The sequence below is a fragment of the Strix aluco genome, chromosome 23 (assembly GCF_031877795.1).
Source record: "Strix aluco isolate bStrAlu1 chromosome 23, bStrAlu1.hap1, whole genome shotgun sequence".
NCBI classification, from domain to species: Eukaryota; Metazoa; Chordata; class Aves; order Strigiformes; family Strigidae; genus Strix; species Strix aluco.
This window is the reverse complement of record NC_133953.1, coordinates 8,538,232-8,674,709: the sequence shown is the minus strand read 5'-3', so window position 1 is coordinate 8,674,709 and position 136,478 is coordinate 8,538,232. Positions and strand designations below refer to the sequence as shown.

Here is a 136,478-nt window from a genome sequence, read left to right as displayed (position 1 = left end):
ATCAGCCTGCTGTGGGTGCTGGCAGCTCCTGCTGGCTGAGCAGTGGGTGCGTGCCTGGGTGCTGCTGCATGCTTGGGGAGACATATGCAGCTCGGCCTACTAGGTCTCTCCTCCTGCATCTGTCGGATGTTGAGAACTGTCCCACATGGCAGATTGTCCATTTGCATGACAAGCCAAGGAGAGAAGCTGACTGACTGCGGCTCTTGTCGCTGCACCCTTGTGTCCCGTCCTGAAGAGCTCCAATGTCTGGGCTGCCCTGCTAGCGCCTGGCCAGTGCTCAGCCTTACAGGCGACTGCTGACACTCTCCCAGAGCCGGTTGGGGAGAGCACTGGACACCCTGTGGCCTTCGGGGAGACTGCCAGGAGCCCCGCATAGAGGCCGCCACCATGCCAACCATGCTGGCCCTGTAATCGAGGCAGCGTGCTGCTGCATCCTTGGGGAGAGTTATCCGGCTTGGCCCTCGAGGTCTCTCCTCCCGCATCAGCCTGCTGTGGGTGCTGGCAGCTCCTGCTGGCTGAGCAGTGGGTGCGTGCCTGGGTGCTGCTGCATGCTTGGGGAGACGTATCCTGTTTGGCCTACGAGGTCTCTCCTCTTGCATCTGTCGGATGTTGAGTGCTGTCCCACATGGCAGACTGTCCATTTGCATGACAAGCCAAGGAGAGAAGCTGACTGACTGCGGCTCTTGTTGCTCCACCCCCGTGTGCCGGCCAGAAGAGCTCCAATGTCTGGGCTGCCCTGCTAGACCCTGGCCAGTGCTCAGCCTTACAGGCGACTGCTGACACTCTCCCAGAGACGGTTGGGGAGAGCACTGGACCCCCTGTGGCCTTCGGGGAGACTCCCAGGAGCCCCGCATAGCGGCTGCCGCTGTGCCAACCATGCTGGCCCTGTAATCGAGGCAGTGTGCTGCTTCATCCTTGGGGAGAGTTCTCCGGCTTGGCCTACGAGGTCTCTCCTCTTGCATCTGTCGGATGTTGAGCACTGTCCCACGTGTCAGATTGTCCATTTGCATGACAAGCCAAGGAGAGAAGCTGACTGACTGCGGCTCTTGTCGCTGCACCCCTGTGTCCCGGCCAGAAGAGCTCCAATGTCTGGGCTGCCCTGCTAGACCCTGGCCAGTGCTCAGCCCAGCAGGCGACTGCTGACACTCTCCCAGAGCTGGTTGGGGAGAGCACTGGACCCCGTGTGGCCCTCGGGGAGACTCCCAGGAGCACCGCATAGCGGCCGCCACCGTGCCAACCATGCTGGCCCTGTAATCGAGGCAGTTCCATGCTCTCCTGTTCCACCACCAGCCTCTCCTTTCCGCCCGGTCTCTCAGCTGCTGCTGCCTCTTCTCCTCTCTCGGCTGCTGGGAGAGGGGCTGGGATTGGCCGTTCGTCAGCTCACCCATGGGCATCTTTGGCATCCTCTGCCACAGACCTGCCAGGGGTTGTGCCCAGGGGAGATGTTGCCTCCTGAGGTAGCGTCTGCTCTCCTGGGAGTGGGCACCCCAGGGCTCTCGCTCCTTAAATACCCCCACGGTCACCGCACGGGGCCCGTGTCACAATGGTCTCCAGGGACGATGAGGTCCCCGCATCACAAAGCCCTGGCGGTGGCCATGGAGACGCCCACGCCCGTGGGCCTGCGCCTTGTCCCCAGGCATTGCTCCCACACAGGGCCCCTGGGCCCGGGCATGATTTAAGTTTGTTAAATGACTATTTTATATCTATAAACGTATTGCTACTTCTCTCTTACAAGTGAATCGCATCACTCAATCCATGACACGAGCTTGCTAAGAACACACAAGTAAGTTGATGGAGGTGATGGGAGCGACACAAGAACGTGCTTCATTTGAGACACTATTTCATGCATATGAGCCTGTCCACTCCGAAATACACTATTCAACCACTTTGAGTACACTAGCACTTTTAGCATGTAGTTTGGGCAATAATCCTTACTTCTTGTTCCTCACAGATATCTCTCCCAAGATGCTTATGCAGGAGACGTGGGCTAGAAAAGCCACTGATTCTCAGAATCCTCTCTTTTGCTTTCCACCCAAACTGAAATAATTTTCTAATTTTCAGGAAGGAACGGAGGTTTGCAGAACTGCATGAAACTTTGAAACTTTGCTCTGTGGGTGAAGTTGTCAGCTGTTGTTTTGTTGCTGCAATATTCATTACATGGCATATGTTAAAAATTATGTGAATAAAATATTAGCTGCTAATTGTTAAATAGTTATATTTGTATAATGCATCATAAAGTCACGGTATCTCAACTTGGAAGTATGTTCTGTATAACAGCTAGTTTATTATACAAATTTTATTCCCCATTAACCCTTACAAAAAGCTTCAGCAGCCCTGTCTCCTGACATCCAACAATCCTCTATATAATCAGGGTGGCAGAACGAGTCCAACACTCAACTATCACTCATGTTACATACCCGAGAACAAACTTTTAATTAGTTGAGAAAGGTAAACATTGCTTTTGTCTTGGCATAAATCAAAGTTTCCATAAATTAAGGTCTATCCCTTCTCTTCCATGGAGAAAAGAGAGATCAGGTTTTTGAACAAAGTAATTTAATATTTGAGTTAACCCTTGTGACAAGCTGGACTGAAATCATAACCTGTTCTGCATTTCTTTTGAGCTGTAGCTGAATGCTAGCAGAAGGACAAAACTATGGCACAAGAAGACAACAGTAAGGAAAAGGCTAAGAAATCTTATTTGATCTAATCTCACAAATTCGCCTATTGCAGTAAAGGCTGGTGTCCGGTTTCAGGAAAGACAATATCATTAAAAAGAAGACTTGGGAAAGGGTCCGTCTTGAAGTCTGCATTTACCAGCAGCATTTCATTTTCTCTCCCTGCATGCTCCGAAACATGTATGTTTATAGCAGCTACCCACTATGTTTTTGAAGGAAAACATTCCTAAACGTGATGGACAGCATCGGTGTATGTACAAACACCTGGTATATGCCATTGGTCTCACTGTACTAATAGTTATTTCAACTTCAGCTTATCTGTAGCAGATGAAGGTGAAAGCAGAACTGGCATGGAGACCATGCCAACAAGATTTTCGTCTATTTGGATTTTCTGAGTAGGCAATGTTAGACAAATGTCTCAAAGTCGCACACGAACCAATAACACCACAAATTGTCTTTTTCAAGGTTCAGCGATTCAAAGAAAGGTGTAACGTAAACAGAGGAGATCCAATCAAAACATCCCAATTTTAGGTAATTCTATTTCCATCCTCACTCTTAGGCTTGTATTCTTTACATCCTGATTACCAAATCCCCTTGCATTTTGTAGCTCCTGAAGACTCCTGTTACCACTTCATTCCCCTGTTACTCATTACCCGTGACAGATCCAAATGGATTTGATACACAATTTATATTTTGCACATAGGAGACAAGGTAAACCTGTAATTTTCACTACTAGTACAACAGAAAATGAACAGCATGGCAACAGTGAGGAAAACTGAATTCTCTAATGGACTACAGAGGGATAACTGGCTATTCAAACACAACTTTCTGCTCATTTTTCAGAGAGTAAGTGGGTGAATGCAATGGGATCTACCTCCAATAACAAGAAGCTCAACAAGTTGCAATTAAATAATGACATATTGAGAGCTAAGCGTACAATTTTCAGAGGCATGTTGGACCAGAGACTTACTACAGAATCACATGTTCTGAGTTGCAGAATTAAGTGAAGATGTCATACACGCTGTGAGTTTTCTGGATTCACTCATCTGAATTTGTGGTAACCCTACTGCCTTCCCAATCAATGTCGGACATGTTCAGGACAGTATTTTTCTTATTGACTGTAATACAATGTGGTGTGTTTTCTGGGTGAATATACAGCAAGGTGAAAGACCCACTACATTTACACCTGCCATGCTGTAGGTAGGATCTGCACTCCCACTATGCAGAATGGAAGGGAACTGATCTTTAGAAGTATGCAGATAGCAAAAAGTATGCCAGAGTTTGTTTCCATGGGCAGCCTCTTTCCCATCTAGAGCAGGGAAGGAAATGACTGCGTATGAAATAAAAAATGCCCTTAGTGACATGACACTTAAGGCAACTGCATAAGCACATAAGCACTGCTTATCTTTTAAGTAGAATATGAAATAATATTTTTCATTAATCTATTATCAGTATTTCAGTGAAAAATCTTTTAGCCTTTGACCCTATTATTTCATCAGGAATTCAGATATTCATACTCTCGCTCTCTTTGCAAACACATCCCTAAACATTTGTGATTCTCAATATTTTAGAGGTCTCTAACTCACAGCTTAAGCATACAAAACTAACTGCAAGACTTTTCAGTAAAACAGAGTGCAGTAACAGCCCAACAAAGACTGCAGTATCTCATCAGTTGTTCAGTGCTTCTGTAGCTAGGATCCCCCACAGAATGCAGGACTGCTGGCAAATAAAGAGGAAATACTGACAGAAACATTTCTGTCACAGTGAAATTTCACTGGAGCTAAAACATTTCTATTTCAAGAGCACATATGGAATGCTGTGCAAAAATGGAAGAAAGACACTGTAAAAGATAAAACAAAGCCTAGGCTGGGTGAAAGCCACGTTCAAGTTCCTTATTTAGAATGATTTAGAACGATACGGATGAAATACCCTGCTGTATCTCAGCCAAAGTATCCTATTCCAGATCTTTCTGAGTCAAGCATTAAATCTGCATCTCTCACATCCCCAGCCAGCCAGTACCCACAGCTCTCTTCAGCCAGCCACCACTTTCACAGCAAAACGTTCAGTGCCGACGCGGAAGTTCCGGACACAACTTAGACGACCAATATGATCGAGTTGATGCCACTTTATTAAAGGCTACACAGCAATTTATGCTCTATCAGAAGCTTCACGCGCCGCTATCTTATTGCTAAGAGGCTAAAGCTACTTGTTCACGTGCCCTTTTGCCCCCTATGATTGGTCCCGGTGTGGTGTCCACGCGCTGCTCTCCCACCAGGTAGGCTCCCTGTTTTCGACATTCCAACATCTTTATCTCTTGGGCAGGAATGTAGTTTCTCAGGCCGTCTCGGCCTTGTTTACGTCCTTGAACACAGCTGCAGCTTGCTGTTACAGTGAGGCCCCTCGGTCTGGATGGCTCATGATATGCCCGTTATTTTCCATCCATTCCACAGTTGAGAAGCGTTTTTTCTAGTTTAGTGCTGTGGCAGGTGCATCCGCCCAGTGAAAACAGAGCTTCCTGGCTGCTGAAACGTGGCAGCTTCTGTCTGTCTTTGTTTTCAAGGTCTCACGGTAGCTGAGACCTTTGACCAATGGGAGCCGCTATTGACTACAGGTCAGATTCGGTCTGGGTATAAACGGAGTCCCCTGGGGGAGCCATTTTGAGCTCGTCCCCTGGAGCTGCACGCTGCGGTCAGGACTCTCCCCTTGGGTTCGGGACGCCGCCCAGGGAAACTCCTCGAGGTGCCTTGGGTCGGGACGCTGCCCTGAGCAGGTCCTCGAGGTTGAGAGCCCTCACTTTCTAGGTGAGTGATAGAGCGTTTTGGGTTGTCGTTAAACCCTAGCTAGTGAAGCTTTGTTTACGTTTGGGGTTGCCGTTAAACCCCTGGGGTGTGAGGCTTTGTTTTACGTTTCGGGTTCCCGTTAAACCCCAGGAAGTGAAGTTTGCGTTTGGGGTTGTCGTTAAAGCCCTGGGGAGTGGGGCTTTGTAAAGTATTTCGGGTTATTGTTAAACCCCAGCAAGTTATTCTGTTCTCCTCTTGCGGACGTTCGGATCTGTAATCTACGGAGAGCTGACTGGTGGTTTTATGAAAAAAATAAATCGATTTATTTTTTTAAATTGGTGGTGGGTTGCTTATTTGGAAGCCTCCGTAACAGATATATATTCTCAAATCAGTGGGATTTTTTTTAAATCAAGAAAAAAATGCAGGAATTCAAACACTAGTATCTAGATCATAAGTAGACACTGAGTTACATAAGTATCAACAGCACCCATGCCCGTGTTCGGAGCCAACCTCTGTCCTCGGGGTGTCCCGGCATTGGTTGGTGTGTTGGGTTTGTGTGCGTGTGTTTTGGTAGCAGGGGAGGGGCTACAGCGGTGGGTGGCCCCTGTGAGAGAACTCCTTTATCTTTTCCATCCTTTGTGTGGGCCCTAGTTACTTTTAGGTGCTCTTGAGTGGCTTCTCAATTATGCCAGTTGTCAGGAGCCCATTCTTCGGAGAAGCTGAGCCTCTCATTCACTCCATGGCTCCGTAAATAATCAGTGATACTACTTGTCATCCTGCCAACTATGCCCTTTTGTCAGGGATGGAGTGATGGAATTCACTTGTAAGAGAGAAGTGGCAATACGCTGACTGACATAAAATAGCGCTTTAACAAAGTTTGAGGGTAAATGCGACAGTGGTTTAACAAGCCAGATCTGGTGGCAAGGTTCACTTGATATTTAGTGCATTGAGGACAGAGTCGGACAAAACTGTCAGGGAGACCCTCCCGTTGAGTCATGAGGTTCAGAAAGGACACCCTTAGAAGACTCCTCCTCAGAGAGGAGTCTAGGTGCGGCTGGATCCACTCCTGTTGCAGTTAGCTCTGCCTCATTAAACCTGCCTCTCCACATGTCAGTGGCGCTCAGGTCGCAGGGGCTAATAGTGCAGGAGGTTAAAACCTTCTCGGGGGCATCAGCACAAACACCAATGTGGTGGATACAAAATGTCCGTTTATATACAGGCCAAAGAGATTGGTCGTAATCATCTAGTAGAAACGTTTGGAACCTAGGTAACCAAAGACAAACTGATTTGTAAGTTGATTTATAATATATATATACAGGACCAGGAGAATGCAAGTCTGGGATTAATGGGAACTGGGGGAAACAACCGTAACAGCTTACAAGTACCTGCCAAGGAAACTGAGTCCTTGGGAATTATGTTTGTGTATGAAACTGTGTCCTTGGAAATTGAATATGAGTAAGTTCTATATAAGATGTGTGATTTTAGTGCTTGGTGCGCGCTGTTGGTGAGAACACTCCCCTGCGCGTCCGGCCGTCAATAAAGAAGTGTCTGCTTATCTGCATCAAATTGGTGTTGATAAGTTCTTTATTCCAGATTTTCGGTAAGACAGCTTGGCCAAAGAGCTCTCTCCTCCCACGTCAGACAGATTTGGGCCAGTACCCTCTGCACACCAGACTGTCCATTAGCAAGAGAAGCCAAAGTAAGAGGGTGAGTGATTGCAAAAATTGCACATGCACCCCCATGTCGAGGTTGGAAGAGCTCCGACGTCTGGGCTGCCCTGCTGGGTCTTGGCCAGTGCTCAGCCCAGCAGGCGGCTGCTGATCCACTCCCAGAGCCGGTTGGGGAGAGCACTGGACACCCTGTGGCCTTCGGGGAGACTGCCAGGAGCCCCGCATAGAGGCCGCCACCATGCCAACCATGCTGGCCCTGTAATCGAGGCAGCGTGCTGCTGCATCCTTGGGGAGAGTTATCCGGCTTGGCCCTCGAGGTCTCTCCTCCCGCATCAGCCTGCTGTGGGTGCTGGCAGCTCCTGCTGGCTGAGCAGTGGGTGCGTGCCTGGGTGCTGCTGCATGCTTGGGGAGACGTATCCTGTTTGGCCTACGAGGTCTCTCCTCTTGCATCTGTCGGATGTTGAGTGCTGTCCCACATGGCAGACTGTCCATTTGCATGACAAGCCAAGGAGAGAAGCTGACTGACTGCGGCTCTTGTTGCTCCACCCCCGTGTGCCGGCCAGAAGAGCTCCAATGTCTGGGCTGCCCTGCTAGACCCTGGCCAGTGCTCAGCCTTACAGGCGACTGCTGACACTCTCCCAGAGACGGTTGGGGAGAGCACTGGACCCCCTGTGGCCTTCGGGGAGACTCCCAGGAGCCCCGCATAGCGGCTGCCGCTGTGCCAACCATGCTGGCCCTGTAATCGAGGCAGTGTGCTGCTTCATCCTTGGGGAGAGTTCTCCGGCTTGGCCTACGAGGTCTCTCCTCTTGCATCTGTCGGATGTTGAGCACTGTCCCACGTGTCAGATTGTCCATTTGCATGACAAGCCAAGGAGAGAAGCTGACTGACTGCGGCTCTTGTCGCTGCACCCCTGTGTCCCGGCCAGAAGAGCTCCAATGTCTGGGCTGCCCTGCTAGACCCTGGCCAGTGCTCAGCCCAGCAGGCGACTGCTGACACTCTCCCAGAGCTGGTTGGGGAGAGCACTGGACCCCGTGTGGCCCTCGGGGAGACTCCCAGGAGCACCGCATAGCGGCCGCCACCGTGCCAACCATGCTGGCCCTGTAATCGAGGCAGTTCCATGCTCTCCTGTTCCACCACCAGCCTCTCCTTTCCGCCCGGTCTCTCAGCTGCTGCTGCCTCTTCTCCTCTCTCGGCTGCTGGGAGAGGGGCTGGGATTGGCCGTTCGTCAGCTCACCCATGGGCATCTTTGGCATCCTCTGCCACAGACCTGCCAGGGGTTGTGCCCAGGGGAGATGTTGCCTCCTGAGGTAGCGTCTGCTCTCCTGGGAGTGGGCACCCCAGGGCTCTCGCTCCTTAAATACCCCCACGGTCACCGCACGGGGCCCGTGTCACAATGGTCTCCAGGGACGATGAGGTCCCCGCATCACAAAGCCCTGGCGGTGGCCATGGAGACGCCCACGCCCGTGGGCCTGCGCCTTGTCCCCAGGCATTGCTCCCACACAGGGCCCCTGGGCCCGGGCATGATTTAAGTTTGTTAAATGACTATTTTATATCTATAAACGTATTGCTACTTCTCTCTTACAAGTGAATCGCATCACTCAATCCATGACACGAGCTTGCTAAGAACACACAAGTAAGTTGATGGAGGTGATGGGAGCGACACAAGAACGTGCTTCATTTGAGACACTATTTCATGCATATGAGCCTGTCCACTCCGAAATACACTATTCAACCACTTTGAGTACACTAGCACTTTTAGCATGTAGTTTGGGCAATAATCCTTACTTCTTGTTCCTCACAGATATCTCTCCCAAGATGCTTATGCAGGAGACGTGGGCTAGAAAAGCCACTGATTCTCAGAATCCTCTCTTTTGCTTTCCACCCAAACTGAAATAATTTTCTAATTTTCAGGAAGGAACGGAGGTTTGCAGAACTGCATGAAACTTTGAAACTTTGCTCTGTGGGTGAAGTTGTCAGCTGTTGTTTTGTTGCTGCAATATTCATTACATGGCATATGTTAAAAATTATGTGAATAAAATATTAGCTGCTAATTGTTAAATAGTTATATTTGTATAATGCATCATAAAGTCACGGTATCTCAACTTGGAAGTATGTTCTGTATAACAGCTAGTTTATTATACAAATTTTATTCCCCATTAACCCTTACAAAAAGCTTCAGCAGCCCTGTCTCCTGACATCCAACAATCCTCTATATAATCAGGGTGGCAGAACGAGTCCAACACTCAACTATCACTCATGTTACATACCCGAGAACAAACTTTTAATTAGTTGAGAAAGGTAAACATTGCTTTTGTCTTGGCATAAATCAAAGTTTCCATAAATTAAGGTCTATCCCTTCTCTTCCATGGAGAAAAGAGAGATCAGGTTTTTGAACAAAGTAATTTAATATTTGAGTTAACCCTTGTGACAAGCTGGACTGAAATCATAACCTGTTCTGCATTTCTTTTGAGCTGTAGCTGAATGCTAGCAGAAGGACAAAACTATGGCACAAGAAGACAACAGTAAGGAAAAGGCTAAGAAATCTTATTTGATCTAATCTCACAAATTCGCCTATTGCAGTAAAGGCTGGTGTCCGGTTTCAGGAAAGACAATATCATTAAAAAGAAGACTTGGGAAAGGGTCCGTCTTGAAGTCTGCATTTACCAGCAGCATTTCATTTTCTCTCCCTGCATGCTCCGAAACATGTATGTTTATAGCAGCTACCCACTATGTTTTTGAAGGAAAACATTCCTAAACGTGATGGACAGCATCGGTGTATGTACAAACACCTGGTATATGCCATTGGTCTCACTGTACTAATAGTTATTTCAACTTCAGCTTATCTGTAGCAGATGAAGGTGAAAGCAGAACTGGCATGGAGACCATGCCAACAAGATTTTCGTCTATTTGGATTTTCTGAGTAGGCAATGTTAGACAAATGTCTCAAAGTCGCACACGAACCAATAACACCACAAATTGTCTTTTTCAAGGTTCAGCGATTCAAAGAAAGGTGTGACGTAAACAGAGGAGATCCAATCAAAACATCCCAATTTTAGGTAATTCTATTTCCATCCTCACTCTTAGGCTTGTATTCTTTACATCCTGATTACCAAATCCCCTTGCATTTTGTAGCTCCTGAAGACTCCTGTTACCACTTCATTCCCCTGTTACTCATTACCCGTGACAGATCCAAATGGATTTGATACACAATTTATATTTTGCACATAGGAGACAAGGTAAACCTGTAATTTTCACTACTAGTACAACAGAAAATGAACAGCATGGCAACAGTGAGGAAAACTGAATTCTCTAATGGACTACAGAGGGATAACTGGCTATTCAAACACAACTTTCTGCTCATTTTTCAGAGAGTAAGTGGGTGAATGCAATGGGATCTACCTCCAATAACAAGAAGCTCAACAAGTTGCAATTAAATAATGACATATTGAGAGCTAAGCGTACAATTTTCAGAGGCATGTTGGACCAGAGACTTACTACAGAATCACATGTTCTGAGTTGCAGAATTAAGTGAAGATGTCATACACGCTGTGAGTTTTCTGGATTCACTCATCTGAATTTGTGGTAACCCTACTGCCTTCCCAATCAATGTCGGACATGTTCAGGACAGTATTTTTCTTATTGACTGTAATACAATGTGGTGTGTTTTCTGGGTGAATATACAGCAAGGTGAAAGACCCACTACATTTACACCTGCCATGCTGTAGGTAGGATCTGCACTCCCACTATGCAGAATGGAAGGGAACTGATCTTTAGAAGTATGCAGATAGCAAAAAGTATGCCAGAGTTTGTTTCCATGGGCAGCCTCTTTCCCATCTAGAGCAGGGAAGGAAATGACTGCGTATGAAATAAAAAATGCCCTTAGTGACATGACACTTAAGGCAACTGCATAAGCACATAAGCACTGCTTATCTTTTAAGTAGAATATGAAATAATATTTTTCATTAATCTATTATCAGTATTTCAGTGAAAAATCTTTTAGCCTTTGACCCTATTATTTCATCAGGAATTCAGATATTCATACTCTCGCTCTCTTTGCAAACACATCCCTAAACATTTGTGATTCTCAATATTTTAGAGGTCTCTAACTCACAGCTTAAGCATACAAAACTAACTGCAAGACTTTTCAGTAAAACAGAGTGCAGTAACAGCCCAACAAAGACTGCAGTATCTCATCAGTTGTTCAGTGCTTCTGTAGCTAGGATCCCCCACAGAATGCAGGACTGCTGGCAAATAAAGAGGAAATACTGACAGAAACATTTCTGTCACAGTGAAATTTCACTGGAGCTAAAACATTTCTATTTCAAGAGCACATATGGAATGCTGTGCAAAAATGGAAGAAAGACACTGTAAAAGATAAAACAAAGCCTAGGCTGGGTGAAAGCCACGTTCAAGTTCCTTATTTAGAATGATTTAGAACGATACGGATGAAATACCCTGCTGTATCTCAGCCAAAGTATCCTATTCCAGATCTTTCTGAGTCAAGCATTAAATCTGCATCTCTCACATCCCCAGCCAGCCAGTACCCACAGCTCTCTTCAGCCAGCCACCACTTTCACAGCAAAACGTTCAGTGCCGACGCGGAAGTTCCGGACACAACTTAGACGACCAATATGATCGAGTTGATGCCACTTTATTAAAGGCTACACAGCAATTTATGCTCTATCAGAAGCTTCACGCGCCGCTATCTTATTGCTAAGAGGCTAAAGCTACTTGTTCATGTGCCCTTTTGCCCCCTATGATTGGTCCCGGTGTGGTGTCCACGCGCTGCTCTCCCACCAGGTAGGCTCCCTGTTTTCGACATTCCAACATCTTTATCTCTTGGGCAGGAATGTAGTTTCTCAGGCCGTCTCGGCCTTGTTTACGTCCTTGAACACAGCTGCAGCTTGCTGTTACAGTGAGGCCCCTCGGTCTGGATGGCTCATGATATGCCCGTTATTTTCCATCCATTCCACAGTTGAGAAGCGTTTTTTCTAGTTTAGTGCTGTGGCAGGTGCATCCGCCCAGTGAAAACAGAGCTTCCTGGCTGCTGAAACGTGGCAGCTTCTGTCTGTCTTTGTTTTCAAGGTCTCACGGTAGCTGAGACCTTTGACCAATGGGAGCCGCTATTGACTACAGGTCAGATTCGGTCTGGGTATAAACGGAGTCCCCTGGGGGAGCCATTTTGAGCTCGTCCCCTGGAGCTGCACGCTGCGGTCAGGACTCTCCCCTTGGGTTCGGGACGCCGCCCAGGGAAACTCCTCGAGGTGCCTTGGGTCGGGACGCTGCCCTGAGCAGGTCCTCGAGGTTGAGAGCCCTCACTTTCTAGGTGAGTGATAGAGCGTTTTGGGTTGTCGTTAAACCCTAGCTAGTGAAGCTTTGTTTACGTTTGGGGTTGCCGTTAAACCCCTGGGGTGTGAGGCTTTGTTTTACGTTTCGGGTTCCCGTTAAACCCCAGGAAGTGAAGTTTGCGTTTGGGGTTGTCGTTAAAGCCCTGGGGAGTGGGGCTTTGTAAAGTATTTCGGGTTATTGTTAAACCCCAGCAAGTTATTCTGTTCTCCTCTTGCGGACGTTCGGATCTGTAATCTACGGAGAGCTGACTGGTGGTTTTATGAAAAAAATAAATCGATTTATTTTTTTAAATTGGTGGTGGGTTGCTTATTTGGAAGCCTCCGTAACAGATATATATTCTCAAATCAGTGGGATTTTTTTTAAATCAAGAAAAAAATGCAGGAATTCAAACACTAGTATCTAGATCATAAGTAGACACTGAGTTACATAAGTATCAACAGCACCCATGCCCGTGTTCGGAGCCAACCTCTGTCCTCGGGGTGTCCCGGCATTGGTTGGTGTGTTGGGTTTGTGTGCGTGTGTTTTGGTAGCAGGGGAGGGGCTACAGCGGTGGGTGGCCCCTGTGAGAGAACTCCTTTATCTTTTCCATCCTTTGTGTGGGCCCTAGTTACTTTTAGGTGCTCTTGAGTGGCTTCTCAATTATGCCAGTTGTCAGGAGCCCATTCTTCGGAGAAGCTGAGCCTCTCATTCACTCCATGGCTCCGTAAATAATCAGTGATACTACTTGTCATCCTGCCAACTATGCCCTTTTGTCAGGGATGGAGTGATGGAATTCACTTGTAAGAGAGAAGTGGCAATACGCTGACTGACATAAAATAGCGCTTTAACAAAGTTTGAGGGTAAATGCGACAGTGGTTTAACAAGCCAGATCTGGTGGCAAGGTTCACTTGATATTTAGTGCATTGAGGACAGAGTCGGACAAAACTGTCAGGGAGACCCTCCCGTTGAGTCATGAGGTTCAGAAAGGACACCCTTAGAAGACTCCTCCTCAGAGAGGAGTCTAGGTGCGGCTGGATCCACTCCTGTTGCAGTTAGCTCTGCCTCATTAAACCTGCCTCTCCACATGTCAGTGGCGCTCAGGTCGCAGGGGCTAATAGTGCAGGAGGTTAAAACCTTCTCGGGGGCATCAGCACAAACACCAATGTGGTGGATACAAAATGTCCGTTTATATACAGGCCAAAGAGATTGGTCGTAATCATCTAGTAGAAACGTTTGGAACCTAGGTAACCAAAGACAAACTGATTTGTAAGTTGATTTATAATATATATATACAGGACCAGGAGAATGCAAGTCTGGGATTAATGGGAACTGGGGGAAACAACCGTAACAGCTTACAAGTACCTGCCAAGGAAACTGAGTCCTTGGGAATTATGTTTGTGTATGAAACTGTGTCCTTGGAAATTGAATATGAGTAAGTTCTATATAAGATGTGTGATTTTAGTGCTTGGTGCGCGCTGTTGGTGAGAACACTCCCCTGCGCGTCCGGCCGTCAATAAAGAAGTGTCTGCTTATCTGCATCAAATTGGTGTTGATAAGTTCTTTATTCCAGATTTTCGGTAAGACAGCTTGGCCAAAGAGCTCTCTCCTCCCACGTCAGACAGATTTGGGCCAGTACCCTCTGCACACCAGACTGTCCATTAGCAAGAGAAGCCAAAGTAAGAGGGTGAGTGATTGCAAAAATTGCACATGCACCCCCATGTCGAGGTTGGAAGAGCTCCGACGTCTGGGCTGCCCTGCTGGGTCTTGGCCAGTGCTCAGCCCAGCAGGCGGCTGCTGATCCACTCCCAGAGCCGGTTGGGGAGAGCACTGGACCCCGTGTGGCCCTCGGGGAGACTCCCAGGAGCCCCGCATAGCGGCCGCCACCATGCCAACCATGCTGGCCCTGTAATCGAGGCAGCGTGCTGCTGCATCCTTGGGGAGAGTTATCCTGCTTGGCCCTCGAGGTCTCTCCTCCCGCATCAGCCTGCTGTGGGTGCTGGCAGCTCCTGCTGGCTGAGCAGTGGGTGCGTGCCTGGGTGCTGCTGCATGCTTGGGGAGACGTATCCTGTTTGGCCTACGAGGTCTCTCCTCTTGCATCTGTCGGATGTTGAGTGCTGTCCCACATGGCAGACTGTCCATTTGCATGACAAGCCAAGGAGAGAAGCTGACTGACTGCGGCTCTTGTTGCTCCACCCCCGTGTGCCGGCCAGATGAGCTCCAATGTCTGGGCTGCCCTGCTAGACCCTGGCCAGTGCTCAGCCTTACAGGCGACTGCTGACACTCTCCCAGAGCCGGCTGGGGAGAGCACTGGACCCCCTGTGGCCTTCGGGGAGACTCCCAGGAGCCCCGGATAGCGGCTGCCGCCGTGCCAACCATGCTGGCCCTGTAATCGAGGCAGCGTGCTGCTTCATCCTTGGGGAGAGTTCTCCGGCTTGGCCTACGAGGTCTCTCCTCCTGCATCTGTCGGATGTTGAGTGCTGTCCCACATGGCAGACTGTCCATTTGCATGACAAGCCAAGGAGAGAAGCTGACTGACTGCGGCTCTTGTTGCTCCACCCCCGTGTGCCGGCCAGATGAGCTCCAATGTCTGGGCTGCCCTGCTAGCGCCTGGCCAGTGCTCAGCCTTACAGGCGACTGCTGACACTCTCCCAGAGCCGGCTGGGGAGAGCACTGGACCCCCTGTGGCCTTCGGGGAGACTCCCAGGAGCCCCGCATAGCGGCTGCCGCCGTGCCAACCATGCTGGCCCTGTAATCGAGGCAGCGTGCTGCTTCATCCTTGGGGAGAGTTCTCCGGCTTGGCCTACGAGGTCTCTCCTCCTGCATCTGTCGGATGTTGAGCACTGTCCCACGTGTCAGACTGTCCGTTTGCATGACAGGCCCAGAAGAGAAGCTGACTGACTGCGGCTCTTGTCCCTGCTCCTCCGTGCCCCGGCCAGAAGAGCTCCAATGCCTGGGCTGCCCTGCTAGACCCTGGCCAGTGCTCAGCCCAGCAGGCGACTGCTGACACTTTCCCAGAGCTGGTTGGGGAGAGCACTGGACCCCCTGTGGCCCTCGGGGAGACTCCCAGAAGCACCGCATAGCGGCCGCCACCGTGCCAACCATGCTGGCCCTGTAATCGAGGCAGCGTGCTGCTGGATCCTTGGGGAGCGTTATCCTGCTTGGCCCTCGAGGTCTCTCCTCCCGCATCAGCCTGCTGTGGGTGCTGGCAGCTCCTGCTGGCTGAGCAGTGGGTGCGTGCCTGGGTGCTGCTGCATGCTTGGGGAGACATATGCAGCTCGGCCTACTAGGTCTCTCCTCCTGCATCTGTCGGATGTTGAGAACTGTCCCACATGGCAGATTGTCCATTTGCATGACAAGCCAAGGAGAGAAGCTGACTGACTGCGGCTCTTGTCGCTGCACCCTTGTGTCCCGTCCTGAAGAGCTCCAATGTCTGGGCTGCCCTGCTAGCGCCTGGCCAGTGCTCAGCCTTACAGGCGACTGCTGACACTCTCCCAGAGCCGGTTGGGGAGAGCACTGGACACCCTGTGGCCTTCGGGGAGACTGCCAGGAGCCCCGCATAGAGGCCGCCACCATGCCAACCATGCTGGCCCTGTAATCGAGGCAGCGTGCTGCTGCATCCTTGGGGAGAGTTATCCGGCTTGGCCCTCGAGGTCTCTCCTCCCGCATCAGCCTGCTGTGGGTGCTGGCAGCTCCTGCTGGCTGAGCAGTGGGTGCGTGCCTGGGTGCTGCTGCATGCTTGGGGAGACGTATCCTGTTTGGCCTACGAGGTCTCTCCTCTTGCATCTGTCGGATGTTGAGTGCTGTCCCACATGGCAGACTGTCCATTTGCATGACAAGCCAAGGAGAGAAGCTGACTGACTGCGGCTCTTGTTGCTCCACCCCCGTGTGCCGGCCAGAAGAGCTCCAATGTCTGGGCTGCCCTGCTAGACCCTGGCCAGTGCTCAGCCTTACAGGCGACTGCTGACACTCTCCCAGAGACGGTTGGGGAGAGCACTGGACCCCCTGTGGCCTTCGGGGAGACTCCCAGGAGCCCCGCATAGCGGCTGCCGCTGTGCCAACCATGCTGGCCCTGTAATCGAGGCAGTGTGCTGCTTCATCCTTGGGGAGAGTTCTCCGGCTTGGCCTACGAGGTCTCTCCTCTTGCATCTGTCGGATGTTGAGCACTGTCCCACGTGTCAGATTGTCCATTTGCATGACAAGCCAAGGAGAGAAGCTGACTGACTGCGGCTCTTGTCGCTGCACCCCTGTGTCCCGGCCAGAAGAGCTCCAATGTCTGGGCTGCCCTGCTAGACCCTGGCCAGTGCTCAGCCCAGCAGGCGACTGCTGACACTCTCCCAGAGCTGGTTGGGGAGAGCACTGGACCCCGTGTGGCCCTCGGGGAGACTCCCAGGAGCACCGCATAGCGGCCGCCACCGTGCCAACCATGCTGGCCCTGTAATCGAGGCAGTTCCATGCTCTCCTGTTCCACCACCAGCCTCTCCTTTCCGCCCGGTCTCTCAGCTGCTGCTGCCTCTTCTCCTCTCTCGGCTGCTGGGAGAGGGGCTGGGATTGGCCGTTCGTCAGCTCACCCATGGGCATCTTTGGCATCCTCTGCCACAGACCTGCCAGGGGTTGTGCCCAGGGGAGATGTTGCCTCCTGAGGTAGCGTCTGCTCTCCTGGGAGTGGGCACCCCAGGGCTCTCGCTCCTTAAATACCCCCACGGTCACCGCACGGGGCCCGTGTCACAATGGTCTCCAGGGACGATGAGGTCCCCGCATCACAAAGCCCTGGCGGTGGCCATGGAGACGCCCACGCCCGTGGGCCTGCGCCTTGTCCCCAGGCATTGCTCCCACACAGGGCCCCTGGGCCCGGGCATGATTTAAGTTTGTTAAATGACTATTTTATATCTATAAACGTATTGCTACTTCTCTCTTACAAGTGAATCGCATCACTCAATCCATGACACGAGCTTGCTAAGAACACACAAGTAAGTTGATGGAGGTGATGGGAGCGACACAAGAACGTGCTTCATTTGAGACACTATTTCATGCATATGAGCCTGTCCACTCCGAAATACACTATTCAACCACTTTGAGTACACTAGCACTTTTAGCATGTAGTTTGGGCAATAATCCTTACTTCTTGTTCCTCACAGATATCTCTCCCAAGATGCTTATGCAGGAGACGTGGGCTAGAAAAGCCACTGATTCTCAGAATCCTCTCTTTTGCTTTCCACCCAAACTGAAATAATTTTCTAATTTTCAGGAAGGAACGGAGGTTTGCAGAACTGCATGAAACTTTGAAACTTTGCTCTGTGGGTGAAGTTGTCAGCTGTTGTTTTGTTGCTGCAATATTCATTACATGGCATATGTTAAAAATTATGTGAATAAAATATTAGCTGCTAATTGTTAAATAGTTATATTTGTATAATGCATCATAAAGTCACGGTATCTCAACTTGGAAGTATGTTCTGTATAACAGCTAGTTTATTATACAAATTTTATTCCCCATTAACCCTTACAAAAAGCTTCAGCAGCCCTGTCTCCTGACATCCAACAATCCTCTATATAATCAGGGTGGCAGAACGAGTCCAACACTCAACTATCACTCATGTTACATACCCGAGAACAAACTTTTAATTAGTTGAGAAAGGTAAACATTGCTTTTGTCTTGGCATAAATCAAAGTTTCCATAAATTAAGGTCTATCCCTTCTCTTCCATGGAGAAAAGAGAGATCAGGTTTTTGAACAAAGTAATTTAATATTTGAGTTAACCCTTGTGACAAGCTGGACTGAAATCATAACCTGTTCTGCATTTCTTTTGAGCTGTAGCTGAATGCTAGCAGAAGGACAAAACTATGGCACAAGAAGACAACAGTAAGGAAAAGGCTAAGAAATCTTATTTGATCTAATCTCACAAATTCGCCTATTGCAGTAAAGGCTGGTGTCCGGTTTCAGGAAAGACAATATCATTAAAAAGAAGACTTGGGAAAGGGTCCGTCTTGAAGTCTGCATTTACCAGCAGCATTTCATTTTCTCTCCCTGCATGCTCCGAAACATGTATGTTTATAGCAGCTACCCACTATGTTTTTGAAGGAAAACATTCCTAAACGTGATGGACAGCATCGGTGTATGTACAAACACCTGGTATATGCCATTGGTCTCACTGTACTAATAGTTATTTCAACTTCAGCTTATCTGTAGCAGATGAAGGTGAAAGCAGAACTGGCATGGAGACCATGCCAACAAGATTTTCGTCTATTTGGATTTTCTGAGTAGGCAATGTTAGACAAATGTCTCAAAGTCGCACACGAACCAATAACACCACAAATTGTCTTTTTCAAGGTTCAGCGATTCAAAGAAAGGTGTAACGTAAACAGAGGAGATCCAATCAAAACATCCCAATTTTAGGTAATTCTATTTCCATCCTCACTCTTAGGCTTGTATTCTTTACATCCTGATTACCAAATCCCCTTGCATTTTGTAGCTCCTGAAGACTCCTGTTACCACTTCATTCCCCTGTTACTCATTACCCGTGACAGATCCAAATGGATTTGATACACAATTTATATTTTGCACATAGGAGACAAGGTAAACCTGTAATTTTCACTACTAGTACAACAGAAAATGAACAGCATGGCAACAGTGAGGAAAACTGAATTCTCTAATGGACTACAGAGGGATAACTGGCTATTCAAACACAACTTTCTGCTCATTTTTCAGAGAGTAAGTGGGTGAATGCAATGGGATCTACCTCCAATAACAAGAAGCTCAACAAGTTGCAATTAAATAATGACATATTGAGAGCTAAGCGTACAATTTTCAGAGGCATGTTGGACCAGAGACTTACTACAGAATCACATGTCACCTATGTTCTGAGTTGCAGAATTAAGTGAAGATGTCATACACGCTGTGAGTTTTCTGGATTCACTCATCTGAATTTGTGGTAACCCTACTGCCTTCCCAATCAATGTCGGACATGTTCAGGACAGTATTTTTCTTATTGACTGTAATACAATGTGGTGTGTTTTCTGGGTGAATATACAGCAAGGTGAAAGACCCACTACATTTACACCTGCCATGCTGTAGGTAGGATCTGCACTCCCACTATGCAGAATGGAAGGGAACTGATCTTTAGAAGTATGCAGATAGCAAAAAGTATGCCAGAGTTTGTTTCCATGGGCAGCCTCTTTCCCATCTAGAGCAGGGAAGGAAATGACTGCGTATGAAATAAAAAATGCCCTTAGTGACATGACACTTAAGGCAACTGCATAAGCACATAAGCACTGCTTATCTTTTAAGTAGAATATGAAATAATATTTTTCATTAATCTATTATCAGTATTTCAGTGAAAAATCTTTTAGCCTTTGACCCTATTATTTCATCAGGAATTCAGATATTCATACTCTCGCTCTCTTTGCAAACACATCCCTAAACATTTGTGATTCTCAATATTTTAGAGGTCTCTAACTCACAGCTTAAGCATACAAAACTAACTGCAAGACTTTTCAGTAAAACAGAGTGCAGTAACAGCCCAACAAAGACTGCAGTATCTCATCAGTTGTTCAGTGCTTCTGTAGCTAGGATCCCCCACAGAATGCAGGACTGCTGGCAAATAAAGAGGAAATACTGACAGAAACATTTCTGTCACAGTGAAATTTCACTGGAGCTAAAACATTTCTATTTCAAGAGCACATATGGAATGCTGTGCAAAAATGGAAGAAAGACACTGTAAAAGATAAAACAAAGCCTAGGCTGGGTGAAAGCCACGTTCAAGTTCCTTATTTAGAATGATTTAGAACGATACGGATGAAATACCCTGCTGTATCTCAGCCAAAGTATCCTATTCCAGATCTTTCTGAGTCAAGCATTAAATCTGCATCTCTCACATCCCCAGCCAGCCAGTACCCACAGCTCTCTTCAGCCAGCCACCACTTTCACAGCAAAACGTTCAGTGCCGACGCGGAAGTTCCGGACACAACTTAGACGACCAATATGATCGAGTTGATGCCACTTTATTAAAGGCTACACAGCAATTTATGCTCTATCAGAAGCTTCACGCGCCGCTATCTTATTGCTAAGAGGCTAAAGCTACTTGTTCACGTGCCCTTTTGCCCCCTATGATTGGTCCCGGTGTGGTGTCCACGCGCTGCTCTCCCACCAGGTAGGCTCCCTGTTTTCGACATTCCAACATCTTTATCTCTTGGGCAGGAATGTAGTTTCTCAGGCCGTCTCGGCCTTGTTTACGTCCTTGAACACAGCTGCAGCTTGCTGTTACAGTGAGGCCCCTCGGTCTGGATGGCTCATGATATGCCCGTTATTTTCCATCCATTCCACAGTTGAGAAGCGTTTTTTCTAGTTTAGTGCTGTGGCAGGTGCATCCGCCCAGTGAAAACAGAGCTTCCTGGCTGCTGAAACGTGGCAGCTTCTGTCTGTCTTTGTTTTCAAGGTCTCACGGTAGCTGAGACCTTTGACCAATGGGAGCCGCTATTGACTACAGGTCAGATTCGGTCTGGGTATAAACGGAGTCCCCTGGGGGAGCCATTTTGAGCTCGTCCCCTGGAGCTGCACGCTGCGGTCAGGACTCTCCCCTTGGGTTCGGGACGCCGCCCAGGGAAACTCCTCGAGGTGCCTTGGGTCGGGACGCTGCCCTGAGCAGGTCCTCGAGGTTGAGAGCCCTCACTTTCTAGGTGAGTGATAGAGCGTTTTGGGTTGTCGTTAAACCCTAGCTAGTGAAGCTTTGTTTACGTTTGGGGTTGCCGTTAAACCCCTGGGGTGTGAGGCTTTGTTTTACGTTTCGGGTTCCCGTTAAACCCCAGGAAGTGAAGTTTGCGTTTGGGGTTGTCGTTAAAGCCCTGGGGAGTGGGGCTTTGTAAAGTATTTCGGGTTATTGTTAAACCCCAGCAAGTTATTCTGTTCTCCTCTTGCGGACGTTCGGATCTGTAATCTACGGAGAGCTGACTGGTGGTTTTATGAAAAAAATAAATCGATTTATTTTTTTAAATTGGTGGTGGGTTGCTTATTTGGAAGCCTCCGTAACAGATATATATTCTCAAATCAGTGGGATTTTTTTTAAATCAAGAAAAAAATGCAGGAATTCAAACACTAGTATCTAGATCATAAGTAGACACTGAGTTACATAAGTATCAACAGCACCCATGCCCGTGTTCGGAGCCAACCTCTGTCCTCGGGGTGTCCCGGCATTGGTTGGTGTGTTGGGTTTGTGTGCGTGTGTTTTGGTAGCAGGGGAGGGGCTACAGCGGTGGGTGGCCCCTGTGAGAGAACTCCTTTATCTTTTCCATCCTTTGTGTGGGCCCTAGTTACTTTTAGGTGCTCTTGAGTGGCTTCTCAATTATGCCAGTTGTCAGGAGCCCATTCTTCGGAGAAGCTGAGCCTCTCATTCACTCCATGGCTCCGTAAATAATCAGTGATACTACTTGTCATCCTGCCAACTATGCCCTTTTGTCAGGGATGGAGTGATGGAATTCACTTGTAAGAGAGAAGTGGCAATACGCTGACTGACATAAAATAGCGCTTTAACAAAGTTTGAGGGTAAATGCGACAGTGGTTTAACAAGCCAGATCTGGTGGCAAGGTTCACTTGATATTTAGTGCATTGAGGACAGAGTCGGACAAAACTGTCAGGGAGACCCTCCCGTTGAGTCATGAGGTTCAGAAAGGACACCCTTAGAAGACTCCTCCTCAGAGAGGAGTCTAGGTGCGGCTGGATCCACTCCTGTTGCAGTTAGCTCTGCCTCATTAAACCTGCCTCTCCACATGTCAGTGGCGCTCAGGTCGCAGGGGCTAATAGTGCAGGAGGTTAAAACCTTCTCGGGGGCATCAGCACAAACACCAATGTGGTGGATACAAAATGTCCGTTTATATACAGGCCAAAGAGATTGGTCGTAATCATCTAGTAGAAACGTTTGGAACCTAGGTAACCAAAGACAAACTGATTTGTAAGTTGATTTATAATATATATATACAGGACCAGGAGAATGCAAGTCTGGGATTAATGGGAACTGGGGGAAACAACCGTAACAGCTTACAAGTACCTGCCAAGGAAACTGAGTCCTTGGGAATTATGTTTGTGTATGAAACTGTGTCCTTGGAAATTGAATATGAGTAAGTTCTATATAAGATGTGTGATTTTAGTGCTTGGTGCGCGCTGTTGGTGAGAACACTCCCCTGCGCGTCCGGCCGTCAATAAAGAAGTGTCTGCTTATCTGCATCAAATTGGTGTTGATAAGTTCTTTATTCCAGATTTTCGGTAAGACAGCTTGGCCAAAGAGCTCTCTCCTCCCACGTCAGACAGATTTGGGCCAGTACCCTCTGCACACCAGACTGTCCATTAGCAAGAGAAGCCAAAGTAAGAGGGTGAGTGATTGCAAAAATTGCACATGCACCCCCATGTCGAGGTTGGAAGAGCTCCGACGTCTGGGCTGCCCTGCTGGGTCTTGGCCAGTGCTCAGCCCAGCAGGCGGCTGCTGATCCACTCCCAGAGCCGGTTGGGGAGAGCACTGGACCCCGTGTGGCCCTCGGGGAGACTCCCAGGAGCCCCGCATAGCGGCCGCCACCATGCCAACCATGCTGGCCCTGTAATCGAGGCAGCGTGCTGCTGCATCCTTGGGGAGAGTTATCCGGCTTGGCCCTCGAGGTCTCTCCTCCCGCATCAGCCTGCTGTGGGTGCTGGCAGCTCCTGCTGGCTGAGCAGTGGGTGCGTGCCTGGGTGCTGCTGCATGCTTGGGGAGACGTATCCTGTTTGGCCTACGAGGTCTCTCCTCTTGCATCTGTCGGATGTTGAGTGCTGTCCCACATGGCAGACTGTCCATTTGCATGACAAGCCAAGGAGAGAAGCTGACTGACTGCGGCTCTTGTCGCTGCACCCTTGTGTCCCGTCCTGAAGAGCTCCAATGTCTGGGCTGCCCTGCTAGCGCCTGGCCAGTGCTCAGCCTTACAGGCGACTGCTGACACTCTCCCAGAGCCAGCTGGGGAGAGCACTGGACCCCCTGTGGCCTTCGGGGAGACTCCCAGGAGCCCCGCATAGCAGCCGCCACCATGCCAACCATGCTGGCCCTGTAATCGAGGCAGCGTGCTGCTGCATCCTTGGGGAGACTTATCCGGCTTGGCCCTCGAGGTCTCTCCTCCCGCATCAGCCTGCTGTGGGTGCTGGCAGCTCCTGCTGGCTGAGCAGTGGGTGCGTGCCTGGGTGCTGCTGCATGCTTGGGGAGACGTATCCTGTTTGGCCTACGAGGTCTCTCCTCTTGCATCTGTCGGATGTTGAGCACTGTCCCACGTGTCAGACTGTCCGTTTGCATGACAGGCCCAGAAGAGAAGCTGACTGACTGCGGCTCTTGTCCCTGCTCCTCCGTGCCCCGGCCAGAAGAGCTCCAATGCCTGGGCTGCCCTGCTAGACCCTGGCCAGTGCTCAGCCCAGCAGGCGACTGCTGACACTTTCCCAGGGCTGGTTGGGGAGAGCACTGGACCCCCTGTGGCCCTCGGGGAGACTCCCAGAAGCACCGCATAGCGGCCGCCACCGTGCCAACCATGCTGGCCCTGTAATCGAGGCAGCGTGCTGCTGGATCCTTGGGGAGCGTTATCCTGCTTGGCCCTCGAGGTCTCTTCTCCCGCATCAGCCTGCTGTGGGTGCTGGCAGCTCCTGCTGGCTGAGCAGTGGGTGCGTGCCTGGGTGCTGCTGCATGCTTGGGGAGACATATGCAGCTCGGCCTACTAGGTCTCTCCTCCTGCATCTGTCGGATGTTGAGCACTGTCCCACATGGCAGATTGTCCATTTGCATGACAAGCCAAGGAGAGAAGCTGACTGACTGCGGCTCTTGTCGCTGCACCCTTGTGTCCCGTCCTGAAGAGCTCCAATGTCTGGGCTGCCCTGCTAGACCCTGGCCAGTGCTCAGCCTTACAGGCGACTGCTGACACTCTCCCAGAGACGGTTGGGGAGAGCACTGGACCCCCTGTGGCCTTCGGGCAGACTCCCAGAAGCCCCGCATAGTGGCTGCCGCCGTGCCAACCATGCTGGCCCTGTAATCGAGGCAGTGTGCTGCTTCATCCTTGGGGAGAGTTCTCCGGCTTGGCCTACGAGGTCTCTCCTCCTGCATCTGTTGGATGTTGAGCACTGTCCCACGTGTCAGATTGTCCATTTGCATGACAAGCCAAGGAGAGAAGCTGACTGACTGCGGCTCTTGTCGCTGCACCCCTGTGTCCCGGCCAGAAGAGCTCCAATGTCTGGGCTGCCCTGCTAGACCCTGGCCAGTGCTCAGCCCAGCAGGCGACTGCTGACACTCTCCCAGAGCTGGTTGGGGAGAGCACTGGACCCCGTGTGGCCCTCGGGGAGACTCCCAGGAGCCCCGCATAGCGGCCGCCACCGTGCCAACCATGCTGGCCCTGTAATCGAGGCAGTTCCATGCTCTCCTGTTCCACCACCAGCCTCTCCTTTCCGCCCGGTCTCTCAGCTGCTGCTGCCTCTTCTCCTCTCTCGGCTGCTGGGAGAGGGGCTGGGATTGGCCGTTCGTCAGCTCACCCATGGGCATCTTTGGCATCCTCTGCCACAGACCTGCCAGGGGTTGCGCCCAGGGGAGATGTTGCCTCCTGAGGAAGCGTCTGCTCTCCTGGGAGTGGGCACCCCAGGGCTCTCGCTCCTTAAATACCCCCACGGTCACCGCACGGGGCCCGTGTCACAATGGTCTCCAGGGACGATGAGGTCCCCGCATCACAAAGCCCTGGCGGTGGCCATGGAGACGCCCACGCCCGTGGGCCTGCGCCTTGTCCCCAGGCATTGCTCCCACACAGGGCCCCTGGGCCCGGGCATGATTTAAGTTTGTTAAATGACTATTTTATATCTATAAACGTATTGCTACTTCTCTCTTACAAGTGAATCGCATCACTCAATCCATGACACGAGCTTGCTAAGAACACACAAGTAAGTTGATGGAGGTGATGGGAGCGACACAAGAACGTGCTTCATTTGAGACACTATTTCATGCATATGAGCCTGTCCACTCCGAAATACACTATTCAACCACTTTGAGTACACTAGCACTTTTAGCATGTAGTTTGGGCAATAATCCTTACTTCTTGTTCCTCACAGATATCTCTCCCAAGATGCTTATGCAGGAGACGTGGGCTAGAAAAGCCACTGATTCTCAGAATCCTCTCTCTTTTGCTTTCCGCCCAAACTGAAATAATTTTCTAATTTTCAGGAAGGAACGGAGGTTTGCAGAACTGCATGAAACTTTGAAACTTTGCTCTGCGGGTGAAGTTGTCAGCTGTTGTTTTGTTGCTGCAATATTCATTACATGGCATATGTTAAAAATTATGTGAATAAAATATTAGCTGTTAATTGTTAGTTATATTTGTATAATGCATCATAAAGTCACGGTATCTCAACTTGGAAGTATGTTCTGTATAACAGCTAGTTTATTATACAAATTTTATTCCCCATTAACCCTTACAAAAAGCTTCAGCAGCCCTGTCTCCTGACATCCAACAATCCTCTATATAATCAGGGTGGCAGAACGAGTCCAACACTCAACTATCACTCATGTTACATACCCGAGAACAAACTTTTAATTAGTTGAGAAAGGTAAACATTGCTTTTGTCTTGGCATAAATCAAAGTTTTCATAAATTAAGGTCTATCCCTTCTCTTCCATGGAGAAAAGAGAGATCAGGTTTTTGAACAAAGTAATTTAATATTTGAGTTAACCCTTGCGACAAGCTGGACTGAAATCATAACCTGTTCTGCATTTCTTTTGAGCTGTAGCTGAATGCTAGCAGAAGGACAAAACTGTGGCACAAGAAGACAACAGTAAGGAAAAGGCTAAGAAATCTTATTTGATCTAATCTCACAAATTCGCCTATTGCAGTAAAGGCTGGTGTCCGGTTTCAGGAAAGACAATATCATTAAAAAGAAGACTTGGGAAAGGGTCCGTCTTGAAGTCTGCATTTACCAGCAGCATTTCATTTTCTCTCCCTGCATGCTCCGAAACATGTATGTTTATAGCAGCTACCCACTATGTTTTTGAAGGAAAACATTCCTAAACGTGATGGACAGCATCGGTGTATGTACAAACACCTGGTATATGCCATTGGTCTCACTGTACTAATAGTTATTTCAACTTCAGCTTATCTGTAGCAGATGAAGGTGAAAGCAGAACTGGCATGGAGACCATGCCAACAAGATTTTCGTCTATTTGGATTTTCTGAGTAGGCAATGTTAGACAAATGTCTCAAAGTCGCACACGAACCAATAACACCACAAATTGTCTTTTTCAAGGTTCAGCGATTCAAAGAAAGGTGTGACGTAAACAGAGGAGATCCAATCAAAACATCCCAATTTTAGGTAATTCTATTTCCATCCTCACTCTTAGGCTTGTATTCTTTACATCCTGATTACCAAATCCCCTTGCATTTTGTAGCTCCTGAAGACTCCTGTTACCACTTCATTCCCCTGTTACTCATTACCCGTGACAGATCCAAATGGATTTGATACACAATTTATATTTTGCACATAGGAGACAAGGTAAACCTGTAATTTTCACTACTAGTACAACAGAAAATGAACAGCATGGCAACAGTGAGGAAAACTGAATTCTCTAATGGACTACAGAGGGATAACTGGCTATTCAAACACAACTTTCTGCTCATTTTTCAGAGAGTAAGTGGGTGAATGCAATGGGATCTACCTCCAATAACAAGAAGCTCAACAAGTTGCAATTAAATAATGACATATTGAGAGCTAAGCGTACAATTTTCAGAGGCATGTTGGACCAGAGACTTACTACAGAATCACATGTTCTGAGTTGCAGAATTAAGTGAAGATGTCATACACGCTGTGAGTTTTCTGGATTCACTCATCTGAATTTGTGGTAACCCTACTGCCTTCCCAATCAATGTCGGACATGTTCAGGACAGTATTTTTCTTATTGACTGTAATACAATGTGGTGTGTTTTCTGGGTGAATATACAGCAAGGTGAAAGACCCACTACATTTACACCTGCCATGCTGTAGGTAGGATCTGCACTCCCACTATGCAGAATGGAAGGGAACTGATCTTTAGAAGTATGCAGATAGCAAAAAGTATGCCAGAGTTTGTTTCCATGGGCAGCCTCTTTCCCATCTAGAGCAGGGAAGGAAATGACTGCGTATGAAATAAAAAATGCCCTTAGTGACATGACACTTAAGGCAACTGCATAAGCACATAAGCACTGCTTATCTTTTAAGTAGAATATGAAATAATATTTTTCATTAATCTATTATCAGTATTTCAGTGAAAAATCTTTTAGCCTTTGACCCTATTATTTCATCAGGAATTCAGATATTCATACTCTCGCTCTCTTTGCAAACACATCCCTAAACATTTGTGATTCTCAATATTTTAGAGGTCTCTAACTCACAGCTTAAGCATACAAAACTAACTGCAAGACTTTTCAGTAAAACAGAGTGCAGTAACAGCCCAACAAAGACTGCAGTATCTCATCAGTTGTTCAGAGCTTCTGTAGCTAGGATCCCCCACAGAATGCAGGACTGCTGGCAAATAAAGACGAAATACTGACAGAAACATTTCTGTCACAGTGAAATTTCACTGGAGCTAAAACATTTCTATTTCAAGAGCACATATGGAATGCTGTGCAAAAATGGAAGAAAGACACTGTAAAAGATAAAACAAAGCCTAGGCTGGGTGAAAGCCACGTTCAAGTTCCTTATTTAGAATGATTTAGAACGATACGGATGAAATACCCTGCTGTATCTCAGCCAAAGTATCCTATTCCAGATCTTTCTGAGTCAAGCATTAAATCTGCATCTCTCACATCCCCAGCCAGCCAGTACCCACAGCTCTCTTCAGCCAGCCACCACTTTCACAGCAAAACGTTCAGTGCCGACGCGGAAGTTCCGGACACAACTTAGACGACCAATATGATCGAGTTGATGCCACTTTATTAAAGGCTACACAGCAATTTATGCTCTATCAGAAGCTTCACGCGCCGCTATCTTATTGCTAAGAGGCTAAAGCTACTTGTTCACGTGCCCTTTTGCCCCCTATGATTGGTCCCGGTGTGGTGTCCACGCGCTGCTCTCCCACCAGGTAGGCTCCCTGTTTTCGACATTCCAACATCTTTATCTCTTGGGCAGGAATGTAGTTTCTCAGGCCGTCTCGGCCTTGTTTACGTCCTTGAACACAGCTGCAGCTTGCTGTTACAGTGAGGCCCCTCGGTCTGGATGGCTCATGATATGCCCGTTATTTTCCATCCATTCCACAGTTGAGAAGCGTTTTTTCTAGTTTAGTGCTGTGGCAGGTGCATCCGCCCAGTGAAAACAGAGCTTCCTGGCTGCTGAAACGTGGCAGCTTCTGTCTGTCTTTGTTTTCAAGGTCTCACGGTAGCTGAGACCTTTGACCAATGGGAGCCGCTATTGACTACAGGTCAGATTCGGTCTGGGTATAAACGGAGTCCCCTGGGGGAGCCATTTTGAGCTCGTCCCCTGGAGCTGCACGCTGCGGTCAGGACTCTCCCCTTGGGTTCGGGACGCCGCCCAGGGAAACTCCTCGAGGTGCCTTGGGTCGGGACGCTGCCCTGAGCAGGTCCTCGAGGTTGAGAGCCCTCACTTTCTAGGTGAGTGATAGAGCGTTTTGGGTTGTCGTTAAACCCTAGCTAGTGAAGCTTTGTTTACGTTTGGGGTTGCCGTTAAACCCCTGGGGTGTGAGGCTTTGTTTTACGTTTCGGGTTCCCGTTAAACCCCAGGAAGTGAAGTTTGCGTTTGGGGTTGTCGTTAAAGCCCTGGGGAGTGGGGCTTGGTAAAGTATTTCGGGTTATTGTTAAACCCCAGCAAGTTATTCTGTTCTCCTCTTGCGGACGTTCGGATCTGTAATCTACGGAGAGCTGACTGGTGGTTTTATGAAAAAAATAAATCGATTTATTTTTTTAAATTGGTGGTGGGTTGCTTATTTGGAAGCCTCCGTAACAGATATATATTCTCAAATCAGTGGGATTTTTTTTAAATCAAGAAAAAAATGCAGGAATTCAAACACTAGTATCTAGATCATAAGTAGACACTGAGTTACATAAGTATCAACAGCACAGTATTTTCTACTTCTTTTCTTTTTTTATAAACTTTGGCCTTAGTAATAGTCAGCATGCTATGGAAAGGCAAGCAAAAAGACATAATAATTCTTGGTTTCTATTTCCTAGTATGCAAGGACATAATGCGAAGCAGGTAAGCCTTACTTTAATACTTTAGAAGTTTTATATGTGCATGAGGGCATAGTTGTCTCATGACCAGATACTCTCCTATCAGTGAATTTTAACAGTGTAGTGTGTTTTCCAAATTTTAGCATAAAATTTCTGAAAAGTTTCACTTCAAAAGTTCCAGTAGGACTAAAATGAAATATTCTGAACATAGGACTGACCAAACCAGAGCAGTTGAAATATTGGTCTAGTTCAGTCCAGTCCACTGGCTGTGACAGTACCAAAGCAGGTAGGAAACAGGAACGTAAGACTAACACAGGCATACGCGATACTTTCTCCAAGTATTCTCAAATCTCTGCTTGCAGCTCAGGGACTGCCTTACCTATAGTTGTTTCCATGGATGTAGTAACTATTAAGGAATTTCTTTTCCATACACTTCTCCATTCTTTCACTGAGCCTCTGAAATTTTTTCTCATCCAAAGCATTCTGCAGAAATTAATTCCACAGAGTTCATCATATAATAAAAAACTAACAACTTCTTTTTCTTGTTTAGAAACTGTCACCTCCTAGCCTCACTTAGTAAAACCAGAGCAATACACACGGCGTATGTAACAAATCTATTACATCCAATGACAAATAAATGTAAATAAAGAAAAACTATTTGACTTTTTCTACTGTATGTTTCAAAAAAAAAAAAAAAAAAGATACATGTTACATAACTTAATTTTGGAGTAATTTATCCCATGCAGACTATTTCATTATTTTTAAAAAGAAGATTATAAAAGGGGGACAGGGGGAGAAGCTGGTTCTACCAGCTCTACTGTGTGTCTAGTTAGTGAAGTATAAAGCCATAATGCAAGTAAAAAGACAACAACAAAAAAAAAATCCCCCCAAAACCCCCAACAAACCCACAACTATTTTGGAGTGTGAAAAATACAAGTTTTATGTCTTTAGATAATAGCTCCTCTACTTACACCAACAATATATCAAGTTCCAATTATCTTAGTGTTTGTTTTCCAAGAAAATTAAACATTTGGTGTCTTGTTGTTGTTGTTGTTGTTATATAACGAATGACACAACATATCTAAGTGCTATTTAACTATGTAGCAGAGCTCTGCTCCCCTAAGAGTTAATTTTCTGTCTGTGAAAACCTGCTGGTATTTAACAAAATAACAGCTCTTAATCAACCTTTAGGTGTAATGGCTAGCTTGGGTTTTGGTACCAATTCACTGGTAAGATCATAAACACATCAATGTTTCTACAAGTAAATATTCTGATACTGAAACAGCACAATATTGTTCTCTATAAAGCTAAAAAATTAAATATCGTTAACTGTAAAATTAATGCATCTGGCCCTGTTTGACATGAACAGCAGGTAAGTGATAAAAAGTGGCCTAGATGGTCTCAATTAACACCAATGGAGTTGAATGGAGAGACCCTTCCCTATGTCAGGATTTACTTGGTATTTTAACTTGGTAAGTTGCTTCAGAAACAGCAATTTCAAACATGTCATCAGGGTGGAGGAAAGAATAACTGGGATTTCACAGTGAAAAGGGTACAAAGATTATTCTTATTACTTCCTTCGGTCCTCTGGGAAACTTTGTGTAACCCAAAGAAAAGGGCTGTCATACACAAAGTACTTGTTATTGCACTCCTCAAAACCAAAAATGAAGTGCTTTCAGGAAAATGGAGTAATGACAGATAAGGAGTAAGACAGATTCTTCATCCATCTGATATACATACACAGAGGAAAAAAAGGAGGAGGGAAAAAGAGATCGGTAGTGTGAGATCAGAAGACAACTAACTGCAAAGAATGGTAAAAGAGGCTTGTTTGAAGTTCTCAGGTCTCCTGTCAGTTAAGTTTTTAAAACTGAAAGGAAACCTCTCCTCATTCTCCTCCCTCCCTTCTAGGTCAAAATGAAGGTTCTTTGAGCAAGAAGCAAAACAGAGCCCAAACACACAGAAGTGTGACAAATCAATACAAAGGCTGAGGCCAGAGTGAAAGCATGAAAAGCATCAGAGGACAAAGGAAGTCAGGGAAAAGAATCAGGGGACAAATGAAAAAGCAAGTCAGATCAAATAAGATGGATAAAGTTTAATGTTAAAACTGGACATTTTGAGTCTATTCCTAGAATTGTTCTTGCTTAAAATATAAAGGAACATACTCCTGATTCTACTATCATTGAAGTTCTCTGCAATAGCATAAGAAAAACCTTCCAGTGTTCCTGTACTCAGGGACATTTAATCTGTGTCTGTGAGTTTGTTGCTTGGCAAACAGATCATTTCCTGCCTAAGGAGCTGAGGTGGCGTACTCCCCTCAAACCTCTCTTCTTAAAGCAATAGCCACCAAAGGCTGTACCTGGTTTCAGAGAGACTCTGGAATAACAACACAATACACAAAGGCCATAAAACTCAACAGCTTCAGGGCTAGTTGAGCATGTGCCAATCAAAATATGGCTGGTATGCAAATATGACTGTAAGTCGATCATCTCACTCCATAAATAGTGGACAGCCCAGGGCCCGTTGAGCTCTCAGCACGGCAGCGGGCTGCACACCAGGATCTCCCCTTGAGTAGGGACGCCTCTCAAGGTTACTCCTCGAGGTTGAGAGAATTCTTATTGCACCAGGTGTACTCGGTAAGTGAATGGGGAATAAGCATGCTGAAACTTTGAAATCTTAGCAAAGTAATGTAAAAGATGGGAGTGCACACATACATAATTCTTTAGACATCAACTGCTGACCAAGTCTGGGACTAGGAGTGTGTAGGGAGCGGCGTTCGGAAGATCTCGCGATGTACGGAAGGAATAGCTGTAGCCCTCCCTTGTTACGAGGTAAGGTGATGGATAGGCTTGTAATGTTAGGGGCACACCCACGAAGGAGGTGCTTAGTGAAGGTATATAGGTAAGATAGACAGTTTAATAAACGGACATTTTGTATCCACCACATTGGTGTTTGTGCTGATGTCCCCGAGAAGGTTTTAACCTCCTGCACTATTAGCCCCTGCGACCTGAGTGCCACTGACATGTGGAGAGGCAGGTTTAATGAGGCAGAGCTAACTGCAACAGGAGTGGATCCAGCCGCACCTAGACTCCTCTCTGAGGAGGAGTCTTCTAAGGGTGTCCTTTCTGAACCTCATGACTCAACGGGAGGGTCTCCCTGACAGTTTTGTCCGACTCTGTCCTCAATGCACTAAATATCAAGTGAACCTTGCCACCAGATCTGGCTTGTTAAACCACTGTCGCATTTACCCTCAAACTTTGTTAAAGCGCTATTTTATGTCAGTCAGCGTATTGCCACTTCTCTCTTACAAGTGAATTCCATCACTCCATCCCTGACAAAAGGGCATAGTTGGCAGGATGACAAGTAGTATCACTGATTATTTACGGAGCCATGGAGTGAATGAGAGGCTCAGCTTCTCCGAAGAATGGGCTCCTGACAACTGGCATAATTGAGAAGCCACTCAAGAGCACCTAAAAGTAACTAGGGCCCACACAAAGGATGGAAAAGATAAAGGAGTTCTCTCACAGGGGCCACCCACCGCTGTAGCCCCTCCCCTGCTACCAAAACACACACACACAAACCCAACACACCAACCAATGCCGGGACACCCCGAGGACAGAGGTTGGCTCCGAACACGGGCACCGTGGAGCAAGGCCAGCGGATGCCTCGGCTGGGCGGGAGCTGGAGCGCCGGAGGCACAGGCAGAGACCGAGGGCATGGGCTCTGCGCGGCCTGCAGGGAGCACGGGGGCTCTCCAGCTCTGCCTGCCCGCACGGGCCTTGCCTGCACACGTCTTTCTCCCGAGATGGACCAGGCACAGACGAACGTTGGGGGGGAAACTGTCATCTTTTATTGCTCAGAAAAAGTCCATGGCCGTCGAGCGGCGGCTGGCAGCACCGTGTCCTCAGGGCAGCTGAGTGCCCGAGGTGCACGCACGCCCATGCGGCCATCCCTCGCGGGTTGCTCCCTCTGGACGCCACGCTGGCTCAGGGCCCCCTGCCATCTCCGGGGGACCACCTGGCGCTGGCAGCGGGGAGCTAATCCTCTTCCTGTGCTGTCGTGCAGGTACGGCAGCAGAAAGCCCTGCGCAGAGCCTTGAGCGCCCTCCTGAAGAGGGAGGGCCGTCGCCTTCGAGCCAGGGCATGCGGGAGGGCAGCGATGCCTGCGGGTGAAGAGAAGCTGCAGCTGCAGGGCAGGGCAGGCAACGGGCAAGCTCCCGCCTGCCCCCCGACACCCAGGGCTTCCCCCAGGGAGGGCTGGCCGGGACACGGCCAGTCCCTGTACTCACAGTGCCGCCGGCCTGAGTTGTGAACCAAGGGAGAAGCCGCTGCATCTCCTTTGTTGTGCGCTGTCGGGGCAAGGTGGGGTGTGCCAGCCTCTGCCGGAGGGTTTTGAGGCGATGCAGAAGGCACTACCATTGCCGCATTCACACTGTGTGCCAGGGTCCGCTCTTCCACCAGCTGCTGGCCAGGTCCCTGCACCACAGCCACAGCCTTGGCCTGGATTGTGTCCTGCACAGCTGTGTCATAGGCTGCAGGGCTGTGTGGGGCAGGCACCTGGCTCTCTGCCTCTGCTGCTGTGGCCCGCTTGCTGAGGACCAGAGAAGATGGTGCCCCCTCTTGTGCAGATGATGGAGAGGGTGCTGCTGGCAGCAGACACAGCCTGCGGCAGGTGCTGGCAGCTCCTGCTGGCCGAGCAGTGGGTGCGTGCCTGAGTGGCGCTGCATCCTTGGGGAGAGGTATCCAGCTTTTGTCAATTTACCAATAAGTAGAAGTAATTGTGTTTGATTTAACAGAAATATAGAATCATAAATAATATTTAGTAAAAATTTTATTTAGTAAAAATTTTTTATTTGTTGTAGTTTATATTAGCAACCGGCTGCTACTTTAAAAATCCCCTATACAGCCCCATACCAAGGCCAAAGAGATTGGTCGTAATCATCTAGTAGAAACGTTTGGAACCTAGGTAACCAAAGACAAACTGATTTGTAAGTTGATTTATAATATATATACAGGACCAGGAGAATGCAAGTAGTTGTCAAAGTCTGGGATTAATGGGAACTGGGGGAAACAACCGTAACAGCTTACAAGTACCTGCCAAGGAAACTGAGTCCTTGGGAATTATGTTTGTGTATGAAACTGTGTCCTTGGAAATTGAATATGAGTAAGTTCTATATAAGATGTGTGATTTTAGTGCTTGGTGCGCGCTGTTGGTGAGAACACTCCCCTGCGCGTCCGGCCGTCAATAAAGAAGTGTCTGCTTATCTGCATCAAATTGGTGTTGATAAGTTCTTTATTCCAGATTTTCGGTAAGACAGCTTGGCCAAAGAGCTCTCTCCTCCCACGTCAGACAGATTTGGGCCAGTACCCTCTGCACACCAGACTGTCCATTCCCTGAAACAGCTAAAAAGTGATCGGACTGCTGCAGTAGCTGCAGCCGATGCCACGTCACCGAGTGGATCCAAGTCTCAGGCGGATCCTACAGTTGTGGCTGAGACACCCCCAGAAAAGCTGCGAGCCCCTTCCACATGTCCACTACCTGCCGATGAGGACTCTGATGGGGACTCTCCCAAGTCGCCGGCACGCCCCAAAGCATTGAGACATTTACTGATAGATTTATCTGAGGACACAGAGGGCGAGGACACATGTTCTGAACCCCTGCGGCAAGCTTTATATGCTGGGTCTTTTGGCTGTGACAGTCTTTTAGACCCTGACCCTGTAAATCCTAAAAGAGACCCTGGCCTGTGTCCTCCCTTACTTGGGGATGATTCGTGGGTAAAAGAGAGGCAAGAAGCCTTGGCGCAAGGGGATATGGACGTGGCGAGAAAGATTGTTGCTTCTGTAATTTATGAGCCGGGACGTCAGCCACGTTGGGAAGGACTGCATTTTTCTGTTATTAAAGAACTACAGAAAAGCATTAACGAGGACGGACTCAAAAACTCACAACACGTATACTGGAGGCAATCGCTCATGGCTGTACTCAGCATTCGCGCCCCCCCACCTGCAAGCGCGGAGTTGGTGGCGGCGGCCCTGGGCCTCCCCGAGCTCCCCCCGCCGCGGAGTGACCGCCTGCGGCCGAGGCGCACGCTCGTCCGTCCCGGCTTCCCCTGAACACCAAAAGCAGCATTTTTACAGAAGGTGCTGACGCTGTGATCCTAAAAGGACTAACTTGTATACTAAGGGCCTTGATTTAAAAACAAAGAAGGGGGAATTCTCTGGATACACCACATAATCAACAAGCAATGGCTTTATATGCTCTTAATGGTGTTCTGATGTTTGTAGTATTTGTCATTTTATGTTGTGTGGGTAGTAAGTGTAAGGGGTCCCTTTGGGGGGTTGTGTAATGTGTGAAGAAAATAGCAGCCATGAGAGAGAGAGAGACTGCTCGTGTGGTGAGGAAAAAACCAAATCGCTGCTTCCCCCGGGCCGCTATTTCAGCTTCCCCCGGGAATTCAGCACCAAGAGCCACCGGACAGCCCGAGGGGGGGGGGAAGACGCTTTTCGGTTTTTTTTTCCCTTTCCCCTCCCAAACTGCCGCCGTTCCAGGGTCCCGCTGTACTCACTCAGAGCGGCTGCTCCCTCGCAGGGGCCGGGCGAGGCTCCCCCCTCCCGGGGGTCCCCACGGGGGGGCCGGAGGCGGCGGCGGCTGGCGGAGGGCGGGGACAGGACGGAGCGGCGCTTCGCTCCCTCGGAGGGCGCCGGGCGCGGGGGGGGGGGGGGGGCAGTTCCCCCGCTCCCGGCGCCGGGGCTGTGGGGGCGGCAGGGCGGGGGGCGGCTCTCGGCCCGGGGCCGGGACGCAGCTTCTGCCCGGCAAAGGCGGCTGGTTTGCCAGTGCCGGCACCGAGAGAGCCGCTCCGCTCCGCTCCCCCCGCCGGGGCCCGGGGCTCAGCGTCTTGGCCCCCACCCGCCGGGCCCAGGCCTCGGCCCGGGCCCCGGGGGGGGGGCACCTCCGCGGCTGCTGCCTCCACCTCTGCCACTGCAGATCGGCAGCCTGAGGGGAGGGGGCGGGGCCAGCAGCTCCATTGGCAGCCTGAAGGGAGGGGGCGGGGCCAGCAGCCCCATTGGCAGCTGGAGGGGAGGGGGCGGGGCCAGCAGCCCCTCTGGGCGCCATTCCCGCCCCCAACCGACCCCCTCCCTCAGGCCCCAGAGGAAGGTTCCAGTGCAGCCGCCTCCAGCCGGGAAATGCGCTGTGCTGGCCGGATTTCAGTCACACGAAGCGTTTTTGGCCAAGAAAAGGGCCAACGCAGCCCCAGCGCACGCTCTGCAAACCCCGATGCCGGGCACGGGCCTGACCGGGGGCAGAGGCGGGCGAGCGGCCCTGCAGGAAGGGCTGTGGGTGCGGCGCCAGCAGGGCCTGTGTGCGGGGCCCGGGGAGCTGGAGAGCAGAGGGATGCCGGGAGCTGGAGCAGCCCCAGGCCAGGCACCGGCCGGGCTCTGCCTGTGAGGAGCTAGGCAAGGCCCAGCAGAAGAGCCTGTGCAGGGCCCGTCGGGGAGTCGGGAAAGGAAAGGGAACTCGTGGCACTGACACCCCCGGGAAGTTTTGTCAGACCTCTGCGGTCTGATCACTCGAAAAATAAAGAGCATTTCATCCCTGCAGCGTGTTGGGATGTGGGTAAAGCTCACGGGAGGGATGTGCCAGCCACGCATCAGCTGGGACAGCCTGTGATGTGACGAGCACGGCGACGTCCCTGCAAGGAAATCCGCCACAGGCTACGGCAGAGAACTGCAGGAGCTCAGCGAGGGCAGGGGGAAGGGGGTCTCTGCCGAAAGCCTCGGCAGGGGCTGATGGGGAGAGGTGGCGCGGGAATGCAGCGCTGCTGCCTCCGTCCTCACAGCCAGTTTGCTCACAGACATATTCTCACCCAAATGCAACGCGGTTTTGCCATTCCAGCCCAGGACAGGGCGTGAAAAGAAAGAAGAAAATGAAGAACAGGAGCAAGAGTGACCTTGCAGGGCTGGAGTAGCAGAGGGAAGATGTTTTGGCTGCTGGTATTTTCTGGTGCTGGCGTGACTGAGAAGTGGGTGCAAGGGGCTGGCTGCTCACATACGTAGCGAGCTGCCTGCAGCGAGCATTTCCCTCTCTGCATGCTGCCCGTCTTGCTGGGGAGCAGGAGGGCACTATGGTTTGGCCAGCCAGGACACAAGGGCGCCTTTAGCCTGGGAGAGAGAGGGGCTGGCTGTGGAGGGGTGTGGGGGTGAGTGCTGGTGATCCTGAAGGGCTGGGAACGCCCTGGGGAACAGGCTGGGATGGAGAAAGAGACACTGAGGGAGTTGAGGCCTGAGCTTGATCCACTGCCCACAGCCTCCGATACGCAGCAGGTCACGCGGGAAGGCCTTCCCCAAGTGAGAGCTAAAGAGTTTCTGCACAACGTGCCCCCTGTTCCCCGTGTCCCAGGGCCGCAGCTGCCCCTCGAGGTGCCTGCTGTAGCCTACCTGCAGCTGGTGTTGCTGTCTCTCTGCAGATGGGCAGAGTGTTAAACCAAAGGCTCGAGAGGTCTCCTGGGCAGGCTAGGCTCTGTTTCCTGCTACGGGGGCATTTTTATGGTCCTCCTTGAGGCGGATTAAACCCACGTTTGGGCTTAAATATAAAAGAAAAACTAAAAATTAACAACCAATGCATTGGGCAGAGTCCTTCAGCACTAAGCGGTTCACAGCCAGGTTCTCTACCCCAGCAGCAATATCTCGCCCTCATTCAGCAGCCCAGAGGGGTTTGCCTCTGCGCTGCCAGTTGCTCCGTTTCCACTGCTGTAACCACCCCCACAGCGCATTTGCCACCACCCATGAGTCAGTGCAGAGACAGAGCACTGGCCACCTTTCTCGCTCAGCGATAGCCAAGGCCAGCTGGATGCCTTTCACCTCTGCACACTGAGTCGGTAGGCACGGGCCAGGCCCCAGCACGTTGCAGTGAGCTGTGTCTCTCTGGAATTACCTGGGTGACAGCATACCTTTTCCAAATATTTTACTAGTTTTTCGGGATTCTGCACCTGTTTGGGAGTGAAGCTGAGCAAGCGCAGAGCCCCAGGTTTGCTCTTGGGCTGAACAGGCTGCCAAGGGCTGGTGAAGGCCGGGGACAACATTCCTTCCTAGGACCTTCTGTGTGGCCTGAGCTGATGGTGTGTTTGGATGGGTCTGGTACAGCAGCAATCAGGGTGGGCAATAGGACCTGGAACTGGGCGATGGGAACGCCCTTCGGCTACTGTTGCGAGACGATCTACCATGTCACAACTCCAGCCGTGACACTGAGCGGAACTTGTAAAGAAAAGTAGCTTTGCCACTGGTGTGAACTTTCCCTGGGGAGACTGAGCCGGCTGGGGGCCAGCGAGGCCCGAAGCACACGGCCATGGCGCTGGGCAGCCGGCCAAGGCCAGCTCGCAAGGAGGGAGGGCTGGGCAAGGGGCTGCCAGGCCCCGGGGGAAGAAAACCCTCTGGGCCCAGCCCCTAACGCTGCCCCTCGAGAAAGGGAGAGGAGGAGGAAGCTGACAAATGAGCGTGGAATCTCCCAGGGCAGAGATTAACGGCCAGCTTTATTGTGCCGGTGGAAGGGAATCAGGGCCAGCACGCGGGGACGGCGCACGGCTGGTCCCGCATCTGCGTCCGGGCCGGCTGTAAGGATTCTGAGCCCGACGTTCCACTCGGGAGCAGTCCTTCATCCGCGCGGGCCCACGGGGGCTGGAGCGGCTGCCACTCTCGAGCGCTGGAGAGGGGCAGGAGGACTCCGATGGCAGCTGGCTGGCGGTGCTGGGGCTGCTGCTCTCCGGTACTGGGGAGCCGTGGGACAGCCCCAGGGCCACCTGGCCGGGGGTGCTGCTCTCAGCACTTGGTGCTGGCATGCGGCTCCTCTCCCGGCGCCTTCTGGGCCGGCGGTAGGGCGTCTGGGCCCGACGTTCCACCCGGGAGCGGCGTGGTGTATGGTCAGGCCCAGGTGGGCTGGATCTGCTGCTGCCCTCAAGCACTGGCGAGCCGTGGGACGACCCTGATCCTGACCGGCTACCAGTGCCAGGGCCAGCGAGCTCTGAGCTGTCACTGGAGGCTGTAAGGGGAAGCAGGAAGGTCACGGGCATGGCCCCCAGGTGCAGGGTGGGAGAGGCCAGAGCGGTGCCCCCAGCCCTCCTGAAGCGGAGAGGCTCTGCCAAGCCCAGCCTGGGCACCCGCTGCCAGGCCTTGCCTGGGCCCTGACCCCAGCCCCAGACTGTCAAGTCTGTTTTATGGCTATTCAGCCTGCTACATTGCTACATTCACATATGAAAAAGAAAAAATAACACAAACCTCTCTCAGTGGGGTCAATTACAACAGTCGCTCTCACTAGCGATGTGCAAGGCCGACTCAAAAAGCTCAACCAAGACCTGCTCATCAAATGCCCACGGTGCCGACTGCGCGGAGGGCTCCTCCTGGGCCTGCAGCGGTGGTGTGTGCCGGCCTTCGCACGGTTCCTGCCAAGAGAATGCCACCTGTCAAATATTCAGACTTCAGCTGCCACTTCTCTGATCTGGAAGAACGACTCAAACACCACAACGACCGAGGACATGAGTATACGCCGCATCTGGTCACTCCAGCCTCTACTTCCGCAAAAAGCATTCACAGGAGAAAGTGCTGGAAAGCAGGCGCGCATTCAGCCTGGGCAGCAGCAAAACCCCACAGGCTGGAGGGGAACTTCCTCCTCGAGGTACCGGCTTTCTTTTCGTTAAATCTGAAAGGCAAGTGTCTTGGGACCGGCCAGACTAAGCCTTTCCTGCTGCCTCAGCATGCCCTGATCTCCAGAGACGTGGCTTTACTGGGACTGCAAATGAAGGTGACAGGTAGCCGTGGGGCAAGCGGAAGGTGGTCCAGGATTTTCTGCACTGTCCAGCATTCCTATTTTCTACCCTGTTTGTTGTAACAAACAGGATCTCCTGTTATATCCTTATAAGGCAAGAGTGAAAAAACAAATGTGTAAGGTTGAGTTACAATGAATAATATAGGTTTACATTTCCAGCTTACTGCTGATGGGGAATTACTCCTGTCATCCATTGACTGCTTGGAAATCACGGCTGCATTGCGCTGCTACTTAGGTTATAAGGTAGGAGGAGGACTTTTTGCATTTCAGAGCCTTGCAAGTATTTGTTTAGGCTGTTACCATCGTGAACACGGCTAAGCTAACTGCTTGACTCACAACTGTACGAGGTACAGAAAAAGCTTGCTCTCAGGCTTGTCCTCTTGATGAGCCATCTAACAAGGCAAAGTCCCAGAGCACAGCTGCTTCAAAGCAAGCAGTCTGCCGCCTCCGTTTTGCCCTAGCAACTGCAGATATGGGTCGTTTTGCTACAGCGTTTGAGAGCCTGGCTTTGCCTCATACCTCTCCTCCTTCAGCTTGCCTGGCCACGGCTCCTCCTTCTTCTGCCAGGCTGCAGAGCAAAGAGGGTGGTCGCTCAAGGTGCACGTCTGCCTGACACACCATCTCCACCTTTATTCCGTGGGCCCCAGGCTCATCAGAACACAACTCTGGAAAGCAAAGGCATAAGGAATGACACGTGTTGGGGTCTGTTGAGCGTTAAGACTCATGACTCTGCCTGTTGATTCAGTAGGACAAACTACATCCCAAGACTGTGCCGCAGAATGACTCCTGTGAAGTAAGATGGCAAAACCCTACACCCCAACTGAAGAGGGAGATGGTTGTGATTGTCGACCCTCTGACGCCGTGTGCTCTGCAAGCCCTGCTGCCCTCCTCGGGAAGGACTCCTGGCAGCAGGCGTCACTCAGCAGATGTCAGATGCCGCAGCCCAGAGCACTGCACTGGATCTTACCGTGAAGAACACGCACGTTCTCTTCCTACCCCTGCCAGAAGAGCCCTGGAGGTGACAGCACATCTGAAATGTGGGCACTTGGTCTGAATTGTACCTGTCTCCTACAGGAGAGCTGAGAGACCTTGCTCAGAAAAGAAGGGCTACAGAGAACGCAACACAATCTGCATTAGTCAGGCGGTAAGAGAACAAAACTTCCACCGCAGACCACCTGGTTCTGGGTGAAATGCTGTGCCAACGGAGAAGGGCACTGAGGCACACAAGCCAGGATGTGCACTGAAACCTCAAGAAAGGTCAATTAACCTCTGGAAAAGGTCACCCTAATTCACCCTGTTAATATTCAAAGCGGTGAATTCCAAGATGTGATAAGGGCAACGGCTAGAGAACCACCACCCAAGGGGATGCTCCCAACTGCACCATGAACTGCCTGTTCCAGCTGTACCTGGATCACTTGGCTTTGAGCTGGACATGAAATTAAGACCTTTACAGCATTCTACCTGTCTGCACACCAGCGTGTGCTCTGCCCTCCTCAGGCTCAGATGCTTTTGGCTCCAGCTGCTCCCGCACTTGCTGCTCGGCCAGGGCTGTCCTGAGGTCTTCTCCGTGCCTTGGAGTCTGAGGACAGTGATGTGGGATAGTGATGAGAGGGGGAAAAAAAAAAAAAAATCCATCCCAGATTACTTTCCGTATGTAAGCGGTACTCCTCCTGCCCAAAGGTAAATGAAGATGATCGCCTCTCAGCCCACAGACTTGCAGTTCAGGGCCCTGATCCCCAGGAGGGAGTCGTGGGCTCTGTGCCCCATGGGGGTGTTTGCTCCCAAGGCCTGTGCTGCACCCTGCTCCTCGGGACCTGCCCCACAGGGCCCTGCCCCAGCACCCTTCTCGGCAGCCGTGTGGTCCGGAACAGGCACAGCCGGGCACAGGGCACCGGAGCGAGCACAGGGAACACAGGCTGCCCCTCTGTGCTCCCCACCCCGGCACGGGAGATTTCCGCCCCAACTCCTCCAGGGAGAAAGAGGCCTGTGTCTTGATGGCTTCCCATCCCAGAAAGGCCGACCTTCCTCTCCTAGGGCCTCTCCCACCCATACACAATGCCAAGGTAGCGAAACGTAGCCACTGCTTACTTTTGCCTGGCACTGAACCAAAGCCTCGATGGTCTGGGCAGTTAACGTCACCGGCTAGAAAAGAGAACAAAAGCCAAGTGGGAGAAACTCCTCTGACGGTCCGTGCTAGAAAGCAGAGTCACTCCCTTGACCCAGCTGGAACGACAAAGACACTTACAGATCCACTAAGGCCCAAGACGTTCACGAGGAGATGAATGGAGGGCAATGTGGTCACCTGCAGTTCCTGGGCTCTGCTCCTCTGCCTGTGCACAGGGAATGGACAAAGGAAGAGCTCTGTATCACTGAACCCAGCTTTGCTCTCTCCCCTGCCCGCCCCTCCAGCACCGTTTACATCAGAAGAAGTCCAGGCACAGAAGGAGCAGGTGGTGGCAGCCAGATCGGCTCGGTGTTACTTTACCAACGCAAGGCTGAGCAACTCGGCCAGCGCTGACCCACCGCTGCCCCAGCAGTGGGGGTACCTCTCCCCCAGCTCTCGAGCTGCCTTTCAGCTGAGCTGGAGCATCCCACCGACTGCCACGCTGGCGCCAGAGGTTTGCTACTGCAGCGGGGCTTACCTGAGGATGGCGTCCAGCCAGAGCTCTTTCCTCTCTTGCGAGCTGCAGCGACAGGAGAACCAGTATCACACCCCTCTGCCACCAGCCAGGGGTCGGGCTGTTTCCCCCCCCGCCCCCCCCGCAGTGGGAAAACTCAGACATCTGGGGTCAGATTCGCTTCTCAAGGTGCGAAGCAGATTTCTAGCAGAAGCAGAAGGCATCAGGCTGATGCCTCTGCTTCCCCCCCACTCCCGAGGGCCCCTTTCTGCAGCTGTGCTCCAGTCCCAGCAGAGGGAGCACACCGAGAGCAGGGCTGTTCCTCTCCAGAGAAGCCGGGAGGGGGGCGGGAGGCAGGGACCAGGACCTCAGGCCACTCCGACACCAGCAAGACCTGGCCAAAAAGCAGCTCTCCCCTTGTTCTTGGGCCTTCCCAAAAAGAGGCTCCCACTGCGCCCAGGGGCTTAGGGACTGACAGGGCCTGAGCAGGGGAGGAGGAAAAAGCAAGTCTTTCTGCTCTCCTGGACAGATGGAGAACATAGAAGGGCAAAGCCAAGGAGGCCTCTCCAGGAGTCGCTTTTGATCCTGAACTCTGCAGCCTTTGGGATCCCCTTTGGGAGCACTGTCGCAGACACGGGGCTTCTCCAGAGTGGGGAGCGACAGCCCGTCTCTGCCAGAACTGCACCTGGGGCTTCCTGGGACCAAATGGGATCGACTGACTACACACAGTCCCCCCTCATCCCACGCCAAGCCTCACCCCTTTGACAGTGCACAGCTTGTGCAAGGGCTGTGTCCAGAGGGCAGAGGGCCAGCTCAGAAAATAAGCCGAGCTGCAAAAAACGCTGCACAAGCAAAGCAGTGCCTCTGCTTCCCCCCCACCCCTTGACGCGAGCCTGAGGAGCCAGCTGGGCTCTGAGGGAGAGCACTGGCCCAGACAGCCCAACGCCTGGGTGACACATCACTGCGACTCACCAGAAAGTGACCACGCGGAAGCTGCTGGACCAGACGAGGATGAGGGTCCTGCAGCAGTCCAGGCCCAACGCTGTCTCTTCTTGTGCAGACCCGCATGCCGCCTTCTCACTGCACAGCACCCACAGCTCGCTGAGACGCACCCTGTGCTGCAGCCGGAAGCTGGTGCCACATCTGCAGCCAGGAAGAGCGGGGGCTGATGGTGAGGTTGCCTTCTGGGGGGGGGCAACTATGGCAATCCTCCTTGGGAGAGCCTCTACACCCAGACAGAGCCCTGGGAAGGGTGGCTCAGAGTTGCTGGTCGCACAAATCGGCAACATCCTTGCCGGGGAGACACCCTGACTCTTACAGCCCCGGTTTCTGTCCGCCTGACCCTTCCGAGGAAACCTCCCTGGGATGTTCTTGGACACTGGACCCAAGGCAAGCCTGAGAGGGCTTTGCAAGATGTCTCCTGAGGGCTGGTATTGGAGGCAGGAGTTGGAAGAAAGATTACTGCCATCTTCTCCTCTTACCTGCGCTTGGCAATAGCAAGGGTGTCTTGGAAAAGCAGGAGGTGTCTCCTCCTCGTCCTCCCACGCCAGGTCACCTCCACGCAGTCGCAGTGGAGCAGCTCGGGATGCCACTGGGACACGAGGACACCGAGCTGGCTGCCACCAGAGCTGCCCCTGTGAAGGACACAGTGTGGACATAAGACACGGGGCTCTGCCGGGAACCGGCCGTGCCTGGTGCCACAGAGATGGAGCGGGTACGCACCAGGAGAAGCAGGAGGTCAGCTGGCCCATCGTGCTGCGGCCAGGCAGACACTTGTGCTGCGCAAGTGCTCGGCAAGGGGAAGAGCAAGGCCCCGCAAAGCCTGCCGAGGCTGGGAAGCGATGTCCCTGTGCCAGGGCAGTGCTGCTGCGGTCAGAGCCCGTCTCTCCCCAGCACTGTCCGTGCCAGCACAACGCTGCACTAGGAGGCACTGGTGGCTGTGACATCACAGGTGGCCCTTTGTGATGCGTGGCGGGGCACGTCCAGGGTGGGGGACAAGGAGCCGCTCCTTGCAAACAAAAGGAACTACAAAAAAAGCAAACAAAAGGAACTACACCCAAGCTAAGGGTGCTGAACAAGGCAGGCAGCTGCTGGCAGGAGTCACCTTGGAGCCGAGAGAGACACTTCGTGCCTGACTCCTGCCAGCTGAGCCACGGCCTTCCAGAAGGCAGCCTTAGGTACCTCGGCTCCTACTGCCGCCACCTCTCCGCACACGATGATGTCCAGTCCTTCCATCTGGTCCCCCATACTGGACCCAGGGCTCAGGCCAGACTTGGAGAGACTCTGGGGTGAAGAAAAATGACTAACAGTCTGGATTTCCTGCTCCAAACAGGCTGTGGATGGACAATCCTCAGCAGCAAGGTGCTGCGGTTAAGGAAGACACAATACCCGGTGAGCTGAGGTCACAGGCAAGCACAGCAGTGTCACCCCAACAGTCCCACCAAACCTCTTAGACTCCCCCAGCGCCTTTGGTGACACCACAGCCCATTTCTCTGCTCGGGTGGGTCACAAACCTCCTGTCCCAGGGCACAAGTGTCATACCACAGGCCCATCATCCTCTATGGCAGCTACCCAAAATGTTTTGTTGACGTTGGAGGCACGGCCATGCCCGAGAGCTGCTCAGGGCTCCCGCCAGGCAGCTGCTGCACTCTGTTTGCCTCCTTCGGAGCAACCTGAAGTCCCAGGTAGCAGCCCCAGACTCTTCCAAGGCAGCTCTCCGAGGAGTGCCCGTTCATCATCTGGCAGTCATTCTGCATGAACCTATCTAAAACAGTCCAACGCTCACCAGAAATGAGTTGGACTGCAGCAGAAGTGACACTGGCTGACCTAGACAGGCATATGAGACCAGAAATGGTGGTTACAAGACACAAAATGCAAAATAAACCACCAGAAGAGCAAAAAAAACAACTAGAAGACATACCATACACAAACCAGAGGCCCCTTATCCAAACCCTAAAAAGAAAATAGCCTAAAATAGGACTCTCCAAAAACCGCCCAGAACATAAGCTAAGGCAAGAGACCCCCAAACAACCCAGGAATCCAGGACTAAAAAGCCCAAATTTTGTCCCTAAAAATAACACACTTTAATGCTATCCCACCTACACTCTGGCATCCCGTAACCCTAACGCCCCATAACCCCAGCTCACTGTAAGCCTACACCCCCATAACCCTGGCACCCAGTAACAACACTGGCTCTCCCTAAAACTAGTGTGTGATAACCCTGGAAAACCGTTACCCCAGCACGGCATAACCCCGGCACCCCAACTACCACAAAGCCCCGAGAACAAAGGCAGTCAGCAGCTGCTACCCCTGAGCAGCCAAGAAGCCCTGTTTTCATTGGGCGGGTGTGGGAGTGTCAGCCCTGCGCAGCTGTGGGAGATTCAATATGTTAAGAGGCAAATTGACATCGGCCAGTCAGCTCTGCACAGGCCCGGAGAAGCAGCAAGGCTTGAGGAGAAACAGGCCTTGGAAGGAAGATAAGAAACTGCCAGGCTGTGCTAAGGTGGCAGGGAAAACCAACAGACAGCTGCAATGCTGAGCTGTGGAAAAGTATGGAACTGTCTGATGGGAGAGAGGGTTGATGGCTCTCTAGTTGCTGATTTGCTTATTATGAAGTAAGAGCTTGAATGAGAGCATAAGTGTGTATTATTGTACGAGTATGTATTAATGTAAGAAGAAAAAGAGAGATTAAAGAAAATAAACGGCCCCTGCCCTGCAGAAAGAAAGAAGAACACTTTGACTCGTTTTTTTGGCTGCTACAACTGGTAACCCCGACGTGCGAACCCCAACTCGATTTGGGACAGAGCGAGGACCGCGGAAGCTGAGCAGTGGTAGCGGAGCCCAGCTGAACTTTACGATCAGCAGAGGTGAGCCCACTAGTCCAGACAAGTAACTGAAGGCACCTGGAGAGAAGGTGAGCAGCTGGGAACTAAAGATGGGGGTGAAAATTTCTGCAGAGAAAAAGTCTATTTTACATATTTTGATAAGAATTCTGGAGAAGATGGGAATCAAGTATGAGGAAAAGGTTATACGTACTTTGCTTATTTGGTGCAAAAGGAATGGGGTCCCTGCTGCATCATCTTTAACTACATGGCAACTGGTAAATGATTCCCTGAAACAGCTAAAAAGTGATCGGACTGCTGCAGTAGCTGCAGCCGATGCCACGTCACCGAGTGGATCCAAGTCTCAGGCGGATCCTACAGTTGTGGCTGAGACACCCCCAGAAAAGCTGCGAGCCCCTTCCACATGTCCACTACCTGCCGATGAGGACTCTGATGGGGACTCTCCCAAGTCGCCGGCACGCCCCAAAGCATTGAGACATTTACTGATAGATTTATCTGAGGACACAGAGGGCGAGGACACATGTTCTGAACCCCTGCGGCAAGCTTTATATGCTGGGTCTTTTGGCTGTGACAGTCTTTTAGACCCTGACCCTGTAAATCCTAAAAGAGACCCTGGCCTGTGTCCTCCCTTACTTGGGGATGATTCGTGGGTAAAAGAGAGGCAAGAAGCCTTGGCGCAAGGGGATATGGACGTGGCGAGAAAGATTGTTGCTTCTGTAATTTATGAGCCGGGACGTCAGCCACGTTGGGAAGGACTGCATTTTTCTGTTATTAAAGAACTACAGAAAAGCATTAACGAGGACGGACTCAAAAACTCACAACACGTATACTGGAGGCAATCGCTCATGGCTGTACTCAGCATTCGCGCCCCCCCCACCTGCAAGCGCGGAGTTGGTGGCGGCGGCCCTGGGCCTCCCCGAGCTCCCCCCGCCGCGGAGTGACCGCCTGCGGCCGAGGCGCACGCTCGTCCGTCCCGGCTTCCCCTGAACACCAAAAGCAGCATTTTTACAGAAGGTGCTGACGCTGTGATCCTAAAAGGACTAACTTGTATACTAAGGGCCTTGATTTAAAAACAAAGAAGGGGGAATTCTCTGGATACACCACATAATCAACAAGCAATGGCTTTATATGCTCTTAATGGTGTTCTGATGTTTGTAGTATTTGTCATTTTATGTTGTGTGGGTAGTAAGTGTAAGGGGTCCCTTTGGGGGGTTGTGTAATGTGTGAAGAAAATAGCAGCCATGAGAGAGAGAGAGACTGCTCGTGTGGTGAGGAAAAAACCAAATCGCAGCTTCCCCCGGGAATTCAGCACCAAGAGCCACCGGACAGCCCGAGGGGGGGGGGAAGACGCTTTTCGGTTTTTTTTTTCCCTTTCCCCTCCCAAACTGCCGCCGTTCCAGGGTCCCGCTGTACTCACTCAGAGCGGCTGCTCCCTCGCAGGGGCCGGGCGAGGCTCCCCCCTCCCGGGGGTCCCCACGGGGGGGCCGGAGGCGGCGGCGGCTGGCGGAGGGCGGGGGCAGGACGGAGCGGCGCTTCGCTCCCTCGGAGGGCGCCGGGCGCGGGGGGGGGGGGGCAGTTCCCCCGCTCCCGGCGCCGGGGCTGTGGGGGCGGCAGGGCGGGGGGCGGCTCTCGGCCCGGGGCCGGGACGCAGCTTCTGCCCGGCAAAGGCGGCTGGTTTGCCAGTGCCGGCACCGAGAGAGCCGCTCCGCTCCGCTCCCCCCGCCGGGGCCCGGGGCTCAGCGTCTTGGCCCCCACCCGCCGGGCCCAGGCCTCGGCCCGGGCCCCGGGGGGGGGGCACCTCCGCGGCTGCTGCCTCCACCTCTGCCACTGCAGATCGGCAGCCTGAGGGGAGGGGGCGGGGCCAGCAGCTCCATTGGCAGCCTGAAGGGAGGGGGCGGGGCCAGCAGCCCCATTGGCAGCTGGAGGGGAGGGGGCGGGGCCAGCAGCCCCTCTGGGCGCCATTCCCGCCCCCAACCGACCCCCTCCCTCAGGCCCCAGAGGAAGGTTCCAGTGCAGCCGCCTCCAGCCGGGAAATGCGCTGTGCTGGCCGGATTTCAGTCACACGAAGCGTTTTTGGCCAAGAAAAGGGCCAACGCAGCCCCAGCGCACGCTCTGCAAACCCCGATGCCGGGCACGGGCCTGACCGGGGGCAGAGGCGGGCGAGCGGCCCTGCAGGAAGGGCTGTGGGTGCGGCGCCAGCAGGGCCTGTGTGCGGGGCCCGGGGAGCTGGAGAGCAGAGGGATGCCGGGAGCTGGAGCAGCCCCAGGCCAGGCACCGGCCGGGCTCTGCCTGTGAGGAGCTAGGCAAGGCCCAGCAGAAGAGCCTGTGCAGGGCCCGTCGGGGAGTCGGGAAAGGAAAGGGAACTCGTGGCACTGACACCCCCGGGAAGTTTTGTCAGACCTCTGCGGTCTGATCACTCGAAAAATAAAGAGCATTTCATCCCTGCAGCGTGTTGGGATGTGGGTAAAGCTCACGGGAGGGATGTGCCAGCCACGCATCAGCTGGGACAGCCTGTGATGTGACGAGCACGGCGACGTCCCTGCAAGGAAATCCGCCACAGGCTACGGCAGAGAACTGCAGGAGCTCAGCGAGGGCAGGGGGAAGGGGGTCTCTGCCGAAAGCCTCGGCAGGGGCTGATGGGGAGAGGTGGCGCGGGAATGCAGCGCTGCTGCCTCCGTCCTCACAGCCAGTTTGCTCACAGACATATTCTCACCCAAATGCAACGCGGTTTTGCCATTCCAGCCCAGGACAGGGCGTGAAAAGAAAGAAGAAAATGAAGAACAGGAGCAAGAGTGACCTTGCAGGGCTGGAGTAGCAGAGGGAAGATGTTTTGGCTGCTGGTATTTTCTGGTGCTGGCGTGACTGAGAAGTGGGTGCAAGGGGCTGGCTGCTCACATACGTAGCGAGCTGCCTGCAGCGAGCATTTCCCTCTCTGCATGCTGCCCGTCTTGCTGGGGAGCAGGAGGGCACTATGGTTTGGCCAGCCAGGACACAAGGGCGCCTTTAGCCTGGGAGAGAGAGGGGCTGGCTGTGGAGGGGTGTGGGGGTGAGTGCTGGTGATCCTGAAGGGCTGGGAACGCCCTGGGGAACAGGCTGGGATGGAGAAAGAGACACTGAGGGAGTTGAGGCCTGAGCTTGATCCACTGCCCACAGCCTCCGATACGCAGCAGGTCACGCGGGAAGGCCTTCCCCAAGTGAGAGCTAAAGAGTTTCTGCACAACGTGCCCCCTGTTCCCCGTGTCCCAGGGCCGCAGCTGCCCCTCGAGGTGCCTGCTGTAGCCTACCTGCAGCTGGTGTTGCTGTCTCTCTGCAGATGGGCAGAGTGTTAAACCAAAGGCTCGAGAGGTCTCCTGGGCAGGCTAGGCTCTGTTTCCTGCTACGGGGGCATTTTTATGGTCCTCCTTGAGGCGGATTAAACCCACGTTTGGGCTTAAATATAAAAGAAAAACTAAAAATTAACAACCAATGCATTGGGCAGAGTCCTTCAGCACTAAGCGGTTCACAGCCAGGTTCTCTACCCCAGCAGCAATATCTCGCCCTCATTCAGCAGCCCAGAGGGGTTTGCCTCTGTGCTGCCAGTTGCTCCGTTTCCACTGCTGTAACCACCCCCACAGCGCATTTGCCACCACCCATGAGTCAGTGCAGAGACAGAGCACTGGCCACCTTTCTCGCTCAGCGATAGCCAAGGCCAGCTGGATGCCTTTCACCTCTGCACACGGAGTCGGTAGGCACGGGCCAGGCCCCAGCACGTTGCAGTGAGCTGTGTCTCTCTGGAATTACCTGGGTGACAGCATACCTTTTCCAAATATTTTACTAGTTTTTCGGGATTCTGCACCTGTTTGGGAGTGAAGCTGAGCAAGCGCAGAGCCCCAGGTTTGCTCTTGGGCTGAACAGGCTGCCAAGGGCTGGTGAAGGCCGGGGACAACATTCCTTCCTAGGACCTTCTGTGTGGCCTGAGCTGATGGTGTGTTTGGATGGGTCTGGTACAGCAGCAATCAGGGTGGGCAATAGGACCCGGAACTGGGCGATGGGAACGCCCTTCGGCTACTGTTGCGAGACGATCTACCATGTCACAACTCCAGCCGTGACACTGAGCGGAACTTGTAAAGAAAAGTAGCTTTGCCACTGGTGTGAACTTTCCCTGGGGAGACTGAGCCGGCTGGGGGCCAGCGAGGCCCGAAGCACACGGCCATGGCGCTGGGCAGCCGGCCAAGGCCAGCTCGCAAGGAGGGAGGGCTGGGCAAGGGGCTGCCAGGCCCCGGGGGAAGAAAACCCTCTGGGCCCAGCCCCTAACGCTGCCCCTCGAGAAAGGGAGAGGAGGAGGAAGCTGACAAATGAGCGTGGAATCTCCCAGGGCAGAGATTAACGGCCAGCTTTATTGTGCCGGTGGAAGGGAATCAGGGCCAGCACGCGGGGACGGCGCACGGCTGGTCCCGCATCTGCGTCCGGGCCGGCTGTAAGGATTCTGAGCCCGACGTTCCACTCGGGAGCAGTCCTTCATCCGCGCGGGCCCACGGGGGCTGGAGCGGCTGCCACTCTCGAGCGCTGGAGAGGGGCAGGAGGACTCCGATGGCAGCTGGCTGGCGGTGCTGGGGCTGCTGCTCTCCGGTACTGGGGAGCCGTGGGACAGCCCCAGGGCCACCTGGCCGGGGGTGCTGCTCTCAGCACTTGGTGCTGGCATGCGGCTCCTCTCCCGGCGCCTTCTGGGCCGGCGGTAGGGCGTCTGGGCCCGACGTTCCACCCGGGAGCGGCGTGGTGTATGGTCAGGCCCAGGTGGGCTGGATCTGCTGCTGCCCTCAAGCACTGGCGAGCCGTGGGACGACCCTGATCCTGACCGGCTACCAGTGCCAGGGCCAGCGAGCTCTGAGCTGTCACTGGAGGCTGTAAGGGGAAGCAGGAAGGTCACGGGCATGGCCCCCAGGTGCAGGGTGGGAGAGGCCAGAGCGGTGCCCCCAGCCCTCCTGAAGCGGAGAGGCTCTGCCAAGCCCAGCCTGGGCACCCGCTGCCAGGCCTTGCCTGGGCCCTGACCCCAGCCCCAGACTGTCAAGTCTGTTTTATGGCTATTCAGCCTGCTACATTGCTACATTCACATATGAAAAAGAAAAAATAACACAAACCTCTCTCAGTGGGGTCAATTACAACAGTCGCTCTCACTAGCGATGTGCAAGGCCGACTCAAAAAGCTCAACCAAGACCTGCTCATCAAATGCCCACGGTGCCGACTGCGCGGAGGGCTCCTCCTGGGCCTGCAGCGGTGGTGTGTGCCGGCCTTCGCACGGTTCCTGCCAAGAGAATGCCACCTGTCAAATATTCAGACTTCAGCTGCCACTTCTCTGATCTGGAAGAACGACTCAAACACCACAACGACCGAGGACATGAGTATACGCCGCATCTGGTCACTCCAGCCTCTACTTCCGCAAAAAGCATTCACAGGAGAAAGTGCTGGAAAGCAGGCGCGCATTCAGCCTGGGCAGCAGCAAAACCCCACAGGCTGGAGGGGAACTTCCTCCTCGAGGTACCGGCTTTCTTTTCGTTAAATCTGAAAGGCAAGTGTCTTGGGACCGGCCAGACTAAGCCTTTCCTGCTGCCTCAGCATGCCCTGATCTCCAGAGACGTGGCTTTACTGGGACTGCAAATGAAGGTGACAGGTAGCCGTGGGGCAAGCGGAAGGTGGTCCAGGATTTTCTGCACTGTCCAGCATTCCTATTTTCTACCCTGTTTGTTGTAACAAACAGGATCTCCTGTTATATCCTTATAAGGCAAGAGTGAAAAAACAAATGTGTAAGGTTGAGTTACAATGAATAATATAGGTTTACATTTCCAGCTTACTGCTGATGGGGAATTACTCCTATCATCCATTGACTGCTTGGAAATCACGGCTGCATTGCGCTGCTACTTAGGTTATAAGGTAGGAGGAGGACTTTTTGCATTTCAGAGCCTTGCAAGTATTTGTTTAGGCTGTTACCATCGTGAACACGGCTAAGCTAACTGCTTGACTCACAACTGTACGAGGTACAGAAAAAGCTTGCTCTCAGGCTTGTCCTCTTGATGAGCCATCTAACAAGGCAAAGTCCCAGAGCACAGCTGCTTCAAAGCAAGCAGTCTGCCGCCTCCGTTTTGCCCTAGCAACTGCAGATATGGGTCGTTTTGCTACAGCGTTTGAGAGCCTGGCTTTGCCTCATACCTCTCCTCCTTCAGCTTGCCTGGCCACGGCTCCTCCTTCTTCTGCCAGGCTGCAGAGCAAAGAGGGTGGTCGCTCAAGGTGCACGTCTGCCTGACACACCATCTCCACCTTTATTCCGTGGGCCCCAGGCTCATCAGAACACAACTCTGGAAAGCAAAGGCATAAGGAATGACACGTGTTGGGGTCTGTTGAGCGTTAAGACTCATGACTCTGCCTGTTGATTCAGTAGGACAAACTACATCCCAAGACTGTGCCGCAGAATGACTCCTGTGAAGTAAGATGGCAAAACCCTACACCCCAACTGAAGAGGGAGATGGTTGTGATTGTCGACCCTCTGACGCCGTGTGCTCTGCAAGCCCTGCTGCCCTCCTCGGGAAGGACTCCTGGCAGCAGGCGTCACTCAGCAGATGTCAGATGCCGCAGCCCAGAGCACTGCACTGGATCTTACCGTGAAGAACACGCACGTTCTCTTCCTACCCCTGCCAGAAGAGCCCTGGAGGTGACAGCACATCTGAAATGTGGGCACTTGGTCTGAATTGTACCTGTCTCCTACAGGAGAGCTGAGAGACCTTGCTCAGAAAAGAAGGGCTACAGAGAACGCAACACAATCTGCATTAGTCAGGCGGTAAGAGAACAAAACTTCCACCGCAGACCACCTGGTTCTGGGTGAAATGCTGTGCCAACGGAGAAGGGCACTGAGGCACACAAGCCAGGATGTGCACTGAAACCTCAAGAAAGGTCAATTAACCTCTGGAAAAGGTCACCCTAATTCACCCTGTTAATATTCAAAGCGGTGAATTCCAAGATGTGATAAGGGCAACGGCTAGAGAACCACCACCCAAGGGGATGCTCCCAACTGCACCATGAACTGCCTGTTCCAGCTGTACCTGGATCACTTGGCTTTGAGCTGGACATGAAATTAAGACCTTTACAGCATTCTACCTGTCTGCACACCAGCGTGTGCTCTGCCCTCCTCAGGCTCAGATGCTTTTGGCTCCAGCTGCTCCCGCACTTGCTGCTCGGCCAGGGCTGTCCTGAGGTCTTCTCCGTGCCTTGGAGTCTGAGGACAGTGATGTGGGATAGTGATGAGAGGGGGAAAAAAAAAAAAAAATCCATCCCAGATTACTTTCCGTATGTAAGCGGTACTCCTCCTGCCCAAAGGTAAATGAAGATGATCGCCTCTCAGCCCACAGACTTGCAGTTCAGGGCCCTGATCCCCAGGAGGGAGTCGTGGGCTCTGTGCCCCATGGGGGTGTTTGCTCCCAAGGCCTGTGCTGCACCCTGCTCCTCGGGACCTGCCCCACAGGGCCCTGCCCCAGCACCCTTCTCGGCAGCCGTGTGGTCCGGAACAGGCACAGCCGGGCACAGGGCACCGGAGCGAGCACAGGGAACACAGGCTGCCCCTCTGTGCTCCCCACCCCGGCACGGGAGATTTCCGCCCCAACTCCTCCAGGGAGAAAGAGGCCTGTGTCTTGATGGCTTCCCATCCCAGAAAGGCCGACCTTCCTCTCCTAGGGCCTCTCCCACCCATACACAATGCCAAGGTAGCGAAACGTAGCCACTGCTTACTTTTGCCTGGCACTGAACCAAAGCCTCGATGGTCTGGGCAGTTAACGTCACCGGCTAGAAAAGAGAACAAAAGCCAAGTGGGAGAAACTCCTCTGACGGTCCGTGCTAGAAAGCAGAGTCACTCCCTTGACCCAGCTGGAACGACAAAGACACTTACAGATCCACTAAGGCCCAAGACGTTCACGAGGAGATGAATGGAGGGCAATGTGGTCACCTGCAGTTCCTGGGCTCTGCTCCTCTGCCTGTGCACAGGGAATGGACAAAGGAAGAGCTCTGTATCACTGAACCCAGCTTTGCTCTCTCCCCTGCCCGCCCCTCCAGCACCGTTTACATCAGAAGAAGTCCAGGCACAGAAGGAGCAGGTGGTGGCAGCCAGATCGGCTCGGTGTTACTTTACCAACGCAAGGCTGAGCAACTCGGCCAGCGCTGACCCACCGCTGCCCCAGCAGTGGGGGTACCTCTCCCCCAGCTCTCGAGCTGCCTTTCAGCTGAGCTGGAGCATCCCACCGACTGCCACGCTGGCGCCAGAGGTTTGCTACTGCAGCGGGGCTTACCTGAGGATGGCGTCCAGCCAGAGCTCTTTCCTCTCTTGCGAGCTGCAGCGACAGGAGAACCAGTATCACACCCCTCTGCCACCAGCCAGGGGTCGGGCTGTTTCCCCCCCCGCCCCCCCCGCAGTGGGAAAACTCAGACATCTGGGGTCAGATTCGCTTCTCAAGGTGCGAAGCAGATTTCTAGCAGAAGCAGAAGGCATCAGGCTGATGCCTCTGCTTCCCCCCCACTCCCGAGGGCCCCTTTCTGCAGCTGTGCTCCAGTCCCAGCAGAGGGAGCACACCGAGAGCAGGGCTGTTCCTCTCCAGAGAAGCCGGGAGGGGGGCGGGAGGCAGGGACCAGGACCTCAGGCCACTCCGACACCAGCAAGACCTGGCCAAAAAGCAGCTCTCCCCTTGTTCTTGGGCCTTCCCAAAAAGAGGCTCCCACTGCGCCCAGGGGCTTAGGGACTGACAGGGCCTGAGCAGGGGAGGAGGAAAAAGCAAGTCTTTCTGCTCTCCTGGACAGATGGAGAACATAGAAGGGCAAAGCCAAGGAGGCCTCTCCAGGAGTCGCTTTTGATCCTGAACTCTGCAGCCTTTGGGATCCCCTTTGGGAGCACTGTCGCAGACACGGGGCTTCTCCAGAGTGGGGAGCGACAGCCCGTCTCTGCCAGAACTGCACCTGGGGCTTCCTGGGACCAAATGGGATCGACTGACTACACACAGTCCCCCCTCATCCCACGCCAAGCCTCACCCCTTTGACAGTGCACAGCTTGTGCAAGGGCTGTGTCCAGAGGGCAGAGGGCCAGCTCAGAAAATAAGCCGAGCTGCAAAAAACGCTGCACAAGCAAAGCAGTGCCTCTGCTTCCCCCCCACCCCTTGACGCGAGCCTGAGGAGCCAGCTGGGCTCTGAGGGAGAGCACTGGCCCAGACAGCCCAACGCCTGGGTGACACATCACTGCGACTCACCAGAAAGTGACCACGCGGAAGCTGCTGGACCAGACGAGGATGAGGGTCCTGCAGCAGTCCAGGCCCAACGCTGTCTCTTCTTGTGCAGACCCGCATGCCGCCTTCTCACTGCACAGCACCCACAGCTCGCTGAGACGCACCCTGTGCTGCAGCCGGAAGCTGGTGCCACATCTGCAGCCAGGAAGAGCGGGGGCTGATGGTGAGGTTGCCTTCTGGGGGGGGGCAACTATGGCAATCCTCCTTGGGAGAGCCTCTACACCCAGACAGAGCCCTGGGAAGGGTGGCTCAGAGTTGCTGGTCGCACAAATCGGCAACATCCTTGCCGGGGAGACACCCTGACTCTTACAGCCCCGGTTTCTGTCCGCCTGACCCTTCCGAGGAAACCTCCCTGGGATGTTCTTGGACACTGGACCCAAGGCAAGCCTGAGAGGGCTTTGCAAGATGTCTCCTGAGGGCTGGTATTGGAGGCAGGAGTTGGAAGAAAGATTACTGCCATCTTCTCCTCTTACCTGCGCTTGGCAATAGCAAGGGTGTCTTGGAAAAGCAGGAGGTGTCTCCTCCTCGTCCTCCCACGCCAGGTCACCTCCACGCAGTCGCAGTGGAGCAGCTCGGGATGCCACTGGGACACGAGGACACCGAGCTGGCTGCCACCAGAGCTGCCCCTGTGAAGGACACAGTGTGGACATAAGACACGGGGCTCTGCCGGGAACCGGCCGTGCCTGGTGCCACAGAGATGGAGCGGGTACGCACCGGGAGAAGCAGGAGGTCAGCTGGCCCATCGTGCTGCGGCCAGGCAGACACTTGTGCTGCGCAAGTGCTCGGCAAGGGGAAGAGCAAGGCCCCGCAAAGCCTGCCGAGGCTGGGAAGCGATGTCCCTGTGCCAGGGCAGTGCTGCTGCGGTCAGAGCCCGTCTCTCCCCAGCACTGTCCGTGCCAGCACAACGCTGCACTAGGAGGCACTGGTGGCTGTGACATCACAGGTGGCCCTTTGTGATGCGTGGCGGGGCACGTCCAGGGTGGGGGACAAGGAGCCGCTCCTTGCAAACAAAAGGAACTACAAAAAAAGCAAACAAAAGGAACTACACCCAAGCTAAGGGTGCTGAACAAGGCAGGCAGCTGCTGGCAGGAGTCACCTTGGAGCCGAGAGAGACACTTCGTGCCTGACTCCTGCCAGCTGAGCCACGGCCTTCCAGAAGGCAGCCTTAGGTACCTCGGCTCCTACTGCCGCCACCTCTCCGCACACGATGATGTCCAGTCCTTCCATCTGGTCCCCCATACTGGACCCAGGGCTCAGGCCAGACTTGGAGAGACTCTGGGGTGAAGAAAAATGACTAACAGTCTGGATTTCCTGCTCCAAACAGGCTGTGGATGGACAATCCTCAGCAGCAAGGTGCTGCGGTTAAGGAAGACACAATACCCGGTGAGCTGAGGTCACAGGCAAGCACAGCAGTGTCACCCCAACAGTCCCACCAAACCTCTTAGACTCCCCCAGCGCCTTTGGTGACACCACAGCCCATTTCTCTGCTCGGGTGGGTCACAAACCTCCTGTCCCAGGGCACAAGTGTCATACCACAGGCCCATCATCCTCTATGGCAGCTACCCAAAATGTTTTGTTGACGTTGGAGGCACGGCCATGCCCGAGAGCTGCTCAGGGCTCCCGCCAGGCAGCTGCTGCACTCTGTTTGCCTCCTTCGGAGCAACCTGAAGTCCCAGGTAGCAGCCCCAGACTCTTCCAAGGCAGCTCTCCGAGGAGTGCCCGTTCATCATCTGGCAGTCATTCTGCATGAACCTATCTAAAACAGTCCAACGCTCACCAGAAATGAGTTGGACTGCAGCAGAAGTGACACTGGCTGACCTAGACAGGCATATGAGACCAGAAATGGTGGTTACAAGACACAAAATGCAAAATAAACCACCAGAAGAGCAAAAAAAACAACTAGAAGACATACCATACACAAACCAGAGGCCCCTTATCCAAACCCTAAAAAGAAAATAGCCTAAAATAGGACTCTCCAAAAACCGCCCAGAACATAAGCTAAGGCAAGAGACCCCCAAACAACCCAGGAATCCAGGACTAAAAAGCCCAAATTTTGTCCCTAAAAATAACACACTTTAATGCTATCCCACCTACACTCTGGCATCCCGTAACCCTAACGCCCCATAACCCCAGCTCACTGTAAGCCTACACCCCCATAACCCTGGCACCCAGTAACAACACTGGCTCTCCCTAAAACTAGTGTGTGATAACCCTGGAAAACCGTTACCCCAGCACGGCATAACCCCGGCACCCCAACTACCACAAAGCCCCGAGAACAAAGGCAGTCAGCAGCTGCTACCCCTGAGCAGCCAAGAAGCCCTGTTTTCATTGGGCGGGTGTGGGAGTGTCAGCCCTGCGCAGCTGTGGGAGATTCAATATGTTAAGAGGCAAATTGACATCGGCCAGTCAGCTCTGCACAGGCCCGGAGAAGCAGCAAGGCTTGAGGAGAAACAGGCCTTGGAAGGAAGATAAGAAACTGCCAGGCTGTGCTAAGGTGGCAGGGAAAACCAACAGACAGCTGCAATGCTGAGCTGTGGAAAAGTATGGAACTGTCTGATGGGAGAGAGGGTTGATGGCTCTCTAGTTGCTGATTTGCTTATTATGAAGTAAGAGCTTGAATGAGAGCATAAGTGTGTATTATTGTACGAGTATGTATTAATGTAAGAAGAAAAAGAGAGATTAAAGAAAATAAACGGCCCCTGCCCTGCAGAAAGAAAGAAGAACACTTTGACTCGTTTTTTTGGCTGCTACAACTGGTAACCCCGACGTGCGAACCCCAACTCGATTTGGGACAGAGCGAGGACCGCGGAAGCTGAGCAGTGGTAGCGGAGCCCAGCTGAACTTTACGATCAGCAGAGGTGAGCCCACTAGTCCAGACAAGTAACTGAAGGCACCTGGAGAGAAGGTGAGCAGCTGGGAACTAAAGATGGGGGTGAAAATTTCTGCAGAGAAAAAGTCTATTTTACATATTTTGATAAGAATTCTGGAGAAGATGGGAATCAAGTATGAGGAAAAGGTTATACGTACTTTGCTTATTTGGTGCAAAAGGAATGGGGTCCCTGCTGCATCATCTTTAACTACATGGCAACTGGTAAATGATTCCCTGAAACAGCTAAAAAGTGATCGGACTGCTGCAGTAGCTGCAGCCGATGCCACGTCACCGAGTGGATCCAAGTCTCAGGCGGATCCTACAGTTGTGGCTGAGACACCCCCAGAAAAGCTGCGAGCCCCTTCCACATGTCCACTACCTGCCGATGAGGACTCTGATGGGGACTCTCCCAAGTCGCCGGCACGCCCCAAAGCATTGAGACATTTACTGATAGATTTATCTGAGGACACAGAGGGCGAGGACACATGTTCTGAACCCCTGCGGCAAGCTTTATATGCTGGGTCTTTTGGCTGTGACAGTCTTTTAGACCCTGACCCTGTAAATCCTAAAAGAGACCCTGGCCTGTGTCCTCCCTTACTTGGGGATGATTCGTGGGTAAAAGAGAGGCAAGAAGCCTTGGCGCAAGGGGATATGGACGTGGCGAGAAAGATTGTTGCTTCTGTAATTTATGAGCCGGGACGTCAGCCACGTTGGGAAGGACTGCATTTTTCTGTTATTAAAGAACTACAGAAAAGCATTAACGAGGACGGACTCAAAAACTCACAACACGTATACTGGAGGCAATCGCTCATGGCTGTACTCAGCATTCGCGCCCCCCCCACCTGCAAGCGCGGAGTTGGTGGCGGCGGCCCTGGGCCTCCCCGAGCTCCCCCCGCCGCGGAGTGACCGCCTGCGGCCGAGGCGCACGCTCGTCCGTCCCGGCTTCCCCTGAACACCAAAAGCAGCATTTTTACAGAAGGTGCTGACGCTGTGATCCTAAAAGGACTAACTTGTATACTAAGGGCCTTGATTTAAAAACAAAGAAGGGGGAATTCTCTGGATACACCACATAATCAACAAGCAATGGCTTTATATGCTCTTAATGGTGTTCTGATGTTTGTAGTATTTGTCATTTTATGTTGTGTGGGTAGTAAGTGTAAGGGGTCCCTTTGGGGGGTTGTGTAATGTGTGAAGAAAATAGCAGCCATGAGAGAGAGAGAGACTGCTCGTGTGGTGAGGAAAAAACCAAATCGCAGCTTCCCCCGGGAATTCAGCACCAAGAGCCACCGGACAGCCCGAGGGGGGGGGGAAGACGCTTTTCGGTTTTTTTTTCCCTTTCCCCTCCCAAACTGCCGCCGTTCCAGGGTCCCGCTGTACTCACTCAGAGCGGCTGCTCCCTCGCAGGGGCCGGGCGAGGCTCCCCCCTCCCGGGGGTCCCCACGGGGGGGCCGGAGGCGGCGGCGGCTGGCGGAGGGCGGGGGCAGGACGGAGCGGCGCTTCGCTCCCTCGGAGGGCGCCGGGCGCGGGGGGGGGGGGCAGTTCCCCCGCTCCCGGCGCCGGGGCTGTGGGGGCGGCAGGGCGGGGGGCGGCTCTCGGCCCGGGGCCGGGACGCAGCTTCTGCCCGGCAAAGGCGGCTGGTTTGCCAGTGCCGGCACCGAGAGAGCCGCTCCGCTCCGCTCCCCCCGCCGGGGCCCGGGGCTCAGCGTCTTGGCCCCCACCCGCCGGGCCCAGGCCTCGGCCCGGGCCCCGGGGGGGGGGCACCTCCGCGGCTGCTGCCTCCACCTCTGCCACTGCAGATCGGCAGCCTGAGGGGAGGGGGCGGGGCCAGCAGCTCCATTGGCAGCCTGAAGGGAGGGGGCGGGGCCAGCAGCCCCATTGGCAGCTGGAGGGGAGGGGGCGGGGCCAGCAGCCCCTCTGGGCGCCATTCCCGCCCCCAACCGACCCCCTCCCTCAGGCCCCAGAGGAAGGTTCCAGTGCAGCCGCCTCCAGCCGGGAAATGCGCTGTGCTGGCCGGATTTCAGTCACACGAAGCGTTTTTGGCCAAGAAAAGGGCCAACGCAGCCCCAGCGCACGCTCTGCAAACCCCGATGCCGGGCACGGGCCTGACCGGGGGCAGAGGCGGGCGAGCGGCCCTGCAGGAAGGGCTGTGGGTGCGGCGCCAGCAGGGCCTGTGTGCGGGGCCCGGGGAGCTGGAGAGCAGAGGGATGCCGGGAGCTGGAGCAGCCCCAGGCCAGGCACCGGCCGGGCTCTGCCTGTGAGGAGCTAGGCAAGGCCCAGCAGAAGAGCCTGTGCAGGGCCCGTCGGGGAGTCGGGAAAGGAAAGGGAACTCGTGGCACTGACACCCCCGGGAAGTTTTGTCAGACCTCTGCGGTCTGATCACTCGAAAAATAAAGAGCATTTCATCCCTGCAGCGTGTTGGGATGTGGGTAAAGCTCACGGGAGGGATGTGCCAGCCACGCATCAGCTGGGACAGCCTGTGATGTGACGAGCACGGCGACGTCCCTGCAAGGAAATCCGCCACAGGCTACGGCAGAGAACTGCAGGAGCTCAGCGAGGGCAGGGGGAAGGGGGTCTCTGCCGAAAGCCTCGGCAGGGGCTGATGGGGAGAGGTGGCGCGGGAATGCAGCGCTGCTGCCTCCGTCCTCACAGCCAGTTTGCTCACAGACATATTCTCACCCAAATGCAACGCGGTTTTGCCATTCCAGCCCAGGACAGGGCGTGAAAAGAAAGAAGAAAATGAAGAACAGGAGCAAGAGTGACCTTGCAGGGCTGGAGTAGCAGAGGGAAGATGTTTTGGCTGCTGGTATTTTCTGGTGCTGGCGTGACTGAGAAGTGGGTGCAAGGGGCTGGCTGCTCACATACGTAGCGAGCTGCCTGCAGCGAGCATTTCCCTCTCTGCATGCTGCCCGTCTTGCTGGGGAGCAGGAGGGCACTATGGTTTGGCCAGCCAGGACACAAGGGCGCCTTTAGCCTGGGAGAGAGAGGGGCTGGCTGTGGAGGGGTGTGGGGGTGAGTGCTGGTGATCCTGAAGGGCTGGGAACGCCCTGGGGAACAGGCTGGGATGGAGAAAGAGACACTGAGGGAGTTGAGGCCTGAGCTTGATCCACTGCCCACAGCCTCCGATACGCAGCAGGTCACGCAGGAAGGCCTTCCCCAAGTGAGAGCTAAAGAGTTTCTGCACAACGTGCCCCCTGTTCCCCGTGTCCCAGGGCCGCAGCTGCCCCTCGAGGTGCCTGCTGTAGCCTACCTGCAGCTGGTGTTGCTGTCTCTCTGCAGATGGGCAGAGTGTTAAACCAAAGGCTCGAGAGGTCTCCTGGGCAGGCTAGGCTCTGTTTCCTGCTACGGGGGCATTTTTATGGTCCTCCTTGAGGCGGATTAAACCCACGTTTGGGCTTAAATATAAAAGAAAAACTAAAAATTAACAACCAATGCATTGGGCAGAGTCCTTCAGCACTAAGCGGTTCACAGCCAGGTTCTCTACCCCAGCAGCAATATCTCGCCCTCATTCAGCAGCCCAGAGGGGTTTGCCTCTGCGCTGCCAGTTGCTCCGTTTCCACTGCTGTAACCACCCCCACAGCGCATTTGCCACCACCCATGAGTCAGTGCAGAGACAGAGCACTGGCCACCTTTCTCGCTCAGCGATAGCCAAGGCCAGCTGGATGCCTTTCACCTCTGCACACTGAGTCGGTAGGCACGGGCCAGGCCCCAGCACGTTGCAGTGAGCTGTGTCTCTCTGGAATTACCTGGGTGACAGCATACCTTTTCCAAATATTTTACTAGTTTTTCGGGATTCTGCACCTGTTTGGGAGTGAAGCTGAGCAAGCGCAGAGCCCCAGGTTTGCTCTTGGGCTGAACAGGCTGCCAAGGGCTGGTGAAGGCCGGGGACAACATTCCTTCCTAGGACCTTCTGTGTGGCCTGAGCTGATGGTGTGTTTGGATGGGTCTGGTACAGCAGCAATCAGGGTGGGCAATAGGACCTGGAACTGGGCGATGGGAACGCCCTTCGGCTACTGTTGCGAGACGATCTACCATGTCACAACTCCAGCCGTGACACTGAGCGGAACTTGTAAAGAAAAGTAGCTTTGCCACTGGTGTGAACTTTCCCTGGGGAGACTGAGCCGGCTGGGGGCCAGCGAGGCCCGAAGCACACGGCCATGGCGCTGGGCAGCCGGCCAAGGCCAGCTCGCAAGGAGGGAGGGCTGGGCAAGGGGCTGCCAGGCCCCGGGGGAAGAAAACCCTCTGGGCCCAGCCCCTAACGCTGCCCCTCGAGAAAGGGAGAGGAGGAGGAAGCTGACAAATGAGCGTGGAATCTCCCAGGGCAGAGATTAACGGCCAGCTTTATTGTGCCGGTGGAAGGGAATCAGGGCCAGCACGCGGGGACGGCGCACGGCTGGTCCCGCATCTGCGTCCGGGCCGGCTGTAAGGATTCTGAGCCCGACGTTCCACTCGGGAGCAGTCCTTCATCCGCGCAGGCCCACGGGGGCTGGAGCGGCTGCCACTCTCGAGCGCTGGAGAGGGGCAGGAGGACTCCGATGGCAGCTGGCTGGCGGTGCTGGGGCTGCTGCTCTCCGGTACTGGGGAGCCGTGGGACAGCCCCAGGGCCACCTGGCCGGGGGTGCTGCTCTCAGCACTTGGTGCTGGCATGCGGCTCCTCTCCCGGCGCCTTCTGGGCCGGCGGTAGGGCGTCTGGGCCCGACGTTCCACCCGGGAGCGGCGTGGTGTATGGTCAGGCCCAGGTGGGCTGGATCTGCTGCTGCCCTCAAGCACTGGCGAGCCGTGGGACGACCCTGATCCTGACCGGCTACCAGTGCCAGGGCCAGCGAGCTCTGAGCTGTCACTGGAGGCTGTAAGGGGAAGCAGGAAGGTCACGGGCATGGCCCCCAGGTGCAGGGTGGGAGAGGCCAGAGCGGTGCCCCCAGCCCTCCTGAAGCGGAGAGGCTCTGCCAAGCCCAGCCTGGGCACCCGCTGCCAGGCCTTGCCTGGGCCCTGACCCCAGCCCCAGACTGTCAAGTCTGTTTTATGGCTATTCAGCCTGCTACATTGCTACATTCACATATGAAAAAGAAAAAATAACACAAACCTCTCTCAGTGGGGTCAATTACAACAGTCGCTCTCACTAGCGATGTGCAAGGCCGACTCAAAAAGCTCAACCAAGACCTGCTCATCAAATGCCCACGGTGCCGACTGCGCGGAGGGCTCCTCCTGGGCCTGCAGCGGTGGTGTGTGCCGGCCTTCGCACGGTTCCTGCCAAGAGAATGCCACCTGTCAAATATTCAGACTTCAGCTGCCACTTCTCTGATCTGGAAGAACGACTCAAACACCACAACGACCGAGGACATGAGTATACGCCGCATCTGGTCACTCCAGCCTCTACTTCCGCAAAAAGCATTCACAGGAGAAAGTGCTGGAAAGCAGGCGCGCATTCAGCCTGGGCAGCAGCAAAACCCCACAGGCTGGAGGGGAACTTCCTCCTCGAGGTACCGGCTTTCTTTTCGTTAAATCTGAAAGGCAAGTGTCTTGGGACCGGCCAGACTAAGCCTTTCCTGCTGCCTCAGCATGCCCTGATCTCCAGAGACGTGGCTTTACTGGGACTGCAAATGAAGGTGACAGGTAGCCGTGGGGCAAGCGGAAGGTGGTCCAGGATTTTCTGCACTGTCCAGCATTCCTATTTTCTACCCTGTTTGTTGTAACAAACAGGATCTCCTGTTATATCCTTATAAGGCAAGAGTGAAAAAACAAATGTGTAAGGTTGAGTTACAATGAATAATATAGGTTTACATTTCCAGCTTACTGCTGATGGGGAATTACTCCTATCATCCATTGACTGCTTGGAAATCACGGCTGCATTGCGCTGCTACTTAGGTTATAAGGTAGGAGGAGGACTTTTTGCATTTCAGAGCCTTGCAAGTATTTGTTTAGGCTGTTACCATCGTGAACACGGCTAAGCTAACTGCTTGACTCACAACTGTACGAGGTACAGAAAAAGCTTGCTCTCAGGCTTGTCCTCTTGATGAGCCATCTAACAAGGCAAAGTCCCAGAGCACAGCTGCTTCAAAGCAAGCAGTCTGCCGCCTCCGTTTTGCCCTAGCAACTGCAGATATGGGTCGTTTTGCTACAGCGTTTGAGAGCCTGGCTTTGCCTCATACCTCTCCTCCTTCAGCTTGCCTGGCCACGGCTCCTCCTTCTTCTGCCAGGCTGCAGAGCAAAGAGGGTGGTCGCTCAAGGTGCACGTCTGCCTGACACACCATCTCCACCTTTATTCCGTGGGCCCCAGGCTCATCAGAACACAACTCTGGAAAGCAAAGGCATAAGGAATGACACGTGTTGGGGTCTGTTGAGCGTTAAGACTCATGACTCTGCCTGTTGATTCAGTAGGACAAACTACATCCCAAGACTGTGCCGCAGAATGACTCCTGTGAAGTAAGATGGCAAAACCCTACACCCCAACTGAAGAGGGAGATGGTTGTGATTGTCGACCCTCTGACGCCGTGTGCTCTGCAAGCCCTGCTGCCCTCCTCGGGAAGGACTCCTGGCAGCAGGCGTCACTCAGCAGATGTCAGATGCCGCAGCCCAGAGCACTGCACTGGATCTTACCGTGAAGAACACGCACGTTCTCTTCCTACCCCTGCCAGAAGAGCCCTGGAGGTGACAGCACATCTGAAATGTGGGCACTTGGTCTGAATTGTACCTGTCTCCTACAGGAGAGCTGAGAGACCTTGCTCAGAAAAGAAGGGCTACAGAGAACGCAACACAATCTGCATTAGTCAGGCGGTAAGAGAACAAAACTTCCACCGCAGACCACCTGGTTCTGGGTGAAATGCTGTGCCAACGGAGAAGGGCACTGAGGCACACAAGCCAGGATGTGCACTGAAACCTCAAGAAAGGTCAATTAACCTCTGGAAAAGGTCACCCTAATTCACCCTGTTAATATTCAAAGCGGTGAATTCCAAGATGTGATAAGGGCAACGGCTAGAGAACCACCACCCAAGGGGATGCTCCCAACTGCACCATGAACTGCCTGTTCCAGCTGTACCTGGATCACTTGGCTTTGAGCTGGACATGAAATTAAGACCTTTACAGCATTCTACCTGTCTGCACACCAGCGTGTGCTCTGCCCTCCTCAGGCTCAGATGCTTTTGGCTCCAGCTGCTCCCGCACTTGCTGCTCGGCCAGGGCTGTCCTGAGGTCTTCTCCGTGCCTTGGAGTCTGAGGACAGTGATGTGGGATAGTGATGAGAGGGGGAAAAAAAAAAAAAAATCCATCCCAGATTACTTTCCGTATGTAAGCGGTACTCCTCCTGCCCAAAGGTAAATGAAGATGATCGCCTCTCAGCCCACAGACTTGCAGTTCAGGGCCCTGATCCCCAGGAGGGAGTCGTGGGCTCTGTGCCCCATGGGGGTGTTTGCTCCCAAGGCCTGTGCTGCACCCTGCTCCTCGGGACCTGCCCCACAGGGCCCTGCCCCAGCACCCTTCTCGGCAGCCGTGTGGTCCGGAACAGGCACAGCCGGGCACAGGGCACCGGAGCGAGCACAGGGAACACAGGCTGCCCCTCTGTGCTCCCCACCCCGGCACGGGAGATTTCCGCCCCAACTCCTCCAGGGAGAAAGAGGCCTGTGTCTTGATGGCTTCCCATCCCAGAAAGGCCGACCTTCCTCTCCTAGGGCCTCTCCCACCCATACACAATGCCAAGGTAGCGAAACGTAGCCACTGCTTACTTTTGCCTGGCACTGAACCAAAGCCTCGATGGTCTGGGCAGTTAACGTCACCGGCTAGAAAAGAGAACAAAAGCCAAGTGGGAGAAACTCCTCTGACGGTCCGTGCTAGAAAGCAGAGTCACTCCCTTGACCCAGCTGGAACGACAAAGACACTTACAGATCCACTAAGGCCCAAGACGTTCACGAGGAGATGAATGGAGGGCAATGTGGTCACCTGCAGTTCCTGGGCTCTGCTCCTCTGCCTGTGCACAGGGAATGGACAAAGGAAGAGCTCTGTATCACTGAACCCAGCTTTGCTCTCTCCCCTGCCCGCCCCTCCAGCACCGTTTACATCAGAAGAAGTCCAGGCACAGAAGGAGCAGGTGGTGGCAGCCAGATCGGCTCGGTGTTACTTTACCAACGCAAGGCTGAGCAACTCGGCCAGCGCTGACCCACCGCTGCCCCAGCAGTGGGGGTACCTCTCCCCCAGCTCTCGAGCTGCCTTTCAGCTGAGCTGGAGCATCCCACCGACTGCCACGCTGGCGCCAGAGGTTTGCTACTGCAGCGGGGCTTACCTGAGGATGGCGTCCAGCCAGAGCTCTTTCCTCTCTTGCGAGCTGCAGCGACAGGAGAACCAGTATCACACCCCTCTGCCACCAGCCAGGGGTCGGGCTGTTTCCCCCCCCGCCCCCCCCGCAGTGGGAAAACTCAGACATCTGGGGTCAGATTCGCTTCTCAAGGTGCGAAGCAGATTTCTAGCAGAAGCAGAAGGCATCAGGCTGATGCCTCTGCTTCCCCCCCACTCCCGAGGGCCCCTTTCTGCAGCTGTGCTCCAGTCCCAGCAGAGGGAGCACACCGAGAGCAGGGCTGTTCCTCTCCAGAGAAGCCGGGAGGGGGGCGGGAGGCAGGGACCAGGACCTCAGGCCACTCCGACACCAGCAAGACCTGGCCAAAAAGCAGCTCTCCCCTTGTTCTTGGGCCTTCCCAAAAAGAGGCTCCCACTGCGCCCAGGGGCTTAGGGACTGACAGGGCCTGAGCAGGGGAGGAGGAAAAAGCAAGTCTTTCTGCTCTCCTGGACAGATGGAGAACATAGAAGGGCAAAGCCAAGGAGGCCTCTCCAGGAGTCGCTTTTGATCCTGAACTCTGCAGCCTTTGGGATCCCCTTTGGGAGCACTGTCGCAGACACGGGGCTTCTCCAGAGTGGGGAGCGACAGCCCGTCTCTGCCAGAACTGCACCTGGGGCTTCCTGGGACCAAATGGGATCGACTGACTACACACAGTCCCCCCTCATCCCACGCCAAGCCTCACCCCTTTGACAGTGCACAGCTTGTGCAAGGGCTGTGTCCAGAGGGCAGAGGGCCAGCTCAGAAAATAAGCCGAGCTGCAAAAAACGCTGCACAAGCAAAGCAGTGCCTCTGCTTCCCCCCCACCCCTTGACGCGAGCCTGAGGAGCCAGCTGGGCTCTGAGGGAGAGCACTGGCCCAGACAGCCCAACGCCTGGGTGACACATCACTGCGACTCACCAGAAAGTGACCACGCGGAAGCTGCTGGACCAGACGAGGATGAGGGTCCTGCAGCAGTCCAGGCCCAACGCTGTCTCTTCTTGTGCAGACCCGCATGCCGCCTTCTCACTGCACAGCACCCACAGCTCGCTGAGACGCACCCTGTGCTGCAGCCGGAAGCTGGTGCCACATCTGCAGCCAGGAAGAGCGGGGGCTGATGGTGAGGTTGCCTTCTGGGGGGGGGCAACTATGGCAATCCTCCTTGGGAGAGCCTCTACACCCAGACAGAGCCCTGGGAAGGGTGGCTCAGAGTTGCTGGTCGCACAAATCGGCAACATCCTTGCCGGGGAGACACCCTGACTCTTACAGCCCCGGTTTCTGTCCGCCTGACCCTTCCGAGGAAACCTCCCTGGGATGTTCTTGGACACTGGACCCAAGGCAAGCCTGAGAGGGCTTTGCAAGATGTCTCCTGAGGGCTGGTATTGGAGGCAGGAGTTGGAAGAAAGATTACTGCCATCTTCTCCTCTTACCTGCGCTTGGCAATAGCAAGGGTGTCTTGGAAAAGCAGGAGGTGTCTCCTCCTCGTCCTCCCACGCCAGGTCACCTCCACGCAGTCGCAGTGGAGCAGCTCGGGATGCCACTGGGACACGAGGACACCGAGCTGGCTGCCACCAGAGCTGCCCCTGTGAAGGACACAGTGTGGACATAAGACACGGGGCTCTGCCGGGAACCGGCCGTGCCTGGTGCCACAGAGATGGAGCGGGTACGCACCAGGAGAAGCAGGAGGTCAGCTGGCCCATCGTGCTGCGGCCAGGCAGACACTTGTGCTGCGCAAGTGCTCGGCAAGGGGAAGAGCAAGGCCCCGCAAAGCCTGCCGAGGCTGGGAAGCGATGTCCCTGTGCCAGGGCAGTGCTGCTGCGGTCAGAGCCCGTCTCTCCCCAGCACTGTCCGTGCCAGCACAACGCTGCACTAGGAGGCACTGGTGGCTGTGACATCACAGGTGGCCCTTTGTGATGCGTGGCGGGGCACGTCCAGGGTGGGGGACAAGGAGCCGCTCCTTGCAAACAAAAGGAACTACAAAAAAAGCAAACAAAAGGAACTACACCCAAGCTAAGGGTGCTGAACAAGGCAGGCAGCTGCTGGCAGGAGTCACCTTGGAGCCGAGAGAGACACTTCGTGCCTGACTCCTGCCAGCTGAGCCACGGCCTTCCAGAAGGCAGCCTTAGGTACCTCGGCTCCTACTGCCGCCACCTCTCCGCACACGATGATGTCCAGTCCTTCCATCTGGTCCCCCATACTGGACCCAGGGCTCAGGCCAGACTTGGAGAGACTCTGGGGTGAAGAAAAATGACTAACAGTCTGGATTTCCTGCTCCAAACAGGCTGTGGATGGACAATCCTCAGCAGCAAGGTGCTGCGGTTAAGGAAGACACAATACCCGGTGAGCTGAGGTCACAGGCAAGCACAGCAGTGTCACCCCAACAGTCCCACCAAACCTCTTAGACTCCCCCAGCGCCTTTGGTGACACCACAGCCCATTTCTCTGCTCGGGTGGGTCACAAACCTCCTGTCCCAGGGCACAAGTGTCATACCACAGGCCCATCATCCTCTATGGCAGCTACCCAAAATGTTTTGTTGACGTTGGAGGCACGGCCATGCCCGAGAGCTGCTCAGGGCTCCCGCCAGGCAGCTGCTGCACTCTGTTTGCCTCCTTCGGAGCAACCTGAAGTCCCAGGTAGCAGCCCCAGACTCTTCCAAGGCAGCTCTCCGAGGAGTGCCCGTTCATCATCTGGCAGTCATTCTGCATGAACCTATCTAAAACAGTCCAACGCTCACCAGAAATGAGTTGGACTGCAGCAGAAGTGACACTGGCTGACCTAGACAGGCATATGAGACCAGAAATGGTGGTTACAAGACACAAAATGCAAAATAAACCACCAGAAGAGCAAAAAAAACAACTAGAAGACATACCATACACAAACCAGAGGCCCCTTATCCAAACCCTAAAAAGAAAATAGCCTAAAATAGGACTCTCCAAAAACCGCCCAGAACATAAGCTAAGGCAAGAGACCCCCAAACAACCCAGGAATCCAGGACTAAAAAGCCCAAATTTTGTCCCTAAAAATAACACACTTTAATGCTATCCCACCTACACTCTGGCATCCCGTAACCCTAACGCCCCATAACCCCAGCTCACTGTAAGCCTACACCCCCATAACCCTGGCACCCAGTAACAACACTGGCTCTCCCTAAAACTAGTGTGTGATAACCCTGGAAAACCGTTACCCCAGCACGGCATAACCCCGGCACCCCAACTACCACAAAGCCCCGAGAACAAAGGCAGTCAGCAGCTGCTACCCCTGAGCAGCCAAGAAGCCCTGTTTTCATTGGGCGGGTGTGGGAGTGTCAGCCCTGCGCAGCTGTGGGAGATTCAATATGTTAAGAGGCAAATTGACATCGGCCAGTCAGCTCTGCACAGGCCCGGAGAAGCAGCAAGGCTTGAGGAGAAACAGGCCTTGGAAGGAAGATAAGAAACTGCCAGGCTGTGCTAAGGTGGCAGGGAAAACCAACAGACAGCTGCAATGCTGAGCTGTGGAAAAGTATGGAACTGTCTGATGGGAGAGAGGGTTGATGGCTCTCTAGTTGCTGATTTGCTTATTATGAAGTAAGAGCTTGAATGAGAGCATAAGTGTGTATTATTGTACGAGTATGTATTAATGTAAGAAGAAAAAGAGAGATTAAAGAAAATAAACGGCCCCTGCCCTGCAGAAAGAAAGAAGAACACTTTGACTCGTTTTTTTGGCTGCTACAACTGGTAACCCCGACGTGCGAACCCCAACTCGATTTGGGACAGAGCGAGGACCGCGGAAGCTGAGCAGTGGTAGCGGAGCCCAGCTGAACTTTACGATCAGCAGAGGTGAGCCCACTAGTCCAGACAAGTAACTGAAGGCACCTGGAGAGAAGGTGAGCAGCTGGGAACTAAAGATGGGGGTGAAAATTTCTGCAGAGAAAAAGTCTATTTTACATATTTTGATAAGAATTCTGGAGAAGATGGGAATCAAGTATGAGGAAAAGGTTATACGTACTTTGCTTATTTGGTGCAAAAGGAATGGGGTCCCTGCTGCATCATCTTTAACTACATGGCAACTGGTAAATGATTCCCTGAAACAGCTAAAAAGTGATCGGACTGCTGCAGTAGCTGCAGCCGATGCCACGTCACCGAGTGGATCCAAGTCTCAGGCGGATCCTACAGTTGTGGCTGAGACACCCCCAGAAAAGCTGCGAGCCCCTTCCACATGTCCACTACCTGCCGATGAGGACTCTGATGGGGACTCTCCCAAGTCGCCGGCACGCCCCAAAGCATTGAGACATTTACTGATAGATTTATCTGAGGACACAGAGGGCGAGGACACATGTTCTGAACCCCTGCGGCAAGCTTTATATGCTGGGTCTTTTGGCTGTGACAGTCTTTTAGACCCTGACCCTGTAAATCCTAAAAGAGACCCTGGCCTGTGTCCTCCCTTACTTGGGGATGATTCGTGGGTAAAAGAGAGGCAAGAAGCCTTGGCGCAAGGGGATATGGACGTGGCGAGAAAGATTGTTGCTTCTGTAATTTATGAGCCGGGACGTCAGCCACGTTGGGAAGGACTGCATTTTTCTGTTATTAAAGAACTACAGAAAAGCATTAACGAGGACGGACTCAAAAACTCACAACACGTATACTGGAGGCAATCGCTCATGGCTGTACTCAGCATTCGCGCCCCCCCCACCTGCAAGCGCGGAGTTGGTGGCGGCGGCCCTGGGCCTCCCCGAGCTCCCCCCGCCGCGGAGTGACCGCCTGCGGCCGAGGCGCACGCTCGTCCGTCCCGGCTTCCCCTGAACACCAAAAGCAGCATTTTTACAGAAGGTGCTGACGCTGTGATCCTAAAAGGACTAACTTGTATACTAAGGGCCTTGATTTAAAAACAAAGAAGGGGGAATTCTCTGGATACACCACATAATCAACAAGCAATGGCTTTATATGCTCTTAATGGTGTTCTGATGTTTGTAGTATTTGTCATTTTATGTTGTGTGGGTAGTAAGTGTAAGGGGTCCCTTTGGGGGGTTGTGTAATGTGTGAAGAAAATAGCAGCCATGAGAGAGAGAGAGACTGCTCGTGTGGTGAGGAAAAAACCAAATCGCAGCTTCCCCCGGGAATTCAGCACCAAGAGCCACCGGACAGCCCGAGGGGGGGGGGAAGACGCTTTTCGGTTTTTTTTTCCCTTTCCCCTCCCAAACTGCCGCCGTTCCAGGGTCCCGCTGTACTCACTCAGAGCGGCTGCTCCCTCGCAGGGGCCGGGCGAGGCTCCCCCCTCCCGGGGGTCCCCACGGGGGGGCCGGAGGCGGCGGCGGCTGGCGGAGGGCGGGGGCAGGACGGAGCGGCGCTTCGCTCCCTCGGAGGGCGCCGGGCGCGGGGGGGGGGGGCAGTTCCCCCGCTCCCGGCGCCGGGGCTGTGGGGGCGGCAGGGCGGGGGGCGGCTCTCGGCCCGGGGCCGGGACGCAGCTTCTGCCCGGCAAAGGCGGCTGGTTTGCCAGTGCCGGCACCGAGAGAGCCGCTCCGCTCCGCTCCCCCCGCCGGGGCCCGGGGCTCAGCGTCTTGGCCCCCACCCGCCGGGCCCAGGCCTCGGCCCGGGCCCCGGGGGGGGGGCACCTCCGCGGCTGCTGCCTCCACCTCTGCCACTGCAGATCGGCAGCCTGAGGGGAGGGGGCGGGGCCAGCAGCTCCATTGGCAGCCTGAAGGGAGGGGGCGGGGCCAGCAGCCCCATTGGCAGCTGGAGGGGAGGGGGCGGGGCCAGCAGCCCCTCTGGGCGCCATTCCCGCCCCCAACCGACCCCCTCCCTCAGGCCCCAGAGGAAGGTTCCAGTGCAGCCGCCTCCAGCCGGGAAATGCGCTGTGCTGGCCGGATTTCAGTCACACGAAGCGTTTTTGGCCAAGAAAAGGGCCAACGCAGCCCCAGCGCACGCTCTGCAAACCCCGATGCCGGGCACGGGCCTGACCGGGGGCAGAGGCGGGCGAGCGGCCCTGCAGGAAGGGCTGTGGGTGCGGCGCCAGCAGGGCCTGTGTGCGGGGCCCGGGGAGCTGGAGAGCAGAGGGATGCCGGGAGCTGGAGCAGCCCCAGGCCAGGCACCGGCCGGGCTCTGCCTGTGAGGAGCTAGGCAAGGCCCAGCAGAAGAGCCTGTGCAGGGCCCGTCGGGGAGTCGGGAAAGGAAAGGGAACTCGTGGCACTGACACCCCCGGGAAGTTTTGTCAGACCTCTGCGGTCTGATCACTCGAAAAATAAAGAGCATTTCATCCCTGCAGCGTGTTGGGATGTGGGTAAAGCTCACGGGAGGGATGTGCCAGCCACGCATCAGCTGGGACAGCCTGTGATGTGACGAGCACGGCGACGTCCCTGCAAGGAAATCCGCCACAGGCTACGGCAGAGAACTGCAGGAGCTCAGCGAGGGCAGGGGGAAGGGGGTCTCTGCCGAAAGCCTCGGCAGGGGCTGATGGGGAGAGGTGGCGCGGGAATGCAGCGCTGCTGCCTCCGTCCTCACAGCCAGTTTGCTCACAGACATATTCTCACCCAAATGCAACGCGGTTTTGCCATTCCAGCCCAGGACAGGGCGTGAAAAGAAAGAAGAAAATGAAGAACAGGAGCAAGAGTGACCTTGCAGGGCTGGAGTAGCAGAGGGAAGATGTTTTGGCTGCTGGTATTTTCTGGTGCTGGCGTGACTGAGAAGTGGGTGCAAGGGGCTGGCTGCTCACATACGTAGCGAGCTGCCTGCAGCGAGCATTTCCCTCTCTGCATGCTTCCCGTCTTGCTGGGGAGCAGGAGGGCACTATGGTTTGGCCAGCCAGGACACAAGGGCGCCTTTAGCCTGGGAGAGAGAGGGGCTGGCTGTGGAGGGGTGTGGGGGTGAGTGCTGGTGATCCTGAAGGGCTGGGAACGCCCTGGGGAACAGGCTGGGATGGAGAAAGAGACACTGAGGGAGTTGAGGCCTGAGCTTGATCCACTGCCCACAGCCTCCGATACGCAGCAGGTCACGCGGGAAGGCCTTCCCCAAGTGAGAGCTAAAGAGTTTCTGCACAACGTGCCCCCTGTTCCCCGTGTCCCAGGGCCGCAGCTGCCCCTCGAGGTGCCTGCTGTAGCCTACCTGCAGCTGGTGTTGCTGTCTCTCTGCAGATGGGCAGAGTGTTAAACCAAAGGCTCGAGAGGTCTCCTGGGCAGGCTAGGCTCTGTTTCCTGCTACGGGGGCATTTTTATGGTCCTCCTTGAGGCGGATTAAACCCACGTTTGGGCTTAAATATAAAAGAAAAACTAAAAATTAACAACCAATGCATTGGGCAGAGTCCTTCAGCACTAAGCGGTTCACAGCCAGGTTCTCTACCCCAGCAGCAATATCTCGCCCTCATTCAGCAGCCCAGAGGGGTTTGCCTCTGTGCTGCCAGTTGCTCCGTTTCCACTGCTGTAACCACCCCCACAGCGCATTTGCCACCACCCATGAGTCAGTGCAGAGACAGAGCACTGGCCACCTTTCTCGCTCAGCGATAGCCAAGGCCAGCTGGATGCCTTTCACCTCTGCACACTGAGTCGGTAGGCACGGGCCAGGCCCCAGCACGTTGCAGTGAGCTGTGTCTCTCTGGAATTACCTGGGTGACAGCATACCTTTTCCAAATATTTTACTAGTTTTTCGGGATTCTGCACCTGTTTGGGAGTGAAGCTGAGCAAGCGCAGAGCCCCAGGTTTGCTCTTGGGCTGAACAGGCTGCCAAGGGCTGGTGAAGGCCGGGGACAACATTCCTTCCTAGGACCTTCTGTGTGGCCTGAGCTGATGGTGTGTTTGGATGGGTCTGGTACAGCAGCAATCAGGGTGGGCAATAGGACCCGGAACTGGGCGATGGGAACGCCCTTCGGCTACTGTTGCGAGACGATCTACCATGTCACAACTCCAGCCGTGACACTGAGCGGAACTTGTAAAGAAAAGTAGCTTTGCCACTGGTGTGAACTTTCCCTGGGGAGACTGAGCCGGCTGGGGGCCAGCGAGGCCCGAAGCACACGGCCATGGCGCTGGGCAGCCGGCCAAGGCCAGCTCGCAAGGAGGGAGGGCTGGGCAAGGGGCTGCCAGGCCCCGGGGGAAGAAAACCCTCTGGGCCCAGCCCCTAACGCTGCCCCTCGAGAAAGGGAGAGGAGGAGGAAGCTGACAAATGAGCGTGGAATCTCCCAGGGCAGAGATTAACGGCCAGCTTTATTGTGCCGGTGGAAGGGAATCAGGGCCAGCACGCGGGGACGGCGCACGGCTGGTCCCGCATCTGCGTCCGGGCCGGCTGTAAGGATTCTGAGCCCGACGTTCCACTCGGGAGCAGTCCTTCATCCGCGCGGGCCCACGGGGGCTGGAGCGGCTGCCACTCTCGAGCGCTGGAGAGGGGCAGGAGGACTCCGATGGCAGCTGGCTGGCGGTGCTGGGGCTGCTGCTCTCCGGTACTGGGGAGCCGTGGGACAGCCCCAGGGCCACCTGGCCGGGGGTGCTGCTCTCAGCACTTGGTGCTGGCATGCGGCTCCTCTCCCGGCGCCTTCTGGGCCGGCGGTAGGGCGTCTGGGCCCGACGTTCCACCCGGGAGCGGCGTGGTGTATGGTCAGGCCCAGGTGGGCTGGATCTGCTGCTGCCCTCAAGCACTGGCGAGCCGTGGGACGACCCTGATCCTGACCGGCTACCAGTGCCAGGGCCAGCGAGCTCTGAGCTGTCACTGGAGGCTGTAAGGGGAAGCAGGAAGGTCACGGGCATGGCCCCCAGGTGCAGGGTGGGAGAGGCCAGAGCGGTGCCCCCAGCCCTCCTGAAGCGGAGAGGCTCTGCCAAGCCCAGCCTGGGCACCCGCTGCCAGGCCTTGCCTGGGCCCTGACCCCAGCCCCAGACTGTCAAGTCTGTTTTATGGCTATTCAGCCTGCTACATTGCTACATTCACATATGAAAAAGAAAAAATAACACAAACCTCTCTCAGTGGGGTCAATTACAACAGTCGCTCTCACTAGCGATGTGCAAGGCCGACTCAAAAAGCTCAACCAAGACCTGCTCATCAAATGCCCACGGTGCCGACTGCGCGGAGGGCTCCTCCTGGGCCTGCAGCGGTGGTGTGTGCCGGCCTTCGCACGGTTCCTGCCAAGAGAATGCCACCTGTCAAATATTCAGACTTCAGCTGCCACTTCTCTGATCTGGAAGAACGACTCAAACACCACAACGACCGAGGACATGAGTATACGCCGCATCTGGTCACTCCAGCCTCTACTTCCGCAAAAAGCATTCACAGGAGAAAGTGCTGGAAAGCAGGCGCGCATTCAGCCTGGGCAGCAGCAAAACCCCACAGGCTGGAGGGGAACTTCCTCCTCGAGGTACCGGCTTTCTTTTCGTTAAATCTGAAAGGCAAGTGTCTTGGGACCGGCCAGACTAAGCCTTTCCTGCTGCCTCAGCATGCCCTGATCTCCAGAGACGTGGCTTTACTGGGACTGCAAATGAAGGTGACAGGTAGCCGTGGGGCAAGCGGAAGGTGGTCCAGGATTTTCTGCACTGTCCAGCATTCCTATTTTCTACCCTGTTTGTTGTAACAAACAGGATCTCCTGTTATATCCTTATAAGGCAAGAGTGAAAAAACAAATGTGTAAGGTTGAGTTACAATGAATAATATAGGTTTACATTTCCAGCTTACTGCTGATGGGGAATTACTCCTGTCATCCATTGACTGCTTGGAAATCACGGCTGCATTGCGCTGCTACTTAGGTTATAAGGTAGGAGGAGGACTTTTTGCATTTCAGAGCCTTGCAAGTATTTGTTTAGGCTGTTACCATCGTGAACACGGCTAAGCTAACTGCTTGACTCACAACTGTACGAGGTACAGAAAAAGCTTGCTCTCAGGCTTGTCCTCTTGATGAGCCATCTAACAAGGCAAAGTCCCAGAGCACAGCTGCTTCAAAGCAAGCAGTCTGCCGCCTCCGTTTTGCCCTAGCAACTGCAGATATGGGTCGTTTTGCTACAGCGTTTGAGAGCCTGGCTTTGCCTCATACCTCTCCTCCTTCAGCTTGCCTGGCCACGGCTCCTCCTTCTTCTGCCAGGCTGCAGAGCAAAGAGGGTGGTCGCTCAAGGTGCACGTCTGCCTGACACACCATCTCCACCTTTATTCCGTGGGCCCCAGGCTCATCAGAACACAACTCTGGAAAGCAAAGGCATAAGGAATGACACGTGTTGGGGTCTGTTGAGCGTTAAGACTCATGACTCTGCCTGTTGATTCAGTAGGACAAACTACATCCCAAGACTGTGCCGCAGAATGACTCCTGTGAAGTAAGATGGCAAAACCCTACACCCCAACTGAAGAGGGAGATGGTTGTGATTGTCGACCCTCTGACGCCGTGTGCTCTGCAAGCCCTGCTGCCCTCCTCGGGAAGGACTCCTGGCAGCAGGCGTCACTCAGCAGATGTCAGATGCCGCAGCCCAGAGCACTGCACTGGATCTTACCGTGAAGAACACGCACGTTCTCTTCCTACCCCTGCCAGAAGAGCCCTGGAGGTGACAGCACATCTGAAATGTGGGCACTTGGTCTGAATTGTACCTGTCTCCTACAGGAGAGCTGAGAGACCTTGCTCAGAAAAGAAGGGCTACAGAGAACGCAACACAATCTGCATTAGTCAGGCGGTAAGAGAACAAAACTTCCACCGCAGACCACCTGGTTCTGGGTGAAATGCTGTGCCAACGGAGAAGGGCACTGAGGCACACAAGCCAGGATGTGCACTGAAACCTCAAGAAAGGTCAATTAACCTCTGGAAAAGGTCACCCTAATTCACCCTGTTAATATTCAAAGCGGTGAATTCCAAGATGTGATAAGGGCAACGGCTAGAGAACCACCACCCAAGGGGATGCTCCCAACTGCACCATGAACTGCCTGTTCCAGCTGTACCTGGATCACTTGGCTTTGAGCTGGACATGAAATTAAGACCTTTACAGCATTCTACCTGTCTGCACACCAGCGTGTGCTCTGCCCTCCTCAGGCTCAGATGCTTTTGGCTCCAGCTGCTCCCGCACTTGCTGCTCGGCCAGGGCTGTCCTGAGGTCTTCTCCGTGCCTTGGAGTCTGAGGACAGTGATGTGGGATAGTGATGAGAGGGGGAAAAAAAAAAAAAAATCCATCCCAGATTACTTTCCGTATGTAAGCGGTACTCCTCCTGCCCAAAGGTAAATGAAGATGATCGCCTCTCAGCCCACAGACTTGCAGTTCAGGGCCCTGATCCCCAGGAGGGAGTCGTGGGCTCTGTGCCCCATGGGGGTGTTTGCTCCCAAGGCCTGTGCTGCACCCTGCTCCTCGGGACCTGCCCCACAGGGCCCTGCCCCAGCACCCTTCTCGGCAGCCGTGTGGTCCGGAACAGGCACAGCCGGGCACAGGGCACCGGAGCGAGCACAGGGAACACAGGCTGCCCCTCTGTGCTCCCCACCCCGGCACGGGAGATTTCCGCCCCAACTCCTCCAGGGAGAAAGAGGCCTGTGTCTTGATGGCTTCCCATCCCAGAAAGGCCGACCTTCCTCTCCTAGGGCCTCTCCCACCCATACACAATGCCAAGGTAGCGAAACGTAGCCACTGCTTACTTTTGCCTGGCACTGAACCAAAGCCTCGATGGTCTGGGCAGTTAACGTCACCGGCTAGAAAAGAGAACAAAAGCCAAGTGGGAGAAACTCCTCTGACGGTCCGTGCTAGAAAGCAGAGTCACTCCCTTGACCCAGCTGGAACGACAAAGACACTTACAGATCCACTAAGGCCCAAGACGTTCACGAGGAGATGAATGGAGGGCAATGTGGTCACCTGCAGTTCCTGGGCTCTGCTCCTCTGCCTGTGCACAGGGAATGGACAAAGGAAGAGCTCTGTATCACTGAACCCAGCTTTGCTCTCTCCCCTGCCCGCCCCTCCAGCACCGTTTACATCAGAAGAAGTCCAGGCACAGAAGGAGCAGGTGGTGGCAGCCAGATCGGCTCGGTGTTACTTTACCAACGCAAGGCTGAGCAACTCGGCCAGCGCTGACCCACCGCTGCCCCAGCAGTGGGGGTACCTCTCCCCCAGCTCTCGAGCTGCCTTTCAGCTGAGCTGGAGCATCCCACCGACTGCCACGCTGGCGCCAGAGGTTTGCTACTGCAGCGGGGCTTACCTGAGGATGGCGTCCAGCCAGAGCTCTTTCCTCTCTTGCGAGCTGCAGCGACAGGAGAACCAGTATCACACCCCTCTGCCACCAGCCAGGGGTCGGGCTGTTTCCCCCCCCGCCCCCCCCGCAGTGGGAAAACTCAGACATCTGGGGTCAGATTCGCTTCTCAAGGTGCGAAGCAGATTTCTAGCAGAAGCAGAAGGCATCAGGCTGATGCCTCTGCTTCCCCCCCACTCCCGAGGGCCCCTTTCTGCAGCTGTGCTCCAGTCCCAGCAGAGGGAGCACACCGAGAGCAGGGCTGTTCCTCTCCAGAGAAGCCGGGAGGGGGGCGGGAGGCAGGGACCAGGACCTCAGGCCACTCCGACACCAGCAAGACCTGGCCAAAAAGCAGCTCTCCCCTTGTTCTTGGGCCTTCCCAAAAAGAGGCTCCCACTGCGCCCAGGGGCTTAGGGACTGACAGGGCCTGAGCAGGGGAGGAGGAAAAAGCAAGTCTTTCTGCTCTCCTGGACAGATGGAGAACATAGAAGGGCAAAGCCAAGGAGGCCTCTCCAGGAGTCGCTTTTGATCCTGAACTCTGCAGCCTTTGGGATCCCCTTTGGGAGCACTGTCGCAGACACGGGGCTTCTCCAGAGTGGGGAGCGACAGCCCGTCTCTGCCAGAACTGCACCTGGGGCTTCCTGGGACCAAATGGGATCGACTGACTACACACAGTCCCCCCTCATCCCACGCCAAGCCTCACCCCTTTGACAGTGCACAGCTTGTGCAAGGGCTGTGTCCAGAGGGCAGAGGGCCAGCTCAGAAAATAAGCCGAGCTGCAAAAAACGCTGCACAAGCAAAGCAGTGCCTCTGCTTCCCCCCCACCCCTTGACGCGAGCCTGAGGAGCCAGCTGGGCTCTGAGGGAGAGCACTGGCCCAGACAGCCCAACGCCTGGGTGACACATCACTGCGACTCACCAGAAAGTGACCACGCGGAAGCTGCTGGACCAGACGAGGATGAGGGTCCTGCAGCAGTCCAGGCCCAACGCTGTCTCTTCTTGTGCAGACCCGCATGCCGCCTTCTCACTGCACAGCACCCACAGCTCGCTGAGACGCACCCTGTGCTGCAGCCGGAAGCTGGTGCCACATCTGCAGCCAGGAAGAGCGGGGGCTGATGGTGAGGTTGCCTTCTGGGGGGGGGGCAACTATGGCAATCCTCCTTGGGAGAGCCTCTACACCCAGACAGAGCCCTGGGAAGGGTGGCTCAGAGTTGCTGGTCGCACAAATCGGCAACATCCTTGCCGGGGAGACACCCTGACTCTTACAGCCCCGGTTTCTGTCCGCCTGACCCTTCCGAGGAAACCTCCCTGGGATGTTCTTGGACACTGGACCCAAGGCAAGCCTGAGAGGGCTTTGCAAGATGTCTCCTGAGGGCTGGTATTGGAGGCAGGAGTTGGAAGAAAGATTACTGCCATCTTCTCCTCTTACCTGCGCTTGGCAATAGCAAGGGTGTCTTGGAAAAGCAGGAGGTGTCTCCTCCTCGTCCTCCCACGCCAGGTCACCTCCACGCAGTCGCAGTGGAGCAGCTCGGGATGCCACTGGGACACGAGGACACCGAGCTGGCTGCCACCAGAGCTGCCCCTGTGAAGGACACAGTGTGGACATAAGACACGGGGCTCTGCCGGGAACCGGCCGTGCCTGGTGCCACAGAGATGGAGCGGGTACGCACCGGGAGAAGCAGGAGGTCAGCTGGCCCATCGTGCTGCGGCCAGGCAGACACTTGTGCTGCGCAAGTGCTCGGCAAGGGGAAGAGCAAGGCCCCGCAAAGCCTGCCGAGGCTGGGAAGCGATGTCCCTGTGCCAGGGCAGTGCTGCTGCGGTCAGAGCCCGTCTCTCCCCAGCACTGTCCGTGCCAGCACAACGCTGCACTAGGAGGCACTGGTGGCTGTGACATCACAGGTGGCCCTTTGTGATGCGTGGCGGGGCACGTCCAGGGTGGGGGACAAGGAGCCGCTCCTTGCAAACAAAAGGAACTACAAAAAAAGCAAACAAAAGGAACTACACCCAAGCTAAGGGTGCTGAACAAGGCAGGCAGCTGCTGGCAGGAGTCACCTTGGAGCCGAGAGAGACACTTCGTGCCTGACTCCTGCCAGCTGAGCCACGGCCTTCCAGAAGGCAGCCTTAGGTACCTCGGCTCCTACTGCCGCCACCTCTCCGCACACGATGATGTCCAGTCCTTCCATCTGGTCCCCCATACTGGACCCAGGGCTCAGGCCAGACTTGGAGAGACTCTGGGGTGAAGAAAAATGACTAACAGTCTGGATTTCCTGCTCCAAACAGGCTGTGGATGGACAATCCTCAGCAGCAAGGTGCTGCGGTTAAGGAAGACACAATACCCGGTGAGCTGAGGTCACAGGCAAGCACAGCAGTGTCACCCCAACAGTCCCACCAAACCTCTTAGACTCCCCCAGCGCCTTTGGTGACACCACAGCCCATTTCTCTGCTCGGGTGGGTCACAAACCTCCTGTCCCAGGGCACAAGTGTCATACCACAGGCCCATCATCCTCTATGGCAGCTACCCAAAATGTTTTGTTGACGTTGGAGGCACGGCCATGCCCGAGAGCTGCTCAGGGCTCCCGCCAGGCAGCTGCTGCACTCTGTTTGCCTCCTTCGGAGCAACCTGAAGTCCCAGGTAGCAGCCCCAGACTCTTCCAAGGCAGCTCTCCGAGGAGTGCCCGTTCATCATCTGGCAGTCATTCTGCATGAACCTATCTAAAACAGTCCAACGCTCACCAGAAATGAGTTGGACTGCAGCAGAAGTGACACTGGCTGACCTAGACAGGCATATGAGACCAGAAATGGTGGTTACAAGACACAAAATGCAAAATAAACCACCAGAAGAGCAAAAAAAACAACTAGAAGACATACCATACACAAACCAGAGGCCCCTTATCCAAACCCTAAAAAGAAAATAGCCTAAAATAGGACTCTCCAAAAACCGCCCAGAACATAAGCTAAGGCAAGAGACCCCCAAACAACCCAGGAATCCAGGACTAAAAAGCCCAAATTTTGTCCCTAAAAATAACACACTTTAATGCTATCCCACCTACACTCTGGCATCCCGTAACCCTAACGCCCCATAACCCCAGCTCACTGTAAGCCTACACCCCCATAACCCTGGCACCCAGTAACAACACTGGCTCTCCCTAAAACTAGTGTGTGATAACCCTGGAAAACCGTTACCCCAGCACAGCATAACCCCGGCACCCCAACTACCACAAAGCCCCGAGAACAAAGGCAGTCAGCAGCTGCTACCCCTGAGCAGCCAAGAAGCCCTGTTTTCATTGGGCGGGTGTGGGAGTGTCAGCCCTGCGCAGCTGTGGGAGATTCAATATGTTAAGAGGCAAATTGACATCGGCCAGTCAGCTCTGCACAGGCCCGGAGAAGCAGCAAGGCTTGAGGAGAAACAGGCCTTGGAAGGAAGATAAGAAACTGCCAGGCTGTGCTAAGGTGGCAGGGAAAACCAACAGACAGCTGCAATGCTGAGCTGTGGAAAAGTATGGAACTGTCTGATGGGAGAGAGGGTTGATGGCTCTCTAGTTGCTGATTTGCTTATTATGAAGTAAGAGCTTGAATGAGAGCATAAGTGTGTATTATTGTATGAGTATGTATTAATGTAAGAAGAAAAAGAGAGATTAAAGAAAATAAACGGCCCCTGCCCTGCAGAAAGAAAGAAGAACACTTTGACTCGTTTTTTTGGCTGCTACAACTGGTAACCCCGACGTGCGAACCCCAACTCGATTTGGGACAGAGCGAGGACCGCGGAAGCTGAGCAGTGGTAGCGGAGCCCAGCTGAACTTTACGATCAGCAGAGGTGAGCCCACTAGTCCAGACAAGTAACTGAAGGCACCTGGAGAGAAGGTGAGCAGCTGGGAACTAAAGATGGGGGTGAAAATTTCTGCAGAGAAAAAGTCTATTTTACATATTTTGATAAGAATTCTGGAGAAGATGGGAATCAAGTATGAGGAAAAGGTTATACGTACTTTGCTTATTTGGTGCAAAAGGAATGGGGTCCCTGCTGCATCATCTTTAACTACATGGCAACTGGTAAATGATTCCCTGAAACAGCTAAAAAGTGATCGGACTGCTGCAGTAGCTGCAGCCGATGCCACGTCACCGAGTGGATCCAAGTCTCAGGCGGATCCTACAGTTGTGGCTGAGACACCCCCAGAAAAGCTGCGAGCCCCTTCCACATGTCCACTACCTGCCGATGAGGACTCTGATGGGGACTCTCCCAAGTCGCCGGCACGCCCCAAAGCATTGAGACATTTACTGATAGATTTATCTGAGGACACAGAGGGCGAGGACACATGTTCTGAACCCCTGCGGCAAGCTTTATATGCTGGGTCTTTTGGCTGTGACAGTCTTTTAGACCCTGACCCTGTAAATCCTAAAAGAGACCCTGGCCTGTGTCCTCCCTTACTTGGGGATGATTCGTGGGTAAAAGAGAGGCAAGAAGCCTTGGCGCAAGGGGATATGGACGTGGCGAGAAAGATTGTTGCTTCTGTAATTTATGAGCCGGGACGTCAGCCACGTTGGGAAGGACTGCATTTTTCTGTTATTAAAGAACTACAGAAAAGCATTAACGAGGACGGACTCAAAAACTCACAACACGTATACTGGAGGCAATCGCTCATGGCTGTACTCAGCATTCGCGCCCCCCCCACCTGCAAGCGCGGAGTTGGTGGCGGCGGCCCTGGGCCTCCCCGAGCTCCCCCCGCCGCGGAGTGACCGCCTGCGGCCGAGGCGCACGCTCGTCCGTCCCGGCTTCCCCTGAACACCAAAAGCAGCATTTTTACAGAAGGTGCTGACGCTGTGATCCTAAAAGGACTAACTTGTATACTAAGGGCCTTGATTTAAAAACAAAGAAGGGGGAATTCTCTGGATACACCACATAATCAACAAGCAATGGCTTTATATGCTCTTAATGGTGTTCTGATGTTTGTAGTATTTGTCATTTTATGTTGTGTGGGTAGTAAGTGTAAGGGGTCCCTTTGGGGGGTTGTGTAATGTGTGAAGAAAATAGCAGCCATGAGAGAGAGAGAGACTGCTCGTGTGGTGAGGAAAAAACCAAATCGCAGCTTCCCCCGGGAATTCAGCACCAAGAGCCACCGGACAGCCCGAGGGGGGGGGGAAGACGCTTTTCGGTTTTTTTTTCCCTTTCCCCTCCCAAACTGCCGCCGTTCCAGGGTCCCGCTGTACTCACTCAGAGCGGCTGCTCCCTCGCAGGGGCCGGGCGAGGCTCCCCCCTCCCGGGGGTCCCCACGGGGGGGCCGGAGGCGGCGGCGGCTGGCGGAGGGCGGGGGCAGGACGGAGCGGCGCTTCGCTCCCTCGGAGGGCGCCGGGCGCGGGGGGGGGGGGGCAGTTCCCCCGCTCCCGGCGCCGGGGCTGTGGGGGCGGCAGGGCGGGGGGCGGCTCTCGGCCCGGGGCCGGGACGCAGCTTCTGCCCGGCAAAGGCGGCTGGTTTGCCAGTGCCGGCACCGAGAGAGCCGCTCCGCTCCGCTCCCCCCGCCGGGGCCCGGGGCTCAGCGTCTTGGCCCCCACCCGCCGGGCCCAGGCCTCGGCCCGGGCCCCGGGGGGGGGGCACCTCCGCGGCTGCTGCCTCCACCTCTGCCACTGCAGATCGGCAGCCTGAGGGGAGGGGGCGGGGCCAGCAGCTCCATTGGCAGCCTGAAGGGAGGGGGCGGGGCCAGCAGCCCCATTGGCAGCTGGAGGGGAGGGGGCGGGGCCAGCAGCCCCTCTGGGCGCCATTCCCGCCCCCAACCGACCCCCTCCCTCAGGCCCCAGAGGAAGGTTCCAGTGCAGCCGCCTCCAGCCGGGAAATGCGCTGTGCTGGCCGGATTTCAGTCACACGAAGCGTTTTTGGCCAAGAAAAGGGCCAACGCAGCCCCAGCGCACGCTCTGCAAACCCCGATGCCGGGCACGGGCCTGACCGGGGGCAGAGGCGGGCGAGCGGCCCTGCAGGAAGGGCTGTGGGTGCGGCGCCAGCAGGGCCTGTGTGCGGGGCCCGGGGAGCTGGAGAGCAGAGGGATGCCGGGAGCTGGAGCAGCCCCAGGCCAGGCACCGGCCGGGCTCTGCCTGTGAGGAGCTAGGCAAGGCCCAGCAGAAGAGCCTGTGCAGGGCCCGTCGGGGAGTCGGGAAAGGAAAGGGAACTCGTGGCACTGACACCCCCGGGAAGTTTTGTCAGACCTCTGCGGTCTGATCACTCGAAAAATAAAGAGCATTTCATCCCTGCAGCGTGTTGGGATGTGGGTAAAGCTCACGGGAGGGATGTGCCAGCCACGCATCAGCTGGGACAGCCTGTGATGTGACGAGCACGGCGACGTCCCTGCAAGGAAATCCGCCACAGGCTACGGCAGAGAACTGCAGGAGCTCAGCGAGGGCAGGGGGAAGGGGGTCTCTGCCGAAAGCCTCGGCAGGGGCTGATGGGGAGAGGTGGCGCGGGAATGCAGCGCTGCTGCCTCCGTCCTCACAGCCAGTTTGCTCACAGACATATTCTCACCCAAATGCAACGCGGTTTTGCCATTCCAGCCCAGGACAGGGCGTGAAAAGAAAGAAGAAAATGAAGAACAGGAGCAAGAGTGACCTTGCAGGGCTGGAGTAGCAGAGGGAAGATGTTTTGGCTGCTGGTATTTTCTGGTGCTGGCGTGACTGAGAAGTGGGTGCAAGGGGCTGGCTGCTCACATACGTAGCGAGCTGCCTGCAGCGAGCATTTCCCTCTCTGCATGCTGCCCGTCTTGCTGGGGAGCAGGAGGGCACTATGGTTTGGCCAGCCAGGACACAAGGGCGCCTTTAGCCTGGGAGAGAGAGGGGCTGGCTGTGGAGGGGTGTGGGGGTGAGTGCTGGTGATCCTGAAGGGCTGGGAACGCCCTGGGGAACAGGCTGGGATGGAGAAAGAGACACTGAGGGAGTTGAGGCCTGAGCTTGATCCACTGCCCACAGCCTCCGATACGCAGCAGGTCACGCGGGAAGGCCTTCCCCAAGTGAGAGCTAAAGAGTTTCTGCACAACGTGCCCCCTGTTCCCCGTGTCCCAGGGCCGCAGCTGCCCCTCGAGGTGCCTGCTGTAGCCTACCTGCAGCTGGTGTTGCTGTCTCTCTGCAGATGGGCAGAGTGTTAAACCAAAGGCTCGAGAGGTCTCCTGGGCAGGCTAGGCTCTGTTTCCTGCTACGGGGGCATTTTTATGGTCCTCCTTGAGGCGGATTAAACCCACGTTTGGGCTTAAATATAAAAGAAAAACTAAAAATTAACAACCAATGCATTGGGCAGAGTCCTTCAGCACTAAGCGGTTCACAGCCAGGTTCTCTACCCCAGCAGCAATATCTCGCCCTCATTCAGCAGCCCAGAGGGGTTTGCCTCTGTGCTGCCAGTTGCTCCGTTTCCACTGCTGTAACCACCCCCACAGCGCATTTGCCACCACCCATGAGTCAGTGCAGAGACAGAGCACTGGCCACCTTTCTCGCTCAGCGATAGCCAAGGCCAGCTGGATGCCTTTCACCTCTGCACACTGAGTCGGTAGGCACGGGCCAGGCCCCAGCACGTTGCAGTGAGCTGTGTCTCTCTGGAATTACCTGGGTGACAGCATACCTTTTCCAAATATTTTACTAGTTTTTCGGGATTCTGCACCTGTTTGGGAGTGAAGCTGAGCAAGCGCAGAGCCCCAGGTTTGCTCTTGGGCTGAACAGGCTGCCAAGGGCTGGTGAAGGCCGGGGACAACATTCCTTCCTAGGACCTTCTGTGTGGCCTGAGCTGATGGTGTGTTTGGATGGGTCTGGTACAGCAGCAATCAGGGTGGGCAATAGGACCCGGAACTGGGCGATGGGAACGCCCTTCGGCTACTGTTGCGAGACGATCTACCATGTCACAACTCCAGCCGTGACACTGAGCGGAACTTGTAAAGAAAAGTAGCTTTGCCACTGGTGTGAACTTTCCCTGGGGAGACTGAGCCGGCTGGGGGCCAGCGAGGCCCGAAGCACACGGCCATGGCGCTGGGCAGCCGGCCAAGGCCAGCTCGCAAGGAGGGAGGGCTGGGCAAGGGGCTGCCAGGCCCCGGGGGAAGAAAACCCTCTGGGCCCAGCCCCTAACGCTGCCCCTCGAGAAAGGGAGAGGAGGAGGAAGCTGACAAATGAGCGTGGAATCTCCCAGGGCAGAGATTAACGGCCAGCTTTATTGTGCCGGTGGAAGGGAATCAGGGCCAGCACGCGGGGACGGCGCACGGCTGGTCCCGCATCTGCGTCCGGGCCGGCTGTAAGGATTCTGAGCCCGACGTTCCACTCGGGAGCAGTCCTTCATCCGCGCGGGCCCACGGGGGCTGGAGCGGCTGCCACTCTCGAGCGCTGGAGAGGGGCAGGAGGACTCCGATGGCAGCTGGCTGGCGGTGCTGGGGCTGCTGCTCTCCGGTACTGGGGAGCCGTGGGACAGCCCCAGGGCCACCTGGCCGGGGGTGCTGCTCTCAGCACTTGGTGCTGGCATGCGGCTCCTCTCCCGGCGCCTTCTGGGCCGGCGGTAGGGCGTCTGGGCCCGACGTTCCACCCGGGAGCGGCGTGGTGTATGGTCAGGCCCAGGTGGGCTGGATCTGCTGCTGCCCTCAAGCACTGGCGAGCCGTGGGACGACCCTGATCCTGACCGGCTACCAGTGCCAGGGCCAGCGAGCTCTGAGCTGTCACTGGAGGCTGTAAGGGGAAGCAGGAAGGTCACGGGCATGGCCCCCAGGTGCAGGGTGGGAGAGGCCAGAGCGGTGCCCCCAGCCCTCCTGAAGCGGAGAGGCTCTGCCAAGCCCAGCCTGGGCACCCGCTGCCAGGCCTTGCCTGGGCCCTGACCCCAGCCCCAGACTGTCAAGTCTGTTTTATGGCTATTCAGCCTGCTACATTGCTACATTCACATATGAAAAAGAAAAAATAACACAAACCTCTCTCAGTGGGGTCAATTACAACAGTCGCTCTCACTAGCGATGTGCAAGGCCGACTCAAAAAGCTCAACCAAGACCTGCTCATCAAATGCCCACGGTGCCGACTGCGCGGAGGGCTCCTCCTGGGCCTGCAGCGGTGGTGTGTGCCGGCCTTCGCACGGTTCCTGCCAAGAGAATGCCACCTGTCAAATATTCAGACTTCAGCTGCCACTTCTCTGATCTGGAAGAACGACTCAAACACCACAACGACCGAGGACATGAGTATACGCCGCATCTGGTCACTCCAGCCTCTACTTCCGCAAAAAGCATTCACAGGAGAAAGTGCTGGAAAGCAGGCGCGCATTCAGCCTGGGCAGCAGCAAAACCCCACAGGCTGGAGGGGAACTTCCTCCTCGAGGTACCGGCTTTCTTTTCGTTAAATCTGAAAGGCAAGTGTCTTGGGACCGGCCAGACTAAGCCTTTCCTGCTGCCTCAGCATGCCCTGATCTCCAGAGACGTGGCTTTACTGGGACTGCAAATGAAGGTGACAGGTAGCCGTGGGGCAAGCGGAAGGTGGTCCAGGATTTTCTGCACTGTCCAGCATTCCTATTTTCTACCCTGTTTGTTGTAACAAACAGGATCTCCTGTTATATCCTTATAAGGCAAGAGTGAAAAAACAAATGTGTAAGGTTGAGTTACAATGAATAATATAGGTTTACATTTCCAGCTTACTGCTGATGGGGAATTACTCCTATCATCCATTGACTGCTTGGAAATCACGGCTGCATTGCGCTGCTACTTAGGTTATAAGGTAGGAGGAGGACTTTTTGCATTTCAGAGCCTTGCAAGTATTTGTTTAGGCTGTTACCATCGTGAACACGGCTAAGCTAACTGCTTGACTCACAACTGTACGAGGTACAGAAAAAGCTTGCTCTCAGGCTTGTCCTCTTGATGAGCCATCTAACAAGGCAAAGTCCCAGAGCACAGCTGCTTCAAAGCAAGCAGTCTGCCGCCTCCGTTTTGCCCTAGCAACTGCAGATATGGGTCGTTTTGCTACAGCGTTTGAGAGCCTGGCTTTGCCTCATACCTCTCCTCCTTCAGCTTGCCTGGCCACGGCTCCTCCTTCTTCTGCCAGGCTGCAGAGCAAAGAGGGTGGTCGCTCAAGGTGCACGTCTGCCTGACACACCATCTCCACCTTTATTCCGTGGGCCCCAGGCTCATCAGAACACAACTCTGGAAAGCAAAGGCATAAGGAATGACACGTGTTGGGGTCTGTTGAGCGTTAAGACTCATGACTCTGCCTGTTGATTCAGTAGGACAAACTACATCCCAAGACTGTGCCGCAGAATGACTCCTGTGAAGTAAGATGGCAAAACCCTACACCCCAACTGAAGAGGGAGATGGTTGTGATTGTCGACCCTCTGACGCCGTGTGCTCTGCAAGCCCTGCTGCCCTCCTCGGGAAGGACTCCTGGCAGCAGGCGTCACTCAGCAGATGTCAGATGCCGCAGCCCAGAGCACTGCACTGGATCTTACCGTGAAGAACACGCACGTTCTCTTCCTACCCCTGCCAGAAGAGCCCTGGAGGTGACAGCACATCTGAAATGTGGGCACTTGGTCTGAATTGTACCTGTCTCCTACAGGAGAGCTGAGAGACCTTGCTCAGAAAAGAAGGGCTACAGAGAACGCAACACAATCTGCATTAGTCAGGCGGTAAGAGAACAAAACTTCCACCGCAGACCACCTGGTTCTGGGTGAAATGCTGTGCCAACGGAGAAGGGCACTGAGGCACACAAGCCAGGATGTGCACTGAAACCTCAAGAAAGGTCAATTAACCTCTGGAAAAGGTCACCCTAATTCACCCTGTTAATATTCAAAGCGGTGAATTCCAAGATGTGATAAGGGCAACGGCTAGAGAACCACCACCCAAGGGGATGCTCCCAACTGCACCATGAACTGCCTGTTCCAGCTGTACCTGGATCACTTGGCTTTGAGCTGGACATGAAATTAAGACCTTTACAGCATTCTACCTGTCTGCACACCAGCGTGTGCTCTGCCCTCCTCAGGCTCAGATGCTTTTGGCTCCAGCTGCTCCCGCACTTGCTGCTCGGCCAGGGCTGTCCTGAGGTCTTCTCCGTGCCTTGGAGTCTGAGGACAGTGATGTGGGATAGTGATGAGAGGGGGAAAAAAAAAAAAAAATCCATCCCAGATTACTTTCCGTATGTAAGCGGTACTCCTCCTGCCCAAAGGTAAATGAAGATGATCGCCTCTCAGCCCACAGACTTGCAGTTCAGGGCCCTGATCCCCAGGAGGGAGTCGTGGGCTCTGTGCCCCATGGGGGTGTTTGCTCCCAAGGCCTGTGCTGCACCCTGCTCCTCGGGACCTGCCCCACAGGGCCCTGCCCCAGCACCCTTCTCGGCAGCCGTGTGGTCCGGAACAGGCACAGCCGGGCACAGGGCACCGGAGCGAGCACAGGGAACACAGGCTGCCCCTCTGTGCTCCCCACCCCGGCACGGGAGATTTCCGCCCCAACTCCTCCAGGGAGAAAGAGGCCTGTGTCTTGATGGCTTCCCATCCCAGAAAGGCCGACCTTCCTCTCCTAGGGCCTCTCCCACCCATACACAATGCCAAGGTAGCGAAACGTAGCCACTGCTTACTTTTGCCTGGCACTGAACCAAAGCCTCGATGGTCTGGGCAGTTAACGTCACCGGCTAGAAAAGAGAACAAAAGCCAAGTGGGAGAAACTCCTCTGACGGTCCGTGCTAGAAAGCAGAGTCACTCCCTTGACCCAGCTGGAACGACAAAGACACTTACAGATCCACTAAGGCCCAAGACGTTCACGAGGAGATGAATGGAGGGCAATGTGGTCACCTGCAGTTCCTGGGCTCTGCTCCTCTGCCTGTGCACAGGGAATGGACAAAGGAAGAGCTCTGTATCACTGAACCCAGCTTTGCTCTCTCCCCTGCCCGCCCCTCCAGCACCGTTTACATCAGAAGAAGTCCAGGCACAGAAGGAGCAGGTGGTGGCAGCCAGATCGGCTCGGTGTTACTTTACCAACGCAAGGCTGAGCAACTCGGCCAGCGCTGACCCACCGCTGCCCCAGCAGTGGGGGTACCTCTCCCCCAGCTCTCGAGCTGCCTTTCAGCTGAGCTGGAGCATCCCACCGACTGCCACGCTGGCGCCAGAGGTTTGCTACTGCAGCGGGGCTTACCTGAGGATGGCGTCCAGCCAGAGCTCTTTCCTCTCTTGCGAGCTGCAGCGACAGGAGAACCAGTATCACACCCCTCTGCCACCAGCCAGGGGTCGGGCTGTTTCCCCCCCCGCCCCCCCCGCAGTGGGAAAACTCAGACATCTGGGGTCAGATTCGCTTCTCAAGGTGCGAAGCAGATTTCTAGCAGAAGCAGAAGGCATCAGGCTGATGCCTCTGCTTCCCCCCCACTCCCGAGGGCCCCTTTCTGCAGCTGTGCTCCAGTCCCAGCAGAGGGAGCACACCGAGAGCAGGGCTGTTCCTCTCCAGAGAAGCCGGGAGGGGGGCGGGAGGCAGGGACCAGGACCTCAGGCCACTCCGACACCAGCAAGACCTGGCCAAAAAGCAGCTCTCCCCTTGTTCTTGGGCCTTCCCAAAAAGAGGCTCCCACTGCGCCCAGGGGCTTAGGGACTGACAGGGCCTGAGCAGGGGAGGAGGAAAAAGCAAGTCTTTCTGCTCTCCTGGACAGATGGAGAACATAGAAGGGCAAAGCCAAGGAGGCCTCTCCAGGAGTCGCTTTTGATCCTGAACTCTGCAGCCTTTGGGATCCCCTTTGGGAGCACTGTCGCAGACACGGGGCTTCTCCAGAGTGGGGAGCGACAGCCCGTCTCTGCCAGAACTGCACCTGGGGCTTCCTGGGACCAAATGGGATCGACTGACTACACACAGTCCCCCCTCATCCCACGCCAAGCCTCACCCCTTTGACAGTGCACAGCTTGTGCAAGGGCTGTGTCCAGAGGGCAGAGGGCCAGCTCAGAAAATAAGCCGAGCTGCAAAAAACGCTGCACAAGCAAAGCAGTGCCTCTGCTTCCCCCCCACCCCTTGACGCGAGCCTGAGGAGCCAGCTGGGCTCTGAGGGAGAGCACTGGCCCAGACAGCCCAACGCCTGGGTGACACATCACTGCGACTCACCAGAAAGTGACCACGCGGAAGCTGCTGGACCAGACGAGGATGAGGGTCCTGCAGCAGTCCAGGCCCAACGCTGTCTCTTCTTGTGCAGACCCGCATGCCGCCTTCTCACTGCACAGCACCCACAGCTCGCTGAGACGCACCCTGTGCTGCAGCCGGAAGCTGGTGCCACATCTGCAGCCAGGAAGAGCGGGGGCTGATGGTGAGGTTGCCTTCTGGGGGGGGGCAACTATGGCAATCCTCCTTGGGAGAGCCTCTACACCCAGACAGAGCCCTGGGAAGGGTGGCTCAGAGTTGCTGGTCGCACAAATCGGCAACATCCTTGCCGGGGAGACACCCTGACTCTTACAGCCCCGGTTTCTGTCCGCCTGACCCTTCCGAGGAAACCTCCCTGGGATGTTCTTGGACACTGGACCCAAGGCAAGCCTGAGAGGGCTTTGCAAGATGTCTCCTGAGGGCTGGTATTGGAGGCAGGAGTTGGAAGAAAGATTACTGCCATCTTCTCCTCTTACCTGCGCTTGGCAATAGCAAGGGTGTCTTGGAAAAGCAGGAGGTGTCTCCTCCTCGTCCTCCCACGCCAGGTCACCTCCACGCAGTCGCAGTGGAGCAGCTCGGGATGCCACTGGGACACGAGGACACCGAGCTGGCTGCCACCAGAGCTGCCCCTGTGAAGGACACAGTGTGGACATAAGACACGGGGCTCTGCCGGGAACCGGCCGTGCCTGGTGCCACAGAGATGGAGCGGGTACGCACCGGGAGAAGCAGGAGGTCAGCTGGCCCATCGTGCTGTGGCCAGGCAGACACTTGTGCTGCGCAAGTGCTCGGCAAGGGGAAGAGCAAGGCCCCGCAAAGCCTGCCGAGGCTGGGAAGCGATGTCCCTGTGCCAGGGCAGTGCTGCTGCGGTCAGAGCCCGTCTCTCCCCAGCACTGTCCGTGCCAGCACAACGCTGCACTAGGAGGCACTGGTGGCTGTGACATCACAGGTGGCCCTTTGTGATGTGTGGCGGGGCACGTCCAGGGTGGGGGACAAGGAGCCGCTCCTTGCAAACAAAAGGAACTACAAAAAAAGCGAACAAAAGGAACTACACCCAAGCTAAGGGTGCTGAACAAGGCAGGCAGCTGCTGGCAGGAGTCACCTTGGAGCCGAGAGAGACACTTCGTGCCTGACTCCTGCCAGCTGAGCCACGGCCTTCCAGAAGGCAGCCTTAGGTACCTCGGCTCCTACTGCCGCCACCTCTCCGCACACGATGATGTCCAGTCCTTCCATCTGGTCCCCCATACTGGACCCAGGGCTCAGGCCAGACTTGGAGAGACTCTGGGGTGAAGAAAAATGACTAACAGTCTGGATTTCCTGCTCCAAACAGGCTGTGGATGGACAATCCTCAGCAGCAAGGTGCTGCGGTTAAGGAAGACACAATACCCGGTGAGCTGAGGTCACAGGCAAGCACAGCAGTGTCACCCCAACAGTCCCACCAAACCTCTTAGACTCCCCCAGCGCCTTTGGTGACACCACAGCCCATTTCTCTGCTCGGGTGGGTCACAAACCTCCTGTCCCAGGGCACAAGTGTCATACCACAGGCCCATCATCCTCTATGGCAGCTACCCAAAATGTTTTGTTGACGTTGGAGGCACGGCCATGCCCGAGAGCTGCTCAGGGCTCCCGCCAGGCAGCTGCTGCACTCTGTTTGCCTCCTTCGGAGCAACCTGAAGTCCCAGGTAGCAGCCCCAGACTCTTCCAAGGCAGCTCTCCGAGGAGTGCCCGTTCATCATCTGGCAGTCATTCTGCATGAACCTATCTAAAACAGTCCAACGCTCACCAGAAATGAGTTGGACTGCAGCAGAAGTGACACTGGCTGACCTAGACAGGCATATGAGACCAGAAATGGTGGTTACAAGACACAAAATGCAAAATAAACCACCAGAAGAGCAAAAAAAACAACTAGAAGACATACCATACACAAACCAGAGGCCCCTTATCCAAACCCTAAAAAGAAAATAGCCTAAAATAGGACTCTCCAAAAACCGCCCAGAACATAAGCTAAGGCAAGAGACCCCCAAACAACCCAGGAATCCAGGACTAAAAAGCCCAAATTTTGTCCCTAAAAATAACACACTTTAATGCTATCCCACCTACACTCTGGCATCCCGTAACCCTAACGCCCCATAACCCCAGCTCACTGTAAGCCTACACCCCCATAACCCTGGCACCCAGTAACAACACTGGCTCTCCCTAAAACTAGTGTGTGATAACCCTGGAAAACCGTTACCCCAGCACGGCATAACCCCGGCACCCCAACTACCACAAAGCCCCGAGAACAAAGGCAGTCAGCAGCTGCTACCCCTGAGCAGCCAAGAAGCCCTGTTTTCATTGGGCGGGTGTGGGAGTGTCAGCCCTGCGCAGCTGTGGGAGATTCAATATGTTAAGAGGCAAATTGACATCGGCCAGTCAGCTCTGCACAGGCCCGGAGAAGCAGCAAGGCTTGAGGAGAAACAGGCCTTGGAAGGAAGATAAGAAACTGCCAGGCTGTGCTAAGGTGGCAGGGAAAACCAACAGACAGCTGCAATGCTGAGCTGTGGAAAAGTATGGAACTGTCTGATGGGAGAGAGGGTTGATGGCTCTCTAGTTGCTGATTTGCTTATTATGAAGTAAGAGCTTGAATGAGAGCATAAGTGTGTATTATTGTACGAGTATGTATTAATGTAAGAAGAAAAAGAGAGATTAAAGAAAATAAACGGCCCCTGCCCTGCAGAAAGAAAGAAGAACACTTTGACTCGTTTTTTTGGCTGCTACAACTGGTAACCCCGACGTGCGAACCCCAACTCGATTTGGGACAGAGCGAGGACCGCGGAAGCTGAGCAGTGGTAGCGGAGCCCAGCTGAACTTTACGATCAGCAGAGGTGAGCCCACTAGTCCAGACAAGTAACTGAAGGCACCTGGAGAGAAGGTGAGCAGCTGGGAACTAAAGATGGGGGTGAAAATTCTGGAGAAGATGGGAATCAAGTATGAGGAAAAGGTTATACGTACTTTGCTTATTTGGTGCAAAAGGAATGGGGTCCCTGCTGCATCATCTTTAACTACATGGCAACTGGTAAATGATTCCCTGAAACAGCTAAAAAGTGATCGGACTGCTGCAGTAGCTGCAGCCGATGCCACGTCACCGAGTGGATCCAAGTCTCAGGCGGATCCTACAGTTGTGGCTGAGACACCCCCAGAAAAGCTGCGAGCCCCTTCCACATGTCCACTACCTGCCGATGAGGACTCTGATGGGGACTCTCCCAAGTCGCCGGCACGCCCCAAAGCATTGAGACATTTACTGATAGATTTATCTGAGGACACAGAGGGCGAGGACACATGTTCTGAACCCCTGCGGCAAGCTTTATATGCTGGGTCTTTTGGCTGTGACAGTCTTTTAGACCCTGACCCTGTAAATCCTAAAAGAGACCCTGGCCTGTGTCCTCCCTTACTTGGGGATGATTCGTGGGTAAAAGAGAGGCAAGAAGCCTTGGCGCAAGGGGATATGGACGTGGCGAGAAAGATTGTTGCTTCTGTAATTTATGAGCCGGGACGTCAGCCACGTTGGGAAGGACTGCATTTTTCTGTTATTAAAGAACTACAGAAAAGCATTAACGAGGACGGACTCAAAAACTCACAACACGTATACTGGAGGCAATCGCTCATGGCTGTACTCAGCATTCGCGCCCCCCCCACCTGCAAGCGCGGAGTTGGTGGCGGCGGCCCTGGGCCTCCCCGAGCTCCCCCCGCCGCGGAGTGACCGCCTGCGGCCGAGGCGCACGCTCGTCCGTCCCGGCTTCCCCTGAACACCAAAAGCAGCATTTTTACAGAAGGTGCTGACGCTGTGATCCTAAAAGGACTAACTTGTATACTAAGGGCCTTGATTTAAAAACAAAGAAGGGGGAATTCTCTGGATACACCACATAATCAACAAGCAATGGCTTTATATGCTCTTAATGGTGTTCTGATGTTTGTAGTATTTGTCATTTTATGTTGTGTGGGTAGTAAGTGTAAGGGGTCCCTTTGGGGGGTTGTGTAATGTGTGAAGAAAATAGCAGCCATGAGAGAGAGAGAGACTGCTCGTGTGGTGAGGAAAAAACCAAATCGCAGCTTCCCCCGGGAATTCAGCACCAAGAGCCACCGGACAGCCCGAGGGGGGGGGGAAGACGCTTTTCGGTTTTTTTTTCCCTTTCCCCTCCCAAACTGCCGCCGTTCCAGGGTCCCGCTGTACTCACTCAGAGCGGCTGCTCCCTCGCAGGGGCCGGGCGAGGCTCCCCCCTCCCGGGGGTCCCCACGGGGGGGCCGGAGGCGGCGGCGGCTGGCGGAGGGCGGGGGCAGGACGGAGCGGCGCTTCGCTCCCTCGGAGGGCGCCGGGCGCGGGGGGGGGGGGCAGTTCCCCCGCTCCCGGCGCCGGGGCTGTGGGGGCGGCAGGGCGGGGGGCGGCTCTCGGCCCGGGGCCGGGACGCAGCTTCTGCCCGGCAAAGGCGGCTGGTTTGCCAGTGCCGGCACCGAGAGAGCCGCTCCGCTCCGCTCCCCCCGCCGGGGCCCGGGGCTCAGCGTCTTGGCCCCCACCCGCCGGGCCCAGGCCTCGGCCCGGGCCCCGGGGGGGGGGCACCTCCGCGGCTGCTGCCTCCACCTCTGCCACTGCAGATCGGCAGCCTGAGGGGAGGGGGCGGGGCCAGCAGCTCCATTGGCAGCCTGAAGGGAGGGGGCGGGGCCAGCAGCCCCATTGGCAGCTGGAGGGGAGGGGGCGGGGCCAGCAGCCCCTCTGGGCGCCATTCCCGCCCCCAACCGACCCCCTCCCTCAGGCCCCAGAGGAAGGTTCCAGTGCAGCCGCCTCCAGCCGGGAAATGCGCTGTGCTGGCCGGATTTCAGTCACACGAAGCGTTTTTGGCCAAGAAAAGGGCCAACGCAGCCCCAGCGCACGCTCTGCAAACCCCGATGCCGGGCACGGGCCTGACCGGGGGCAGAGGCGGGCGAGCGGCCCTGCAGGAAGGGCTGTGGGTGCGGCGCCAGCAGGGCCTGTGTGCGGGGCCCGGGGAGCTGGAGAGCAGAGGGATGCCGGGAGCTGGAGCAGCCCCAGGCCAGGCACCGGCCGGGCTCTGCCTGTGAGGAGCTAGGCAAGGCCCAGCAGAAGAGCCTGTGCAGGGCCCGTCGGGGAGTCGGGAAAGGAAAGGGAACTCGTGGCACTGACACCCCCGGGAAGTTTTGTCAGACCTCTGCGGTCTGATCACTCGAAAAATAAAGAGCATTTCATCCCTGCAGCGTGTTGGGATGTGGGTAAAGCTCACGGGAGGGATGTGCCAGCCACGCATCAGCTGGGACAGCCTGTGATGTGACGAGCACGGCGACGTCCCTGCAAGGAAATCCGCCACAGGCTACGGCAGAGAACTGCAGGAGCTCAGCGAGGGCAGGGGGAAGGGGGTCTCTGCCGAAAGCCTCGGCAGGGGCTGATGGGGAGAGGTGGCGCGGGAATGCAGCGCTGCTGCCTCCGTCCTCACAGCCAGTTTGCTCACAGACATATTCTCACCCAAATGCAACGCGGTTTTGCCATTCCAGCCCAGGACAGGGCGTGAAAAGAAAGAAGAAAATGAAGAACAGGAGCAAGAGTGACCTTGCAGGGCTGGAGTAGCAGAGGGAAGATGTTTTGGCTGCTGGTATTTTCTGGTGCTGGCGTGACTGAGAAGTGGGTGCAAGGGGCTGGCTGCTCACATACGTAGCGAGCTGCCTGCAGCGAGCATTTCCCTCTCTGCATGCTGCCCGTCTTGCTGGGGAGCAGGAGGGCACTATGGTTTGGCCAGCCAGGACACAAGGGCGCCTTTAGCCTGGGAGAGAGAGGGGCTGGCTGTGGAGGGGTGTGGGGGTGAGTGCTGGTGATCCTGAAGGGCTGGGAACGCCCTGGGGAACAGGCTGGGATGGAGAAAGAGACACTGAGGGAGTTGAGGCCTGAGCTTGATCCACTGCCCACAGCCTCCGATACGCAGCAGGTCACGCGGGAAGGCCTTCCCCAAGTGAGAGCTAAAGAGTTTCTGCACAACGTGCCCCCTGTTCCCCGTGTCCCAGGGCCGCAGCTGCCCCTCGAGGTGCCTGCTGTAGCCTACCTGCAGCTGGTGTTGCTGTCTCTCTGCAGATGGGCAGAGTGTTAAACCAAAGGCTCGAGAGGTCTCCTGGGCAGGCTAGGCTCTGTTTCCTGCTACGGGGGCATTTTTATGGTCCTCCTTGAGGCGGATTAAACCCACGTTTGGGCTTAAATATAAAAGAAAAACTAAAAATTAACAACCAATGCATTGGGCAGAGTCCTTCAGCACTAAGCGGTTCACAGCCAGGTTCTCTACCCCAGCAGCAATATCTCGCCCTCATTCAGCAGCCCAGAGGGGTTTGCCTCTGTGCTGCCAGTTGCTCCGTTTCCACTGCTGTAACCACCCCCACAGCGCATTTGCCACCACCCATGAGTCAGTGCAGAGACAGAGCACTGGCCACCTTTCTCGCTCAGCGATAGCCAAGGCCAGCTGGATGCCTTTCACCTCTGCACACGGAGTCGGTAGGCACGGGCCAGGCCCCAGCACGTTGCAGTGAGCTGTGTCTCTCTGGAATTACCTGGGTGACAGCATACCTTTTCCAAATATTTTACTAGTTTTTCGGGATTCTGCACCTGTTTGGGAGTGAAGCTGAGCAAGCGCAGAGCCCCAGGTTTGCTCTTGGGCTGAACAGGCTGCCAAGGGCTGGTGAAGGCCGGGGACAACATTCCTTCCTAGGACCTTCTGTGTGGCCTGAGCTGATGGTGTGTTTGGATGGGTCTGGTACAGCAGCAATCAGGGTGGGCAATAGGACCCGGAACTGGGCGATGGGAACGCCCTTCGGCTACTGTTGCGAGACGATCTACCATGTCACAACTCCAGCCGTGACACTGAGCGGAACTTGTAAAGAAAAGTAGCTTTGCCACTGGTGTGAACTTTCCCTGGGGAGACTGAGCCGGCTGGGGGCCAGCGAGGCCCGAAGCACACGGCCATGGCGCTGGGCAGCCGGCCAAGGCCAGCTCGCAAGGAGGGAGGGCTGGGCAAGGGGCTGCCAGGCCCCGGGGGAAGAAAACCCTCTGGGCCCAGCCCCTAACGCTGCCCCTCGAGAAAGGGAGAGGAGGAGGAAGCTGACAAATGAGCGTGGAATCTCCCAGGGCAGAGATTAACGGCCAGCTTTATTGTGCCGGTGGAAGGGAATCAGGGCCAGCACGCGGGGACGGCGCACGGCTGGTCCCGCATCTGCGTCCGGGCCGGCTGTAAGGATTCTGAGCCCGACGTTCCACTCGGGAGCAGTCCTTCATCCGCGCGGGCCCACGGGGGCTGGAGCGGCTGCCACTCTCGAGCGCTGGAGAGGGGCAGGAGGACTCCGATGGCAGCTGGCTGGCGGTGCTGGGGCTACTGCTCTCCGGTACTGGGGAGCCGTGGGACAGCCCCAGGGCCACCTGGCCGGGGGTGCTGCTCTCAGCACTTGGTGCTGGCATGCGGCTCCTCTCCCGGCGCCTTCTGGGCCGGCGGTAGGGCGTCTGGGCCCGACGTTCCACCCGGGAGCGGCGTGGTGTATGGTCAGGCCCAGGTGGGCTGGATCTGCTGCTGCCCTCAAGCACTGGCGAGCCGTGGGACGACCCTGATCCTGACCGGCTACCAGTGCCAGGGCCAGCGAGCTCTGAGCTGTCACTGGAGGCTGTAAGGGGAAGCAGGAAGGTCACGGGCATGGCCCCCAGGTGCAGGGTGGGAGAGGCCAGAGCGGTGCCCCCAGCCCTCCTGAAGCGGAGAGGCTCTGCCAAGCCCAGCCTGGGCACCCGCTGCCAGGCCTTGCCTGGGCCCTGACCCCAGCCCCAGACTGTCAAGTCTGTTTTATGGCTATTCAGCCTGCTACATTGCTACATTCACATATGAAAAAGAAAAAATAACACAAACCTCTCTCAGTGGGGTCAATTACAACAGTCGCTCTCACTAGCGATGTGCAAGGCCGACTCAAAAAGCTCAACCAAGACCTGCTCATCAAATGCCCACGGTGCCGACTGCGCGGAGGGCTCCTCCTGGGCCTGCAGCGGTGGTGTGTGCCGGCCTTCGCACGGTTCCTGCCAAGAGAATGCCACCTGTCAAATATTCAGACTTCAGCTGCCACTTCTCTGATCTGGAAGAACGACTCAAACACCACAACGACCGAGGACATGAGTATACGCCGCATCTGGTCACTCCAGCCTCTACTTCCGCAAAAAGCATTCACAGGAGAAAGTGCTGGAAAGCAGGCGCGCATTCAGCCTGGGCAGCAGCAAAACCCCACAGGCTGGAGGGGAACTTCCTCCTCGAGGTACCGGCTTTCTTTTCGTTAAATCTGAAAGGCAAGTGTCTTGGGACCGGCCAGACTAAGCCTTTCCTGCTGCCTCAGCATGCCCTGATCTCCAGAGACGTGGCTTTACTGGGACTGCAAATGAAGGTGACAGGTAGCCGTGGGGCAAGCGGAAGGTGGTCCAGGATTTTCTGCACTGTCCAGCATTCCTATTTTCTACCCTGTTTGTTGTAACAAACAGGATCTCCTGTTATATCCTTATAAGGCAAGAGTGAAAAAACAAATGTGTAAGGTTGAGTTACAATGAATAATATAGGTTTACATTTCCAGCTTACTGCTGATGGGGAATTACTCCTGTCATCCATTGACTGCTTGGAAATCACGGCTGCATTGCGCTGCTACTTAGGTTATAAGGTAGGAGGAGGACTTTTTGCATTTCAGAGCCTTGCAAGTATTTGTTTAGGCTGTTACCATCGTGAACACGGCTAAGCTAACTGCTTGACTCACAACTGTACGAGGTACAGAAAAAGCTTGCTCTCAGGCTTGTCCTCTTGATGAGCCATCTAACAAGGCAAAGTCCCAGAGCACAGCTGCTTCAAAGCAAGCAGTCTGCCGCCTCCGTTTTGCCCTAGCAACTGCAGATATGGGTCGTTTTGCTACAGCGTTTGAGAGCCTGGCTTTGCCTCATACCTCTCCTCCTTCAGCTTGCCTGGCCACGGCTCCTCCTTCTTCTGCCAGGCTGCAGAGCAAAGAGGGTGGTCGCTCAAGGTGCACGTCTGCCTGACACACCATCTCCACCTTTATTCCGTGGGCCCCAGGCTCATCAGAACACAACTCTGGAAAGCAAAGGCATAAGGAATGACACGTGTTGGGGTCTGTTGAGCGTTAAGACTCATGACTCTGCCTGTTGATTCAGTAGGACAAACTACATCCCAAGACTGTGCCGCAGAATGACTCCTGTGAAGTAAGATGGCAAAACCCTACACCCCAACTGAAGAGGGAGATGGTTGTGATTGTCGACCCTCTGACGCCGTGTGCTCTGCAAGCCCTGCTGCCCTCCTCGGGAAGGACTCCTGGCAGCAGGCGTCACTCAGCAGATGTCAGATGCCGCAGCCCAGAGCACTGCACTGGATCTTACCGTGAAGAACACGCACGTTCTCTTCCTACCCCTGCCAGAAGAGCCCTGGAGGTGACAGCACATCTGAAATGTGGGCACTTGGTCTGAATTGTACCTGTCTCCTACAGGAGAGCTGAGAGACCTTGCTCAGAAAAGAAGGGCTACAGAGAACGCAACACAATCTGCATTAGTCAGGCGGTAAGAGAACAAAACTTCCACCGCAGACCACCTGGTTCTGGGTGAAATGCTGTGCCAACGGAGAAGGGCACTGAGGCACACAAGCCAGGATGTGCACTGAAACCTCAAGAAAGGTCAATTAACCTCTGGAAAAGGTCACCCTAATTCACCCTGTTAATATTCAAAGCGGTGAATTCCAAGATGTGATAAGGGCAACGGCTAGAGAACCACCACCCAAGGGGATGCTCCCAACTGCACCATGAACTGCCTGTTCCAGCTGTACCTGGATCACTTGGCTTTGAGCTGGACATGAAATTAAGACCTTTACAGCATTCTACCTGTCTGCACACCAGCGTGTGCTCTGCCCTCCTCAGGCTCAGATGCTTTTGGCTCCAGCTGCTCCCGCACTTGCTGCTCGGCCAGGGCTGTCCTGAGGTCTTCTCCGTGCCTTGGAGTCTGAGGACAGTGATGTGGGATAGTGATGAGAGGGGAAAAAAAAAAAAAAAATCCATCCCAGATTACTTTCCGTATGTAAGCGGTACTCCTCCTGCCCAAAGGTAAATGAAGATGATCGCCTCTCAGCCCACAGACTTGCAGTTCAGGGCCCTGATCCCCAGGAGGGAGTCGTGGGCTCTGTGCCCCATGGGGGTGTTTGCTCCCAAGGCCTGTGCTGCACCCTGCTCCTCGGGACCTGCCCCACAGGGCCCTGCCCCAGCACCCTTCTCGGCAGCCGTGTGGTCCGGAACAGGCACAGCCGGGCACAGGGCACCGGAGCGAGCACAGGGAACACAGGCTGCCCCTCTGTGCTCCCCACCCCGGCACGGGAGATTTCCGCCCCAACTCCTCCAGGGAGAAAGAGGCCTGTGTCTTGATGGCTTCCCATCCCAGAAAGGCCGACCTTCCTCTCCTAGGGCCTCTCCCACCCATACACAATGCCAAGGTAGCGAAACGTAGCCACTGCTTACTTTTGCCTGGCACTGAACCAAAGCCTCGATGGTCTGGGCAGTTAACGTCACCGGCTAGAAAAGAGAACAAAAGCCAAGTGGGAGAAACTCCTCTGACGGTCCGTGCTAGAAAGCAGAGTCACTCCCTTGACCCAGCTGGAACGACAAAGACACTTACAGATCCACTAAGGCCCAAGACGTTCACGAGGAGATGAATTGAGGGCAATGTGGTCACCTGCAGTTCCTGGGCTCTGCTCCTCTGCCTGTGCACAGGGAATGGACAAAGGAAGAGCTCTGTATCACTGAACCCAGCTTTGCTCTCTCCCCTGCCCGCCCCTCCAGCACCGTTTACATCAGAAGAAGTCCAGGCACAGAAGGAGCAGGTGGTGGCAGCCAGATCGGCTCGGTGTTACTTTACCAACGCAAGGCTGAGCAACTCGGCCAGCGCTGACCCACCGCTGCCCCAGCAGTGGGGGTACCTCTCCCCCAGCTCTCGAGCTGCCTTTCAGCTGAGCTGGAGCATCCCACCGACTGCCACGCTGGCGCCAGAGGTTTGCTACTGCAGCGGGGCTTACCTGAGGATGGCGTCCAGCCAGAGCTCTTTCCTCTCTTGCGAGCTGCAGCGACAGGAGAACCAGTATCACACCCCTCTGCCACCAGCCAGGGGTCGGGCTGTTTCCCCCCCCGCCCCCCCCGCAGTGGGAAAACTCAGACATCTGGGGTCAGATTCGCTTCTCAAGGTGCGAAGCAGATTTCTAGCAGAAGCAGAAGGCATCAGGCTGATGCCTCTGCTTCCCCCCCACTCCCGAGGGCCCCTTTCTGCAGCTGTGCTCCAGTCCCAGCAGAGGGAGCACACCGAGAGCAGGGCTGTTCCTCTCCAGAGAAGCCGGGAGGGGGGCGGGAGGCAGGGACCAGGACCTCAGGCCACTCCGACACCAGCAAGACCTGGCCAAAAAGCAGCTCTCCCCTTGTTCTTGGGCCTTCCCAAAAAGAGGCTCCCACTGCGCCCAGGGGCTTAGGGACTGACAGGGCCTGAGCAGGGGAGGAGGAAAAAGCAAGTCTTTCTGCTCTCCTGGACAGATGGAGAACATAGAAGGGCAAAGCCAAGGAGGCCTCTCCAGGAGTCGCTTTTGATCCTGAACTCTGCAGCCTTTGGGATCCCCTTTGGGAGCACTGTCGCAGACACGGGGCTTCTCCAGAGTGGGGAGCGACAGCCCGTCTCTGCCAGAACTGCACCTGGGGCTTCCTGGGACCAAATGGGATCGACTGACTACACACAGTCCCCCCTCATCCCACGCCAAGCCTCACCCCTTTGACAGTGCACAGCTTGTGCAAGGGCTGTGTCCAGAGGGCAGAGGGCCAGCTCAGAAAATAAGCCGAGCTGCAAAAAACGCTGCACAAGCAAAGCAGTGCCTCTGCTTCCCCCCCACCCCTTGACGCGAGCCTGAGGAGCCAGCTGGGCTCTGAGGGAGAGCACTGGCCCAGACAGCCCAACGCCTGGGTGACACATCACTGCGACTCACCAGAAAGTGACCACGCGGAAGCTGCTGGACCAGACGAGGATGAGGGTCCTGCAGCAGTCCAGGCCCAACGCTGTCTCTTCTTGTGCAGACCCGCATGCCGCCTTCTCACTGCACAGCACCCACAGCTCGCTGAGACGCACCCTGTGCTGCAGCCGGAAGCTGGTGCCACATCTGCAGCCAGGAAGAGCGGGGGCTGATGGTGAGGTTGCCTTCTGGGGGGGGGCAACTATGGCAATCCTCCTTGGGAGAGCCTCTACACCCAGACAGAGCCCTGGGAAGGGTGGCTCAGAGTTGCTGGTCGCACAAATCGGCAACATCCTTGCCGGGGAGACACCCTGACTCTTACAGCCCCGGTTTCTGTCCGCCTGACCCTTCCGAGGAAACCTCCCTGGGATGTTCTTGGACACTGGACCCAAGGCAAGCCTGAGAGGGCTTTGCAAGATGTCTCCTGAGGGCTGGTATTGGAGGCAGGAGTTGGAAGAAAGATTACTGCCATCTTCTCCTCTTACCTGCGCTTGGCAATAGCAAGGGTGTCTTGGAAAAGCAGGAGGTGTCTCCTCCTCGTCCTCCCACGCCAGGTCACCTCCACGCAGTCGCAGTGGAGCAGCTCGGGATGCCACTGGGACACGAGGACACCGAGCTGGCTGCCACCAGAGCTGCCCCTGTGAAGGACACAGTGTGGACATAAGACACGGGGCTCTGCCGGGAACCGGCCGTGCCTGGTGCCACAGAGATGGAGCGGGTACGCACCGGGAGAAGCAGGAGGTCAGCTGGCCCATCGTGCTGCGGCCAGGCAGACACTTGTGCTGCGCAAGTGCTCGGCAAGGGGAAGAGCAAGGCCCCGCAAAGCCTGCCGAGGCTGGGAAGCGATGTCCCTGTGCCAGGGCAGTGCTGCTGCGGTCAGAGCCCGTCTCTCCCCAGCACTGTCCGTGCCAGCACAACGCTGCACTAGGAGGCACTGGTGGCTGTGACATCACAGGTGGCCCTTTGTGATGCGTGGCGGGGCACGTCCAGGGTGGGGGACAAGGAGCCGCTCCTTGCAAACAAAAGGAACTACAAAAAAAGCGAACAAAAGGAACTACACCCAAGCTAAGGGTGCTGAACAAGGCAGGCAGCTGCTGGCAGGAGTCACCTTGGAGCCGAGAGAGACACTTCGTGCCTGACTCCTGCCAGCTGAGCCACGGCCTTCCAGAAGGCAGCCTTAGGTACCTCGGCTCCTACTGCCGCCACCTCTCCGCACACGATGATGTCCAGTCCTTCCATCTGGTCCCCCATACTGGACCCAGGGCTCAGGCCAGACTTGGAGAGACTCTGGGGTGAAGAAAAATGACTAACAGTCTGGATTTCCTGCTCCAAACAGGCTGTGGATGGACAATCCTCAGCAGCAAGGTGCTGCTGTTAAGGAAGACACAATACCCGGTGAGCTGAGGTCACAGGCAAGCACAGCAGTGTCACCCCAACAGTCCCACCAAACCTCTTAGACTCCCCCAGCGCCTTTGGTGACACCACAGCCCATTTCTCTGCTCGGGTGGGTCACAAACCTCCTGTCCCAGGGCACAAGTGTCATACCACAGGCCCATCATCCTCTATGGCAGCTACCCAAAATGTTTTGTTGACGTTGGAGGCACGGCCATGCCCGAGAGCTGCTCAGGGCTCCCGCCAGGCAGCTGCTGCACTCTGTTTGCCTCCTTCGGAGCAACCTGAAGTCCCAGGTAGCAGCCCCAGACTCTTCCAAGGCAGCTCTCCGAGGAGTGCCCGTTCATCATCTGGCAGTCATTCTGCATGAACCTATCTAAAACAGTCCAACGCTCACCAGAAATGAGTTGGACTGCAGCAGAAGTGACACTGGCTGACCTAGACAGGCATATGAGACCAGAAATGGTGGTTACAAGACACAAAATGCAAAATAAACCACCAGAAGAGCAAAAAAAACAACTAGAAGACATACCATACACAAACCAGAGGCCCCTTATCCAAACCCTAAAAAGAAAATAGCCTAAAATAGGACTCTCCAAAAACCGCCCAGAACATAAGCTAAGGCAAGAGACCCCCAAACAACCCAGGAATCCAGGACTAAAAAGCCCAAATTTTGTCCCTAAAAATAACACACTTTAATGCTATCCCACCTACACTCTGGCATCCCGTAACCCTAACGCCCCATAACCCCAGCTCACTGTAAGCCTACACCCCCATAACCCTGGCACCCAGTAACAACACTGGCTCTCCCTAAAACTAGTGTGTGATAACCCTGGAAAACCGTTACCCCAGCACGGCATAACCCCGGCACCCCAACTACCACAAAGCCCCGAGAACAAAGGCAGTCAGCAGCTGCTACCCCTGAGCAGCCAAGAAGCCCTGTTTTCATTGGGCGGGTGTGGGAGTGTCAGCCCTGCGCAGCTGTGGGAGATTCAATATGTTAAGAGGCAAATTGACATCGGCCAGTCAGCTCTGCACAGGCCCGGAGAAGCAGCAAGGCTTGAGGAGAAACAGGCCTTGGAAGGAAGATAAGAAACTGCCAGGCTGTGCTAAGGTGGCAGGGAAAACCAACAGACAGCTGCAATGCTGAGCTGTGGAAAAGTATGGAACTGTCTGATGGGAGAGAGGGTTGATGGCTCTCTAGTTGCTGATTTGCTTATTATGAAGTAAGAGCTTGAATGAGAGCATAAGTGTGTATTATTGTACGAGTATGTATTAATGTAAGAAGAAAAAGAGAGATTAAAGAAAATAAACGGCCCCTGCCCTGCAGAAAGAAAGAAGAACACTTTGACTCGTTTTTTTGGCTGCTACAACTGGTAACCCCGACGTGCGAACCCCAACTCGATTTGGGACAGAGCGAGGACCGCGGAAGCTGAGCAGTGGTAGCGGAGCCCAGCTGAACTTTACGATCAGCAGAGGTGAGCCCACTAGTCCAGACAAGTAACTGAAGGCACCTGGAGAGAAGGTGAGCAGCTGGGAACTAAAGATGGGGGTGAAAATTTCTGCAGAGAAAAAGTCTATTTTACATATTTTGATAAGAATTCTGGAGAAGATGGGAATCAAGTATGAGGAAAAGGTTATACGTACTTTGCTTATTTGGTGCAAAAGGAATGGGGTCCCTGCTGCATCATCTTTAACTACATGGCAACTGGTAAATGATTCCCTGAAACAGCTAAAAAGTGATCGGACTGCTGCAGTAGCTGCAGCCGATGCCACGTCACCGAGTGGATCCAAGTCTCAGGCGGATCCTACAGTTGTGGCTGAGACACCCCCAGAAAAGCTGCGAGCCCCTTCCACATGTCCACTACCTGCCGATGAGGACTCTGATGGGGACTCTCCCAAGTCGCCGGCACGCCCCAAAGCATTGAGACATTTACTGATAGATTTATCTGAGGACACAGAGGGCGAGGACACATGTTCTGAACCCCTGCGGCAAGCTTTATATGCTGGGTCTTTTGGCTGTGACAGTCTTTTAGACCCTGACCCTGTAAATCCTAAAAGAGACCCTGGCCTGTGTCCTCCCTTACTTGGGGATGATTCGTGGGTAAAAGAGAGGCAAGAAGCCTTGGCGCAAGGGGATATGGACGTGGCGAGAAAGATTGTTGCTTCTGTAATTTATGAGCCGGGACGTCAGCCACGTTGGGAAGGACTGCATTTTTCTGTTATTAAAGAACTACAGAAAAGCATTAACGAGGACGGACTCAAAAACTCACAACACGTATACTGGAGGCAATCGCTCATGGCTGTACTCAGCATTCGCGCCCCCCCACCTGCAAGCGCGGAGTTGGTGGCGGCGGCCCTGGGCCTCCCCGAGCTCCCCCCGCCGCGGAGTGACCGCCTGCGGCCGAGGCGCACGCTCGTCCGTCCCGGCTTCCCCTGAACACCAAAAGCAGCATTTTTACAGAAGGTGCTGACGCTGTGATCCTAAAAGGACTAACTTGTATACTAAGGGCCTTGATTTAAAAACAAAGAAGGGGGAATTCTCTGGATACACCACATAATCAACAAGCAATGGCTTTATATGCTCTTAATGGTGTTCTGATGTTTGTAGTATTTGTCATTTTATGTTGTGTGGGTAGTAAGTGTAAGGGGTCCCTTTGGGGGGTTGTGTAATGTGTGAAGAAAATAGCAGCCATGAGAGAGAGAGAGACTGCTCGTGTGGTGAGGAAAAAACCAAATCGCAGCTTCCCCCGGGAATTCAGCACCAAGAGCCACCGGACAGCCCGAGGGGGGGGGGAAGACGCTTTTCGGTTTTTTTTTCCCTTTCCCCTCCCAAACTGCCGCCGTTCCAGGGTCCCGCTGTACTCACTCAGAGCGGCTGCTCCCTCGCAGGGGCCGGGCGAGGCTCCCCCCTCCCGGGGGTCCCCACGGGGGGGCCGGAGGCGGCGGCGGCTGGCGGAGGGCGGGGGCAGGACGGAGCGGCGCTTCGCTCCCTCGGAGGGCGCCGGGCGCGGGGGGGGGGGGCAGTTCCCCCGCTCCCGGCGCCGGGGCTGTGGGGGCGGCAGGGCGGGGGGCGGCTCTCGGCCCGGGGCCGGGACGCAGCTTCTGCCCGGCAAAGGCGGCTGGTTTGCCAGTGCCGGCACCGAGAGAGCCGCTCCGCTCCGCTCCCCCCGCCGGGGCCCGGGGCTCAGCGTCTTGGCCCCCACCCGCCGGGCCCAGGCCTCGGCCCGGGCCCCGGGGGGGGGGCACCTCCGCGGCTGCTGCCTCCACCTCTGCCACTGCAGATCGGCAGCCTGAGGGGAGGGGGCGGGGCCAGCAGCTCCATTGGCAGCCTGAAGGGAGGGGGCGGGGCCAGCAGCCCCATTGGCAGCTGGAGGGGAGGGGGCGGGGCCAGCAGCCCCTCTGGGCGCCATTCCCGCCCCCAACCGACCCCCTCCCTCAGGCCCCAGAGGAAGGTTCCAGTGCAGCCGCCTCCAGCCGGGAAATGCGCTGTGCTGGCCGGATTTCAGTCACACGAAGCGTTTTTGGCCAAGAAAAGGGCCAACGCAGCCCCAGCGCACGCTCTGCAAACCCCGATGCCGGGCACGGGCCTGACCGGGGGCAGAGGCGGGCGAGCGGCCCTGCAGGAAGGGCTGTGGGTGCGGCGCCAGCAGGGCCTGTGTGCGGGGCCCGGGGAGCTGGAGAGCAGAGGGATGCCGGGAGCTGGAGCAGCCCCAGGCCAGGCACCGGCCGGGCTCTGCCTGTGAGGAGCTAGGCAAGGCCCAGCAGAAGAGCCTGTGCAGGGCCCGTCGGGGAGTCGGGAAAGGAAAGGGAACTCGTGGCACTGACACCCCCGGGAAGTTTTGTCAGACCTCTGCGGTCTGATCACTCGAAAAATAAAGAGCATTTCATCCCTGCAGCGTGTTGGGATGTGGGTAAAGCTCACGGGAGGGATGTGCCAGCCACGCATCAGCTGGGACAGCCTGTGATGTGACGAGCACGGCGACGTCCCTGCAAGGAAATCCGCCACAGGCTACGGCAGAGAACTGCAGGAGCTCAGCGAGGGCAGGGGGAAGGGGGTCTCTGCCGAAAGCCTCGGCAGGGGCTGATGGGGAGAGGTGGCGCGGGAATGCAGCGCTGCTGCCTCCGTCCTCACAGCCAGTTTGCTCACAGACATATTCTCACCCAAATGCAACGCGGTTTTGCCATTCCAGCCCAGGACAGGGCGTGAAAAGAAAGAAGAAAATGAAGAACAGGAGCAAGAGTGACCTTGCAGGGCTGGAGTAGCAGAGGGAAGATGTTTTGGCTGCTGGTATTTTCTGGTGCTGGCGTGACTGAGAAGTGGGTGCAAGGGGCTGGCTGCTCACATACGTAGCGAGCTGCCTGCAGCGAGCATTTCCCTCTCTGCATGCTGCCCGTCTTGCTGGGGAGCAGGAGGGCACTATGGTTTGGCCAGCCAGGACACAAGGGCGCCTTTAGCCTGGGAGAGAGAGGGGCTGGCTGTGGAGGGGTGTGGGGGTGAGTGCTGGTGATCCTGAAGGGCTGGGAACGCCCTGGGGAACAGGCTGGGATGGAGAAAGAGACACTGAGGGAGTTGAGGCCTGAGCTTGATCCACTGCCCACAGCCTCCGATACGCAGCAGGTCACGCGGGAAGGCCTTCCCCAAGTGAGAGCTAAAGAGTTTCTGCACAACGTGCCCCCTGTTCCCCGTGTCCCAGGGCCGCAGCTGCCCCTCGAGGTGCCTGCTGTAGCCTACCTGCAGCTGGTGTTGCTGTCTCTCTGCAGATGGGCAGAGTGTTAAACCAAAGGCTCGAGAGGTCTCCTGGGCAGGCTAGGCTCTGTTTCCTGCTACGGGGGCATTTTTATGGTCCTCCTTGAGGCGGATTAAACCCACGTTTGGGCTTAAATATAAAAGAAAAACTAAAAATTAACAACCAATGCATTGGGCAGAGTCCTTCAGCACTAAGCGGTTCACAGCCAGGTTCTCTACCCCAGCAGCAATATCTCGCCCTCATTCAGCAGCCCAGAGGGGTTTGCCTCTGTGCTGCCAGTTGCTCCGTTTCCACTGCTGTAACCACCCCCACAGCGCATTTGCCACCACCCATGAGTCAGTGCAGAGACAGAGCACTGGCCACCTTTCTCGCTCAGCGATAGCCAAGGCCAGCTGGATGCCTTTCACCTCTGCACACTGAGTCGGTAGGCACGGGCCAGGCCCCAGCACGTTGCAGTGAGCTGTGTCTCTCTGGAATTACCTGGGTGACAGCATACCTTTTCCAAATATTTTACTAGTTTTTCGGGATTCTGCACCTGTTTGGGAGTGAAGCTGAGCAAGCGCAGAGCCCCAGGTTTGCTCTTGGGCTGAACAGGCTGCCAAGGGCTGGTGAAGGCCGGGGACAACATTCCTTCCTAGGACCTTCTGTGTGGCCTGAGCTGATGGTGTGTTTGGATGGGTCTGGTACAGCAGCAATCAGGGTGGGCAATAGGACCTGGAACTGGGCGATGGGAACGCCCTTCGGCTACTGTTGCGAGACGATCTACCATGTCACAACTCCAGCCGTGACACTGAGCGGAACTTGTAAAGAAAAGTAGCTTTGCCACTGGTGTGAACTTTCCCTGGGGAGACTGAGCCGGCTGGGGGCCAGCGAGGCCCGAAGCACACGGCCATGGCGCTGGGCAGCCGGCCAAGGCCAGCTCGCAAGGAGGGAGGGCTGGGCAAGGGGCTGCCAGGCCCCGGGGGAAGAAAACCCTCTGGGCCCAGCCCCTAACGCTGCCCCTCGAGAAAGGGAGAGGAGGAGGAAGCTGACAAATGAGCGTGGAATCTCCCAGGGCAGAGATTAACGGCCAGCTTTATTGTGCCGGTGGAAGGGAATCAGGGCCAGCACGCGGGGACGGCGCACGGCTGGTCCCGCATCTGCGTCCGGGCCGGCTGTAAGGATTCTGAGCCCGACGTTCCACTCGGGAGCAGTCCTTCATCCGCGCGGGCCCACGGGGGCTGGAGCGGCTGCCACTCTCGAGCGCTGGAGAGGGGCAGGAGGACTCCGATGGCAGCTGGCTGGCGGTGCTGGGGCTGCTGCTCTCCGGTACTGGGGAGCCGTGGGACAGCCCCAGGGCCACCTGGCCGGGGGTGCTGCTCTCAGCACTTGGTGCTGGCATGCGGCTCCTCTCCCGGCGCCTTCTGGGCCGGCGGTAGGGCGTCTGGGCCCGACGTTCCACCCGGGAGCGGCGTGGTGTATGGTCAGGCCCAGGTGGGCTGGATCTGCTGCTGCCCTCAAGCACTGGCGAGCCGTGGGACGACCCTGATCCTGACCGGCTACCAGTGCCAGGGCCAGCGAGCTCTGAGCTGTCACTGGAGGCTGTAAGGGGAAGCAGGAAGGTCACGGGCATGGCCCCCAGGTGCAGGGTGGGAGAGGCCAGAGCGGTGCCCCCAGCCCTCCTGAAGCGGAGAGGCTCTGCCAAGCCCAGCCTGGGCACCCGCTGCCAGGCCTTGCCTGGGCCCTGACCCCAGCCCCAGACTGTCAAGTCTGTTTTATGGCTATTCAGCCTGCTACATTGCTACATTCACATATGAAAAAGAAAAAATAACACAAACCTCTCTCAGTGGGGTCAATTACAACAGTCGCTCTCACTAGCGATGTGCAAGGCCGACTCAAAAAGCTCAACCAAGACCTGCTCATCAAATGCCCACGGTGCCGACTGCGCGGAGGGCTCCTCCTGGGCCTGCAGCGGTGGTGTGTGCCGGCCTTCGCACGGTTCCTGCCAAGAGAATGCCACCTGTCAAATATTCAGACTTCAGCTGCCACTTCTCTGATCTGGAAGAACGACTCAAACACCACAACGACCGAGGACATGAGTATACGCCGCATCTGGTCACTCCAGCCTCTACTTCCGCAAAAAGCATTCACAGGAGAAAGTGCTGGAAAGCAGGCGCGCATTCAGCCTGGGCAGCAGCAAAACCCCACAGGCTGGAGGGGAACTTCCTCCTCGAGGTACCGGCTTTCTTTTCGTTAAATCTGAAAGGCAAGTGTCTTGGGACCGGCCAGACTAAGCCTTTCCTGCTGCCTCAGCATGCCCTGATCTCCAGAGACGTGGCTTTACTGGGACTGCAAATGAAGGTGACAGGTAGCCGTGGGGCAAGCGGAAGGTGGTCCAGGATTTTCTGCACTGTCCAGCATTCCTATTTTCTACCCTGTTTGTTGTAACAAACAGGATCTCCTGTTATATCCTTATAAGGCAAGAGTGAAAAAACAAATGTGTAAGGTTGAGTTACAATGAATAATATAGGTTTACATTTCCAGCTTACTGCTGATGGGGAATTACTCCTGTCATCCATTGACTGCTTGGAAATCACGGCTGCATTGCGCTGCTACTTAGGTTATAAGGTAGGAGGAGGACTTTTTGCATTTCAGAGCCTTGCAAGTATTTGTTTAGGCTGTTACCATCGTGAACACGGCTAAGCTAACTGCTTGACTCACAACTGTACGAGGTACAGAAAAAGCTTGCTCTCAGGCTTGTCCTCTTGATGAGCCATCTAACAAGGCAAAGTCCCAGAGCACAGCTGCTTCAAAGCAAGCAGTCTGCCGCCTCCGTTTTGCCCTAGCAACTGCAGATATGGGTCGTTTTGCTACAGCGTTTGAGAGCCTGGCTTTGCCTCATACCTCTCCTCCTTCAGCTTGCCTGGCCACGGCTCCTCCTTCTTCTGCCAGGCTGCAGAGCAAAGAGGGTGGTCGCTCAAGGTGCACGTCTGCCTGACACACCATCTCCACCTTTATTCCGTGGGCCCCAGGCTCATCAGAACACAACTCTGGAAAGCAAAGGCATAAGGAATGACACGTGTTGGGGTCTGTTGAGCGTTAAGACTCATGACTCTGCCTGTTGATTCAGTAGGACAAACTACATCCCAAGACTGTGCCGCAGAATGACTCCTGTGAAGTAAGATGGCAAAACCCTACACCCCAACTGAAGAGGGAGATGGTTGTGATTGTCGACCCTCTGACGCCGTGTGCTCTGCAAGCCCTGCTGCCCTCCTCGGGAAGGACTCCTGGCAGCAGGCGTCACTCAGCAGATGTCAGATGCCGCAGCCCAGAGCACTGCACTGGATCTTACCGTGAAGAACACGCACGTTCTCTTCCTACCCCTGCCAGAAGAGCCCTGGAGGTGACAGCACATCTGAAATGTGGGCACTTGGTCTGAATTGTACCTGTCTCCTACAGGAGAGCTGAGAGACCTTGCTCAGAAAAGAAGGGCTACAGAGAACGCAACACAATCTGCATTAGTCAGGCGGTAAGAGAACAAAACTTCCACCGCAGACCACCTGGTTCTGGGTGAAATGCTGTGCCAACGGAGAAGGGCACTGAGGCACACAAGCCAGGATGTGCACTGAAACCTCAAGAAAGGTCAATTAACCTCTGGAAAAGGTCACCCTAATTCACCCTGTTAATATTCAAAGCGGTGAATTCCAAGATGTGATAAGGGCAACGGCTAGAGAACCACCACCCAAGGGGATGCTCCCAACTGCACCATGAACTGCCTGTTCCAGCTGTACCTGGATCACTTGGCTTTGAGCTGGACATGAAATTAAGACCTTTACAGCATTCTACCTGTCTGCACACCAGCGTGTGCTCTGCCCTCCTCAGGCTCAGATGCTTTTGGCTCCAGCTGCTCCCGCACTTGCTGCTCGGCCAGGGCTGTCCTGAGGTCTTCTCCGTGCCTTGGAGTCTGAGGACAGTGATGTGGGATAGTGATGAGAGGGGGAAAAAAAAAAAAAATCCATCCCAGATTACTTTCCGTATGTAAGCGGTACTCCTCCTGCCCAAAGGTAAATGAAGATGATCGCCTCTCAGCCCACAGACTTGCAGTTCAGGGCCCTGATCCCCAGGAGGGAGTCGTGGGCTCTGTGCCCCATGGGGGTGTTTGCTCCCAAGGCCTGTGCTGCACCCTGCTCCTCGGGACCTGCCCCACAGGGCCCTGCCCCAGCACCCTTCTCGGCAGCCGTGTGGTCCGGAACAGGCACAGCCGGGCACAGGGCACCGGAGCGAGCACAGGGAACACAGGCTGCCCCTCTGTGCTCCCCACCCCGGCACGGGAGATTTCCGCCCCAACTCCTCCAGGGAGAAAGAGGCCTGTGTCTTGATGGCTTCCCATCCCAGAAAGGCCGACCTTCCTCTCCTAGGGCCTCTCCCACCCATACACAATGCCAAGGTAGCGAAACGTAGCCACTGCTTACTTTTGCCTGGCACTGAACCAAAGCCTCGATGGTCTGGGCAGTTAACGTCACCGGCTAGAAAAGAGAACAAAAGCCAAGTGGGAGAAACTCCTCTGACGGTCCGTGCTAGAAAGCAGAGTCACTCCCTTGACCCAGCTGGAACGACAAAGACACTTACAGATCCACTAAGGCCCAAGACGTTCACGAGGAGATGAATGGAGGGCAATGTGGTCACCTGCAGTTCCTGGGCTCTGCTCCTCTGCCTGTGCACAGGGAATGGACAAAGGAAGAGCTCTGTATCACTGAACCCAGCTTTGCTCTCTCCCCTGCCCGCCCCTCCAGCACCGTTTACATCAGAAGAAGTCCAGGCACAGAAGGAGCAGGTGGTGGCAGCCAGATCGGCTCGGTGTTACTTTACCAACGCAAGGCTGAGCAACTCGGCCAGCGCTGACCCACCGCTGCCCCAGCAGTGGGGGTACCTCTCCCCCAGCTCTCGAGCTGCCTTTCAGCTGAGCTGGAGCATCCCACCGACTGCCACGCTGGCGCCAGAGGTTTGCTACTGCAGCGGGGCTTACCTGAGGATGGCGTCCAGCCAGAGCTCTTTCCTCTCTTGCGAGCTGCAGCGACAGGAGAACCAGTATCACACCCCTCTGCCACCAGCCAGGGGTCGGGCTGTTTCCCCCCCCGCCCCCCCCGCAGTGGGAAAACTCAGACATCTGGGGTCAGATTCGCTTCTCAAGGTGCGAAGCAGATTTCTAGCAGAAGCAGAAGGCATCAGGCTGATGCCTCTGCTTCCCCCCCACTCCCGAGGGCCCCTTTCTGCAGCTGTGCTCCAGTCCCAGCAGAGGGAGCACACCGAGAGCAGGGCTGTTCCTCTCCAGAGAAGCCGGGAGGGGGGCGGGAGGCAGGGACCAGGACCTCAGGCCACTCCGACACCAGCAAGACCTGGCCAAAAAGCAGCTCTCCCCTTGTTCTTGGGCCTTCCCAAAAAGAGGCTCCCACTGCGCCCAGGGGCTTAGGGACTGACAGGGCCTGAGCAGGGGAGGAGGAAAAAGCAAGTCTTTCTGCTCTCCTGGACAGATGGAGAACATAGAAGGGCAAAGCCAAGGAGGCCTCTCCAGGAGTCGCTTTTGATCCTGAACTCTGCAGCCTTTGGGATCCCCTTTGGGAGCACTGTCGCAGACACGGGGCTTCTCCAGAGTGGGGAGCGACAGCCCGTCTCTGCCAGAACTGCACCTGGGGCTTCCTGGGACCAAATGGGATCGACTGACTACACACAGTCCCCCCTCATCCCACGCCAAGCCTCACCCCTTTGACAGTGCACAGCTTGTGCAAGGGCTGTGTCCAGAGGGCAGAGGGCCAGCTCAGAAAATAAGCCGAGCTGCAAAAAACGCTGCACAAGCAAAGCAGTGCCTCTGCTTCCCCCCCACCCCTTGACGCGAGCCTGAGGAGCCAGCTGGGCTCTGAGGGAGAGCACTGGCCCAGACAGCCCAACGCCTGGGTGACACATCACTGCGACTCACCAGAAAGTGACCACGCGGAAGCTGCTGGACCAGACGAGGATGAGGGTCCTGCAGCAGTCCAGGCCCAACGCTGTCTCTTCTTGTGCAGACCCGCATGCCGCCTTCTCACTGCACAGCACCCACAGCTCGCTGAGACGCACCCTGTGCTGCAGCCGGAAGCTGGTGCCACATCTGCAGCCAGGAAGAGCGGGGGCTGATGGTGAGGTTGCCTTCTGGGGGGGGGCAACTATGGCAATCCTCCTTGGGAGAGCCTCTACACCCAGACAGAGCCCTGGGAAGGGTGGCTCAGAGTTGCTGGTCGCACAAATCGGCAACATCCTTGCCGGGGAGACACCCTGACTCTTACAGCCCCGGTTTCTGTCCGCCTGACCCTTCCGAGGAAACCTCCCTGGGATGTTCTTGGACACTGGACCCAAGGCAAGCCTGAGAGGGCTTTGCAAGATGTCTCCTGAGGGCTGGTATTGGAGGCAGGAGTTGGAAGAAAGATTACTGCCATCTTCTCCTCTTACCTGCGCTTGGCAATAGCAAGGGTGTCTTGGAAAAGCAGGAGGTGTCTCCTCCTCGTCCTCCCACGCCAGGTCACCTCCACGCAGTCGCAGTGGAGCAGCTCGGGATGCCACTGGGACACGAGGACACCGAGCTGGCTGCCACCAGAGCTGCCCCTGTGAAGGACACAGTGTGGACATAAGACACGGGGCTCTGCCGGGAACCGGCCGTGCCTGGTGCCACAGAGATGGAGCGGGTACGCACCGGGAGAAGCAGGAGGTCAGCTGGCCCATCGTGCTGCGGCCAGGCAGACACTTGTGCTGCGCAAGTGCTCGGCAAGGGGAAGAGCAAGGCCCCGCAAAGCCTGCCGAGGCTGGGAAGCGATGTCCCTGTGCCAGGGCAGTGCTGCTGCGGTCAGAGCCCGTCTCTCCCCAGCACTGTCCGTGCCAGCACAACGCTGCACTAGGAGGCACTGGTGGCTGTGACATCACAGGTGGCCCTTTGTGATGCGTGGCGGGGCACGTCCAGGTGGGGGACAAGGAGCCGCTCCTTGCAAACAAAAGGAACTACAAAAAAAGCGAACAAAAGGAACTACACCCAAGCTAAGGGTGCTGAACAAGGCAGGCAGCTGCTGGCAGGAGTCACCTTGGAGCCGAGAGAGACACTTCGTGCCTGACTCCTGCCAGCTGAGCCACGGCCTTCCAGAAGGCAGCCTTAGGTACCTCGGCTCCTACTGCCGCCACCTCTCCGCACACGATGATGTCCAGTCCTTCCATCTGGTCCCCCATACTGGACCCAGGGCTCAGGCCAGACTTGGAGAGACTCTGGGGTGAAGAAAAATGACTAACAGTCTGGATTTCCTGCTCCAAACAGGCTGTGGATGGACAATCCTCAGCAGCAAGGTGCTGCTGTTAAGGAAGACACAATACCCGGTGAGCTGAGGTCACAGGCAAGCACAGCAGTGTCACCCCAACAGTCCCACCAAACCTCTTAGACTCCCCCAGCGCCTTTGGTGACACCACAGCCCATTTCTCTGCTCGGGTGGGTCACAAACCTCCTGTCCCAGGGCACAAGTGTCATACCACAGGCCCATCATCCTCTATGGCAGCTACCCAAAATGTTTTGTTGACGTTGGAGGCACGGCCATGCCCGAGAGCTGCTCAGGGCTCCCGCCAGGCAGCTGCTGCACTCTGTTTGCCTCCTTCGGAGCAACCTGAAGTCCCAGGTAGCAGCCCCAGACTCTTCCAAGGCAGCTCTCCGAGGAGTGCCCGTTCATCATCTGGCAGTCATTCTGCATGAACCTATCTAAAACAGTCCAACGCTCACCAGAAATGAGTTGGACTGCAGCAGAAGTGACACTGGCTGACCTAGACAGGCATATGAGACCAGAAATGGTGGTTACAAGACACAAAATGCAAAATAAACCACCAGAAGAGCAAAAAAAACAACTAGAAGACATACCATACACAAACCAGAGGCCCCTTATCCAAACCCTAAAAAGAAAATAGCCTAAAATAGGACTCTCCAAAAACCGCCCAGAACATAAGCTAAGGCAAGAGACCCCCAAACAACCCAGGAATCCAGGACTAAAAAGCCCAAATTTTGTCCCTAAAAATAACACACTTTAATGCTATCCCACCTACACTCTGGCATCCCGTAACCCTAACGCCCCATAACCCCAGCTCACTGTAAGCCTACACCCCCATAACCCTGGCACCCAGTAACAACACTGGCTCTCCCTAAAACTAGTGTGTGATAACCCTGGAAAACCGTTACCCCAGCACGGCATAACCCCGGCACCCCAACTACCACAAAGCCCCGAGAACAAAGGCAGTCAGCAGCTGCTACCCCTGAGCAGCCAAGAAGCCCTGTTTTCATTGGGCGGGTGTGGGAGTGTCAGCCCTGCGCAGCTGTGGGAGATTCAATATGTTAAGAGGCAAATTGACATCGGCCAGTCAGCTCTGCACAGGCCCGGAGAAGCAGCAAGGCTTGAGGAGAAACAGGCCTTGGAAGGAAGATAAGAAACTGCCAGGCTGTGCTAAGGTGGCAGGGAAAACCAACAGACAGCTGCAATGCTGAGCTGTGGAAAAGTATGGAACTGTCTGATGGGAGAGAGGGTTGATGGCTCTCTAGTTGCTGATTTGCTTATTATGAAGTAAGAGCTTGAATGAGAGCATAAGTGTGTATTATTGTACGAGTATGTATTAATGTAAGAAGAAAAAGAGAGATTAAAGAAAATAAACGGCCCCTGCCCTGCAGAAAGAAAGAAGAACACTTTGACTCGTTTTTTTGGCTGCTACAACTGGTAACCCCGACGTGCGAACCCCAACTCGATTTGGGACAGAGCGAGGACCGCGGAAGCTGAGCAGTGGTAGCGGAGCCCAGCTGAACTTTACGATCAGCAGAGGTGAGCCCACTAGTCCAGACAAGTAACTGAAGGCACCTGGAGAGAAGGTGAGCAGCTGGGAACTAAAGATGGGGGTGAAAATTTCTGCAGAGAAAAAGTCTATTTTACATATTTTGATAAGAATTCTGGAGAAGATGGGAATCAAGTATGAGGAAAAGGTTATACGTACTTTGCTTATTTGGTGCAAAAGGAATGGGGTCCCTGCTGCATCATCTTTAACTACATGGCAACTGGTAAATGATTCCCTGAAACAGCTAAAAAGTGATCGGACTGCTGCAGTAGCTGCAGCCGATGCCACGTCACCGAGTGGATCCAAGTCTCAGGCGGATCCTACAGTTGTGGCTGAGACACCCCCAGAAAAGCTGCGAGCCCCTTCCACATGTCCACTACCTGCCGATGAGGACTCTGATGGGGACTCTCCCAAGTCGCCGGCACGCCCCAAAGCATTGAGACATTTACTGATAGATTTATCTGAGGACACAGAGGGCGAGGACACATGTTCTGAACCCCTGCGGCAAGCTTTATATGCTGGGTCTTTTGGCTGTGACAGTCTTTTAGACCCTGACCCTGTAAATCCTAAAAGAGACCCTGGCCTGTGTCCTCCCTTACTTGGGGATGATTCGTGGGTAAAAGAGAGGCAAGAAGCCTTGGCGCAAGGGGATATGGACGTGGCGAGAAAGATTGTTGCTTCTGTAATTTATGAGCCGGGACGTCAGCCACGTTGGGAAGGACTGCATTTTTCTGTTATTAAAGAACTACAGAAAAGCATTAACGAGGACGGACTCAAAAACTCACAACACGTATACTGGAGGCAATCGCTCATGGCTGTACTCAGCATTCGCGCCCCCCCACCTGCAAGCGCGGAGTTGGTGGCGGCGGCCCTGGGCCTCCCCGAGCTCCCCCCGCCGCGGAGTGACCGCCTGCGGCCGAGGCGCACGCTCGTCCGTCCCGGCTTCCCCTGAACACCAAAAGCAGCATTTTTACAGAAGGTGCTGACGCTGTGATCCTAAAAGGACTAACTTGTATACTAAGGGCCTTGATTTAAAAACAAAGAAGGGGGAATTCTCTGGATACACCACATAATCAACAAGCAATGGCTTTATATGCTCTTAATGGTGTTCTGATGTTTGTAGTATTTGTCATTTTATGTTGTGTGGGTAGTAAGTGTAAGGGGTCCCTTTGGGGGGTTGTGTAATGTGTGAAGAAAATAGCAGCCATGAGAGAGAGAGAGACTGCTCGTGTGGTGAGGAAAAAACCAAATCGCAGCTTCCCCCGGGAATTCAGCACCAAGAGCCACCGGACAGCCCGAGGGGGGGGGGAAGACGCTTTTCGGTTTTTTTTTCCCTTTCCCCTCCCAAACTGCCGCCGTTCCAGGGTCCCGCTGTACTCACTCAGAGCGGCTGCTCCCTCGCAGGGGCCGGGCGAGGCTCCCCCCTCCCGGGGGTCCCCACGGGGGGGCCGGAGGCGGCGGCGGCTGGCGGAGGGCGGGGGCAGGACGGAGCGGCGCTTCGCTCCCTCGGAGGGCGCCGGGCGCGGGGGGGGGGGGCAGTTCCCCCGCTCCCGGCGCCGGGGCTGTGGGGGCGGCAGGGCGGGGGGCGGCTCTCGGCCCGGGGCCGGGACGCAGCTTCTGCCCGGCAAAGGCGGCTGGTTTGCCAGTGCCGGCACCGAGAGAGCCGCTCCGCTCCGCTCCCCCCGCCGGGGCCCGGGGCTCAGCGTCTTGGCCCCCACCCGCCGGGCCCAGGCCTCGGCCCGGGCCCCGGGGGGGGGGCACCTCCGCGGCTGCTGCCTCCACCTCTGCCACTGCAGATCGGCAGCCTGAGGGGAGGGGGCGGGGCCAGCAGCTCCATTGGCAGCCTGAAGGGAGGGGGCGGGGCCAGCAGCCCCATTGGCAGCTGGAGGGGAGGGGGCGGGGCCAGCAGCCCCTCTGGGCGCCATTCCCGCCCCCAACCGACCCCCTCCCTCAGGCCCCAGAGGAAGGTTCCAGTGCAGCCGCCTCCAGCCGGGAAATGCGCTGTGCTGGCCGGATTTCAGTCACACGAAGCGTTTTTGGCCAAGAAAAGGGCCAACGCAGCCCCAGCGCACGCTCTGCAAACCCCGATGCCGGGCACGGGCCTGACCGGGGGCAGAGGCGGGCGAGCGGCCCTGCAGGAAGGGCTGTGGGTGCGGCGCCAGCAGGGCCTGTGTGCGGGGCCCGGGGAGCTGGAGAGCAGAGGGATGCCGGGAGCTGGAGCAGCCCCAGGCCAGGCACCGGCCGGGCTCTGCCTGTGAGGAGCTAGGCAAGGCCCAGCAGAAGAGCCTGTGCAGGGCCCGTCGGGGAGTCGGGAAAGGAAAGGGAACTCGTGGCACTGACACCCCCGGGAAGTTTTGTCAGACCTCTGCGGTCTGATCACTCGAAAAATAAAGAGCATTTCATCCCTGCAGCGTGTTGGGATGTGGGTAAAGCTCACGGGAGGGATGTGCCAGCCACGCATCAGCTGGGACAGCCTGTGATGTGACGAGCACGGCGACGTCCCTGCAAGGAAATCCGCCACAGGCTACGGCAGAGAACTGCAGGAGCTCAGCGAGGGCAGGGGGAAGGGGGTCTCTGCCGAAAGCCTCGGCAGGGGCTGATGGGGAGAGGTGGCGCGGGAATGCAGCGCTGCTGCCTCCGTCCTCACAGCCAGTTTGCTCACAGACATATTCTCACCCAAATGCAACGCGGTTTTGCCATTCCAGCCCAGGACAGGGCGTGAAAAGAAAGAAGAAAATGAAGAACAGGAGCAAGAGTGACCTTGCAGGGCTGGAGTAGCAGAGGGAAGATGTTTTGGCTGCTGGTATTTTCTGGTGCTGGCGTGACTGAGAAGTGGGTGCAAGGGGCTGGCTGCTCACATACGTAGCGAGCTGCCTGCAGCGAGCATTTCCCTCTCTGCATGCTGCCCGTCTTGCTGGGGAGCAGGAGGGCACTATGGTTTGGCCAGCCAGGACACAAGGGCGCCTTTAGCCTGGGAGAGAGAGGGGCTGGCTGTGGAGGGGTGTGGGGGTGAGTGCTGGTGATCCTGAAGGGCTGGGAACGCCCTGGGGAACAGGCTGGGATGGAGAAAGAGACACTGAGGGAGTTGAGGCCTGAGCTTGATCCACTGCCCACAGCCTCCGATACGCAGCAGGTCACGCGGGAAGGCCTTCCCCAAGTGAGAGCTAAAGAGTTTCTGCACAACGTGCCCCCTGTTCCCCGTGTCCCAGGGCCGCAGCTGCCCCTCGAGGTGCCTGCTGTAGCCTACCTGCAGCTGGTGTTGCTGTCTCTCTGCAGATGGGCAGAGTGTTAAACCAAAGGCTCGAGAGGTCTCCTGGGCAGGCTAGGCTCTGTTTCCTGCTACGGGGGCATTTTTATGGTCCTCCTTGAGGCGGATTAAACCCACGTTTGGGCTTAAATATAAAAGAAAAACTAAAAATTAACAACCAATGCATTGGGCAGAGTCCTTCAGCACTAAGCGGTTCACAGCCAGGTTCTCTACCCCAGCAGCAATATCTCGCCCTCATTCAGCAGCCCAGAGGGGTTTGCCTCTGTGCTGCCAGTTGCTCCGTTTCCACTGCTGTAACCACCCCCACAGCGCATTTGCCACCACCCATGAGTCAGTGCAGAGACAGAGCACTGGCCACCTTTCTCGCTCAGCGATAGCCAAGGCCAGCTGGATGCCTTTCACCTCTGCACACTGAGTCGGTAGGCACGGGCCAGGCCCCAGCACGTTGCAGTGAGCTGTGTCTCTCTGGAATTACCTGGGTGACAGCATACCTTTTCCAAATATTTTACTAGTTTTTCGGGATTCTGCACCTGTTTGGGAGTGAAGCTGAGCAAGCGCAGAGCCCCAGGTTTGCTCTTGGGCTGAACAGGCTGCCAAGGGCTGGTGAAGGCCGGGGACAACATTCCTTCCTAGGACCTTCTGTGTGGCCTGAGCTGATGGTGTGTTTGGATGGGTCTGGTACAGCAGCAATCAGGGTGGGCAATAGGACCCGGAACTGGGCGATGGGAACGCCCTTCGGCTACTGTTGCGAGACGATCTACCATGTCACAACTCCAGCCGTGACACTGAGCGGAACTTGTAAAGAAAAGTAGCTTTGCCACTGGTGTGAACTTTCCCTGGGGAGACTGAGCCGGCTGGGGGCCAGCGAGGCCCGAAGCACACGGCCATGGCGCTGGGCAGCCGGCCAAGGCCAGCTCGCAAGGAGGGAGGGCTGGGCAAGGGGCTGCCAGGCCCCGGGGGAAGAAAACCCTCTGGGCCCAGCCCCTAACGCTGCCCCTCGAGAAAGGGAGAGGAGGAGGAAGCTGACAAATGAGCGTGGAATCTCCCAGGGCAGAGATTAACGGCCAGCTTTATTGTGCCGGTGGAAGGGAATCAGGGCCAGCACGCGGGGACGGCGCACGGCTGGTCCCGCATCTGCGTCCGGGCCGGCTGTAAGGATTCTGAGCCCGACGTTCCACTCGGGAGCAGTCCTTCATCCGCGCGGGCCCACGGGGGCTGGAGCGGCTGCCACTCTCGAGCGCTGGAGAGGGGCAGGAGGACTCCGATGGCAGCTGGCTGGCGGTGCTGGGGCTGCTGCTCTCCGGTACTGGGGAGCCGTGGGACAGCCCCAGGGCCACCTGGCCGGGGGTGCTGCTCTCAGCACTTGGTGCTGGCATGCGGCTCCTCTCCCGGCGCCTTCTGGGCCGGCGGTAGGGCGTCTGGGCCCGACGTTCCACCCGGGAGCGGCGTGGTGTATGGTCAGGCCCAGGTGGGCTGGATCTGCTGCTGCCCTCAAGCACTGGCGAGCCGTGGGACGACCCTGATCCTGACCGGCTACCAGTGCCAGGGCCAGCGAGCTCTGAGCTGTCACTGGAGGCTGTAAGGGGAAGCAGGAAGGTCACGGGCATGGCCCCCAGGTGCAGGGTGGGAGAGGCCAGAGCGGTGCCCCCAGCCCTCCTGAAGCGGAGAGGCTCTGCCAAGCCCAGCCTGGGCACCCGCTGCCAGGCCTTGCCTGGGCCCTGACCCCAGCCCCAGACTGTCAAGTCTGTTTTATGGCTATTCAGCCTGCTACATTGCTACATTCACATATGAAAAAGAAAAAATAACACAAACCTCTCTCAGTGGGGTCAATTACAACAGTCGCTCTCACTAGCGATGTGCAAGGCCGACTCAAAAAGCTCAACCAAGACCTGCTCATCAAATGCCCACGGTGCCGACTGCGCGGAGGGCTCCTCCTGGGCCTGCAGCGGTGGTGTGTGCCGGCCTTCGCACGGTTCCTGCCAAGAGAATGCCACCTGTCAAATATTCAGACTTCAGCTGCCACTTCTCTGATCTGGAAGAACGACTCAAACACCACAACGACCGAGGACATGAGTATACGCCGCATCTGGTCACTCCAGCCTCTACTTCCGCAAAAAGCATTCACAGGAGAAAGTGCTGGAAAGCAGGCGCGCATTCAGCCTGGGCAGCAGCAAAACCCCACAGGCTGGAGGGGAACTTCCTCCTCGAGGTACCGGCTTTCTTTTCGTTAAATCTGAAAGGCAAGTGTCTTGGGACCGGCCAGACTAAGCCTTTCCTGCTGCCTCAGCATGCCCTGATCTCCAGAGACGTGGCTTTACTGGGACTGCAAATGAAGGTGACAGGTAGCCGTGGGGCAAGCGGAAGGTGGTCCAGGATTTTCTGCACTGTCCAGCATTCCTATTTTCTACCCTGTTTGTTGTAACAAACAGGATCTCCTGTTATATCCTTATAAGGCAAGAGTGAAAAAACAAATGTGTAAGGTTGAGTTACAATGAATAATATAGGTTTACATTTCCAGCTTACTGCTGATGGGGAATTACTCCTGTCATCCATTGACTGCTTGGAAATCACGGCTGCATTGCGCTGCTACTTAGGTTATAAGGTAGGAGGAGGACTTTTTGCATTTCAGAGCCTTGCAAGTATTTGTTTAGGCTGTTACCATCGTGAACACGGCTAAGCTAACTGCTTGACTCACAACTGTACGAGGTACAGAAAAAGCTTGCTCTCAGGCTTGTCCTCTTGATGAGCCATCTAACAAGGCAAAGTCCCAGAGCACAGCTGCTTCAAAGCAAGCAGTCTGCCGCCTCCGTTTTGCCCTAGCAACTGCAGATATGGGTCGTTTTGCTACAGCGTTTGAGAGCCTGGCTTTGCCTCATACCTCTCCTCCTTCAGCTTGCCTGGCCACGGCTCCTCCTTCTTCTGCCAGGCTGCAGAGCAAAGAGGGTGGTCGCTCAAGGTGCACGTCTGCCTGACACACCATCTCCACCTTTATTCCGTGGGCCCCAGGCTCATCAGAACACAACTCTGGAAAGCAAAGGCATAAGGAATGACACGTGTTGGGGTCTGTTGAGCGTTAAGACTCATGACTCTGCCTGTTGATTCAGTAGGACAAACTACATCCCAAGACTGTGCCGCAGAATGACTCCTGTGAAGTAAGATGGCAAAACCCTACACCCCAACTGAAGAGGGAGATGGTTGTGATTGTCGACCCTCTGACGCCGTGTGCTCTGCAAGCCCTGCTGCCCTCCTCGGGAAGGACTCCTGGCAGCAGGCGTCACTCAGCAGATGTCAGATGCCGCAGCCCAGAGCACTGCACTGGATCTTACCGTGAAGAACACGCACGTTCTCTTCCTACCCCTGCCAGAAGAGCCCTGGAGGTGACAGCACATCTGAAATGTGGGCACTTGGTCTGAATTGTACCTGTCTCCTACAGGAGAGCTGAGAGACCTTGCTCAGAAAAGAAGGGCTACAGAGAACGCAACACAATCTGCATTAGTCAGGCGGTAAGAGAACAAAACTTCCACCGCAGACCACCTGGTTCTGGGTGAAATGCTGTGCCAACGGAGAAGGGCACTGAGGCACACAAGCCAGGATGTGCACTGAAACCTCAAGAAAGGTCAATTAACCTCTGGAAAAGGTCACCCTAATTCACCCTGTTAATATTCAAAGCGGTGAATTCCAAGATGTGATAAGGGCAACGGCTAGAGAACCACCACCCAAGGGGATGCTCCCAACTGCACCATGAACTGCCTGTTCCAGCTGTACCTGGATCACTTGGCTTTGAGCTGGACATGAAATTAAGACCTTTACAGCATTCTACCTGTCTGCACACCAGCGTGTGCTCTGCCCTCCTCAGGCTCAGATGCTTTTGGCTCCAGCTGCTCCCGCACTTGCTGCTCGGCCAGGGCTGTCCTGAGGTCTTCTCCGTGCCTTGGAGTCTGAGGACAGTGATGTGGGATAGTGATGAGAGGGGGAAAAAAAAAAAAAAATCCATCCCAGATTACTTTCCGTATGTAAGCGGTACTCCTCCTGCCCAAAGGTAAATGAAGATGATCGCCTCTCAGCCCACAGACTTGCAGTTCAGGGCCCTGATCCCCAGGAGGGAGTCGTGGGCTCTGTGCCCCATGGGGGTGTTTGCTCCCAAGGCCTGTGCTGCACCCTGCTCCTCGGGACCTGCCCCACAGGGCCCTGCCCCAGCACCCTTCTCGGCAGCCGTGTGGTCCGGAACAGGCACAGCCGGGCACAGGGCACCGGAGCGAGCACAGGGAACACAGGCTGCCCCTCTGTGCTCCCCACCCCGGCACGGGAGATTTCCGCCCCAACTCCTCCAGGGAGAAAGAGGCCTGTGTCTTGATGGCTTCCCATCCCAGAAAGGCCGACCTTCCTCTCCTAGGGCCTCTCCCACCCATACACAATGCCAAGGTAGCGAAACGTAGCCACTGCTTACTTTTGCCTGGCACTGAACCAAAGCCTCGATGGTCTGGGCAGTTAACGTCACCGGCTAGAAAAGAGAACAAAAGCCAAGTGGGAGAAACTCCTCTGACGGTCCGTGCTAGAAAGCAGAGTCACTCCCTTGACCCAGCTGGAACGACAAAGACACTTACAGATCCACTAAGGCCCAAGACGTTCACGAGGAGATGAATGGAGGGCAATGTGGTCACCTGCAGTTCCTGGGCTCTGCTCCTCTGCCTGTGCACAGGGAATGGACAAAGGAAGAGCTCTGTATCACTGAACCCAGCTTTGCTCTCTCCCCTGCCCGCCCCTCCAGCACCGTTTACATCAGAAGAAGTCCAGGCACAGAAGGAGCAGGTGGTGGCAGCCAGATCGGCTCGGTGTTACTTTACCAACGCAAGGCTGAGCAACTCGGCCAGCGCTGACCCACCGCTGCCCCAGCAGTGGGGGTACCTCTCCCCCAGCTCTCGAGCTGCCTTTCAGCTGAGCTGGAGCATCCCACCGACTGCCACGCTGGCGCCAGAGGTTTGCTACTGCAGCGGGGCTTACCTGAGGATGGCGTCCAGCCAGAGCTCTTTCCTCTCTTGCGAGCTGCAGCGACAGGAGAACCAGTATCACACCCCTCTGCCACCAGCCAGGGGTCGGGCTGTTTCCCCCCCCGCCCCCCCCGCAGTGGGAAAACTCAGACATCTGGGGTCAGATTCGCTTCTCAAGGTGCGAAGCAGATTTCTAGCAGAAGCAGAAGGCATCAGGCTGATGCCTCTGCTTCCCCCCCACTCCCGAGGGCCCCTTTCTGCAGCTGTGCTCCAGTCCCAGCAGAGGGAGCACACCGAGAGCAGGGCTGTTCCTCTCCAGAGAAGCCGGGAGGGGGGCGGGAGGCAGGGACCAGGACCTCAGGCCACTCCGACACCAGCAAGACCTGGCCAAAAAGCAGCTCTCCCCTTGTTCTTGGGCCTTCCCAAAAAGAGGCTCCCACTGCGCCCAGGGGCTTAGGGACTGACAGGGCCTGAGCAGGGGAGGAGGAAAAAGCAAGTCTTTCTGCTCTCCTGGACAGATGGAGAACATAGAAGGGCAAAGCCAAGGAGGCCTCTCCAGGAGTCGCTTTTGATCCTGAACTCTGCAGCCTTTGGGATCCCCTTTGGGAGCACTGTCGCAGACACGGGGCTTCTCCAGAGTGGGGAGCGACAGCCCGTCTCTGCCAGAACTGCACCTGGGGCTTCCTGGGACCAAATGGGATCGACTGACTACACACAGTCCCCCCTCATCCCACGCCAAGCCTCACCCCTTTGACAGTGCACAGCTTGTGCAAGGGCTGTGTCCAGAGGGCAGAGGGCCAGCTCAGAAAATAAGCCGAGCTGCAAAAAACGCTGCACAAGCAAAGCAGTGCCTCTGCTTCCCCCCCACCCCTTGACGCGAGCCTGAGGAGCCAGCTGGGCTCTGAGGGAGAGCACTGGCCCAGACAGCCCAACGCCTGGGTGACACATCACTGCGACTCACCAGAAAGTGACCACGCGGAAGCTGCTGGACCAGACGAGGATGAGGGTCCTGCAGCAGTCCAGGCCCAACGCTGTCTCTTCTTGTGCAGACCCGCATGCCGCCTTCTCACTGCACAGCACCCACAGCTCGCTGAGACGCACCCTGTGCTGCAGCCGGAAGCTGGTGCCACATCTGCAGCCAGGAAGAGCGGGGGCTGATGGTGAGGTTGCCTTCTGGGGGGGGGCAACTATGGCAATCCTCCTTGGGAGAGCCTCTACACCCAGACAGAGCCCTGGGAAGGGTGGCTCAGAGTTGCTGGTCGCACAAATCGGCAACATCCTTGCCGGGGAGACACCCTGACTCTTACAGCCCCGGTTTCTGTCCGCCTGACCCTTCCGAGGAAACCTCCCTGGGATGTTCTTGGACACTGGACCCAAGGCAAGCCTGAGAGGGCTTTGCAAGATGTCTCCTGAGGGCTGGTATTGGAGGCAGGAGTTGGAAGAAAGATTACTGCCATCTTCTCCTCTTACCTGCGCTTGGCAATAGCAAGGGTGTCTTGGAAAAGCAGGAGGTGTCTCCTCCTCGTCCTCCCACGCCAGGTCACCTCCACGCAGTCGCAGTGGAGCAGCTCGGGATGCCACTGGGACACGAGGACACCGAGCTGGCTGCCACCAGAGCTGCCCCTGTGAAGGACACAGTGTGGACATAAGACACGGGGCTCTGCCGGGAACCGGCCGTGCCTGGTGCCACAGAGATGGAGCGGGTACGCACCGGGAGAAGCAGGAGGTCAGCTGGCCCATCGTGCTGCGGCCAGGCAGACACTTGTGCTGCGCAAGTGCTCGGCAAGGGGAAGAGCAAGGCCCCGCAAAGCCTGCCGAGGCTGGGAAGCGATGTCCCTGTGCCAGGGCAGTGCTGCTGCGGTCAGAGCCCGTCTCTCCCCAGCACTGTCCGTGCCAGCACAACGCTGCACTAGGAGGCACTGGTGGCTGTGACATCACAGGTGGCCCTTTGTGATGCGTGGCGGGGCACGTCCAGGGTGGGGGACAAGGAGCCGCTCCTTGCAAACAAAAGGAACTACAAAAAAAGCGAACAAAAGGAACTACACCCAAGCTAAGGGTGCTGAACAAGGCAGGCAGCTGCTGGCAGGAGTCACCTTGGAGCCGAGAGAGACACTTCGTGCCTGACTCCTGCCAGCTGAGCCACGGCCTTCCAGAAGGCAGCCTTAGGTACCTCGGCTCCTACTGCCGCCACCTCTCCGCACACGATGATGTCCAGTCCTTCCATCTGGTCCCCCATACTGGACCCAGGGCTCAGGCCAGACTTGGAGAGACTCTGGGGTGAAGAAAAATGACTAACAGTCTGGATTTCCTGCTCCAAACAGGCTGTGGATGGACAATCCTCAGCAGCAAGGTGCTGCTGTTAAGGAAGACACAATACCCGGTGAGCTGAGGTCACAGGCAAGCACAGCAGTGTCACCCCAACAGTCCCACCAAACCTCTTAGACTCCCCCAGCGCCTTTGGTGACACCACAGCCCATTTCTCTGCTCGGGTGGGTCACAAACCTCCTGTCCCAGGGCACAAGTGTCATACCACAGGCCCATCATCCTCTATGGCAGCTACCCAAAATGTTTTGTTGACGTTGGAGGCACGGCCATGCCCGAGAGCTGCTCAGGGCTCCCGCCAGGCAGCTGCTGCACTCTGTTTGCCTCCTTCGGAGCAACCTGAAGTCCCAGGTAGCAGCCCCAGACTCTTCCAAGGCAGCTCTCCGAGGAGTGCCCGTTCATCATCTGGCAGTCATTCTGCATGAACCTATCTAAAACAGTCCAACGCTCACCAGAAATGAGTTGGACTGCAGCAGAAGTGACACTGGCTGACCTAGACAGGCATATGAGACCAGAAATGGTGGTTACAAGACACAAAATGCAAAATAAACCACCAGAAGAGCAAAAAAAACAACTAGAAGACATACCATACACAAACCAGAGGCCCCTTATCCAAACCCTAAAAAGAAAATAGCCTAAAATAGGACTCTCCAAAAACCGCCCAGAACATAAGCTAAGGCAAGAGACCCCCAAACAACCCAGGAATCCAGGACTAAAAAGCCCAAATTTTGTCCCTAAAAATAACACACTTTAATGCTATCCCACCTACACTCTGGCATCCCGTAACCCTAACGCCCCATAACCCCAGCTCACTGTAAGCCTACACCCCCATAACCCTGGCACCCAGTAACAACACTGGCTCTCCCTAAAACTAGTGTGTGATAACCCTGGAAAACCGTTACCCCAGCACGGCATAACCCCGGCACCCCAACTACCACAAAGCCCCGAGAACAAAGGCAGTCAGCAGCTGCTACCCCTGAGCAGCCAAGAAGCCCTGTTTTCATTGGGCGGGTGTGGGAGTGTCAGCCCTGCGCAGCTGTGGGAGATTCAATATGTTAAGAGGCAAATTGACATCGGCCAGTCAGCTCTGCACAGGCCCGGAGAAGCAGCAAGGCTTGAGGAGAAACAGGCCTTGGAAGGAAGATAAGAAACTGCCAGGCTGTGCTAAGGTGGCAGGGAAAACCAACAGACAGCTGCAATGCTGAGCTGTGGAAAAGTATGGAACTGTCTGATGGGAGAGAGGGTTGATGGCTCTCTAGTTGCTGATTTGCTTATTATGAAGTAAGAGCTTGAATGAGAGCATAAGTGTGTATTATTGTACGAGTATGTATTAATGTAAGAAGAAAAAGAGAGATTAAAGAAAATAAACGGCCCCTGCCCTGCAGAAAGAAAGAAGAACACTTTGACTCGTTTTTTTGGCTGCTACAACTGGTAACCCCGACGTGCGAACCCCAACTCGATTTGGGACAGAGCGAGGACCGCGGAAGCTGAGCAGTGGTAGCGGAGCCCAGCTGAACTTTACGATCAGCAGAGGTGAGCCCACTAGTCCAGACAAGTAACTGAAGGCACCTGGAGAGAAGGTGAGCAGCTGGGAACTAAAGATGGGGGTGAAAATTTCTGCAGAGAAAAAGTCTATTTTACATATTTTGATAAGAATTCTGGAGAAGATGGGAATCAAGTATGAGGAAAAGGTTATACGTACTTTGCTTATTTGGTGCAAAAGGAATGGGGTCCCTGCTGCATCATCTTTAACTACATGGCAACTGGTAAATGATTCCCTGAAACAGCTAAAAAGTGATCGGACTGCTGCAGTAGCTGCAGCCGATGCCACGTCACCGAGTGGATCCAAGTCTCAGGCGGATCCTACAGTTGTGGCTGAGACACCCCCAGAAAAGCTGCGAGCCCCTTCCACATGTCCACTACCTGCCGATGAGGACTCTGATGGGGACTCTCCCAAGTCGCCGGCACGCCCCAAAGCATTGAGACATTTACTGATAGATTTATCTGAGGACACAGAGGGCGAGGACACATGTTCTGAACCCCTGCGGCAAGCTTTATATGCTGGGTCTTTTGGCTGTGACAGTCTTTTAGACCCTGACCCTGTAAATCCTAAAAGAGACCCTGGCCTGTGTCCTCCCTTACTTGGGGATGATTCGTGGGTAAAAGAGAGGCAAGAAGCCTTGGCGCAAGGGGATATGGACGTGGCGAGAAAGATTGTTGCTTCTGTAATTTATGAGCCGGGACGTCAGCCACGTTGGGAAGGACTGCATTTTTCTGTTATTAAAGAACTACAGAAAAGCATTAACGAGGACGGACTCAAAAACTCACAACACGTATACTGGAGGCAATCGCTCATGGCTGTACTCAGCATTCGCGCCCCCCCACCTGCAAGCGCGGAGTTGGTGGCGGCGGCCCTGGGCCTCCCCGAGCTCCCCCCGCCGCGGAGTGACCGCCTGCGGCCGAGGCGCACGCTCGTCCGTCCCGGCTTCCCCTGAACACCAAAAGCAGCATTTTTACAGAAGGTGCTGACGCTGTGATCCTAAAAGGACTAACTTGTATACTAAGGGCCTTGATTTAAAAACAAAGAAGGGGGAATTCTCTGGATACACCACATAATCAACAAGCAATGGCTTTATATGCTCTTAATGGTGTTCTGATGTTTGTAGTATTTGTCATTTTATGTTGTGTGGGTAGTAAGTGTAAGGGGTCCCTTTGGGGGGTTGTGTAATGTGTGAAGAAAATAGCAGCCATGAGAGAGAGAGAGACTGCTCGTGTGGTGAGGAAAAAACCAAATCGCAGCTTCCCCCGGGAATTCAGCACCAAGAGCCACCGGACAGCCCGAGGGGGGGGGGAAGACGCTTTTCGGTTTTTTTTTCCCTTTCCCCTCCCAAACTGCCGCCGTTCCAGGGTCCCGCTGTACTCACTCAGAGCGGCTGCTCCCTCGCAGGGGCCGGGCGAGGCTCCCCCCTCCCGGGGGTCCCCACGGGGGGGCCGGAGGCGGCGGCGGCTGGCGGAGGGCGGGGGCAGGACGGAGCGGCGCTTCGCTCCCTCGGAGGGCGCCGGGCGCGGGGGGGGGGGGCAGTTCCCCCGCTCCCGGCGCCGGGGCTGTGGGGGCGGCAGGGCGGGGGGCGGCTCTCGGCCCGGGGCCGGGACGCAGCTTCTGCCCGGCAAAGGCGGCTGGTTTGCCAGTGCCGGCACCGAGAGAGCCGCTCCGCTCCGCTCCCCCCGCCGGGGCCCGGGGCTCAGCGTCTTGGCCCCCACCCGCCGGGCCCAGGCCTCGGCCCGGGCCCCGGGGGGGGGGCACCTCCGCGGCTGCTGCCTCCACCTCTGCCACTGCAGATCGGCAGCCTGAGGGGAGGGGGCGGGGCCAGCAGCTCCATTGGCAGCCTGAAGGGAGGGGGCGGGGCCAGCAGCCCCATTGGCAGCTGGAGGGGAGGGGGCGGGGCCAGCAGCCCCTCTGGGCGCCATTCCCGCCCCCAACCGACCCCCTCCCTCAGGCCCCAGAGGAAGGTTCCAGTGCAGCCGCCTCCAGCCGGGAAATGCGCTGTGCTGGCCGGATTTCAGTCACACGAAGCGTTTTTGGCCAAGAAAAGGGCCAACGCAGCCCCAGCGCACGCTCTGCAAACCCCGATGCCGGGCACGGGCCTGACCGGGGGCAGAGGCGGGCGAGCGGCCCTGCAGGAAGGGCTGTGGGTGCGGCGCCAGCAGGGCCTGTGTGCGGGGCCCGGGGAGCTGGAGAGCAGAGGGATGCCGGGAGCTGGAGCAGCCCCAGGCCAGGCACCGGCCGGGCTCTGCCTGTGAGGAGCTAGGCAAGGCCCAGCAGAAGAGCCTGTGCAGGGCCCGTCGGGGAGTCGGGAAAGGAAAGGGAACTCGTGGCACTGACACCCCCGGGAAGTTTTGTCAGACCTCTGCGGTCTGATCACTCGAAAAATAAAGAGCATTTCATCCCTGCAGCGTGTTGGGATGTGGGTAAAGCTCACGGGAGGGATGTGCCAGCCACGCATCAGCTGGGACAGCCTGTGATGTGACGAGCACGGCGACGTCCCTGCAAGGAAATCCGCCACAGGCTACGGCAGAGAACTGCAGGAGCTCAGCGAGGGCAGGGGGAAGGGGGTCTCTGCCGAAAGCCTCGGCAGGGGCTGATGGGGAGAGGTGGCGCGGGAATGCAGCGCTGCTGCCTCCGTCCTCACAGCCAGTTTGCTCACAGACATATTCTCACCCAAATGCAACGCGGTTTTGCCATTCCAGCCCAGGACAGGGCGTGAAAAGAAAGAAGAAAATGAAGAACAGGAGCAAGAGTGACCTTGCAGGGCTGGAGTAGCAGAGGGAAGATGTTTTGGCTGCTGGTATTTTCTGGTGCTGGCGTGACTGAGAAGTGGGTGCAAGGGGCTGGCTGCTCACATACGTAGCGAGCTGCCTGCAGCGAGCATTTCCCTCTCTGCATGCTGCCCGTCTTGCTGGGGAGCAGGAGGGCACTATGGTTTGGCCAGCCAGGACACAAGGGCGCCTTTAGCCTGGGAGAGAGAGGGGCTGGCTGTGGAGGGGTGTGGGGGTGAGTGCTGGTGATCCTGAAGGGCTGGGAACGCCCTGGGGAACAGGCTGGGATGGAGAAAGAGACACTGAGGGAGTTGAGGCCTGAGCTTGATCCACTGCCCACAGCCTCCGATACGCAGCAGGTCACGCGGGAAGGCCTTCCCCAAGTGAGAGCTAAAGAGTTTCTGCACAACGTGCCCCCTGTTCCCCGTGTCCCAGGGCCGCAGCTGCCCCTCGAGGTGCCTGCTGTAGCCTACCTGCAGCTGGTGTTGCTGTCTCTCTGCAGATGGGCAGAGTGTTAAACCAAAGGCTCGAGAGGTCTCCTGGGCAGGCTAGGCTCTGTTTCCTGCTACGGGGGCATTTTTATGGTCCTCCTTGAGGCGGATTAAACCCACGTTTGGGCTTAAATATAAAAGAAAAACTAAAAATTAACAACCAATGCATTGGGCAGAGTCCTTCAGCACTAAGCGGTTCACAGCCAGGTTCTCTACCCCAGCAGCAATATCTCGCCCTCATTCAGCAGCCCAGAGGGGTTTGCCTCTGTGCTGCCAGTTGCTCCGTTTCCACTGCTGTAACCACCCCCACAGCGCATTTGCCACCACCCATGAGTCAGTGCAGAGACAGAGCACTGGCCACCTTTCTCGCTCAGCGATAGCCAAGGCCAGCTGGATGCCTTTCACCTCTGCACACTGAGTCGGTAGGCACGGGCCAGGCCCCAGCACGTTGCAGTGAGCTGTGTCTCTCTGGAATTACCTGGGTGACAGCATACCTTTTCCAAATATTTTACTAGTTTTTCGGGATTCTGCACCTGTTTGGGAGTGAAGCTGAGCAAGCGCAGAGCCCCAGGTTTGCTCTTGGGCTGAACAGGCTGCCAAGGGCTGGTGAAGGCCGGGGACAACATTCCTTCCTAGGACCTTCTGTGTGGCCTGAGCTGATGGTGTGTTTGGATGGGTCTGGTACAGCAGCAATCAGGGTGGGCAATAGGACCCGGAACTGGGCGATGGGAACGCCCTTCGGCTACTGTTGCGAGACGATCTACCATGTCACAACTCCAGCCGTGACACTGAGCGGAACTTGTAAAGAAAAGTAGCTTTGCCACTGGTGTGAACTTTCCCTGGGGAGACTGAGCCGGCTGGGGGCCAGCGAGGCCCGAAGCACACGGCCATGGCGCTGGGCAGCCGGCCAAGGCCAGCTCGCAAGGAGGGAGGGCTGGGCAAGGGGCTGCCAGGCCCCGGGGGAAGAAAACCCTCTGGGCCCAGCCCCTAACGCTGCCCCTCGAGAAAGGGAGAGGAGGAGGAAGCTGACAAATGAGCGTGGAATCTCCCAGGGCAGAGATTAACGGCCAGCTTTATTGTGCCGGTGGAAGGGAATCAGGGCCAGCACGCGGGGACGGCGCACGGCTGGTCCCGCATCTGCGTCCGGGCCGGCTGTAAGGATTCTGAGCCCGACGTTCCACTCGGGAGCAGTCCTTCATCCGCGCGGGCCCACGGGGGCTGGAGCGGCTGCCACTCTCGAGCGCTGGAGAGGGGCAGGAGGACTCCGATGGCAGCTGGCTGGCGGTGCTGGGGCTGCTGCTCTCCGGTACTGGGGAGCCGTGGGACAGCCCCAGGGCCACCTGGCCGGGGGTGCTGCTCTCAGCACTTGGTGCTGGCATGCGGCTCCTCTCCCGGCGCCTTCTGGGCCGGCGGTAGGGCGTCTGGGCCCGACGTTCCACCCGGGAGCGGCGTGGTGTATGGTCAG

At 55.5% G+C, this 136,478-nt stretch overlaps 8 protein-coding genes across 8 annotated transcripts; all 8 read right to left on the bottom strand.

Moving 5' to 3' along the window:
• Positions 1-39,395: 39,395 nt before the first annotated feature.
• Positions 39,396-44,220, bottom strand: LOC141933883 (uncharacterized). Its single transcript, XM_074848984.1, has 7 exons — positions 44,033-44,220; positions 43,085-43,126; positions 42,531-42,584; positions 41,904-42,021; positions 40,962-41,107; positions 39,896-40,059; positions 39,396-39,659 (listed from the first exon to the last, which is right to left on the bottom strand). Exons 1-6 carry the CDS (start codon positions 44,126-44,128, stop codon positions 39,910-39,912), a joined length of 606 nt encoding a protein of 201 aa, XP_074705085.1. The 5' UTR covers positions 44,129-44,220; the 3' UTR covers positions 39,396-39,659; positions 39,896-39,909.
• A 7,259-nt stretch (positions 44,221-51,479) lies between these two features.
• LOC141933878 (uncharacterized) lies at positions 51,480-56,344 on the bottom strand. The gene is made up of 7 exons (XM_074848980.1): positions 56,157-56,344; positions 55,209-55,250; positions 54,655-54,708; positions 54,028-54,145; positions 53,086-53,231; positions 52,020-52,183; positions 51,480-51,783 (listed from the first exon to the last, which is right to left on the bottom strand). Exons 1-6 carry the CDS (start codon positions 56,250-56,252, stop codon positions 52,034-52,036), a joined length of 606 nt encoding a protein of 201 aa, XP_074705081.1. The 5' UTR covers positions 56,253-56,344; the 3' UTR covers positions 51,480-51,783; positions 52,020-52,033.
• A 7,297-nt stretch (positions 56,345-63,641) lies between these two features.
• Positions 63,642-68,466, bottom strand: LOC141933884 (uncharacterized). The gene is made up of 7 exons (XM_074848985.1): positions 68,279-68,466; positions 67,331-67,372; positions 66,777-66,830; positions 66,150-66,267; positions 65,208-65,353; positions 64,142-64,305; positions 63,642-63,905 (listed from the first exon to the last, which is right to left on the bottom strand). The coding sequence occupies exons 1-6, from the start codon at positions 68,372-68,374 to the stop codon at positions 64,156-64,158; spliced, it is 606 nt and encodes a 201-aa protein (XP_074705086.1). The 5' UTR covers positions 68,375-68,466; the 3' UTR covers positions 63,642-63,905; positions 64,142-64,155.
• Positions 68,467-75,723: 7,257 nt separating this feature from the next.
• Positions 75,724-80,588, bottom strand: LOC141933879 (uncharacterized). The gene is made up of 7 exons (XM_074848981.1): positions 80,401-80,588; positions 79,453-79,494; positions 78,899-78,952; positions 78,272-78,389; positions 77,330-77,475; positions 76,264-76,427; positions 75,724-76,027 (listed from the first exon to the last, which is right to left on the bottom strand). The coding sequence occupies exons 1-6, from the start codon at positions 80,494-80,496 to the stop codon at positions 76,278-76,280; spliced, it is 606 nt and encodes a 201-aa protein (XP_074705082.1). The 5' UTR covers positions 80,497-80,588; the 3' UTR covers positions 75,724-76,027; positions 76,264-76,277.
• Positions 80,589-87,887: 7,299 nt separating this feature from the next.
• On the bottom strand, positions 87,888-92,712 carry LOC141933880 (uncharacterized). Its single transcript, XM_074848982.1, has 7 exons — positions 92,525-92,712; positions 91,577-91,618; positions 91,023-91,076; positions 90,396-90,513; positions 89,454-89,599; positions 88,388-88,551; positions 87,888-88,151 (listed from the first exon to the last, which is right to left on the bottom strand). Exons 1-6 carry the CDS (start codon positions 92,618-92,620, stop codon positions 88,402-88,404), a joined length of 606 nt encoding a protein of 201 aa, XP_074705083.1. The 5' UTR covers positions 92,621-92,712; the 3' UTR covers positions 87,888-88,151; positions 88,388-88,401.
• A 7,334-nt stretch (positions 92,713-100,046) lies between these two features.
• Positions 100,047-104,792, bottom strand: LOC141933900 (uncharacterized). The gene is made up of 7 exons (XM_074849006.1): positions 104,605-104,792; positions 103,657-103,698; positions 103,103-103,156; positions 102,476-102,593; positions 101,534-101,679; positions 100,468-100,631; positions 100,047-100,231 (listed from the first exon to the last, which is right to left on the bottom strand). The coding sequence occupies exons 1-6, from the start codon at positions 104,698-104,700 to the stop codon at positions 100,482-100,484; spliced, it is 606 nt and encodes a 201-aa protein (XP_074705107.1). The 5' UTR covers positions 104,701-104,792; the 3' UTR covers positions 100,047-100,231; positions 100,468-100,481.
• Positions 104,793-112,088: 7,296 nt separating this feature from the next.
• LOC141933897 (uncharacterized) lies at positions 112,089-116,912 on the bottom strand. The gene is made up of 7 exons (XM_074849004.1): positions 116,725-116,912; positions 115,777-115,818; positions 115,223-115,276; positions 114,597-114,714; positions 113,655-113,800; positions 112,589-112,752; positions 112,089-112,352 (listed from the first exon to the last, which is right to left on the bottom strand). The coding sequence occupies exons 1-6, from the start codon at positions 116,818-116,820 to the stop codon at positions 112,603-112,605; spliced, it is 606 nt and encodes a 201-aa protein (XP_074705105.1). The 5' UTR covers positions 116,821-116,912; the 3' UTR covers positions 112,089-112,352; positions 112,589-112,602.
• Positions 116,913-124,167: 7,255 nt separating this feature from the next.
• On the bottom strand, positions 124,168-129,032 carry LOC141933876 (uncharacterized). Its single transcript, XM_074848978.1, has 7 exons — positions 128,845-129,032; positions 127,897-127,938; positions 127,343-127,396; positions 126,716-126,833; positions 125,774-125,919; positions 124,708-124,871; positions 124,168-124,471 (listed from the first exon to the last, which is right to left on the bottom strand). The coding sequence occupies exons 1-6, from the start codon at positions 128,938-128,940 to the stop codon at positions 124,722-124,724; spliced, it is 606 nt and encodes a 201-aa protein (XP_074705079.1). The 5' UTR covers positions 128,941-129,032; the 3' UTR covers positions 124,168-124,471; positions 124,708-124,721.
• Between the last annotated feature and the right edge of the window lie 7,446 nt (positions 129,033-136,478).

What these genes read in the sequence shown, in the direction of transcription:
- LOC141933876 (XM_074848978.1), bottom strand. Translation starts at nt 128,940, where the DNA reads ATGCGGGTCTGCACAAGAAGAGACAGCGTTGGGCCTGGACTGCTGCAG. An exon ending in TGGTTCAGTGCCAGGCAAAA is followed by an intron (nt 126,834 to 127,342) that starts GTAAGCAGTGGC and finishes CACTGTCCTCAG; the next exon opens with ACTCCAAGGCACGGAGAAGA. An exon ending in ACACGCTGGTGTGCAGACAG is followed by an intron (nt 125,920 to 126,715) that starts GTAGAATGCTGT and finishes TTTGCTTTCCAG; the next exon opens with AGTTGTGTTCTGATGAGCCT.
- LOC141933897 (XM_074849004.1), bottom strand. Translation starts at nt 116,820, where the DNA reads ATGCGGGTCTGCACAAGAAGAGACAGCGTTGGGCCTGGACTGCTGCAG. An exon ending in TTCCGCGTGGTCACTTTCTG is followed by an intron (nt 115,819 to 116,724) that starts GTGAGTCGCAGT and finishes CTGTCGCTGCAG; the next exon opens with CTCGCAAGAGAGGAAAGAGC. An exon ending in TGGTTCAGTGCCAGGCAAAA is followed by an intron (nt 114,715 to 115,222) that starts GTAAGCAGTGGC and finishes CACTGTCCTCAG; the next exon opens with ACTCCAAGGCACGGAGAAGA.
- LOC141933900 (XM_074849006.1), bottom strand. Translation starts at nt 104,700, where the DNA reads ATGCGGGTCTGCACAAGAAGAGACAGCGTTGGGCCTGGACTGCTGCAG. An exon ending in TTCCGCGTGGTCACTTTCTG is followed by an intron (nt 103,699 to 104,604) that starts GTGAGTCGCAGT and finishes CTGTCGCTGCAG; the next exon opens with CTCGCAAGAGAGGAAAGAGC. An exon ending in ACACGCTGGTGTGCAGACAG is followed by an intron (nt 101,680 to 102,475) that starts GTAGAATGCTGT and finishes TTTGCTTTCCAG; the next exon opens with AGTTGTGTTCTGATGAGCCT.
- LOC141933879 (XM_074848981.1), bottom strand. Translation starts at nt 80,496, where the DNA reads ATGCGGGTCTGCACAAGAAGAGACAGCGTTGGGCCTGGACTGCTGCAG. An exon ending in TGGCTGGACGCCATCCTCAG is followed by an intron (nt 78,953 to 79,452) that starts GTAAGCCCCGCT and finishes TCTCTTTTCTAG; the next exon opens with CCGGTGACGTTAACTGCCCA. An exon ending in GGCAAGCTGAAGGAGGAGAG is followed by an intron (nt 76,428 to 77,329) that starts GTATGAGGCAAA and finishes TTCTCTTGGCAG; the next exon opens with GAACCGTGCGAAGGCCGGCA.
- LOC141933878 (XM_074848980.1), bottom strand. Translation starts at nt 56,252, where the DNA reads ATGCGGGTCTGCACAAGAAGAGACAGCGTTGGGCCTGGACTGCTGCAG. An exon ending in TGGCTGGACGCCATCCTCAG is followed by an intron (nt 54,709 to 55,208) that starts GTAAGCCCCGCT and finishes TCTCTTTTCTAG; the next exon opens with CCGGTGACGTTAACTGCCCA. An exon ending in GGCAAGCTGAAGGAGGAGAG is followed by an intron (nt 52,184 to 53,085) that starts GTATGAGGCAAA and finishes TTCTCTTGGCAG; the next exon opens with GAACCGTGCGAAGGCCGGCA.
- LOC141933883 (XM_074848984.1), bottom strand. Translation starts at nt 44,128, where the DNA reads ATGCGGGTCTGCACAAGAAGAGACAGCGTTGGGCCTGGACTGCTGCAG. An exon ending in ACACGCTGGTGTGCAGACAG is followed by an intron (nt 41,108 to 41,903) that starts GTAGAATGCTGT and finishes TTTGCTTTCCAG; the next exon opens with AGTTGTGTTCTGATGAGCCT. An exon ending in GGCAAGCTGAAGGAGGAGAG is followed by an intron (nt 40,060 to 40,961) that starts GTATGAGGCAAA and finishes TTCTCTTGGCAG; the next exon opens with GAACCGTGCGAAGGCCGGCA.
- LOC141933884 (XM_074848985.1), bottom strand. Translation starts at nt 68,374, where the DNA reads ATGCGGGTCTGCACAAGAAGAGACAGCGTTGGGCCTGGACTGCTGCAG. An exon ending in TTCCGCGTGGTCACTTTCTG is followed by an intron (nt 67,373 to 68,278) that starts GTGAGTCGCAGT and finishes CTGTCGCTGCAG; the next exon opens with CTCGCAAGAGAGGAAAGAGC. An exon ending in GGCAAGCTGAAGGAGGAGAG is followed by an intron (nt 64,306 to 65,207) that starts GTATGAGGCAAA and finishes TTCTCTTGGCAG; the next exon opens with GAACCGTGCGAAGGCCGGCA.
- LOC141933880 (XM_074848982.1), bottom strand. Translation starts at nt 92,620, where the DNA reads ATGCGGGTCTGCACAAGAAGAGACAGCGTTGGGCCTGGACTGCTGCAG. An exon ending in TTCCGCGTGGTCACTTTCTG is followed by an intron (nt 91,619 to 92,524) that starts GTGAGTCGCAGT and finishes CTGTCGCTGCAG; the next exon opens with CTCGCAAGAGAGGAAAGAGC. An exon ending in ACACGCTGGTGTGCAGACAG is followed by an intron (nt 89,600 to 90,395) that starts GTAGAATGCTGT and finishes TTTGCTTTCCAG; the next exon opens with AGTTGTGTTCTGATGAGCCT.